This window comes from Sander lucioperca, chromosome 14 (genome assembly GCF_008315115.2).
Source record: "Sander lucioperca isolate FBNREF2018 chromosome 14, SLUC_FBN_1.2, whole genome shotgun sequence".
NCBI classification, from domain to species: Eukaryota; Metazoa; Chordata; class Actinopteri; order Perciformes; family Percidae; genus Sander; species Sander lucioperca.
Window position 1 is genome coordinate 2,215,836 of NC_050186.1, and position 142,832 is coordinate 2,358,667.

The 142,832-nt window shown below is 40.0% G+C and overlaps 7 protein-coding genes, 2 long non-coding RNA genes and 6 other non-coding genes across 28 annotated transcripts in view; 12 read left to right on the forward strand and 3 right to left on the reverse strand.

The window, feature by feature from the left end:
• Window positions 1–211: 211 nt before the first annotated feature.
• garnl3 (GTPase activating Rap/RanGAP domain like 3) lies at window positions 212–74,431 on the forward strand. Of its 7 annotated transcripts, none has more exons than XM_035991363.1 (31): window positions 212–728; window positions 28,441–28,510; window positions 45,239–45,313; window positions 46,250–46,349; window positions 47,986–48,104; window positions 50,047–50,111; window positions 52,556–52,619; window positions 52,770–52,796; window positions 53,315–53,390; window positions 53,932–54,030; window positions 54,125–54,228; window positions 55,642–55,750; window positions 55,921–55,966; window positions 56,179–56,285; window positions 56,373–56,488; window positions 56,921–57,043; window positions 59,999–60,073; window positions 60,311–60,425; window positions 60,565–60,591; window positions 60,729–60,833; window positions 61,693–61,809; window positions 62,277–62,443; window positions 62,861–63,019; window positions 63,421–63,487; window positions 63,851–63,958; window positions 65,057–65,175; window positions 66,172–66,307; window positions 68,589–68,648; window positions 71,541–71,759; window positions 72,788–72,908; window positions 72,997–74,431. In XM_035991363.1, the coding sequence occupies exons 1-31, from the start codon at window positions 631–633 to the stop codon at window positions 73,160–73,162; spliced, it is 3,159 nt and encodes a 1,052-aa protein (XP_035847256.1). In that variant the 5' UTR covers window positions 212–630; the 3' UTR covers window positions 73,163–74,431. The 7 variants fall into 7 exon arrangements, with proteins under 7 accessions (XP_035847256.1, XP_035847257.1, XP_035847258.1 ...); XM_035991364.1 differs by having other exon boundaries at window positions 66,172–66,301; XM_035991365.1 differs by having other exon boundaries at window positions 56,939–57,043.
• A 7,609-nt stretch (window positions 74,432–82,040) lies between these two features.
• ptges (prostaglandin E synthase) lies at window positions 82,041–84,711 on the reverse strand. Its single transcript, XM_031317820.2, has 3 exons — window positions 84,295–84,711; window positions 84,102–84,184; window positions 82,041–82,568 (listed from the first exon to the last, which is right to left on the reverse strand). Exons 1-3 carry the CDS (start codon window positions 84,409–84,411, stop codon window positions 82,319–82,321), a joined length of 450 nt encoding a protein of 149 aa, XP_031173680.1. The 5' UTR covers window positions 84,412–84,711; the 3' UTR covers window positions 82,041–82,318.
• Window positions 84,712–84,967: 256 nt separating this feature from the next.
• LOC116062997 lies at window positions 84,968–90,440 on the forward strand. Its single transcript, XR_004108155.2, has 3 exons — window positions 84,968–85,510; window positions 89,056–89,241; window positions 90,395–90,440. It is a non-coding gene; the product is annotated as an uncharacterized LOC116062997 (long non-coding RNA).
• A 4,484-nt stretch (window positions 90,441–94,924) lies between these two features.
• On the reverse strand, window positions 94,925–109,487 carry usp20 (ubiquitin specific peptidase 20). Of its 4 annotated transcripts, none has more exons than XM_035991580.1 (25): window positions 109,117–109,487; window positions 108,704–108,808; window positions 108,360–108,413; window positions 107,934–107,996; window positions 107,680–107,820; window positions 107,457–107,559; window positions 106,390–106,459; window positions 106,145–106,258; window positions 105,909–106,008; window positions 104,221–104,734; window positions 103,961–104,110; window positions 103,660–103,772; window positions 103,072–103,244; window positions 100,913–101,007; window positions 100,497–100,530; window positions 100,315–100,360; window positions 100,054–100,234; window positions 99,814–99,940; window positions 99,558–99,727; window positions 97,797–97,878; window positions 97,297–97,405; window positions 97,102–97,204; window positions 96,938–97,006; window positions 96,681–96,849; window positions 94,925–95,926 (listed from the first exon to the last, which is right to left on the reverse strand). In XM_035991580.1, the coding sequence occupies exons 2-24, from the start codon at window positions 108,779–108,781 to the stop codon at window positions 96,692–96,694; spliced, it is 2,847 nt and encodes a 948-aa protein (XP_035847473.1). In that variant the 5' UTR covers window positions 108,782–108,808; window positions 109,117–109,487; the 3' UTR covers window positions 94,925–95,926; window positions 96,681–96,691. The 4 variants fall into 4 exon arrangements, with proteins under 4 accessions (XP_035847473.1, XP_031173605.2, XP_035847472.1 ...); XM_031317745.2 differs by having other exon boundaries at window positions 105,930–106,008; window positions 108,704–108,811; XM_035991579.1 differs by having other exon boundaries at window positions 108,704–108,811.
• Window positions 97,036–105,113, forward strand: LOC116062940. 2 transcript variants are annotated; one of them, XR_004895034.1, is made up of 4 exons: window positions 97,036–97,267; window positions 99,538–99,959; window positions 100,063–100,219; window positions 104,338–105,113. It is a non-coding gene; the product is annotated as an uncharacterized LOC116062940 (long non-coding RNA). The 2 variants fall into 2 exon arrangements; XR_004895033.1 differs by lacking the exon at window positions 99,538–99,959 and having other exon boundaries at window positions 97,171–97,267.
• A 3,173-nt stretch (window positions 109,488–112,660) lies between the features above and the next one.
• LOC116063063 lies at window positions 112,661–112,734 on the forward strand. The gene has a single exon (XR_004108171.1). It is a non-coding gene; the product is annotated as a small nucleolar RNA SNORD36 (small nucleolar RNA).
• Window positions 112,735–112,815: 81 nt separating this feature from the next.
• Window positions 112,816–115,313, forward strand: rpl7a (ribosomal protein L7a; the record flags this gene model as incomplete). Its single annotated transcript, XM_031317619.2, has 7 exons — window positions 112,816–112,939; window positions 113,138–113,287; window positions 113,548–113,688; window positions 113,996–114,075; window positions 114,335–114,465; window positions 115,001–115,070; window positions 115,177–115,313. Coding segments are annotated over 7 exons (801 nt in total), but the record flags the coding sequence as incomplete, so codon positions are not given.
• LOC116063055 lies at window positions 112,987–113,061 on the forward strand. The gene has a single exon (XR_004108163.1). It is a non-coding gene; the product is annotated as a small nucleolar RNA SNORD24 (small nucleolar RNA).
• LOC116063056 lies at window positions 113,362–113,429 on the forward strand. The gene has a single exon (XR_004108164.1). It is a non-coding gene; the product is annotated as a small nucleolar RNA SNORD24 (small nucleolar RNA).
• On the forward strand, window positions 113,846–113,915 carry LOC116063062. The gene has a single exon (XR_004108170.1). It is a non-coding gene; the product is annotated as a small nucleolar RNA SNORD36 (small nucleolar RNA).
• LOC116063060 lies at window positions 114,130–114,206 on the forward strand. The gene has a single exon (XR_004108168.1). It is a non-coding gene; the product is annotated as a small nucleolar RNA SNORD36 (small nucleolar RNA).
• Window positions 114,537–114,608, forward strand: LOC116063061. The gene has a single exon (XR_004108169.1). It is a non-coding gene; the product is annotated as a small nucleolar RNA SNORD36 (small nucleolar RNA).
• Window positions 115,314–116,663: 1,350 nt separating the features above from the next.
• On the reverse strand, window positions 116,664–120,541 carry LOC116062857 (surfeit locus protein 1). Its single transcript, XM_031317618.2, has 9 exons — window positions 120,371–120,541; window positions 120,188–120,254; window positions 119,536–119,663; window positions 119,228–119,310; window positions 118,284–118,475; window positions 118,094–118,166; window positions 117,243–117,405; window positions 116,972–117,053; window positions 116,664–116,887 (listed from the first exon to the last, which is right to left on the reverse strand). Exons 1-9 carry the CDS (start codon window positions 120,431–120,433, stop codon window positions 116,821–116,823), a joined length of 918 nt encoding a protein of 305 aa, XP_031173478.1. The 5' UTR covers window positions 120,434–120,541; the 3' UTR covers window positions 116,664–116,820.
• Window position 120,542: 1 nt separating this feature from the next.
• Window positions 120,543–124,284, forward strand: surf6 (surfeit 6). 2 transcript variants are annotated; one of them, XM_031317615.2, is made up of 4 exons: window positions 120,543–120,798; window positions 122,112–122,330; window positions 122,431–122,513; window positions 123,387–124,284. In XM_031317615.2, the coding sequence occupies exons 1-4, from the start codon at window positions 120,708–120,710 to the stop codon at window positions 124,074–124,076; spliced, it is 1,083 nt and encodes a 360-aa protein (XP_031173475.1). In that variant the 5' UTR covers window positions 120,543–120,707; the 3' UTR covers window positions 124,077–124,284. The 2 variants fall into 2 exon arrangements, with proteins under 2 accessions (XP_031173475.1, XP_031173477.1); XM_031317617.2 differs by having other exon boundaries at window positions 122,112–122,322; window positions 122,426–122,513.
• A 2,339-nt stretch (window positions 124,285–126,623) lies between these two features.
• The window catches only part of kyat1 (kynurenine aminotransferase 1), a 23,981-nt gene continuing 7,772 nt past the window's right edge, over window positions 126,624–142,832 (forward strand). The window contains exons 1-13 of one of the 3 annotated variants that reach the window (XM_031317709.2): window positions 126,624–126,719; window positions 126,970–127,028; window positions 127,584–127,731; window positions 127,932–128,081; window positions 128,493–128,579; window positions 128,720–128,845; window positions 128,943–129,063; window positions 129,146–129,222; window positions 129,313–129,402; window positions 131,514–131,700; window positions 131,817–131,893; window positions 133,600–133,686; window positions 134,057–134,195. In XM_031317709.2, coding sequence (XP_031173569.1) covers window positions 126,976–127,028; window positions 127,584–127,731; window positions 127,932–128,081; window positions 128,493–128,579; window positions 128,720–128,845; window positions 128,943–129,063; window positions 129,146–129,222; window positions 129,313–129,402; window positions 131,514–131,700; window positions 131,817–131,893; window positions 133,600–133,686; window positions 134,057–134,116 — 1,263 coding nt within the window. In that variant the 5' untranslated portion in view covers window positions 126,624–126,719; window positions 126,970–126,975 and the 3' untranslated portion in view covers window positions 134,117–134,195. Of the gene's footprint in view, window positions 126,880–126,969; window positions 127,029–127,583; window positions 127,732–127,931; window positions 128,082–128,492; window positions 128,580–128,719; window positions 128,846–128,942; window positions 129,064–129,145; window positions 129,223–129,312; window positions 129,403–131,513; window positions 131,701–131,816; window positions 131,894–133,599; window positions 133,687–134,056; window positions 134,196–138,240; window positions 138,298–142,393; window positions 142,544–142,832 lie in introns of those variants that run through there. The other 2 variants (XM_031317707.2, XM_031317708.2) reach the window with 2 other exon arrangements.

Genomic DNA, 142,832 nt, shown 5'->3' on the forward strand with positions numbered 1-142,832 from the left:
TACTATGTATACTAAATATTATGTGATGGATATATTGTTCTCTTTATTAACATAGGCTAAATAACAGCACTGTCTTACAGGCCACTGTAGGCTTAAATACAGACACTCTCTCTCTCTCTCTCTCTCTCTCTCTCTCTCTCTCTCTCTCTCTCTCTCTCTCTCTCTCTCTCTCTCTCTCTCTCGTCTAGTCTCGTCTCGTGAAGTCATTGCCTAGCAGCCACTCAGTGCCGGGCTAAAGCTGAAGGAGCGCTGTGGACTCCACAGTTGAGGATCTCTGGAGCCGCGGAGACAGCTCAGCACAGTGCGTTCAGTTTGACAACAGCAGCAGCCCCTCTACAGCCTGCCCGCATGGAGATACCACCAACCCCGACACCATGCACTGCACCTATAAAAGCTCAGTCTTTTCTCTAGCCTGAGGGGGGAAAGTCTGCAAGATCACTTTACTTGCTCCGCTGAGGTGGACCGAGCGTCAAAGTATTTTTTCTCTCTTCTTTTTCGGCCAGCCCGTTTCTCTTTTTTCCCTTCCGCCTCTCGCTGTCTCGCATATTTTTTTTTTTTACTTTTTTTCCCCTTGGAAAAAAACACTGCTGTTTCTCCGAGTCTACCTGCTCCGCTGCTCGCCCAGCACCCATGAATTCAGATAAAAATGTGTACCTCGGCAGAGACAAAGGCATCATGCGGAAGAGAGCCTTGCTCCTTCGGAAAGGTTGTAGCTTCGAGATTACCAGGTAGGTCCTCTTTTTTTCTTTCTTTCTTTTTTTTAGGGGGACGATTTTTGTGTGGGACAAGAGGGCGACTACCCCACAGTAACTGTAATCTCCTACATAGAAGTGGCACTTTACATATGAAGCCACACAATGTGTCTTTCACCTTGTGAATTGGGGGTTTAGCCAGGGTCTGCTGTGTGTGCGCGCAGAGATTAGGAGCACCCAAAACCTATAATGCATCTAAGGAGAGTGTAGTCATACAGTAAAAGCGCCTCTTGATGTTCACCTCTCTGGCAAAAAAAAACACATCCCAATGTCTTTTGTTGATCTCGTGCGCTCACATTTCCTATCGGACTGTGGTGGGAACCGTTACGCACGGATGCATTTTCGTATGCACCTGACTCTGCAATGTTGACAAAGCTACTTAGTGGCAGGGCGCAGTCAATCGTCATTTTATACCCAAAATCTGGTTTCGATTGGGCAGTCCAGCAGTGCCTCAGTGCTGTTCAGTCATGCGCCATAGAGGGCTGAGAATATGCAGTTTTTAATTCCACCTACAGGATATTATTTGGGGGGATCAAATCACCTGCTGTAGTCTTATGAGGCACAGCTGTACACCTGTGAGATCACAAGTCCTGTGGTGACTAACACATGAAGGCATGGGGTCTCGGTGACCACATAATGTGCAACTGATGTGACTTCTCAGCGTGGTACCACTAATTTTTGGCAAATCTCCTGGAGGTGTCTGAGATATGTGGCCCTCTGGCAGCTCCAACAGGATGACACCGGTTGTGTGTCCCCGAGCTGTTTGGATATTAAAACCTGCCCTGCTCACTCCCTTCTCTAAGTCATTTGTCAGTTTGTGTACTGTGGTGTGGACCAGTAAACAGCTGGTATTATTTAAAGGCTTTCACTTTTGCTGGTGTCACACCAGTTCCTTCCTCTTAAGCGCTCACTGTCCACAAGACTTCCTAGCTGAGGACTGTTTGTCAAGACCTGTGTGAGAGCATAATGATAAAGCCTAGAGGTGTTTTCATCAGGACAATATAACCCATTGGTACTGGGTAAAGGTAACCCAGTATTGTGTCGCTGTAATGACCAAAACCATATATGAGCACAAGGTGACATACAACAGATGTCTTGTTTTGTCTGATTTACAGTCCAAACCAAAGAAAAATTCAATGTACTGTCATGTAAAAGCAGAAAATTGAAACCATCAAAATGACTTGATTATCAAAATAATTCCTGATTCATTTTTTTCCCATCCACTTATCGCTGTAGCTGTAGTTGTCATTATCTTGATTACATTGTCTGTAGAATATTGTTCTGATTACATCACCCCCCCCCCCTGTACTTCCACCTCCACTCTCATTTCCTGCTATTTCAGTCAATCTGCGGAGGTGTACAAGAAGTGCAAATTTACTAATGAAACTTGCTTCATTGCCCTTATAGCTGATAACTGTCTCTCAGTATGCAATAGTGAGACTTGTTGCTGTTGGAGATGTCTCTTCAGGCTGCCAGGTCCCACTTTCCAAATAGAGGCATGTATTCAGGGTGCATGCAGGGGTGAGATCTGGCCAGCTTTGTGCCAAGCACTTACTTTCAAATTACACATCTCTTCTAATTAGCTTGATTTATCCTGTGTATTGAAAGAGCTTGTTCCTTGTCTGTTTCCATGGGCCCAGAGTCACAGTGTGAGGCTTCCTGGCAGACTGTCTCTCAGACACTAGCAGTTTAACAGACAATCAATCAGAGCCGAGCCTCAAGTGCTACTGCATGGGGAAATAGATTCTCCGCTATACTGAGGGAATATGAAAGACACTCAAGTAAAAAGCTGCTGCTGACACACACACAGACACACACACACACACACACACACACACACACACACACACACACACACACACACACACACACAATGGCTGAAGTGTTTCCATGTGATTGCCTGTGGAAGTATGTCATGAGGTAGTTTTATCTAGACATTGATCTGCCTTCTTTTTTTCCTCCAGCCTACAGTACACAATACAGTCACAAGATAAATCTGAGGGGACGTGAGATAATTAATGAGGCAGGAAATAAGAAAAGTTCTGCTACCAAGGTCAGAGGTCAAAGAAGGAAATACTCAAGTACAAGCATCACGTAATTATGTCATGAATCCAAATAAAAGATTATGTTAAATCTTAACGAGAAATTAATAGTGTTAAATTCTCATGGTCTGTGCTAATCTCCACACGTTAATCTGCTTTGGGATAAATGCATCACATCACATGATTATTTCTGACTGTGTTTTGGACACTGCTTCGTAGTGACTAAGCCTTATCTAACAAAGCCAGCGGACTGCCAGTTGGCAGATCTTCTCACTGACAGCAGGTTGCTGCAGCGTTGCAGGTGAAATCAGAAAAGCTGAATGGTGTACTGGAACTAATTGTTCTGTCATTTTCCTCTGCTATGCTGGTTGCAGGTGGTTAATACTGTAGTTGTAGGTGATTGAATGTGTGTATCTGGGTATCTGCAATGTGTGTTGTGTGTGTGTGTGTGTGTGTGTGTGTGTGTGTGTGTGTGTGTGTGTGTGTGTGTGTGCGCGCGCACGCGCATTTGTCAGGACTTAAAGGGGAAATCCACGGATTTTCCACATCAAAGTCTGTTTACAGGTTTTTGCGAGCACTGCTGCATACATGAAAACAGTTGTGTAAGTCCTTTTTTGGCCCCTGAGGGAGCTGTGCAAAATATAATAACTTACCTCAAGTGAGTCACATGAGTCAACAGCGTCAGTTGCAGCTGAAGACTACAAGTTTGAAAATGAAGGAGTTAAAAATAAGTGAGCTTACAGGACCTCTGTAGGCCTGCTCCTCATCTCTGGTTGAGGCTAGCAGCTTGTGGCTACATTAGCCGCTACTAGCATTACACACCTGAATCTCCAACTAAACTGTCGGTGGTCAAGTTGCATTGTGTTTAGTGTAATGCGTAGAATAAAAAAAGACAATATTTTGGTTCTGCAACATCAATTTTTGACCATTTAAAAAAAACTGTCCATCAAATCAAGTGGAAATAAGAAATTTGAGCTTCTTATACATTAAAAACGCAAAACTTTAGGCAGGAGTCTTGAACTTGACAGGAGAGAACAACAAATCCTAACCTGTTTAGTGCCTTTTCCATTCATTTTCACAACAATTTTAGCCTAGCATATCAGCTCTGCTCTGGTCTGCTTCAAATCTCTTCTAGTCAACCCCAGCTAATTGTGTGTGAATGAGATTAGGCTACAAGGTGACACTTAAAGGAGCCAGGAAATCACTGCCTCGGCTCTGACCACAAACCAGCAGACATACAAATACTGACCACGGGAGGAAGATAGATTGATTGATTTCAAATGATGCCAGTATCAAAGATCTGAAAAAGCCAGCACTAGGCTTTCTAATGAGTTCAATGGAAACATCAGCAAATTCTGATGCAGTGGAAACTAACCTCATTGCGTTTGTCTTTGGGCTCACTTGTCAATCCATAACAGGACCTTTGTAGTTCATTTAAGGAAAGGCGTGCGCAGGCAGGGAGCAGAAAAGCCCATTTATCATCGGGCTAACACAGGGCAATGTGTGAATAGAACCTGTTACTCTGGTTTAATTTTGTAATGTAGACTTCACAAATACGTTAAGATAAGTTGCTTGTTCACAGCGTAGGAATGAGAGATAAGGTTTGACAGCCTGGATTAGTTGGCTTGGAAATGTGTGATGCTTATTAATCAGTCCAGTCCCTCCTTGCTTTTGCCATCCATGCATGCCACCGTGAGCAAAAAGCTTCTCATAAAGCAGGGATAACTTCACCCTGCAACTGCGGCCGCATTAACGGCGCAAACATACTGTACATTCCCGGCGGGCTGCAGCCACCAAAACTCTGACGGACTATTTCACTCACTTAAATCCTCCTCTCTCCCTAAACTTCTCTCTTCACAAGTTATTTAAGTGCATTTGCTTTGAAATGCTATCAGTGTCTACATTAACCTCTCCCACTGCCAATCCCAAATTGCTTTGTGACTGGAGCCAGATGTAGCTGAAGTGCTGCGTTCAGGTGCTTTGTAAAGGGATGGGTGAGGGAGCATTTGTGCCTTTTTTAAAGACAGAAAAAAAGAGGAATGTGTATTAGGGTTTGTCCTTTTTGTGGTTTACTGGTGAAGCTTTTACAGTAGGCTTTAAAGGAGAATGTCAATAAAGAACATATGTTTTGAATGTCAGATGTGTTTTCTATGTTTTTAGATCTAAAAATACATTGTACACGGAAAGGGCCATTGATGTGCTCTCTAACAGACAGAGGGAAGGTGGTTGTGTTAGGCTGGGCTGCTGGGGTCTCCCTGTGTTACAGTCTGTCATAAAGCACACAGTGGCAAGTTGAATTGATGGACTTCCTGATATTTTTGCTGACTTAAGGCACTTCTCTGCTTTGCATACTGTGAACTTATTTAGCTCTCACACACGTTAGACGCATATCACACACACATATTTGTACCCTCGTAGTTTGGATGTGTGTTTGCATTAGACACGAAAGAATGAAGAAGCAGTGTGTTTTAAATTTGACATCTAAAATGTTATTTTCATTATATTAATCAAATGATTATTTTCTTGATTAATCGTTTGGTCAACAAGTCCTCCACAATAAATGACAAAATACGTTGTTGTTACCGACACAGAAGCATTTTCTGATCCGTCGCCCCAATCAGCAGGTCAACATCATTTGTCGGTGCCTTCCAAAACCATTTCAAATCACTGTTTTAAGACTATTTGGTCAAGTTTAGGGAAACATCCTGGTTTAGGTTGAAATGACTACTTCATTAAGATTAGGGGACTTTTGTCATCATGGTTAAAAAAATGTCTTTGTCACGCTACGATACCATCAGATGACGTTCTCCTTTGCTTCCGACGGACAGGAGTTATAAGTACTATGGCCACCAGAGGACTTTGTCACTTGAATGTAAACATATGTTGGTTTTGGGAGGATTGTAGTCTCGCTTTGCCAGACCTTCCTCCACCACGGCACTGCAGAGGAGGGTCTGGCTAGTCCACACTGCATTCCAGGATGGGAGAAAAACGTGCTGTGGTTTATTGGCATTTCCTAAATGAGTGAAATCCAGCGGAATTTCCGTCGGCAGTGGAGCAATCCCGGAAGTTGAACGTTGAGGATATAGACTAGGAGGATTGCTAATACGACTGATGTCGTTTTTCTTCCACCTGTCCACCCCAAAGTCACGTCTTCAAATGTCTTGTTTTGTCTAACTAACAGTTTAAAACCCACATATATTTACTCCTCCTTACTACTTCCTAGAAAACCAGGAAATATTCACATTCGAGAAACTGGAATCACTAATTTTTTGTAAAGAAATTACAAAAAGAGCACTCCACTGATTTAGAGTTTTACTTCAGACTCATGATGGACAGTTTTTATAAAAGGGATCTAGATTGATGCAGCAGAACTATATATATATATATATATATAGTTCTTTTTTCTTGCCAAAAGATGGCCACTACATTACCGACAATGCAGCTGGACCGCTGAATGATTAGTTAGAGATCCGGGTGGGTTATGCTAGTAGCGGCTAACATAGCCCCAAGCTGCTAGCCTCAAGCAGAGATGAGGAGCGGGCTACAAAGGTCTGGTTAACTCTCTTCTTTGGAACTCTTCAACCACAGATTTTTGTTCATTTTCATTTCATACTTCTTCAGCCCAACCCACGCTGACCCAGGTGACATCACTTTCTCACTCAGGCAGCTTATCAGACTTCACGCAGCTCCGTCTGGAGCCACAAAAGGTGTTACACAACTGTTTTTACATATGCAGCAGTACTCCCAAAGACCTGTAAACAGACTTTGATGTATAATCGTTTCAGCTCTAAAAAGAAAAAAAAAAAGAGGTTGTTCCCAGGAGTTATGATTGCATGCACGGTGTTGGTGCAATATTATATCAATTGTCTGATTTCCATAGAAGGTTGTAGCTGGGAAATTGAAATAGTGTGCAAGGCTGGTTCTGCTCTACTCAGCCTTACAGTCAGTCCCTCAGTGAGGTCTGATAAACAGTGGACTGTAATCACTCCCATATGTGGCTGCATAGCTCAGCATAACCCAGCACAGTTCAGCCATGCGCACAATGCAGCGCACCAGGCTCATTTAGACAGAAAAATAGATTCAAATTACTGGAAGAAAAAATGCAACAAAAAAAGGAAAGAAAAATCCCTCACTTGATTATAGCCCTATGTAAACTTCTATTCTTCGAGTGAAACATCTGCTCCCATTTAGGGCTTTAAGACACATACCTACACATTAAAATGCACTGTGCACTGCTCTGGGAAAGCTTGGAGGTTGGAAAAACATTTCCCATTATAGTTGGCTGGAATAAGCCCAGCGCAGAGCGAGTTGTAGACTACTTTACGCAAGCTATCGGTTGAGATGTATACAAGACTCTGTGGAGTGTTTCCTTTTTTCTCAAAGTTGTATAAACGTCCTTTTTTCCACGGGTCACTGTCAAGGATGACGCAAAATGAAAGTAAGTGTGTGTTGAAGTATGTAAGATCAAAGAAAGTCTGCACAGTATGGGCACAGTCTGTGTGTACACTGTGGGCTGCTTCACACCAGCCCACTGCCCCCTTCATAACCCTTAAAGAGCGATCCAGGAGAGACGGAGGAGGAAATGGAGCCTGTGAAGGGTTACTGTTGTACATTTTTACCCTGCGGTTTTTCAGGGAGGCCAGCCAAAACCTCCTCTTGGTTAGAGAGCAAGCAACAGAAAGAAAGAATGAAAGAGATGGAAGTGCAGATTGAAAGTATATGTAGAAATATTGAAGAAGGGTCTATTTTCAACAAAGGTTGTAAATATGTGGCTCAAATTAAGTTGTTGAAGTGTGGACATTCTTTAAAAAACAGCTCACAGGGAGTTTCCCCAACTGTAGGCCTCTTACATTCACAATAGTATATAGATTATATTACATGTTGCTATTTCTTCTGAGCCATTCTGAAATAAGTCTGCATTTACTTTTCCATCAGCTTTCAGTTTTTTTTGTAAAACTCAAAAAAGCAATGTGATGTAGAAGAAACAGGTGCACATTTACAGGAAATGTGAGCACATGCACATATAAATACATCTTCCAGTAGTGAGTGACAGGCTTCACTAATCCCTCTACTGCATGTGGGTTCCACAAAGCACCACCAAGTCTTTAGGACCCTTACAACAGATCCAACAAGGTTTTAGAGGTAGTTATGTAGGTTTCACCAATCTAGAGCCAACACACAGAAACCACACCTACATGATCTGTTAAAAATTAAATATATCTCAAGCCAAGAATGATTCATATTTGCCATTTACAGTATGATATTATTTAAACAGCTTTTTGTGAATTGTAGGGTGGAAGTAAGAAATACAATGACATGCATTGTTTTTTTCTTTTGCAAAGGCAACCAAAAAGACTGAGACTGAGATTCCAAACATATTATGTTAAAACATTACTAAATTACTAAAAAACAAGTGTCATTTCTAAAGCATATGTCACATGTTGTTCTACATAAATCATCACAAATACTTTTTTTAGAGTTGTTATTCCCTTATTGAACATTGTTGCCCTGAGGCAACAAAAAATATCCAGGCGGGGTTAATAATACATTTTTAAATTCAATTGATTGATGATCAGAAGATCCCAACCTTCCACACAATAGGGTGTAACATATAATGTAAATTCATGCAGTAGATGGTTAATATTACCTATACATGATGAAATAATAAATAATATATATTGTAAACTCGCAAGTCATATACAATCCATTATTTTCTCATGTAATTCTAATAAAAGGTATAACCACAAGAGGGCAGACCCTACCTGTTAAAAGCAGTGATGTTACCATATGGTGGAGGGTCAGTGGTTGTAAAAATGTAATTCAAGAAAAAGCATTCACACTTTGGATCTTTGTCATTTAATATGAGTACAGCTCTGAGGAAATCAAACTTGATTAGCTGCAGAAAAATTCAAAGTGTGAGTTGTTTTAAGTAGTAGTAGTAGTAGTAGTAGTAGTAGTAGTAGTAGCAGTTGAAACAGTATAAAAATGACATGCCTGGTACAGTACAGCGGTCATTCATACTTTTCCACCAGAAGGAGTAAGTGCATTACAATTTTTTTCCAATTGCTAACACACTAAAATGACATGCATAGCACAATTATTTAAACTGACACACAGAGAGCAACACCTCTTCTCAAGTCTCCAAAAGTCTAAACACATTTTCTGCTTTACACACATTTTGCAATTCAAAATGGCACTTTTTAAATGCACTGAACACGGTTCTCTGCATAAGACACAAAAGTCTGACATAAAGTCACATGTTTGCCATTTCAAAACACTGCCATTCAAAATGACACTACATGAGTCTAATTGGCCAATATATGTGCCACCTGGCCAAACACCTCAATGGTTAATTGTTACCACTTCAATCAGGAAGTAAGCACTATGATGCCTCTCTTTTTTTCTATATATTTTTTCTGCAATTTTCTTTTTTTAAATTCTTCTTTTTTAGTTTACTGTTTTTTTGTGAGCATATTTTTGTTGCATTTTTGTGCATATGTTGCACTGACTTGTTTGGTGAAAAATAAAAAATAAAATGTTTCAACAGCATGTGTGTGTACCTGCAAATATTTCTGTGCATGTGAACAATCTGAAGAATTTTCTACAATTTTAACTATTTTAGTATTCTGGTAAAGCATACTAAAGATGAGAGTGCTTTTCATTATGCCCAGCAGTGTGTAGTTGGTTAGACAAAAATCTGGAAATATGAATGAAGTGTGTGCCATTTGATGCAAAAGTTTGATTTTGATAATGCTATATGTAGTTTTGGTTGCAGTGCTTCATTTTGCAGGATATATGAGGTATTTTGCAGTTTGGGTGTGTGGTTTCGTGAATTGTGTTAAGTATTTTGATAAAACCAGCCTAGTTTGCAAAATTGTGTTTTAGCAATTGGAAAAAACTGTAAGAAGCAGTGACATTTATGTGGAGAGCAGGTGGACTCAAGTAGCTCCAGCTGAGGGTTTTATCCAGATATAGACAACAAACCCACTGTGTTTCTTTGTGTTCTGGAACAACGTAAGTTGTTGTCATTGCCCACAAGTACTAATGCATCCCTTATTTTATTCAGGACTAGTGCATTGTCAGTGTCAAAAAAAACTTTACAAAAGCACACATACACACACACACACACACACACAACATGTAGCCAAAAGGCGAAGAGCAGGGTGGTGTCCAGAGCCGATCTGATCGTTACAGACAAAAGGTTAATTCACCTGATCACATTTAATGAGAGTGCCATCATCAATCGCTGCAGCCTGACACGGTGACATTTCACTGAGGCCACGTGGTGACCTGCTGGCATTTAGGATGCACGCTAGAAAAAAAGAGGCCAAGGTCTGAATCCAAATCATCTGCAGTGAGGATGTACTTATGTGTGTAAATGACTGCCATTAGAGAATATCTTAAACCGTCAAAGAAGCACTATACTGACTGCTCACTGAAATGTACATCTAGAGGTTTGAACTAAAAGAGTCAGTTGTTCGTTTTCACCAAAAATCAAAGGTGGAAGAAGTACTTGGATCCTTTACTTGAAGGGACTGTACTCGACATTCATAAAAATGAATAGAGCAGCAAATAAATACAGTATTTGCTTTGTAAAGATATAGTGAAGTAATGGCATCCTGATCAGAGAATGAAGTCACACTCCCTCTGTGTGTGTTGTAATGCGAGCTTCTCTGTTCTTTGTTTTGATGCTGGTCCGGACGCGTGTGCATGTTAGTGCATGTGGCCATGAAAAAACATAGATAGTTCAAGTATTGGGGAAAGGTCTGTGAGAGCCATGTGGAGGCAATCCCAGCCTGCTGTTTTTCACAATAGTACTTAAATACATTACTTGAGTAAATATAATTTCTACCACTGCCAAAAACTTCAGTCTAAGCTAAATATCTTCTTGAACTCACCATTTAGCTGCTTCTATTTTTCCATCGTGGTGCAGGTTGAATCGTGATATTCAAATGAAGCCATTTACTCATGGGCGTCAGTTTGGTTTGAAATGTGCTGGGGACAGAGACTCATTTGGAAGTACATTTCCAGAAGTGCTGGGTACAATGACGTATTCATTTTTTCTTTCGCGCAGGTCATGTTTTGAAAGACGCTGTCCTGTAGCTTACTAATGAATAAAAACGTGGTTTAATGTACGTAAACACTGATCAATGATTACCAAATTTCTCTCTCATATTGCTCCTCATAACCACTGAAAACTGTCAAAAAAATCGAACCCAAAGTCCAATTATTATGGACGTTATCTGGCATTAAGCGTTTCTGCTTCACATTTTCAGCAGGGCAGTGGAGCGGCTGTGGGTTGACTCCCCACGGTTCTCATGGGGTTGATAAGTCATAACGTGAAAAAGCTTAACGTGGTTTAATGTACCTAAACAACGACCAATCGTCACCACATTTCTGGTTTGATTTTTTGACAGTTGTCAGTGGTTATGAGGAGCAATATGAGAGAGAAATTTGGTAATCATTGATCATTGTTTATAGGTAGGCCTACAAGCTTTTTCCTCGCCATAGGCGCCAATGAAGAAGACCACGCTAATGTGAGATAACTTATATAATCGTTGGATTTCGGTTTAGTTCTTTTGACAGGTGTAAGTGTTCATTACAAGATATGGCCATGAGAAATTTGGTGATCATTGATCGTTGTTTGGTACATTAAACCACGTTAAGCTTTTTTTCACGTTAATCAGAATGTCCCGACAGGCAGTATAGTGAACAGAGAAGCGTGCAGCCAGCGCAGCAGCAGAGCGGCTGTGTCTGTGCCTGCCCTGTGGGGATAGAGATTGTTGTGGATTTTTTGGCATCTGTCGCTCAAGAATTATATGTGTTATGGACTTTTTTTTTAAAAACTAAATTGAGCTGGAGGTTTTCAAAAAAGTGGTGGGTACAAAATGACTCATGACGAAATCTGGTAGGTACGCGTACCCACTGTCCCCACCGAAATCGACGCCTATGCATTTACTGCTTCCTCCTCCAGGTTACATATTATCCAGGGATCTAAGCTTCATCAATGACTGCTTTTAGTAGTGTGTTATACACTTTGCATTGCATTGTGTGTTTTTACTCATTTTCATACATCTATGACTCCCATTGGATCCAATGGGGTGCAGTGTCTGTAGCTGCACATCTAATCACATTGTACGCTCACACAAAGTAATAGAGGCTTTATTTATCCTACGCGTGGGAAAGGTGCCGTGGTCAGACATGGCTTACTTGGTGAGACTAAAGGGCCGGAGTGGCAGCTGTCCAGAGAGAAGTCAGCATAGCTCTGAGGGATTAGCACACTATTGAGTCAAGAGCTCCTGATCCGCGTCATGCAGCTTCACGGGCTTCAACTGCTGAGGCTAGCGTGCGAGTGCATGTGCATACACACTTGCATTTAGTGCACTTGTGCACTACAACCCGTCCTGGCATGGACACATGGATTAAACCAACACACTATAATGCTTACACCTACATTTATAACCTGATCTTTGAAGTTCAGTTTGTCTGGGGAATGCAAATCCTTGGATAGTCTATCACTGCTGGGTCCCACACGCTTGCATCTACAAGAGTTGAAGATTGATGGTTATAGTTTTTGTTTTACCTCCTACCTATTGCTGAAGCCCTCAATAGATCCAAAAGACCAGGCTCACTGGTTATTTAGCATAATGGAAGCTTGCATTTGAGGGTGTGTGAACCCAAAGGGTTTGCTTTAACAACACTCCATTGTTTTCATGACATAATGCAAAATTTGACACATACTGTAGTTTGAGTTGAGTTAATCCATGTGCAAATGGAATGCTCATTTAAATAAAAGGCGCTATCCAGCCGGAAGAATAATGGTTGGATCATTTTGTCATGAATACTTGTGAAACAAAAATAATCAAAGAGTGGTTCCAGCATCTCTAAAGGGAAGAGTTTCTGCTTTTTGTCATAATAAATTGAAACACCTTGCAGTAGATTCTGGCAGACTAGGTGGTTTACAGATTAAAACAAACTAAGGTATGTTTACATTCATTGTTTCTCACCAGAATGTGTGTATCCTTAAAGCCCAAAAAAATTGTCACATGCTTTTACTTCCTCAAACATTTGCAAAGCAGATTTTTGGAAGAATTTGAAACCTACCTCCATGTTTGCTTGTGCTTACTAGCAAACACTCTCTTTGTGGGATTATTAGGGGTCCAAGCCCGAGGGGGCTGGGAACCGCGTTTGCAAGGCAACATGGTTCACAGATCCAGCGGAGCTGTGGAACCCTATTGCTTTCCTAAGGATTATTATTTTTCTCCGCATAAAACTGATGCTACAGCCTAAACCATACATGGAGGGGCGGTGCCATTTTCAGTACTGGTCCAGAACCCTGCACGGACCTCGGACAAAAAAATTCAGCCACTTCCACCACTAGGTGGCGCTATAGCAGAAGAAAACGCGTTTGGCCTTATAACTCCCAAACTGTACATCGCACATAAAAAACTTTTTTTAATTCACGTGTTCCCTGAATTCAGCTGAATCGAATACGATCTCATATTGTACTAAAATAGTTCACCGAAACATGTTTATGAAAACATTTTAAGCGAGAAATAGGCCATGCAGTTGCTGAATCTGTCTTCATTTCAGATCGACAAAGGTCAGTTTAAAAGATTTTCGTCAGATTTTGAGAGACTCTAATCATGCTCATTCCGCTCCCCGTTTCCGGGTTAGCACTCTACCAATCAGATGGGTCATTTGAGTCCGACTGCTGGCAGTGCCCGCCCCGCCGATTATACATGTCAAATCGGCCAAAATGAAGGCCGACGGCCCCTCGGATGGACGACGGCACGGGACACCCCGAACAGACTCGAGTCACTGACCTCACCAGACTGTCCAACGGCCGATTATCGGCTTGGTGTGTCAGCGCCTTTAGCGCCGTCAGGGGCGACTTGAGCCAGGGGAGACTGGCGCCAGGGAGGCTTGGACCCCGTCATAACTGCTTGCAATTCTAGTTGAGTTTTGCGTCCCTTTCAGTCTATGTTCATTGTTTCTATTCTTGTTACAGTATGCCAATTTCCAAGCCTCAGTCTTATCTTGTCCTGTGGGATATTAAGATTGACATTTTTAGATAGACAAATTTAATAGACTGATGAATCCATAATCGATTCAATCGGCTGATGAATCCATAATCAAAATCAGCTCATCGGTTTATTAAAGTGCCCATATTTATGAAAAAAACACTTTTTCTGGGATTTGGGGTGTTAATTTGTGTCTCTGGTGCTTCCACACGCATACAAACTTTGAAAAAAAAACATCCATGCTGTTTTGAGTGAGATACGGTTTCTGAATGTGTCCTGCCTTCAGTCTCCGGGTGAGCTGTTCAAAATCTGCACGGCTTTCTACGTAACTAGCTGAGACGAGGTGCCTAGGGGGCTAACCATTAGCATGCTCGCGCTAGCATGCTAGCTCGTTCTCAATGGCAAAACACTACTACAACACACACAAATTCACCCTAATCTACAAAATAAATTGTATAGAACTACTTACATGTCCCTATTCTGCAGGTATTCCACACAAAGTTGGAATTGCGCCCTCATTTAGAAGAAGTCTCCCGGCTAATCCTGCCTTGTACAGGCCGAAGTTGCAGAAACAACTAGCTGATATAATCCTTACCTAGCTACTGCGCATGTGCGACAGACAACAAAGATGTTACAGAAGTTCCGAGGTCTCACTCTGTAGCTAAAAAGAGACCTGACACAAGGTGAAAAGAGGAGCTGCAGCAATGTGCAGTACAACAAAAATATGGTGTTTTTTGAAAATTAAACCATGTAAACCTATTCTGATACAATCTCAAATTACAATTATGAACCTGAAAATGAGCATAATATGGCCACTTTAAAGGGCAACTATTATATAGCATTTTCAATATTATACTTGCATTTATTGTTTGTACTACAACATGTTTACATGCTTTAATGTAAAAAAAACAACACTTTATTTTTCTGATACTGCCCATGGCTGCTGCCTCTGTATTCACCCTCTGTATGAGACGCACTGTAGGAGCGCCTGTCTCTTTAATCCCTCCTCCCGAAAAGCCCAGTCTGCTCTGATTGGCAAGGAAGAAGAAGAAGAAGAAGAAGAAATGACCAAGGGGGTAAGCTTCTCCTCGGACCGCGTAGCTCCTATGGCGGCATTTTGATGCTAACAAGCCATCACCTCCCGTTAGCATTCCATTGACTGGCATTCATTTTGGCGCCACTTTGACAGCGAATAACTTACTACATCTGAAGCGTTTTAAGACTACATTTGTCCATTGTTTATTTCTAAAGAAACACGACAATGTATAAATTGGGAATGATTGAGATTTCTCTTGGCACAGCTACCAGAAGACTTACAACTTTCAGACAGGTTGCTCACGGCACATTTACGTCGTCTCTCTCAGTTGGAGGCTGCGCAATAACGCAATATCCTTCACTGGTCTCCATCCAGAACAATGGGATCTGTTGGTCCATTCTTATATACTGTCTATGGAAATGACTAGCATTGTCCAAGATTACAGCTATGTCGTGTTAGCATGTAGCTAGTTAGGCTAATTAGCAGTATGCTAACGTTAGATTGTAATGGAACAAAGCATCACTTTCCACCGTTTAAAAATCACAAAGATAAAGGCTTCTGAACCAAACACTGTCCAATCGGACATGTTTCCGCAGTAATGCGACCCGGAATTGGGGTGAATTTAACAACATTGGCAGCCCAGATGAAATTGTTTACTGCCGTTAGCCATGTAGCTACTATAGTTAGCAGTGGAGACTAAGACGTCTGGTATACTTGCCGCAGCCGACTTGTCGCGCGCAAATGTGACGTCATGGGAGCTCCGTAACTATTTATACTCGTGCATGGCGGTCGCAACACTAGTTGCAGTCTTCTCCTGAACAGAGGTGTTGCTATAATGAGGAAAGGCTACCGACTTTGCTATTTCTACGGACTAGAAAAAAAAGAAAAAGATAAACAATGGTAGAACTGGCAGCAGCATTGACGTCAATGTTTCGATTTGATTCGATGACCTACTTTGTCGGATCAAGCCTTTCATTCACCATAAAAGAACTCCTCTTAACCCAGTAAGTTTACAAGAGAGACTCGCAGTCAATCTGAGAGTCCTGGCATCCAGTTGCCCTCAAACTCGAAACTTCCTGTTTCTGCCTTCTGGTCGCGCACTCAAAATCCTGGCGCCATTTTGACGTCACATTGGCGCGCGACAGGTCGGCTGCAGTGACTGTAAAAAGGCCTTAATGGAATATAGCAGCACTTTCTACAGTCAAAAATCGCAAATAATGGCTTTTAAACCAAATACTACATAAACAGAAAATGTTTCAGGAGTAATGTGACCCGGAATTGGGGAGAATTTAACAACACTGGCAGCCAGCCTGAGGGGAGGTGGGAAAACAGGGTCCCAAACAGGTGGGTAGAGTCTCTCATGATGCAGGTCGCTCTGTCCCTGCTTCGGCTTGTGTAAATGTCTGAGAGGGCTGGTAGGTCGCTTCCGATGGTCCGTTGTGCAGACCTTACCACCCTCTGCAGCATCTCCTTCTCTGCCACTGTGCAGCTGCCATACCACACAGTGATGCAAGAGGACAAGGTGCTCTCCACCACGCACCTGTAGAAGGAGCTGAGGATGTTGATATCCAGCCTTGCCTTCTTCAGCTTCCTCAGGAAATAAAGGCATTGATGTGCTTTTTTTAAGGTGGTCAAGGTGTTGTGGTGCCTGGTGAGGGTGTTGGAGATGTGTACTCCGAGGTATCTGATGCTAGGTACCCTCTCCACAGCTGCACCGTCGATGCGGAGAGGAGGGGGGGGCAGTGCCGGTCTTGCGGAAATCCACAATCATTTCCTTGGTCTTGGTGGTGTTCAGGATGAGGTTGTCCTCCTTGCACCACTGCTCCAGTCCATCCACCTCCTGCCTGTATGCTAACTCGTTCCCTTTGGTGATAAGCCCAACCACTGCTGCGAACTTCACTATGAGGATGCTGTCATAGTGAGCTCTGCAGTCATGTGTGAGCAGTGTGTAGAGCAGCAGGCTGAGGACGTAGCCCTGGGGGGAGCCAGTGTTGAGGATGATGTATGATGATGTGGTGTTGTTAACCCTTACAGACTGGGGTCTGTTGGTCAGGAAGTTTCTGTGGGATGATTGTGTTAAATGCAGAACTAAAGTCCAAGAAGAGCAGCCTCACATAGGAGTCCTTGTTCTCCAGGTGTCTGAGGGACTTGTGGACCACAGCAGCAATGACGTCAGCTGTGGAGCGGTTCCCTCTGTAGGCATACTGGTGATGGTGAGCTGTTATGTTGATGGACTTTTTTATGTGCGACATAACCAACCTCTGAAAGCACTTCATTGCTATTGGTGTGAGAGCGATCGGGTGGTAGTCATTTAGACAGGACACTGTGGCGGCCTTTGGCACAGGGGCGATGGTGGACATCTTGAAGCACGTTGGTACGGTGGCCTGGGAGAGTGAGATGTTAAAAATTTCCGTCATGACATCTGACAGCTGGTACACGCAGTCCTTCAGGACCTGGCCCAGGACCCCATCGGCGCCTGCAGCTATGCAGGGATTGATTTTTTGCAGTGTCATCCTCACCTCAGCTGCTGTCAGACTGAGAGGGGGGTCCTCTGGTGGAGGTGTGACCCTGGAGGTGGTGGTGGTGGTGTTTGATGCCTCAAAGCGGGCATAAAAGGAGTTAGTTTACCTCATTATTTGAAGTTTGGGCCACGTTTAACATGAAAATCCAACATTATAACATTGTAGATATGACAGAAAACACGGAAAAGCATAATATGTCACCTTTTAACGACAAGTTGATTTACAGATTAGTAGTCCATTAAGTTTTTTTTTGGTGCCAAATATTCACTGGTTCCCTTTTCTCAAATGTGAATTTCTCTTTTTTTTCTTTTTAATTAGACTGCTATGATAGCAGATATCTTTGGGTTGTAATGTGCTGGTTGAATGAAAAGAAAAGCTATTTAAAGACCTTGGGCTCTGGTTTATGGTGGTGGCAACTATTTTCTGACATTTTAAGGGCGATTCATTGAGAAAATAATCACCAAATTCATCAATACTGAAAAAAAAATGTTTTATGTAGCCATATTCATGAGATCATTTAACAGTCACTTTCTCTTAGATCAGTGGAGATGTAGGGAGACATTGGGAAAGACTCAAACACAAACACCTCTTGTGTCTTCTTTTCCATTGTGAGGAATCAGTGGATTATATTTGTCACGTGGAGCGGGCCGCTGCCACATTCGCTCATGGCAGCTTTATTTAGGAGGATAATGTAGCTCCTAGGCCACATTAACAAACTGGTCTTCCCCTTCTGACTTCCCTTGTTACATTTTGGCTTCACAGGCGACCGTTAAAAGCCTTTATGCAAAGGCCATGTTGGCAGTGCGTGTCAAAGTGTGTGTGTGTGGCCTCGGGGCTCTAATTAGAGGCGGGGGTGTTCAGGTATCACAGGTTGATTGTTTGTAACTCGATCCTGACGTGAAAAGACAAGGGTTTTATTTTCAGTGGTGTCTTTTAAAAAAGGATTTCTTTTTCTTCAGGCTGTTGTGCTGCATTTCAACAGTTATTACAGTTATTTTTAAAGGAAGTCACATTCAGAGAGAGTAAATGCCATGTGTGTTGGTGCTGTAGCTGTAGGTGTTTTCCTGTGGTGTGGCATGCCACAGAGGGGGGTTTCTACTGATTAAAAATTGATGAGCAGCTGAGTGCCGTGTAGCCTGAGCCGTGCATTCCTGCACTCTTTCGTGTGTGTGTGTGTGTGTGTGAGACTGACTGAGCTGGAGACACAGGCAGTGGCTAGGCTATTGTGAAGGTATCAGATTTACCTAAGCTCACATTCCGTGTGTGTGTGTGTGTGTGTGTGTGTGTGTGTGTGTGTGTGTGTGTGTCATGTTTTTGCCACATCCCACTGTTTTCTTTATGTGTAACATCTTGTGTTCCATCAAACATGTTCTGTTTGGGGTTCTGGAGACCCCGGAGCCTTTTTAACAGCTTAAACGAAACACATTTACCGTTGTATCACCATGATAATTAAAATTGCAAGATTTGATGTTCTTCTAAAGTCGTTCTCCTCTCGACTTAACAAAGCTTGAGTTTTAGCTCGTTGTTTAGCTGTCCAACTTCACTGCTTTAGTTCACTCTCACCGCTCACACCATCCTAGGCTCTTCCAAAAAGTTTTATAGGGTCTGGCAACCGTTTTTGTTGAACACAAACTCAACTCTGCTAGCTAGTTTATTTATTTTGACATTCATTTTAACAGACTTTATTGTGTATCGATGCAGCCCTGATATGTTTATGTGCATGTATCTGTGCTGGATAACCAGTGTTGTCCTTCTTGTGTTTGTCAAAATGTCTTAATGAAGTGAAAAGCCAAATACAAATATTTGAATAAGTTCACTCTCAACACTCTTATAGCATCATTTTCAGTTACAGCAGGCAGCTGTTTTCAGCAACAACAAAAAAATGAAAGAAATGCACTGTACACTCCCTGCTCAGCACCAAACAGCAGACAGACACAGTTGGCGACTATCTGGTTAACATAGTGAAGCATTTCACAGCTAAAGAGACAGATATTTCCCTCAGGAGTTGGTAGAGACGGAGATATATGTACTAACTATATATGTACTAAGCAGAACATTTTACAGTGGAATATCAGTCAGAGCTCACTGGTGGACAAATTATGTAATGGAGACACTGTTTTTAATTTAACTTAAACCTAGTTTGGCATATCTGTACTGCAATTTCTTTCAATGATACCAATATATCCATAATAAGCTAACATCTGTTCTCTAGTAACAATGCTTTATGATAATTTCCATATATCCTTCATCAAATGTGCAAACCCAGTTTGTGGAATATGAAAGGGTCACCACTTTCGTATTATTCTACATATAGTATTGAGTTTTAATAAGGCCAGAAGAAGAAATATTTAAAAGTGAAACATTAGGTTGATTTGTTTACTTTCACACATACAGTATTGGGGTTTGTGGGACCCCAGACAATCAGGAAGTCAGGTCAATGACAACAAAATAAAAGCGTGGATATTTGTTGTGGCACGCCATCACTCACTTCATACTGTAAATGTGGCAGCAGTATAATAAACGGCAGTCTCACATCTGTTGTGACTCCTGGAACAAACACACCACGAGTGTTAAGTCAATGGGAGGCAGGAAAGTGCATTTTCAAGAGGTAAGAAGAGAGTGGGAGATATAGAGTCGCGATGAATGACCTCATTGCCTGGACCTGCTGTTGAGTGGGATTATGGGTAGACCCCGGAGAGCACATTAGACTGATTGATTGGTGAGGATCTGAGAGGCCAAATAAAGATCCGTTTCTCCTGAGAAATGTTAGATTATAGTCCCAAATCAATATCTGCCTAGGAAATCGTCTAGTCTTAATCCGCATTGCTATTTGTACTCGTGAATACGCAGGCCACAATAAGTAATTAGGTTGTTTTTTGTTGTTGTTGGCTCACTTTTAATCACGACATGCTAACCGGCAACAAAGGATTCCATTGACTACGCTAACCTAAGCTAGCACCGGCGCTGCCGGACTAAGACAATGCATGCACTGAGACAAAAACGCGTTTGCCCACCTATATAAATATAGAGGAGATGGTGAATAACCCTATTTCAACAAACGGTGGCGTATTCCTTTAATAACTTATTAAAGGAGTGATAGAATGATTATATAGGGTATTTCACACTGCTCCTTAAGGTCTCCTAATAGGGTATGTACATTGGTTGGGCTGAAAATGGCCCGAGTGCTATTCTATGGGCCCTAAACTACCCTGTGAATATGGCCCTATTTGGAACAAGAGCTTTTCTTCCAAATATGGTATGCTCATGAATATTTAGATGAGCTGCGTGCTGATTGGTTGAGCGAACCACATACACATACATTGGAGACGAGACAGCAGGTCTCATATTTCAGACACTGCAATGTTATACATTGTTTATCTGCTATTTCGTTATTAAATTCACTTCTGAGACTTTTTTATGCGAGAAATCAACTATATAAAGCTCAAATATGGGCCGTTTTACGAAAATTGATGGCTAATTGCAAATTTGGTAAGATGTGTCGGACTTCAGGAGCTCCACACAGTCTGACGAGAAAGCGGCAGCCCGTTGCGTTCCATACCCAGGGCAAAGTCACCGTTTCTGGGTTACTGGAGTACCGGGGCTCGGGGCCAGCTGCCGGCATAACTATAGTATATTTACAGTTTGAATTTCGTCATGGAATGTATATCACAGCTACCCTAAGGTCTTACAAAGCTAACACTTTTGTCCAATTTCAATTTAATGCATTTTTGTGAATTTCAGAGGTCTCGTTAGGAGGAAGCTAGCTAGCTCTCATTGATAGTGCTCCATCCAGCTCACTCGCGGACAAGAGGCGTTTATTTCCCCAATCGTTTGTTTAAATAACTCAACACACATATCGACTATAAGATTAACTGGAACCTGTGGTAAGAGATTGCGGGCGTAACAAGCTTGTTGACCACGCTCTCACTCACACACACGGGCCATTTAGCAGGAAGAGGGGAGGGAGAGCAGCGAGCTGCAGGCCCTGCAGCTCTGTCAGGGCAGCGGCGTTTGGTAGTTCAGTAACCCAGAAACAGTGACTTTGCGCAGGTATGAAGTGCCGCGGGCTGCCAGCCGTGACAGAGCTCAATCTAGCTCACAGCGGGCCGGGGTCTGTGAAGGAGGACAGGCCGGGTGGCGAGGCAGCAACCCAGGCAGCACCGGCCGCTGAACTCCGACACACAGTTGGACAAAATTTGCAATTAGCCATAAATTTTTGTAAAACGGAATATTTGACCTCTACATAGTTGATTTCTCGCGTAAAAAAGTCTCAATAGTGAATTTAGTGATTAAAATAGCAGACGAACAATGTATACAATTTCTGAGATCTGGCGACCTATTCAGAAGACTACCTGATCTCAGATCAATGGGGTAGCCTATGTAAATGTTGGGGCATGACAATCATTTGCCCGTTTTCAGAGGCAGTTTCAAATTGTGAGATTTGCAGAGGAAAGGGGTGTCAATGGGATTTTGAGGTTCTATGTATGTCCTATTTACCCACCAAACTCTCGTTATGCTATGACAAGGTAAAATCGGTTTTGCATTCTATCACCCCTTTAAAGGGATATTTCACCGTTGGAAAGATGAATATATCTTTAAATTGGGTCACAAATGTGAATTTTTTTTTTTTAGAAATTGGTGCCTTCTAGGCTGAGAAAAGCCATAAAATGTGTTTTTGGTTCATTTTGTTTTTGGTTTATTTTGGTCATTAGCAGTTAGTTGGATACAAGCATCCCATTTCTGCACCAGTCCGTGTTAACACAGCCCACCTCCACTAGTCTTACCTGGCGACTGAGCACTACACTGTTGTTCAGACTGTTGTTTCCACAACAACAAAAACACAGCAGTCTCTGAACTCGCGTTAGGAGTTTCGTTGAAGTTGGATGTAGTCCAGTTTGTTGTCTAATGAACTTTCACTTGCAAGCAGGATTGATGGAACAGGTGGCCGGCTAGCGTTAGCTTTCCAGTGTACGGTGGTACACATGTGCAGTAGTTTGAACTCACTCGGTTTGCTTCGGTAAGCTTCGTGTAAAGACGACAGTCCAACCCCCTACGGGCGGGTTGAAAACATGCGGAACTAGCTGGCTGTACTCCACAGACTCTGGGCAAAAATTCCTCCGATGACGCTAAACCTAGCAAAACCTTTTCAGAATCAGAATCAGAAAGGGCTTTATTGCCAAGTACGTTGCACATACGAGGAATTTGTCATGGTGTTGTTGGAGCATGTCACACATACAAATATAAGAAGGATAAAAAGATATAAACAATATAAGTATAAACATATACACACAGTACGTATTAATAACGATAAAATAAATTTAAATAAATAGTAAAATAAGTTAAACAGTAGTGAAATTAATTTTAATTTTAATTAATGAAGTAATGACACTTATAACTTTAGAGTCATTAAGTGGGAAATCTGTATATATTCCTATTAAGAAAGGCCTGCCAAAAAATATTGTTCACAACCTGGCAACCCCAAAAGTTGGTCTTCTTATTAATGGCTTATAACTGTTCTATAAAGCATTACATCCATTGCTAACTAATAATAGGGCAATTAAAGCCGTTACAACTTATATTTATGGGGACTAGCAAGTGGTACCAACAATGTGATTGATTTCAAAATAAAAAGCTGATTTATTATAATAATTGGACAGGATTTCCTGTCTTCCTCTGCTCCTAACTGACAGGTTTGAGAGCATAAAATCATAAATGCATGTTGAATTCATCTTCTTTTTTCTCTCTCCGTGCTCACACCGGATGATATGATGCGAACCTGCAGCCTTAGTCTTGCATCCTGACATCACTTTGCGCTCCAGGATATTGTAACTGTAGAGAAGCATCACGTAATTGACGGTGATGTAACAGCAACTCAAAGAAGAAGAAAAAAAACAACAACCCGATAATAATAATCTGCTCTGAATGGTGCCTTTTGCTCTGCAGAGCCTCCAGCATCAAATTGTGGTGGATTTAAATGCACCTTTGATATGAGAGAGAGAGAGAGAGAGAGAGAGAGAGAGAGAGAGAGAGACGTTCCGCTTCATCATTATGCTGTGACCAGTTGCGCGCAGAGACCGGAGCCAGACAGAGTCCGACCACCAACAGGGTTTCGATCAGCTGTTGTCGGAGTTTGCGCCGCAGTGCCGTTACGGATACCTTAACGACAAGAGAAACCTACGGAGAGAAAAGGAGACGCCGGTTTGTTGTTGTCTCCTGTCCGCTGGACTGACATCGCATGGGGACATGAACAGTGTGGATCCAGCCTCTAACAAACTGTTGACTTTCAATCAGCGGTAAAAAAAAAAAAAAAAAAACGAAACAAAAATCTTACTCTTACCTGTGTTTCTGCATGCCACCTCTCATCTGTTGAATGCATAGCTCTTTGTCGTCGCTCAGTCATATCCCTGCAGCACTGGCATATTTGATCATGCAGCCCAGAACAAATGAGACAAAGCAGAAGACACCTGCTCCGGTGTGCAAACAGTTGTTGGTGCGTAAAGTGCCCTCTTATATGCTCTTAAATCGGCAAATAATGTTTCCAATAATCGACTGTTTTGGTCGAGTTTTGATACTTCTAGTTATGCAAATTGCAATTGCAAAATGTGTTGATATTGTTCCGTTTACTCTGGGATGGCTGGGAAACTGAGCGCCACTGAATCCACAAGTCTCCAGTATGGAAGTATTGACTCTCCTCAACAGACTCTTTTAGCCACAACAGCATTTAATTGAACCACAGCGCAGGTTTATGTGCAGCTTGGTCGCCAGTTTTATTAATTGTAAACTGAGTCGGTGCGGGTATTCTTTGCGGGTATTCTGTTGCTTATTAGCCTAATTGATCCATCTCCTTTTTTGGAAGCAGATATTTAAGTATGTGCATGGAAAATTATGAATTATGTATGACATGCTTTTCAGTTGAAGTTACTGTAGAGTGGAGGCGCATGCAGCATGCAGCTCTGGCGTATGTTGCCACACTGAAAGCATGCATCTGGCTTAAACCCTGCAGCTGAGTTCAGATGTACAGTAGTCCAAGTCCTGCAGCTCTTTACCAGCAAGAGACTGGGGCTGCAGTGACACTTGAACAGAGAGAGATCTTATAGTGAACATAAAGCTCTTATGGCACAGTGCTGCCAATAGCATAGAGACGCCTCCTTTCCATGCCGCACCAATTGTGCGGAGAGGGAAGAGCCAAAGATGTCCTGAAATTTCCATGAAATGCTCTATGACTTATCAAAATGCTGTCATGGCTTGTTATGGCATGAATTGCCTTTGTTTCCTCCGTTTTGTGTGATAATCATCTGCATCTTTGTCCAGCTCTTCCTTATATTTCTAGATTCTGTACATCACTGTTGCAAATTTACTTTGTGACTTCTTTTGTTAAGAATAATCTAGAGGCTCTGATAGAAAAGTGTATGATGGGTTAGTATTCATCTGCACTGTGCATGCAGTGCACCAATCTGTAACTTGTTTTTGAAGAAATTAACAATCACGTCTTACCGCAGAGATCAGATAATTCAAATTGGGTGAAAATGGTTTACATCCCAAAATGATATACCAAAGTTTCTAAAATGAACCTGTTGTTACACATGGGGGGGGGACTACACCAGAGTTTTATCATTTAACATTTTAAGCACACCTTTCTGCATTAATTTTCTTAGGAACTGCAGCAGTCAACTGACATTTAAATTATTTATATTGTCACGTGTTTGCCAGATATGGATGTAGGAGACAGAAAAGCTGTTGAATGTTTGATAAATTCTGAATGTTGGGCCTTTTTCTTTGCTTCATTGTTATTCTCAAGAGTCTTGTGTTAGCTTCTACACCTGTTAACATCAAGGTCTTTTCTTGTGTTTTCTTTCCAACACAATCTCTAAAAGAGCAACTTTATGGAATGATGGGTTTAAAGAGTCATGCAGTGTTTGACATAAACGATAAAAGGATTGGCATTTTTCTTGAGCAGCACTATGAGGTTTAGTATGATGGGTGGCAGTGTGATTTATACTTCACATTTCATTGTACTGTATGGAGCCTTTCAATGGCGACTGTCCATTGTCTTGTGACAGAAGCCACAATTTGTAACCTTTCCTGTAATCCATTACTGAGGGCAGCAGTTGAGTAATGAATATCCATTTTACCTCTTCTCTGTTTCAGAGCTACAATATTTCTCTTTGGTCCAAGCTTTCAATGGCTAACAGCCATTACGCTGCTGAAAAGTGAGGGAACTGTTGTGGTGCAGAGTTCAAGTTATGATTTCAAAACATACGGGCAGCTTTCAGTGCAGGATAATGGTTTCAGCTATGTTATATCTCTGATACATGTTAAGCAGCATGTCAGGAGTGCCAGGTAACAGGCAGTTCATAATCAATCACGCTTTTATTATCACAAGACGAAGATTCGACAGCCATGTTGGCATGTGTACTTACAAAAGGCACAGCTTTGAGCTAAATGTTATTTCCAGTATGCTAACATGCTCACAATGACAATGCTAACATGCTAACGTTTAGCAGGTATAATGTTTACCATGTTCACCATCTTATTTATGTGTGTTAGTATGCTAACATTTGCTAATTAGCACATAACAGAAAGTAAGCTTACAGCTGAAGCTAATGGGAATTTCATTAGTTTTGCAGGTATTTAGCCATGTCTTGTCATTATATGAAAGGTTAAGATATCACCAAAGTTAATACAATTTATCATATGGATACCATGAATGTACCACATTTCATGGCATCCAATAGTTGTTGAGATATTTCAGTAAATGTTGGGCCAACCCACTGACTGACATCGCCATCCCATAAAGCCACACAGCTAGCATAGTTAAAAAAGGAAAGAATTATAAAATTATAAAAATATTATCAGTGCTCGTTAAGCTGTATTAATTTGGAAAAAAATAAGTTGAACATTTTAAAATCCATTAAAATAAATCTTGGATCAAACTCAGCACTTACTCAGTATTAAATAACTATTAAATATTTGAAGTAAAACATAATGGTGCAAGTTTCAATCCTTAGTTTTGTTATAGTGAATGGAACAAAAAATCCTGACAAGATGAACAAGCTCACACTGTAGATCTTTTTTGTTGTTGCTTTGATTCCTCAAACATGCTGTGCTTGAAATCTGAATGTCATCTCCACTCTGTTGCACTCCCAGAGCTCTGTTGACAGGTACATGTTCCTCATCACACTTGAGGCACTTCCTCGGCTCATTCCACCTCTTTAATAGGTGTCAGCGCCGCTTTTTGGTCTGACAGAAACCGCCTTGTGCACAAACGGTTCTTAGTTCACCACGGGCTACACCTCCTACATGCGTTAAAATATCTCTAAATTTTAAAGCGAACAAGCTAAAATTGGACACACGTTTTCCCCAAGTACACAAGAATGCATTCTCAATCTGGCACTTTTTCCTTTGGGCATTATACAGCCAAGTGTTGTGGTTTTGAAAACATCTTTCTGTGCAAGTGACTGCTTAAATGCATCTATATACTCAAGCCATACCAACTAAGGTTATAAAACAAAAAAATCTCTCGTTGATGATGTTCATGTTGTTGATAACACATGCAATTCCAAAACAAAAAGCTCAGTTCAGCCCTAAAATGTTCATCCATGAGTACCATTAAATATCACAAGAAGCCTTTATAGAAGGAGATGTGCTTCACTAGGAGATGGAGGGGTTTTCATTAGGAAGGTGGGTGGGGTGGTATCACTTAATCTTCCCACCACCAAGGTAAAATAATTTTCCTGATTCCCCTCTCAGAGGAAAGGTGAAGGGTAGAAAAGATAGCAACCTGGTTGCTGAGAAGAAAAAGGGGGAGCACATAAAAAAAGGTAAAAGCTGTGATGGAGCACATGTTGTGGTGGCGCAGCAGACCCCACCCCAATCGCCAGTATGTAGAGGAGGAGAGTGGGTAAGGAAACAGTGACGGATGCACTTTAAAATGCGTCCTTTAAGCTTGAGTGTACATTATGTATTAACAGCCCCACCCTGCAGAGATAGAAGGAGAGAAACCTGACCAGAGAGGAGAAGAGTTAGGGGGAGGTATAAGAGGAGTGGGGGATGTAGTCTAGAGGAAGCAGAAGGCATGCAGGTCATATCACCACTCAGACAATCAAAGATATACGCAAAGGTATACAAAATACCCTCCACCATGTGCACACACACGTACGGTTTACCACTTGCTGCCATATTTTGTAGATTCCTTGGGCCATAAAATCATGTTTTGGGTAATTAGGTGAAGCATGTGTAGAGCTCAGGTGGTATAATAAATACAAAAAATGTAAAACATTTTTTTGGGATTGGGATAAATGTAATGTAGGGGGGCAACAACACAGATTGGTCCTTCCCAAGTTGGTAAGAGTACCATTACCATTGTGGTACATGCTAAACAATTTTATGTTTCACATTTTTAGGGCAAAGTCTAAGGTTTTATGACTTAAGCATGCTAAAATATTAGCCTAGGAGCAGAAGATAGTCTCTCTGTGTGTGGGAAGGCTGTGTCTGAGTATTGCACCAATGGCTGAAACGATAAAAAGTTTGAATTTAAGCTGAAAAATATTTGGAATGCATTTGATGCTTCTGGTTTCTTCAGTTAGATTCAAGAGTCTTCAGTATAGTCAAGCTAGGTGTGTGCGTGTGTGTGTGTGTGTGTGTGTGTGTGTGTGTGTGTCTCTTTCTATGTATTAGTGATATTTTATCTACTCTGTGTGCGCATTTGGCTATTGGACCAGCAGTCTGCTCTCCCAGCCAGTCTCCATCTATCACTGGAGTTAATTCAATCAGGACCCACGTCTTAATCAGAACTGGGGTTGGTCGCCGCTCCCGGCCAGTCACCACGCCACCAGCAGCCCGCCACACCAACAAAGACTCAGACAGGAGGAAGGGAAAGAAAGAAAAAGGCAAGATGAGAGAGAGAGAAAGACGTAGGGTGAACCAAGTGGGCATGGACAAGAAGCGAGATTAGAAAAAAGACTGGAGAAAAGCAGATGCAGCAACTGCCACAGTTTATGTATGTCTGTGTTATGTGATGGAGGACAGACAGGCCATGTGTCTGACCATGCGTTTGTGTTGCAGCTCTGCCTCAGAGGACTTGGGCTGCAGGCGTGGAGACTTCAGCAGGAAACACTATGGTTCGGTGGAGCTGGTGAGTCCCACCCACAATGCACTCATCTGTTTGTTGCTCTCTTTGTGTCTCAGCGTGACCGACTCCTCATCCTCTTTCCCCCCATCCTCCTTGTTGATTCTTCTCATCATGATCTCCCCTCCCTTTCTGCCTCTCTCTGTTATTTCCTTCCCCTCGTTTCTGTTGGCATGGACGGACAACAGAGGGGGACTGATGAGTCATGACATACTGGGTGTGGTCCAGCAATGTGCTTTGCCAGAGCCAGTGTGGATCACTATGGGTGCTCCACTCACAGTGATGCCTGCTCAGCCCCTAAAGTTCATGTTTTGTTTTGATGCTGCAGCACAGTGTGTGTCTTTGTGGTTGATTACTAAGCTGTTGAGTCATTGTTGCTTTGGGGAATTGTGTGTACGAGTGCACGTCCCTCCACTGTGAGCTGAGTCTGTGCATCCAGATAGCCCAGAGGAACAGGAAGTCTTGGGTTTCACACTGCAATCGTACTTCCTACCGGAGACATATTGTGGGCTTGTGCATGAGTGCTGCGCCCCACGTGTGCTACAGATTAGGGTTGAGGAGAAACCACATGCTGCCAATCAGCACTAGCACACTGACACTACGCACAGTACTGCTGTGTGGGGGGGTATGTATGTGACAAAAAGAGAGAGAGGGCGAGAGCAGTTTCCAAGCACTGTGGTGAGTGTAAGCCAGGATGAGTTCACTGATAGCCTTAATATTCAAAGTGTGTCGGTCACACAACAGCATGAGACGCCTGTCTTATTGATTTATTTTATTTATTTATATTTTATTTGGAAAAGGCAATATCATGGCATACATTCTTTCAGTATTTCAGCAAATGAACAAGTAAATACACAAATGATTGTGACAAATGACTCAGAGGAGGAGAGGTTAGTGAGGCCAGCGTCTCCACGGCAGGTGACAGTGCGCACGGATCCGCTGCGCCACGCATGGATGAAATAATGAAATAGTAAATAGGACTACAGTAACAGAAATATGTGCAGAATTAAGACAGTCAAGACGGCCCAGTGTTTGGTGGACCGGGTACACCTTGTTCACTTAATAACCTACAAATCATCCACAGAATCAATTACGCACCACATGAGTTTGCCCACCCAACACAGCGTTTGTTCCTGGGGAGATGGATCCGTGCATCCCGCCTACTGTGCACCATGGATGTCTGAGCCTCAGTGAGCAACTACTAACTATAAAGATACAATTTGCCTGTTCCCAGCATGAAGTCCGACGTTGATCCGGCATCATTTATCTTGGTGCCACACACCTTGCATGTAGCTGTTCACTTACTGCCGCTGTTTCCGAAGTTATTGAAAGCAAAACTAATAACAAAAGGCACAACTCCGGGAGGACTTGGTGTCGCCATCGTCAATGCATTTTTGTGAGTGCGCGCACATAAGGCATAGGACATGCGTTACGTTGCACATTATAGCAAAGGGCGGGGGACATGCAGCTCGTCATGCGTTTCCCCAATGTATATGCGCCAGTAAAAGAAAATAGAAATACAAAAATAAATTTAGATTTAATACTGCAAAATTTGCATGAAAACAGGTTGTTGACGAGTCTCCAAGCTCGAGTCCAAGTCTGAAGTCTTTTGGGTCGAGTCGCAAGTCAAGTCTGAAGTCAGCTGTTTGTGCGACTTAAGTGCGACTGAGTCAGAGTTTCAGACTTGAGTCCCCATCTCTGCATAATTGTGAAAAATGCCCTAATCAAAGCACAGTCCAAAACCCAAAAATATTCAATTTACAATTATATAAAGCAGAGAATAGCTTTTTTTGAAAAACATTTGAGATGCTGGAATCAGCAAATGTTTTGCCATTTTTGCGATTAAATGGTAAATTGATTATCAAAATTGCCATATGCCATAGTCAACTGCTTCATATGACTAATATGTTTACATTTACCTCACGGAGACTGTGAACTAGCTGTCATGTGAATATAACGTCAGGAACAAAGGTGAATGTAGCGTGATGTTAGCATTAAATAATTTTACCCACATTTTTGTGCTGGGACATTTCTTTTGCCAAACGCAGTGACTTCGTGGAGTCTCTGTGACAACAAGGACAAAGCCAGGCTAGCTGTTTCACCTGCTTCCAGTCTTTATGCTAAGCTAATCGCCTGCTGGCTCTAGCTTCATATTTAGCATACTGAGAGTAATGATCATGAATGAGATGACAAAAATAGATAAAGTAGCAACACCATAGTGTAAAAATGGACAGTTCAGTGTTTACATTTACCCAAACTGAAGCACTAACAACTTCCTCTACAACCTTCTATTTGGCCTCGATGACTAGTTCCCCCACCGACACAGCCTTTTTGGTGTTAGTTAATTAGTATTAATTAATTATAAGTGCTACGGTATGATTACTCAGAACTACCATCTCAGTTTTGGTGGTATGACTGATGGAAGAGTAAGTAGATAATGGAAAATTACTAGCAGGGCTTGATAAACCCAGGTTGAGCTTCAGAAATAACCTCAGGGAGGATAAGGACAAGCTTAGCTTAGATATGTTTTTCTGTTGGAAAGAGAAATAAAATTGCTTGTTTGAAGTGAACATACAAGGGAAAGTGTTTTTTGTCAACTCTGGCTCGCACACTGTTTAAGGCTGTACGTCTCCAGGGGAGGGTTGTGCAAAGGTCGGGAAAGAGTCTGTGGAAAATTCAGGTCCTGGTTCCTTTTAGCCAACAAACAGCTCCTTGTGTTGACAGTATTGAATCTGTGTGCTCAAATTCTGTGTCTGTCCAATGTGAAGTGGGCAACCTATCAGCACCTGACATTTCCATAGAAATCATAAATGTCATGAAATTAGCAAAGTGTGATAATTTGACTTTCTCTTGAATGTCCAAGACTCTTGGATAAATCTAGTTCTCACTTTGAAGGCGTGTTCACAGAATCAAGCTTTACAGTATCATACAGTAGAGCTATACAAAGAGCTTCTTGCTGATATATTGGAAATGTCTCCACAAAAATAACAAAAAGACATTTGAGTATCTGTTGGGCTATAATATACAAGGTATCTGCAATTCCTAGAAAACCTAATCCATACCCCTCTGCTGAGCCTAATACCCTTACCTTTATAGTTAAATGCTACCCCAACTTGTTGGGAAAGGCCTATTTCTAGATTAAACCAACTCCCTTTAAATGAAATGAAAATGAATCCTTGAACCAGTGCCATCGCCAGGATTTTACAAATACTCCCCAATCCAACCCCCCAAAGAAATGTTTGACTACCAAAAACTACAAAATGTAAATTAAGTTAACTGTTTAATTATATTTTCTGTAAATCTTATTGGTTTAATGCCTTTTCCACACTGCCAGGATCTAATTATGGGGAAAAATACTGAATCATTTTATTATATTTTAATTAATGTAATAATCTTTGCCTAGAATAAAAATTTAATTTTAACTAGATTAAAAAAATACCAGAATCCAACCTTAAAGCTTTAGTGCGTAACTTTTTGATATTAATGAACATCCGTTACATTCAAGCCATTGCCAAATGAGTTGCTACAAAGATAATTTATAATGAAGACTATCAGCTCCACACAACTCTCTCTGTATTTCTCAGTATGGCTGTGTTCAGATTGTGGCTTCCGGTGACTTTCCCACGCAGAAGCTCGAGTGAAGATAATTACCTATTCTGAAGAGTCCATCATGTTTTTTTAATCCTCCGTGTCCTCCTTGGCTACTAGCAACTGTGTGGAGGAGGGGTGGGAGTGCGTGTGCGATCACGGGAGGCTTGTATCATGTGGACGCACCAACAGTGTTGTTGTCATTACTTGTATGTTTGTTCTCTTGTGAGATGTGTCCAGAGAGGATGAAAGAGATGTTATGTGACGATAGTATGTGGATATGCTTAAAAATGTGTTCAACCTAAATGTAAGGAATGTCCTATGACTGCACTGGTGGAGCTGTCTATGTGTCTGTCCTTGTCTTATGTATGTATTTTGTTATTTTACATGAGTTGTGTCATGAAATGATAGTGTATGTTTAGTTTTTGTCTTACGATTTTTTTTTTTTTTTATTGTTTATGATGTTGTTATGTGTATTTATTATTGCATTGACACATTTTCAAGTGAGTTGTAAGGACCTCATGAAGAATAGCACCTGCAATACAGGAGCTAATGAGGATCCTAAATAAACAAACAAACAAACTTAGAATAGAATAGACAGAAACTACGCACTATAGCTTTAAAATACATTTATAATGTATGTATAAATAAAAACAAATTCCTGGACATGCCACAGCTAGTGAAATGTACACAGCTACTAGAATAAATATGTACTTAATGTATGTTAAATATTACACATTATATCTTACATTTAAAATCCTAGAGTTTCTCTACTTGTGCCACCTGTTGACTGTAGAACACTTTCATGCAAGATTTGTAAACAAATTTATCTTATAGCTCTTTATGTGACAGCAAGAAAAAGGACTTTTATCATGAACTCTGGTAAAGTTTTATAGTTAACTTTACCAAAATAGGTATTTTTTTAATATAACGTGTTATAAAATACAGCTTACAGTGGAATTTTTGCCTTAAAATATATCCTGGATTCTCTTTTTAACATGTGGAGACAAACTAGTAATTACATCTAAAGTAAAGTTAAAGTGACCACAGTGTAAACCTAATTTTTCTGACTACAAATCACTTCACCTTTGTATTTTATCTTTTGTAGACATGACACTGACTCCAGTGTGTTGCAGTGCTTTGAAGAACATGCTTTCAAATGTCTCAACACACGTGGAAGACACAGATTCAAAGCAGGGTCTCCCTAATAAGAGAGACCAGCATAAGCAGAGCCGTGACTCATCCCGTTTGTTTTATTTTTGGCATCATTGAAGAGGCGGTAGCAGTTGCCAATAAGAGCAGGTAGCCTACCTCCATAGACGCTGTCGTGGGGGTATGATTCACTCCAGTCCACACACACACACAAACCACTTTCACATTAAAGAAGTGTTAAGGATCTGAAGTGGAAACTCTGTTCCAAGTGCATTTGATAAGGAAACCTCATATTGTACTGTAGGAATCAGTGACGCTTTTGAAATGCAAAGTTAATTTTCTGTTATAATGAGACATGAGGATTGCTCTCACTAAATATATCCTTCTGTATGTGTGCACCCTTATGAGCATCACGTCTTCAGAATAAAGTTCAAATCCCTCTAACAACAAGACTAAGTCTACAGCCATGCTAGCTGTTCTGTGATGATGAACTTTAGCATTAAGCTAAATGCTCACATCAGCACGCTAACATGCTCACAATGATAATGCTAGCATGCCAATGTTCACCATCATAGCTTAGTATGTTGGCGTGCAACATGTGCAGTAAACACAAAGTAGCCTACAGCTGAGAGTGATGGGAATGTAATTAGTTTTTCAGGTGTTTGGTCATAAACGATTGTAGTTTAGTATTGGACACATTTTGACTTGATGATGGCACTAGATAAAAAAGTCAGTTTTTACAATCCGTTAAGAACCATGACTGTTTGTACTAAATGTCATGGCAATCCATTGAATAGTTGTCAAGATATTTCGATTAAAAACAAAAATGTCAACCTCAAATTGGCGCTAGAGGAAAAGTCAGAGGATCCTCAAAAGTCATTAGAGGTTATCCTCGGGGAGGCATGAAGGTCTGTACAAACTTTCATGGCAATCCATCTAACAATTGTTGAGATATTACAGTCCGACCAAATGACAGACTGACATTGTCGCTAGCATGGCTAAAATACATCCTGATCCAGAGACATGGAGGAAAGACTTTACCTACATTCACTCTGAACTCATCAGGAGCTCAGTGTGCAGTGGAATATTCATGTACTCACCGGTTCACTACACTGGAACATATTGAATCATAGGATTTTGTTGGCTAAGTTATCCTGAATGAAGGCGAGAGTGTGGGGAATCAGTAGTGTGTGTGAGGTTCCTATTAACCTCTGTGCCAGCACACACTCATCCACACAAATGAGCAAACAAATACTCCATGATGGCATCTGCATTCATCGATAGAGACAAACACAAACACAAAGCAACTCCCACCCTGTCTTGTCACTTCATTCAACGACAACTCCACGGTCCACCTTTAAAGGCTCTATTGTGTGTGGCACGCCAAAGCTGAAGCCAATGACAATTACTCCCGTTTCATCCTGACAAAACAGTTTGGAGAGCGTGGCGTTGTTGTTTTTTTCCTGTAAAGTGAATTGTCTTCATTTGAGTCCCACAGATGAAGGCGTGATGGATAGAGAGAGGTGGGCACTAGCTGTCTCTGAATCTGGAAAACAAAAAACATGTTGGAGTTTTTGAGGATCAAACCCTTCAGACACACACATACAGTCATGTTGATTTTGGCCATACCATGACTGAGACTACTGTGTGTACGAGTGTGTATTTGAGGAGCACTGTGTTGAGAGGTTAGCTGTCAGTCTTGCACAGTGACTGGTGAGCAGACGGCTCAACTCCCACCTGCCTACCAGTGTTACTGTCACTGGCTCAGAGGCTTTTGACTGCACTGTCACACTGAATTCATTCCCACTCTTGGCGTACGTGTAGCTCACTGTGTGTGACTGCGTCTGTTTGTGTGTTTATTGACATTAAAGCTATACTGTGTAACTTTGGCTGAACTGTGGCCACAAGTTGCAATTACAAGATGATGGAAGATTGAGTTTTTTTTTATAAAATATATGACCACCTAAGTATAAATGTAGCCACAATCAGCTGACAAAAAAAGTTAGAAATCGAGACGATTTTAAGGGTAAGGAAGTAGAGCTGAAACAATTAGTCGATTGATCATTTAATTGATCTGAAATAATAATCACTTATTTTATTTATTTTTAGCAAAAATGCCAAAAAATTCCCTGGTTGTGGCTTCTCAAATGTGAATGTTTGGTGTTTTTTAGTCTTCTACGTTGTTTTTTGAGTGTTGGTCAGGCGAAACAAGCAATTCGAGTATGTCAACTAGAACTTTGGGAAAGTGTGAGGCACATTTCTTTTTTTTTTTCTATTTTCTGACACATCATAGACCAAACAATTATGGAATATAATCATTAGTTGCAGCCCTACAAGGAAGCATTCTGGTTCATGATAAATCATATAAATTGGTTTGAACCCACGCTAAAATGTAGAAAACTGTAGCTCGATCACTGTAAATAGCTCCAATGATTAAGACTTGTGGGCCTCACAACATTTAAATATTTATCTTCTGCTGGCTCAACTCATTGCTCTGCCTACACACACACACACACACACACACACACACACACACGCCCAGATGTGTCGACAGCTTTCTGAACAGGAATGCACACTCATGAGTCATAACTAGAGCCACTGAGGTTTACTATTGGAGAATTATAGATTATAGCGGTAGTTACGATGGGTGGTACTTGTCACCCAGATTCACACAGGAACACACACTTGCAATCTTAAGTGCAAACTGACAAACTCTCCCAGAAACTGAAGAGAACATGGGGTCACCAGGGCTGCTTCTTTAAAGTTTGACATGATGTTTTGCTCTGTTTATTGTCTGTGACACAAACGATCACAGGATTTCTGTGAGAGGCTGCCGATATTAAAACCCTATATCTATACTTAGAGGTAGTTATGTTTTTCTGTTGCCTGTTTGAAACTTTAATGAAGCTGCAGGGGCCAGTTCAAGTTTCTTAAAACAAAGTGATGCATGTAAAATTCTTAAAAATGAATTTGCATCCTTGAATGTAATTGATTTTTTTAAAGGCATGCATTGTCTCTCTGGGTGTCTCTCTGTCCTATAGCAAAAGGTCCAACTAAGAAAGCTCAACAGCAGTTGGTCATTGTAACCAGCAGGGGTGATTCTAGGATCTAACCTTTAGGGGGGCTAAGCCCCTAATGTGAATGTGACACGGATATAGTGCATGCAAAAGTGTTAACCCCCCCTGCTAAATCAGTAATTTCATTAGCCGATAACCTCTGAGCTAGCTACTGAACAACAATGTTTTTTGACACTATTAACACTATGATGGAACTAAACCTGACACGTTATAAGTCACAGTAATAACGACCAATTTGACACAATGATCTAACATTCAGCAATTTTAGTTGCTTACGTTTCAATTTGGGTTCTAATCCAGAGCCATGAAATTACCAACTTCTTCTCTGGGGACTACCAATGTTAAACTTCACAACCGCACTGACTTGCTCTCCATCTGACAGATTAGATAGAGACTCATCCAAAGGCGGGAGTCTGGCACAACCACATCAGATTGGCCAAAACTACATTCCTGTTGACCCTTTCCTTGACTGAGTTACAGGTGCATAGCATTGGCAACAGGATATTAAACCTGTTTCAAGTCCTTTGAACCTGTAATTGTTTGTCCTCTGTTACTACCAAACAAGTTCGCAAACTCTCACTTGAAGCACCAAAATTGATTAAAAAAACAGTTTTTTAATATTATAATTTTTGGGAGGGCTGAGATGAAATTTAGGGGCTTGAGCCCCTCTAAAAGGGTCTAAAATTGCCCATGGTAACCAGTATCACATCCAACCTTTACAAATTTCAGTTTAGAGCATAAAACACCTCTTTGAAAGTCATTTAAAATATTCTATGTCATAGTTAGATTAGTTAGAAGATGCATGGTGCGCTGCTGCTCTGTTCTGTGATCCCAGGCTTCACTGCAGCATCTGCCCACTCTTGAGGGCCCTTAAAGCTGCTGCACCCTACTAGCGGGACTCCTCCTGGGTGGGTGGGTAGGTGATCCAATGCCTTCAGTCCTAGTCATTAGATTTATCATCGCCAGTGTTGCTGTTGTATAAATGGGCAGATTCTTTATGTGGTGCTGTTGTTAGCATGGCTGGATTTATCCTAGCCACAGGCAGCATTAATGCTAATCAGGTGCAGTCAATGGCTAAATGGCAAACAGCCACATTACACACGCTTGTCTTTGATTTACAATTTTCACTTCAAATTTTCTCCTTCACAGGCAGTCGGTTGAAATTTCATGTCTACAGCTACATCATGCGTTATACATTATTATTAGCATTGCAGGAGTCTTCCACTACATGAGAGGGCTTTTCGCATGCATGTTATGCAGATCAGTTTGTCTGATTGCAGCTTGACGGAAGTAGCTCCTCTAAAAAACATGAAAAAAGTGATCCAAATGCTTAGTAGACTGAATTTATTCTCATATCTTTAAAGGAAAAGTCTGATGATATTCAATACTTTTGTTATTGTCAACAAATTAAAAAAAAGACTAAAACCAGCTATGAAAATATCCACCTAACAAGAATAAACTATCAAAAGCCTGATAGAGCTTGTTCCTCTGTGCCAAAGAGCTTTATCATTTATCAAAAAACTATTGAAAACACAATGACTTCCGTGGAAAAGATGAATCACGCTGTGATTACTCAGTTAATATTTGCACAATACAGCATTATACTTTAAATGTAATTAACATTTTATTTGTCCTCACATTAACAACTATAGAAAAACATACTTAGTTGTTATACTTTAATGTTTGTATTTTTCAACGGTATGCTTCACTTTTATGAGGAGAAAGGATTGCATGATGATTTTGGCAAACAGAGATATTGCAAGTTTGGCTGGGGTTGCTGGAGTGTAAACTTCAGAGCTGCTATTTTACCCTAAACCCTGATATATACAGTAGTAACAAGTTAGCTCCCACACAGTGGATAGTCCAGTCTTGAACAGGTACCTTTCTTACGTATCCTATACAGTAACCCCACAAAATGTAAGTAAGCTAGTTAGGGACCATTCGGTATTTATGGAATGGACCACTGGAGGAAAATAGGGGAGGGTCATGTCTTTTTATTCTTTGTTGATGGGAGGGTCATCCAATTTGTTTTAGTCTAGGGGGGAGGGTCACCCAACTTTTATCACCGTACGAAAACATACCAGACGTGAGCTTTTATTTTGAAAAGTCGAAGCTCGCGCTGTGGAGAGCACCAGCCGGGAAGGCATGAGACGGGAGGTCTTCAGGCTGCAGCCATACCCAACTCAAAGGAGTGTGATGCGTAAGATGAGAATGCAGAGGTTTAGTCATGTATTTCATGACTGTAAAACAACAATGGCTAACTGTATGTCTTTGCCAAGCACAAACCAGTACGTAAGGATTCAATAAATTGTTGGGGAGGGTCATCCTTTTTTACCTAATCATTTTGGAGGGTCATTCAAAATGTATTGCTGGTGAAGGGAGGGTCAGGTCAATTTTGACTGAAGATCCCAAAACTCCTCCGGTGGCCCCTGAAATAAATAACGAACAGTCCCTTAGCCAGGCATTGTTTGCATCTTAGAGCATTCAAACACACAGTTTAATCCATTCCTTACATATTGCTCTTGGGTTTTTGGTTTTGGATAAAAAATAAAATAAATCCAAAGCTTGACAAGGCTGTCATGTCATAGTTACCGTTGCTTGTAGAGGAGGAAAAAAGACCCGATAACAGTTTCTAGATTCCTCTGGATACTTTCTTTAATTAATTATCTCTGCCTCCTCTCTTCTTCTTCTTCTTCTTTTCTGCTTCTATTCATCTCCTCCCTAATTTTCTCTCTTTTCTCTCATTCCTCACTCATATCTTCTCTCTGACTGTGCACCTGCCTCTCTTCAAACCCTCCCCCCACTACTTACTACTTCCCTCCTCACCCTCTGCTCAATTCCTCTCCCGCTCTGTCGTCTACGCCTCCGTGTTCTCTGCCTTCCTGAAGGGTTGTGTGAGTGTGCATGAACAGGCCCACTGATGAGATCAATTATCTATCAGCAGTCACAAAAGTATTGATTTAATACCCCCAACACAAACACACACACACACACACACACACACACACACACACACACACACACACACACGTGTCTCTCTCTGCACTGCAGCGCCCCTTTGTCTCATAGGCCTTAGGGAAATCAGAGGCTCTCTAAGAACACTGTGAGCTTGATTGTGTTTGTGAAATGTTCAAATCATGTTCTAAAATGGGAGCCGTGTGTGTGTGTGTGTGTGTGTGTGTGTTTTATCTCTCTCCGTCTATAAAGCTTGAAAGCCTCGTCCCTTTCCCATGGGGTTACGCATCGTGGAGATGGCTATTATTCTTTCATCATTCGGCTTTTTGTTGTCATTACACATTGCTCTTTTCCTCTCTAACCCAGCGACCTCACACTTCATTCTGTCCCCTTTTCTCTATACGTTTGATGCCCCTTGTTTTTTTTCTGCCTTATCACTCTACTTTTGCTCTCCAGCAGAGGTGAGGTGTTTTATAGGTTGTTTGTTAAAGCGTAAAAGCATAACAGGCTGCCCCTTCTCGTCTGTTTCCTCTTCCCCGCCTTCCCCGGCCCACTGGGGAATCGTTGGAGTGCAGCTTTTCCTTCTTTGCCATTTAAAAGCAGTGGCTGCGTGATGCATGCATGAGTGTGCGCATAGACACACACAGACTCCCCAGAGCGCTTAATGGCTCCCTTCTCCTGCTATTTTTCATTCTTTCACCCAAAAACAGCAAGAAAGCCTATTCACACACAGCAGCACAAACACTTACCTAAACGCACATTTAGTACAGAATGTCACACATTTTTTTACTCTGTTTTTCACACACATAAACTATGGAGGCGGCGCATTGCTCTGTCTGAACGCTGCATTGGTTTCCCCTCCATTATCCTGCGATTGGACAGTTAATGTTGCAGGAGACGAGAATAATGCAGGGAGATAGAGGCCTATGGTTTCGACATTTACTTTCCATTTTCCGCACACATGCACAGATCTTGACGGAAAGCTCTTTTCCTCACACATAAACACTGACACGCATACCACCACACCAGGAAGTAAGCAGAAAATATATTTGTTTTCAGGCCTATTAATATGCGTATGAAAGGAGAGAAGGCAGTATTTTCCACAGCCTTTCCTCAGACACAGCCAATTATTGCACAGAAACCTCGTTAATCAGAGCTTTACACCTGCAGTAATCATGCTTGGCTGGATTGTATTATCTTGTAGCATACCATGGGAAGGAAATGCAGCCAGTGCTTTACTTGTGTGCGTGGGTGAAATCAATGTCATATTAATGGAAAATGTTTTTACGATATCAATGTGTTTTTGACACAACACTTTTTTTTTAAAGTCTGTTTATTGGTATTATAGAGAGCAAACTATTAATATAACAGAAATAGTTTTACACGAACATTTACATACACAGACACGAACACAATAGGTCCTGTACGATAGATAATCAGATTAGATAATAATCAAAGTACAACGCTGCTCCACATACTTATTGACATCACACCTCAGATAGTTATATCATAGCTAAGAGTTAAGGTAAGAGCCAAGGGGGTATTTATTGCCTAGCTTCTACAACAGGGGTCTTTAACGTTTTTTAGGCCAAAGACCCCTTAGCTGAAAAAGAGATGGAGCAGGGACCCCCTACTACATATATTGTATAAAATAGAGTTGCATATTAAACTAGGCCTACAATAACTTGAAGGGCGACCTAAAGCCTTCACACATACCTTTTTATTGTGCATACAATATAATACCATGCTTTTAAAAATAAAAAAAATGTTGGCATATTCATATATTTATGCATCATATTTTAATGTTAAAATGTGGCACAGTGAATCCTTAAACTGTATCTGTGGATGGCTACCATTGCTAGGCCAGCAAGCCTATCATCAGTGTTGTGTACATTAAAAACGATGTATCTTTACTAATGATATGTTGGATTCATATTAATGTATATATATTTTTTACTATCAAACAATAATTTGGTGGCCCCCCTGCAGCAACTCTGAGGACCCCCTGTTGAAGATCTTTGTTCTACAATATCTATGAAGGGTTGCCAAGTCTTACAAAATGTTTCAACGGAACCATGCAATGTATTTTTTAGTTTTTCTAGTGTTAGGTGCTGCACAACGTCTTTGATCAACATAGGGAAAGTGGGAGGTTGTGCCTGTTTCCAGTTCAATAGAATTAATCTGCGCACTAGAAGGGTTATGAATGTTGCTACCGAGAGAAGGGGTCCTGTAAGAGGACTGTCCTCTTCTGGTACGCCGAATACAGCCAACACTGCGTTTAACCTCATGTCCCAGAATATCAGACAAAATTTTAAATATTGAGTCCCAGAAACTAGATAACTTTGTAAAATAACAATGGGCCCATGAAATTGATTTTTTTTAAACAACATGGACTTGACTTGACTTGGCTGTTCACATATGAAACATTTAAGTGTTAATTATTTAAGTTAGTCAGTTACTCAGAGAAAGCCTGGGAGAAGGAAGGAAGGTCCTTTGTCAGGATATAAACTTTATTAACATATTCTGCTCCTAAATATATGTCATTTGAAAGTATATAGTAGATATATTAGAAAGTACTTGTACAGATAGATAGCAGTGTCTTGTAATACCATGTGGGCCAAATGTTTGCATGAAAAACTATTTATGTGCTACAATATGAATGCTTTCAGACCCAACTCCTGTGAAGCTCAAGTTGCAGAATCTCATTTAAGAGCTTTCTAATCCCCCAGCTACAGTACTGCATATCAGATTTAATTTAACATGAACAATAAAGTCAGCGTGACAGTTATTAATGATTTTATTCAGAATGTAAAGCTCTCACCTTTCATCCTCACTTGCTCACAGGAATGCTTTGAATGGACTTTGACTCTTTCTCTCTCTCTCTCCTTCCACCATAAGTGCTCTCTCATCACTTTCCCTCATTATTGTTCTGTCTGACATGATCTAATGAGCCGCTGAAGTAGGGCACACCACCCACTCTCCAAACTGATAAACGCTGTTTAGTTTTTGGACAGGTTGTGTTGGCCATTCATGGTTTTGATCATATTCAGGATATAGCGTTTACATGGAAAATGAGAAAGCGGGTTATTCATATCCCAGTATGCATGATCATTATTACAGTGTCCAGTTTTCTGATCGTCTGCCTGCAAGCGTGTCTTTGATTCCTGAACATCTCAGCCACTTATTTCTGTGTCGACAGAGCTACCTCAACAGTTGATAGTGAACACAGTTTGTGCTGGATGTACAGTAGCTTCTCCATCTCATCACTGGAAATAGAAAATGAGCCCTAATACAATTTACTGGTCAGTCGGCATTTCTGAAGTCAGACTTTCCTTTTATTTCAGCATGTTTATCATTATTTACATTATAATGTAATATAATAATAATGATAATTATTTCCCATCATGTTTTCAGTTTTACTGACAATGTACTAGGTAACTTTAGTCGATGATACACTGCGAGCATGGCAGAGAATGGTCAGAATCCTGAATGAGATGTTTACACGCCACAGTATCTCCGTTTCTATCAGAGTATGCATGTGCGCATGTAAACACACTCATTGTTCATGGCTTAAATATTTGTTATGTGACAGTAATACAGAAAAAAATTAAAAGTGGTTTGTTCTCCCTGTATCCACCGTTTCATTTAGGCAAGGCAAGGCAGCTTTATTTGTATAGCACATTTCAGCAAAAGGGCAATTCAAAGTGCTTTACATGAAAACAGATTAAAAATTTTTTAAAACAGATAAAATACGAGAATAGAAGTTACAGTGCAGTATAAGAAATGAAACATTAAAGAGCAATTAAAACAGTTAAATATATAAAAGCAGATAAAATAGGAATTTCTCTTTATATGCTTATATAGATTGTCATACAGTGTCAACAATGCAACTTCAGTATAAGAAATGAACAGTTATTTAAAGAAAGGCAACATCAAAAAGATAGGTCTTCAGCCTGGATTTAAAAGAATTTAGAGCCGCATCAATCGACAGGAAAATAATCAGCAACTATTTTGATAAGCAACTAACTATTTATGTAATTTTTCCAACAAAAATGTCAGAAAATTGCTGTTTTCAGCCTTTAAAATATAACGAATTCCTGCTTTTGAAGAGTTGGTTGGACAAAAGAGACATTTGAAGACGTCACCTAGGACTGAGGAAACTGGCACATTGTACCTCTATTTTCAATTTTTTTGGACTAAACTATTAATCGAAACAACAGATGCAGATTTGTCGATAATGAAAGTATTCCTAACTTTGCAGTAGTTTCCTTGTTTCTGTGTGTTCCTCCTAGAGGTCAGTTACACTAAGAGATACACTTAGCAGCTTTCCATGTTCAGTCTTTCTCTCCGAGGAACTTCCTTTTCACCCTCTTCTTGCTTGGCTCCTCCAGACCATTTCAGGCCATCTGGACCACAGTGTGTGTGCAGGGATACACAGCCAACTCTTTTTAAAACATACAGTATATGTCGGCAGAGCAGAGACCTCTATCGGCGAGGGGAGTAAAAGTAGAGCACGACAGTCAAGGCGGTCAAAGAGCAGAGGGCAAAGACGCAGAGAAGAGAGGCAGGAGAGACAAGGGAGGAGAGACTCTGTTGCCTGGCAACAAAACATCATTCAGTGTGATGGTGTTGGGGGGGGGGGGATAAAAGAGAAAAGGGGATGTGAAGAGCAATAAATTGAAGGGGGGTTTGAAGATGTTCACAAGGGTAAGAAGACTGTAGCAAATCACCCATTACTAGTGTTGAGATATCACATGTAATTAACATTACAGCTTTTACATTACTAAAACAAAGCAGTCATACATCAGTCACACCAAATTCAGATGAAACATGTCAGCATTGGCTCCCTGTTACAGGTCTGAGAACATGTCAACCTTGATCTGACACTGGGAAAGGACTGCAGCCTACACACACATGCACACACACCCAAGGATTTGCAAACACAAAGTCAATGTACCAGCCAAACATAACACATTTCTATATAACAAACCGATCTGCCGCTGTTTGACTCTGCTGCTAAAGTTAGCGTACGGAACGCAATCTGATCGAATCACAGAGCAACATACAGGGTGCTGAGGTTAGAAATGTGGCTTGCCATTTACCATCTAGCAAGAAAGCCAGCAAATGTACAGTGTTCCCCAAAAAGTGAAACCATTTCTTCAAATTGCATGTACTTAGATAGATAGATAGATAGATAGCACTTTATTGTCCGTAGACACGGAAATTTGTCTTGCAGTACAAGCTCCAGCAATTACAACACAACAACCTAAAGACAAAATAGAAAAAACAAATGGGCATCATTAAAAAAATTTAAAAAATAAAAACATAAATAGATAATTAATTAATATGAGGGGGGCCCTGTCCTGCAAGAGTGGTCTTAAATAGCCATAAATATATAGATGAAAGTGGGGGGGAACTATCACTTCTTTGCACTCCTGTGTTGATTCAGCAGAGATATTGACAGAATATCTTACAGAGGATACATTCTGTTCTCACTCTTCCACTATCATTACCTGTCCCATTTCGCTCTCATAATGTCTCCTCTCCAATGCTGTTGTCGAGAGAGGTGAGTCAGCAAGAGACAGATAATTGGGGAGATAAGTATAGAGTGGCAGATGCGAAAAAGAAGAAAAGAAATACAGCATAAAAACATTTTTTTTACAGTGAAGAGAGTCGGAGGAATCATGGCAATGGCTTGAGTAGTTATTGATGATTAAAGAAGTGTGGAGACGATAATCTACAGAGGAAGACTGCTGAGGACAGATATGTTTGTAGGACTCGTGCTGCTGTTGTCACATGGAGGTGATGTGTCTGCCTTTGGTTCCTCTTTTTTGTCCGTGATGATAGCCAGCTCTAATGTATTTATGACCTGCTTCTTACTGTCTGCCACAAGTCATGGTTTGTCACATGTCTAATTTTAAGCATGTCTCCCTCTCTTTCTGTCTCTCTGTCTCCCTCTCAGCTAATTTCCAGTGACGCAGATGGGGCCATTCAGAGGGCAGGACGCTTCAGGGTGGAGAATGGCTCTTCAGATGAGGTCCATACAACATACATCAGCCCTACGTGTATCTTGCTTTCACTAACCTCAGCAAATAATGAATTGATGGTCATTTTTGAGGCCATAGACTTCTTGTCCTGAATCCCCTAACAATGATGATGGTCAGACATCTATAGAAGAAGACAAATTATTATTAAATGATACGTCACTAATTTACAGTAACCTAAAGGAATAGTTGGCATGTGGGATATATTTTCTTTCTTGCTGAGAGTTGGATAGAATATCCATATTAATCTCATGTCTGTACCTAATGCCAGGAGATAATTAGCTTAGTTAGCATAGCTAGCCTGGCTCTGTCCAAAAGTCTGCCTGCCAGCCCCTCTAAAGCTCACTCATTACCACCTTATCTCGTTTGTTTATTCTGTATAAATAAAATTAACTTAATTGTTTTATGGGGAGTTACATGCTGGAACTATTACTCTCATGAAGCCATTGATCTGCTATATACATTTGCCTTTGTTTTTTTGTTTTTTCTCCCATTGTTGCTTTTTAATAGTTAAATGCAGGATAGTTTACTTTTTCTGTCTTCAGTTAACTAACATCACGCTTAACAACCTTAATTATACTCAGTACAGTTTTAATCATTCCCAGCATTTGCTGCAACATGATCTTTGTTGTTCTATGTCAGTTTAAAAAAACACAGCTACAGAGTATGTCTATTGTGGTCCCCTGTTCTAATGTGATTCACACCCTTGCTTTTGTCTCACCTCTTGGTATGGATTATTTCCATCATGACAAAAACAATAACAGCAAAACGACTGACAGTAGCTCACTGTGTGTGTGATTTCCTGACCAGAGTATTTTAATCGGTACTGCTGCATTGTGCAACTGTTTTTTTTCCAAAGGGAAGACTGCTGTGACTCAAGCTGTGTGTGTGTGTGTGTGTGTGTGTGTGTGTGTGTGTGTTACAAACAGGCTTTGGACTACACGCCAGGAACCTGGAGGAGAACTGATGTCCATCTGGAGAATCCAGAGTACCACACCAGATGGTTCTTTAAATACTTCCTGGGAAAAGGTCAGTGTTGCTCTGTTGTGCTATGTTTAAAAAAAAAAACACACACACACGGTGTAAGTGTGAGATAATGAGAGAAATACATAGTGTGAGGGAGAGCCTTTGAGCAGCAGAAATAAAACATCCTCTGTTTCTTCCCTGGTCCACAGGACGCTTCTTATCTTATGAAGTCAGCCTTGTCCTCACGCTGCACCGCTCTTCATTCAAGGCCAAAACTTGTTAGCATCCAGCCATATCCCCACTGAGAGTCTAATCCCATACACTGACCAGGGAGGAAGCCCATTGAGGACACACAGCCTCACCACCACTAGACAGAGCTTGCCTTCAACAGATAATGCAATTAAGATTGGACTGCCGGCTTCTGAAATGAGCCCAGGCTAGCAGGAACCATTCACAAGAGCAGCCTCTGCTATTGTTGAAAAAAAAAACATTAGAAGCAGTCACCTGCTCCTCCACCTTTCTGACCCTCATCATCTCGCCATCCTCATTAATACCCCGCCTGTTCTCAGGCTCGCAGTGGAGGCGGCACAGAAAGTTGTGCAACAAAAGATCATTGTCCGGGTTTCTTTACCGTGACTCAAATTAGGAGAAATGCCTTCAGCTTAAAAGGAAAGAGCCCGAGAAGTATGGAGATAATTGTGAAGGAACGTTGGACAGCAAGACCAATGCCTTTTCTTCTGTAGCCAGGGTCTAATCATGGTACGGCATGGGCAGTTTAAAATGAGCCATGTCTCCAGAAAATTGGCTCGACCTGTTTGGACTGCAGCTGAGCCATCTGTGTCTCAAAGCCTGAGCAGAGCTGACTACATCATGCAACACAACGCATTATGAACTATAAGCCAATTATATTAACACATCCACTTCCTGTCTAATGAAGCATCCAATACAAAGACTTGAATTCTTTAATTTCTTGATGATTAGGTGAAGAAAAGCAAAAAAGTTTGACCTCGTTAGTTTCCCCATTGTCTTGCATCAGGTATGAAGACTCCTGATTGATTGCAATGTGCTTTCTTCTCACACGGAGAGAGCTCAAGCTGTCTAAATTAATAAGTATCTAATTGCAACCTAACCTTGCAATGTCATTGCTCACCTGAAGCATAACAATATAGTTAATGGAGAATAAAGAGAGATAAAAACCAAATAGAGGAAGAATATGAAATTATGGAAAAAAAGAGAAATGACATGAGAGGAAAAGAAAAGATCAGAGGATGACAAAGAAAGGGACAGCAATGCAGGCAGAGATCCTGTGTCTAATTAGGTTTGGAGGTCTGTTGAGCATTGTTTCTGAAGATGTTACCCTGTCAACCGAAGAAGCAGAGGCATGAATGTGTGACTCTGCTGTTGAGATCTTTGTCTGTGCCCATGTCACACACAGAGAGAACTGGGAATGGGGGTCGGGGGGGTAATGAATGGGAGTCAGAAAAAAACGAAAGAATAGGTAGGAAGGAGAACAAAAAGGCCAAGAATCACAGGCCAAGACACCAAGGGGATAAAAGGGGGCGATGAATACCTACACGTTTTTGGTTGCACAGAATAAGAGATGAAATATTCTACCTAAATAAAACATCAGTCCTCCGATCATTCTTTGTGTGAGTATGTATGATTGTATCTGTATTATTATTATCTCTCTCTCCCTCAGTCCACCAGAACTACGTGGGTACAGATGCAGAGAAGAACCCCTTCTACCTGTCAGTCGTCCTCTCAGACCAGAACAACCAGCGGGTTCCTCAGTACAGAGCCATCCTCTGGAGAAAGACGGTGAGTTCACCATTTGCACACCGGGTGGAACAAGTCACGCAATTAAAAGTCACTATACCACAGTGTAAAAAATACTCCAAAACAAGTCAAATAAGTTTTTGACATCTAGTAACGCTATGAAGCAGTTTTTTTTATTAGTGGGTCCTGGTTTTGTTTATTTTAGGACACCTGACAGGATGCTGGCTAGTAAACATGGATGTAAACAATGCAGCTGTTTTATGAGGAAGGAAATGCATTCAACACATTTGTCAAACCTAAAGGATACACAAAATGCATTTTATGAATGTAAACATATCTGTTGTTTGCTCACAAGAAAACTCCACAGGGCACCTTTAACCCTTTTGTTGTCTCCCCGTCGACCCTGAACTTGTTGTTCTTCAGGGTAAAAAATTGAATTTTTGATGCTTCTTAAAAACATGTTTGCCACTTATTTCAACGTTGTTTTTTTATGCATGGTCAATAATCCTAATTTAAATGACATTGTACCTAATATTTGAGTTAAACCAAAGCAGATATTATGAATTATTTTGACTAATAGTTAAGCTCAGAGGATGTTGAGCAGATCACAGACTGGCTTATGTCAAAGTTTAGTCAGAATGCTGTTTTTGAAACCATTAAAAGATGTTTTCAAATGATATAAAATTGAAAAAAAAACACCCAAAATGCAATGAAAGTAATCATTAATTTTACCCATGAAGAATGTTGCATGGGTCCCATACAATGTGCATGCATCCATGTTATTTTTGGGCAATTTGGTTGAAAGAAAAGCATATTTCTGACTTAAACAACTTAAAAAACGAGAACAACACAAGGGTTAAATACAAGTATAGAAGTATTATCAGCAAAATGTGTTTTAAACTATCAAGTAGTGGATTTGCAGCAGAATTGCTGCTGTGACTGTGTACATAATTATTATACTGTTAATTTGGATGCATCAGTGTGTAAGTAGCATTTTACTAATGGGGTCAGGCCCTTCCAAAAGGCTACAAGATAAGATAAGAGTAAAAAACAAAAGCTGTAAATGGTAAAAAGCTAAATATAATAAATTAACAGACTTTCATGTGGGGGGGGGGGGTCATGAGATTATTATTGAGGTATAAAAAAAGGGGGGAAAAAGTCCTCCTACACAAAGTTATATTCATTTTTGCACTTTTCTCTAATATTTTTTTTTTTATGAAATAATGGATAGTTTTACCTTTTTGGGCCTTGAGAAGTCACCTACTGTAAATGCAACCATCTGAGAAGCTGATGGGGGAAATCTTGTTAGAGTAAAATGTACAATATTTCCCTCTGAAATGTAGTTGAGTAGAGGTATAAAGTTGCATAAAATGGAAATACTCAAGTAAAGTATAAGCACCTCATTACTGCACTTAATGTATTTAGTTACTTTCTACCATTGCCTCATAAAGATCTTTATTTTCTACTGAGTACACAGTTGTAGGTGGTACTTTAGGTGTATCTAAATATAAGACGGCACAAAATGGCATGTTGAGGGACTATGTTACTCCAGTTTTGTGTGTATGTATGTGAGATTCTTGTTCGTTATTGTGTGTTTGTAGTGTGGTGACTCAGCTTCATGACCAAGATAGCTTGGATTTAATTTTGGCCTCCAGCCTCATCTGGAACCTGATTAGGTGCACCTCCGCTGCCTGATCACATTGATTTGTCTTCTGTCAGACTCTAACTGGTACAGGATGTTGTTGTTGTTGTTTAACAGAACAACTTTGTTTGGCTTGAACTGCTCTGGTTTAATTTGGTTATATGTATTTATTCTATGACTGATTGGAAAATATGTTTATGTGGGCTGTGCATTTCTTTTGGCTAATACTGAGTTTGCTGGATATTCTTTTATAAATGAGCAACAGTGCAACAGGTTTGAGCAAGTGACTCCTCAGAGAAAAGAGTTTGTAATCCCTGATCTGTGTCATTCTTGTTCGCTCAGGGCACTCTGAAGATCAGCCTCCCCTACAGCCCGACTAAAACACTATCAGTCAAGTCCATCCTAAGGTGAGAAGTGCAGCCTGAGGCTCTACAGACGGCACAGTTCATTCACTCTTTACAATACTTGTATGAAAATTAATATTTTTGGTTATCACATGCTGCTGCTGAGACATGAAGACTTGCATACGGATGTGACTGACAGCTACCCTGGAAATCCAGAGTTCTCGCGAGAGCACAATTTGAATTTGCTCAGCGAGTCACTCTGGCATTCAGTAATGATGCTCATTAACTATGCCCTTGTAGCCGAGCTGCACCAATCACATCGGTGTATCTGATAGGCGGACCAGAGGCGAGCTTAACAGATGACAACAGTTTAATCTACCACAGCTCCGCTGGTAGCTAAGCGTATGGGGCTCTGGATACGTCACACCGTGTATTGTTGTGATTGGTCGTAGTGTTATCCAATTGCGTGCAGTGAGATTTTCAAATGCATGCTTGGTGCCCCTCGAGTTGGGCCATTTTCATTACTCAATGCCAGACCCTTAATCTTTCGGATTTGGGTCTGGATTTCCAGGCTAACTGACAGCAAATCAAAGCCTCAAATTTTCGCAATTAGCATAAAAGTGGCATTTTTTTTTATGTCCAACGCATACAAATACACACACAAGTATACTGATAGTATGTTCCGCAGTGTTTACTGTTGTGTAGATGCAAGCATATTTGCCAACAAGCTGCTTGTGTGAATGCTATTTTAACAACATATGATCATACCTACATGGAGATATTAAAGTAATTATATTGTTTTAAGTCTCTAGTGGGGTATGATATATTCTATTCGAATAAGATACAGACAAAACTCCAAATCCTCCTCACTCTTGTGAACAGCTTTTACAAGGCCTTTATCAAATAGTGTAGGTATGATGAATTTATCATTTGAATCAGACAGACATTTTCAGTGTAGTTGTGAAGAACTGAAATGTTATTTGGTTTTGTCAGCCATCAGTTAAGGGCTGCAATTAGCGATTATTTTCATTATCATTTTGTTTATAAAATGTTAGAACATTTCTAAAAAAATTGCCGTTATAATTTTCCAGAGCACAAGGGGACATATTTATGTTGCTTGTTTTGTCTGATCAATAGTTCAAAACAATATTCAGTTAACTATAATATATGACAAAAAAGCAGCACATCCTCATATTTAAGAAGCTGAAAGCAGAGAATGTTTAGCTATCCTAATTTTACTGTTTTATCAACTCAATCATATAAAAGTAGCCCAATCACTCGAAAAAATACCCAATCTGACAACACATATCTTTAACATTATGTTTCTAGTAGCAGATTTCGTAACCGACAGGTAACAAGATATAACAAGATGCATGAAACAGGAGATTATAAATTCCTCAGGCTGAGCAGCATCACCGCTCAAACTCCGAATGAGGACAAATGGTACAAGCAGGAGGAGAAATCCCCTGTATCAAGTCTCGCTCATTTTTCTGAGTAACCCCTTTGGGCCATTTGTCTTTCATCAATACTATAGTACCCCTTTTTCTTTTCTTTTTATTACTACTTCCTCCACTAGTGGGCGGCTGTGGCTCAGGTGGTAGAGCGGTCGCCTACCAATCGGAAGTTGGTGGTTTGATCACTGGCCCTGCAGTCCCATGTCAAAGTGTCCTTGGGCAAGACATTGAATCCCGAATTGCTACCCAATGCTGCACCATCGGTGTGTGAGAGTGTGTAAATGTTCATCTGATGAGCAGGTTGCACCTTGTACGGCAGCCTTGGCCACAGTGTATGAATGTGTGTGAATGGTGAATGGTTCCTATACTCTGTAAAAGTGCTATTAGTAGTCGTTAATATTAGAAAAGCGCTATATACAGTGGTGCTCATAAGTTTATGAACCCATGCTAAAGTTGACTAAAAAGAGGAATAAAAAAATCATCTTTTGGAAATTGATCTTAATGCCTTAATTAAAAAAAAATAGGAAAAATCCAACCTTTAAGGACACCAATTTTCTTTGTGAATGAATAATGTATCGTAAATAAATAAATAGACTTCCTTAAAATACAGGAGGCATAAGTAAGTACACCCCTATGTTAAATTCCCATAGAGGCAGGCAGATTTTTATTTTTAAAGGCCAGTTATTTCATGGATCCAGGATACTATGCATCCTGATAAAGTTCCCTTGGCCTTTGGAATTAAAATAGCTCCACATCATCACATACCCTTCACCATACCTAGAGATTGGCATGGTTTTATTTCAGTTAGCTTAATAGCTGGTTGATTTGCATTGAGAGATGATTTTATGGAAAGTACCCCATGCCAATCTCTAGGTATGGTGAAGGGTATGTGATGATGTGGGGCTATTTTAATTCCAAAGGCTGATTTTTTTTATTCCTCTTTTTAGTCAACTTTAGCATGGGTTCATAAACTTATGAGCACCACTGTAAATACAGTCCATTTACATTTACATTAACTCCTCATTTTCTTCCTCCTCCCTCCCTTACTCCCAGTGCAATGAACATGGACAGGTTTGAGAAAGGCCCCAGGGAGATCCTCAACCCAGAGATTCAGAAGGTGAGATTTAGAGCATCGGCCAGCTCTTAATTAAATGTAGTACCTGTCCATTTCATGCCAGGCATGATCAGTAGCATCTAAACTGTATAATATCCTCAGGATGGAGTGCTGGTCACTGTGAATAATAATTGTTGTGTCCTCTTTCCTCAGGATCTGCTGGTGTTGGAGGAACAGGAGGTATGGGATGATACTGCTCTCACAATACAGTTTAGCTTATTCAATAATTGGTTATGGTAGAGATCATTTCTTTTCAAGGATAAAGACTACAGTACTTATTTTATGTCCTTTTCAGTAACCTTCACATACTGTACCCACATATAACAGATATCCAAATGTTTGATTCTTTATTGACTCTTTATCTGGTAAAAGTCTCTGCCATACTTGCAGCTTGCAGGAAAAAAATATTAAATATATCTCCAACTGCAGTAGTACTTTATTCATTTTTGTATTTGTCTCATGTTATTGTACAGTAAAAGCATGCTATTAATACTGTCTTTATGTTGGGTAAATACTCCCTCTGTATATCTTTGTTCTTATTTTTCCATAAAGACTGATAATTAGCAGTTTAAATACCGTTGTATGTATCTTTTGCATTATATTTCTGACAATAGCAACACTGTATGTCAATAGACAATAATATTAAATGCATGAAATGTAAATTATTTCATAATTGTAACCCAGCTATAATTTTGTAGGGTTCTGTCAACTTTAAATTTGGCGTCCTGTTTGCCAAAGACGGACAGCTCACAGATGACGAGATGTTTAGCAATGGTAAATCTCTCTAACTTTTCAATGTCCAAAACTATTAAAGGGATGGTTTGACATTTTGGGAAAAGCGCTGTGTTGCCAAGAGTTAGATGAGAAGATCAATACCATTTTCATATCTGTCCGTTTAATATGAAGCTGGAGGCAGCAGCCGCTTAGTTTAGTTTAGCATAAAGACTACAAACGGGGAAACAACTACAGTAGCCTGGTTCTGAACACAACTAAATCCACCAACCATCACCTCTAAGGCTCACTAATTAACATGTTATATCTCATTTGTTTACTGCGCCCAGCCAAGTAATAGTGTGGCACGCATCTTCCCCTGCTTGTTGTTTTTACACATTTTTCGTACAGATTGAACAAACAAGATATAACATGTTAATTAGTGATCCTTAGAGGAGAGTGTCATCAATATCCTCATCTAAGTCATGGATAGAAAGCATATAAGGGTATTTTGCAATATGTCAAGCTATCCCTGTATCAAAACAAAATGTACTGCAATAGAAGATTTCTGCTAAGTCAAAAGTCCTGTGTTTGTTGGTTTCAGAGACGGGAAGTGAGAGCTTCGATAAGTTTCTCAATCTTCTGGGTGATTCCATTACACTGCAGGGATGGGCAGGTTACCGCGGAGGGCTAGACACCAAGAGTAAGAGATCTGCTGAATGACGTATTAGCATCATTTTAAAGTAAAAGGCCTTTGAATATGCCAATTACCTTTGTATTTCTCTTTTCACCTGCAGATGACACTACAGGGATAAAGTCCATCTACACAGTGTATCAGGGCCATGAGCTCATGTTCCATGTGTCCACCATGTTACCCTACTCTAAAGAGAATAAGCAGCAGGTGGGTGTCTGCATGTGTTTTTGTCATGTTATACAGTTTTCATTTTTAGCCACCCTAAGGAAGTGGCAATGTCGGTCCACCTCTATGGCCCAGAATGGAATATCTCAATTACTGGATGGATGAATCCCCAAAGGATGAATCCTATAGACCTTTTCCTCTAGCTCCACCATGAGGTTAACATTTGTTGTTTTGAGTAAATGGCTCAACACCTATCAGATTGATTTTCCATTAGGTTTGGTTCAGACATTCATGTTCCCCTGAAGATGACTTTTTATAACTTAAAATCTTAATTTCACTTCTCTTTCACTACCAACTCTGCCCAAAGATCAGACCCCTTTGGTTGTGCTATATTAAAGAAATTGCAGACACTTTAATTGCACAGCAGTCACAGGTCTTTATCTCTCTGTCATTTAGCAGAGAAAAGCCTCTACTTTAACAGCACTCTGATAGGAAGCCAGTACAATGGCAGCCAACTTGGCAAAATGTTCTCAATATAGGAAGGAAAGGAGAAGAAAGGACGTTATTGCTTTACTGTAGAGCTCCATTCGGTAATGTCAATATTAGTGCGTATGATTTAAAAGGGCTGCTGCTTGGCAGATCTGAAACGTTATTGGATTTCTTCTTAAGATAAAAAAAATAAATAAAAAAGACATTCATGGCGGCCAAAAATAAGGAACAGTCTGTGCTCGTACTGCATGTGAGTGTGGCTGCTCGTCTGTTGCTTGTCTCCCATCCACCTGAGAGGCAAAATCTGTGAGATATGATTGTATTTCACACCTGGGCGCAGAGTCACTCTGCAGTGTATAGTCAGTTCAGTTTAACTGGTGAAGTTGTACTGTAGTGTTCATTTCACTCCAAAGGTGTTGGATATAAAGAAAAGCACCTGTTAAAGTTCCTTTTCAGAACTGTTAACTTATGTAATTTATTACAATAACTCACTCAAGAATATTACGGCAGTTGGATTGTTGATTGCAATATTTTAAGAGTCAAATGTAGTTATTATCGCAATACTGTATTGCATTTTCCGTAGGTTTGTGTTGGGGTTGTGTGTGAGCAAATATAGATGAATATGTGTATATATGTAGTATGTGTGCCTATGTATGTATGTATGTATGTATGTATGTATGTACTGTTGTCTGGATTTTATCTTGGGGCAGGGGAGTATTGTACTTTCATTTATCAGGTGCACAGAAACACGACTCCAAATGAATGCTAATTATGTGTCTGCTGGATGTGTAAAAGGCAATTGTGTGCTAAGTTACAGTTTGCTGCTCTGCCCCTAAGTGACCATAAAATCAATTAATCCCGGTTTAAAGACAGTTGCTGTCTTGCGCGCATTAATCAGAGAGTACTGAGGTTAAGTTGCAGTTTTTTTCCTCATCTTGTGTCCCTTTGTTATGTCCTCTCTGGCAGGTGGAGAGAAAGAGACACATTGGAAATGACATTGTTACCATAGTATTCCAGGAAGGGGATGACGCATCGTCGTCCTTTAAACCGTCTATGATCCGATCGCACTTCACCCGTATCCTTCACACGGACAATGATTGTCAGAGAAATGAAGTGGTAATCAGCAACATGTTTAGCAAAGCTTCTGCTATTGAACAGATACCAAATCAGCCCTGTAACACTGAAGATACATGTATTGCTATTGTGTCTCCTATATAATCATTATTTCCTTCACTTCACCTCCAGATATTTTTGCATTAGTTAGGTATAATAGCCAGAATGACAGTTACAGGTGAGTCCTTAGATTAATGCTGTTGTGTATGGTGTTCAATCCAGAGCTGTAACAACTGTTTTTGAATTTCTCTACTGAAATGTTCTGGCTACTCAGTCCTCTTGATTGTTTCTGTGATTTAAAAAAAGTAGTTGACTTTACTTTGCCATACTGTGTGACATGCTCTACATCCGTTGTAAGTGTGAGAGAGATGTTATATATCTTTGTCACAGGTTGAAGATATTCTCAGAGGAGAGTGTTCCACTGTTTGGACCCCCTCTCCCATCTCCGCCTGTATTTACTGATCACCAAGAATTCAGGGACTTTTTATTAGTCAAATGTAAGTAAATAAAACAAAGAAAATTAGAACATGGCCAATACATGCACTATCCCTGTTTCATTTTTTCTCTTGCTTCATCTCCTGCAGTAATCAATGGAGAGAAAGCCACACTGGAGACACCAACATTTGCCCAAAAGCGCCAGCGGACCCTTGACATGTTGATCCGCTCGCTGTACCAGGACCTCATGCCTGACCTGCACAAGGTACTGCACAGCTGCACTGCTGATTACCAGTCTAGTGTCTTGTTCATTCTTGGATAGACATACTTTTTTGTCCATCCAAGTTGTCTCTCTCTTGTCACTTCAGTCACTGGCAGTGACTGTAGCCACTCCTGAGTTGTGTTCTTCTGTTTTCCACTGCAGCCCTCAGTCTGCCGCCGCATACTGCACCACACTGACTGGATATTACTGCAATGCTGACTTTCTCAGCAGGGCTCTCGCTCCTCACATCACTTTTGTTCTTATTTCTCTTGTTTTCTTCTCCCCTCCGTTCACTGTTGCTCCTAACACTACTTAGTTCTCACTGTGTTAATACTGCCACTGTTCTCACCCCCTGCCAGGGTCAGTCTCTAAGACCCCTTTCTGCTTTCTTTTTCCCTCTCTGTGTTTCTGTGCACGTTGGTGTTCCACGTTTAGGTTCCTTTTTCTCCTCAGAACATGTTAAATCGGCGGTCCTTCAGCGACGTGCTGCCCGAGTCTCCAAAGTCGGCACGCAAGAAGGAGGAGGCACGGCAGGCTGAATTTGTCAGAATAGGGCAGGTAAGGAAGAAGAAAAAAACACAAGCACACACACACACACACACACACACACATACATACATACACACACCAAACCAGCAGTATTACCAACCAACCAGAGCTCTGCAGTAAGAAGGCAGAAACACATGGAAACCAAGATACACAAACACAACTAAGAAACCTAAACACACATGCACATATAAGCACAAAAAAACGTTGAACTTTGTTATTATTGAACATACAGTAATATCAGCACTTATTCAACTAGTCGGTCAATATACATTTTTTTTTACATACATTTATAAAAATCATATTCACCTTTCATAGGTGCCTCAATTTTAAAATGTTTTAACAGAAGAAATCATGTCACTTTTATATACTATATATTTCATTATTGTAACATTTAACATTAACATTAAATTCAGGATAGGTTCGGTGTTGGGGGACAAAATGATCAGTCCGTGTTTTGTGCAGAAATGCATTTAAGGTTTATACAGTACACAGCTTTATCAGTCTATAATCAAATCAAGTGGGTATTTTCCAAATGTAGTCTTTTTAGTGAACCTTATAGACACTTATTTGCCAGCGCCAGTGCATTTTTCAATTTTCACACAATGATGAGCCAAATAGAGAAACTGTGACTGTAGCAGTGCTGCAGACATCTCTATCATATGTGAGGAAGATCTGTGACTCTTTATACTAGGATACAGTAATTTAAGAGCTGTAATTCCAGACGAACAGCTAAGTGAACTGGACACCTCCTTTCAGGAAGATCAGGATGAAATAATATACTGTAGGAACACTGGGCTGATGTAATCACCATTACACCTCTGTTCTGGGTGCTTATGTAACTATCATTATACAGGAACAAAGTCTGAAAACAAAAAAAAGAGAAGTGTGTAGAGAACTGTCCGTGGTGCTAAATCTAGATGACCGCTGGCTTTATGGAAATAATTTGTTTCAGGTTGTTTGTGGGATATTAGATATTCTTTGGGCAAAGGTGTGGCCTGTTGTGAACTGAAGCCTGTTGTGCTAAATCTCAAGGTCTGGTTTATAGGTCTCCGTCTACATTGAAAATAAACACTTAGTAGGTATTTTCCATTGCAGCCGCACACTGTCAAACAGATTGCTCGAAGAAATTAGGTTAGCGAAGTCGGTACTTTTTTTGAATTAGATCATTGAGATATATGTTTATGTTACTAATGTAATCCTATCTCTGTTGTTTCTTTTGTTTATCTTCAGTTGCTAACCCTTGTTCTTCTTGGTGTTACTGATTGTGTTTTCTACCTGGTTTCTCTTGCTCATGTCGCTCTCGTTGCTCAAAAACACAAAGCCGAGGCCTCGACACATTGTGTTGTAAAGCGTGAAAACAAAGGAAGGTAGACATGTTAAGTCATTGTTTATCAGTTTTCAAGAGACAAGGTGTTTTTCCTCAACTAAACTGACTCTCTCAATGTGTAATACACTTTGGACACAATGATTTCCTGTTGTCATGGATTCCTGATAGGTCAAAATATGGATTTTTTTATGGATATTTGCTCACGGATGGCAAAGTACACTGCACTGCCAAGTCGTTGTTCTCTTGGTTAGTATTGATTTCATTATCTCCAGATTGCTTGTTTATGCAGATATGTAAATAGAAATGCCTCACTCTGCAGCTTGAATTGGAAATTGTCAATTCAGTCAGATGGCTGCTGCTTGAGCATTTGTGCAAACTGTATTGTATTTGAGATTTAAAGCAATTACACCTTTTATTTAATGTATTATGACATATTTTGCCACTGCCAGTCTGCTTGTCCAGATCCTTTCCACCTCTGTGAGTTGTCGTCACAGTTCTCAGTGCAATAATACACATGGAAACAATGGCTGGCTAGTTAAATATTAGTGATGGCAGTGATGAAGTTTGTGTTATGCATTTATATGCACAATTCACATGTGGTTCATGCAGGGTCCATGATTTAAAAGTCTTGTCCAGACATTGTCCAGTGTTTAAATATTAAGCACATTATTTATTTTAATAAGTGATCAGTTACTTTAAGTGTAGGTGTAAAATGCGTGCAACCTAAAGTGGTACATGACACACTCAAGTACAATTATAAGGTACTTGTACTTTAATGGAGTATTTCCATTTAATGCCACTTTATGCTTCTAATCCACTACATTTCAGAGGGAAACATTTTACTTTTTACAAAGTATGGGACACAATTAGAGAAAACCTGTATCTATTTGGGGCTCGGTGTTACGTTTTAGATGTCCAAGTGTTGGTAGCCGTTTCACCAAAGATGTATTTCTCCTCTAAACTCGTCAGATTGTTTCATTTAAATCAGTTTAATCAGTTCAAGACCCAAAGTGGTAAACTCATCCAATATTTCATCAGCAAAAAACAAAAGATTAGAGAAAGGTCTGAAAAATTAATACAAATTTATGTTTAAGAATTTAATTAAGACATTTAATTCTTCTTTCCTACCTCATTAATTACTTTACGATCCATCAGATTTATTTTGTGACCCTTTGGAGGGAGAACAAACCCTAGGTTGGGAACCAGTGGATTAAAATACCAACAGTAGGGCGCCTGGGTAGCTCACCTGGTAGAGCGCCTGCCCATATATAGAGGTTCACTCCTCGGTGCAGCGGCCGTGGGTTTGACTCCGACCTGCGGCCCTTTGCTGTATGTCATTCCCCCTCTCTCTCCCCTTTTATGTCTTTAGCTGGCCTAAAATGCCCAAAAAATAATCTTAAAAAAAAAAACACATTGTTGCATCAGTGTTAACACTCTAACAATGTATAAGTAATCACTGACTGAAACATGAAGCACATTTTGCTCTACTTTTACTTAAGTTGGATATTGAATGCAGGACTTTTACATGTACATTGTTGTTTTGGTGTTTTGGTTCTTCCAGCACTGCAGGCCAAAGCATACAGAATTGACAGATATCTCTGTTGTTGTCTAATATCTGATACCATTTCGTTTTTTAGGCTCTGAAGCTGAAGACCATTGTGAGAGGAGATGCCCCAACTAGCCTTGTTACCACCGGCCTGTGCAGGAAAGAAGTGAGAGCATGTCTTTGAGACATTTTACTGCACAAAGGCTCTGTCTTAACAAGTCATTTAATCTGCTACTGAATCCGAAAATGTTATTTTTTTTAAGCAATTGAAAGAAATCTGATTCCTTATTTTAAATATTTCCAAAACAATATTCTGCAATGCAAGTGGATATTAATTCCAATATGCTTGCTGCTGTGTATATCTACATGTGTCTGTATGTTTGTCTGCGCATGTATGCTGCAGCCATGGGAGTCTCAGTCGTTCTGCAGCACATTCCCCTACGAGATAGTGTGTGCGGACTCGTGGGGTCAGTCTCTGCTGGCTGCCACCGACACAGCGGGGGTCATGCTGCTGGATGGTGAGGTCATCCCTAATTGATATCTCCCCATGTCCTCTAAAATAAAGCCACCCATCCATATCAATTCAATTCTGCACTCAGCAGAATGCCAAGGCCAAAAGCTGACATAATAATGATAATGATGTTGTCCATGTTTTAGGCCCTGATCCAGCTCTTTCCAACGCTGGTGAGTGCCACGCAACCGATCCTCCGGTTTCTTGCTCAGAGGATTATTTTTAGTTTTACAAATATTTCGACCTCAGTTATGACAAATTTGTCAGACTTTACCCATCTATTTATCAAGATGTATGCGTCGTGTTTCAGAGACGCAGGCTGTGCCCCCAGTGCAGGTGTTTGACAAAACCATGGTGGTGAAGCAGGTGCACGTTCTCGAGCCTCAGGACCTGCTTATCACCAGAGCTGACAAAGGTAGGCTTGGACCACAACACCCCCTCCCTGCAGCACATCAGAGACTGCCTCCAGCTGTATTAACAGCTCATCGTTCTTTTTTCATTATTCCCATCATTCTTTCTTATTTCATCTCTGTCATCTCACTCTGTGTTGCTCAGTACATACTTACCCTTTCCACCTCCGTTTGCCCAGTGAACACATTGATCTCTGGCTGTGATCTAAGGAAGCTGACCTATAGAGAACCAATCCCCATCGAGGTTGTGTGTGTGTGTGTGTGTGTGTGTGTGTGTGTGTGTGTGTGTGTGTGTGTGTGTGTGTGTGTGTGTGTGTGTGTGTGTGTGTGTGTGTGTGTGTGTGTGTGTGTGTGTGTGTGTGTGTGTGTGCTCTGTGTATATATATATGAGAGTGTGTGTCTGTTTATACTGCAGGACTGGATTGACTGTGAGAGAGGAGTGGGCTAAAAACAGATATGCAGACAGACACAGATCAAATGAACACATACAGTCCCACAAGCGTAAAAAAAAACACAAAGAGTATATACAAGAAGTCGCTGTGTGCTAACAACCAGCTGTTGGATTCCTCTCATGTTTGCCACAATCGGAAGAGCATGTAATTAATTACTCTGCAGATGATTAGCTAACCCTAATATTGACAAACAGGGATGACTTGGTTTTGATAGTGATTATGTGATGGCAGCACAAACATTTGTCATGACTGTGTGTGGGCTTTGATTAAGCTTCTGAGAGAGCCTTAAGAAGCCTCCTAGTAATCCTCCTGCAGTACAGCATCACTGTCTGGCCATGGGAAGGATGCTAAAAATGAGAGATGGCAAATTAAACTTCATCTAAAACAGAAGTGGCTTTTGTTTTGTTTCCAGGGAAGGATGCTCGGCTCTATGTGTACAGACTCAGCACGCTCAAGAGAGGCCTGGAGGAGAAGCAGCTGGTCAGAAGCAAGTGTGACAGCCGGGAAAATAAACTGGAGAAAACTAAAGGTACGACACAAAATAAGGCATGCGAGAATAAACATAGTGTTGCACACACTGCAAATGAATCCCGACAACAAAAAAGAAAAACTGTAATAAACTGTAATCTGGAGAAATGTACTTTGATTCAGCTGTCTTAAAACAATAGTCGGGTGCCCATATTTACAGTACATTTAAACAGTTTTTTTTGCTTTCTGCAATTATTTCTCCTGTTCATACTGGCCATTTAGAGATCCCCTCCTAATGCACATAGACATGTCAGCCTAAAGCAGGATATTGTGACCTTTGTGAATGTCCTTTTGGCAGTGCAAACGCTCAACCTCTGAACTGCTGCTGGTGCCGTGCCAGGTCTCTGTGGTGGATGCATTGATTTGTGGGATGATGCCAGGGAACAACACCTACAGCACAGCACATGTCCAATGTACTGTCTGTCTCTCTATCCCTAACACTCCCCTCCCTCTTCCTCTTTGTCCCAGGCTGTCATTTATACTCCATTAACACCCACCACGGCTCAGAGCTGAGGATAGTAGCAGCCATCAGGAACAAACTCCTCCTCATCACCAGGAAACATCCACGTTTTGAAGGTTTCAGCGCCGTCGCCCCAGGAGCAGACTCACCAGTGGAGGAGTTTCAGTACATACGGGTACGCTAAATTCTAAATGAGTGAATAAAATAATTAATAAATGGATAGAAAAATGAATGAATAGGATAATATACCGTTAATTCCCTTTTAAAGCAATAATGGGGATTTTAAAGTCAGAAAACAACGTTCCTTATAACCCTAAACTTGCCTGATAATCATGACATTTGAAAGTTTTTCAAATTAATCCAGTTATAGGTGTCTGCACATCCATGGGTAAATTGCAAAAAGTAACTACTAACAGCTAGCATGGCATACTTTTAATGGTGCCAATTTGCCAAAGTGTGTGTGTGTGTGTGTGTGTGTGTGTGTGTGTGTGTGTGTGTGTGTGTGTGTGTGTGTGTGTGTGTGTGTGCGCGTGCGTGCGCGTGCGTGTGTGCATGTGTGCATGTGTGCATATGTGTGTGTCATATCCATTAGGAGATCTGTCTGTGTGACCCGCCAGTGGTGATGGCGCTGGTGGACGGGCCGACAGGGGAAAATGACAATATGATCTGTGTGGCCTATAAACATCAGTTTGACCTGATCAATGAGAGCACTGGAGATGCCTACCGGCTACATCATGTCGATGCCAACAGGGTGAAGCACACGTGCACGTACATACACACACATGCAAACCCAAATGTTTTTCTGAACTCAGACCTCCAGTTAGTCGCTTTATTTGCCTGCTGATTTCCAGGCTGCTTGGGTAAATCATCACCACCAACAACACCACCAGCAGTAAGGAGTAGGCTGGAGGATGAACAGCTGTTCTAATAAACCATCTTATTCTGCTTTAAGCATTTTCTCATTTGAATGAGTAAACAAAATAAATACCAAACTGTAGTAGAAATATTTCTTTTACTGTATGTATATTAGATGGTTACACAGTACCTTGAGGCTATGTGACCTGGCATTATTTGTCAAAAACAGTCTCTCACACCTGACCCTTTGGATCTTGTTGAAATGATTCCCCCAAACTGACTTGTCTCTGCCTGCAGGTAAATTTTGTAGCAGCCATTGATGTGTATGAAGACGGGGAGGCGGGTCTGCTGCTGTGTTACAACTGTGAGTCTTGGTTTAACTCTGAATATTTGCGATGTTATTTGATTCAGTGATTCAGGTCTCTGTCTCTGTTGTCAAAGCTGAGCCTTAATGTTTTTCTTCTGCCACTGCACCTTTCTGGAATAAAAGTCTTAGCACAGAATGCTCCAGAATATTAAGAGTTTATTCAGAGATGGATTTTGAAAATGCAGCCACCTACTTTACATTTTGTTTGGTTTGGTTTGGTTTTTTATGTCTGGATAACATGACAAATAGCTCTCAAATTTCTCTGAATAGCAATAAAACACAGACAAAAACAACAGTCAACAGACAAAACTAGATCATTTAATTTGGAAGTTGAACCTGCTTCCTGTCTGTCTCTTACAGATATTTGCTCCTATAAGAAAGTTTGTCCGTTTAACGGCTCCACACCGATGATCCAGTCCAACACCTCTGATTTCCACTTCAGCTGGAACCAGATGCCCAATGCTATTGGTAGGTTACCACGGCAACCATGCTTGGGCCCCACCCGGCCCATGCTGCTGACCTGGCCAGGGCTTGCCGTTGCCATGGAAACACCACATGCTGTGGATGCTTGTGTAGCCACAAGCATCCAATTGGCCAATGTGATTATTTGTATGTGCACACATGTGTATACGTGTCTGGTGATGAAAAGCAAATACAATTGGTACTAAACCTGGAACCCTGACCCAGTTCATAACAATATGCTGCTGCCCTCCTTTCTCTCTCTCTCTCTCACACACACACACACACACACACACACACACACACACACACACACACACACACACACACACTGAAACAAGCAATAACAAAGTGTGCTGAGGAATAACACAAATGACATAAAACATATTAGAGAGCCTCTGTTTGAATGCAACAGTAAAGGTTCTCTAATCAGTATTTTTATATTAATATGTGTAATTTGAAAGTTGTCACTCGCAGTGACAAACCTACAAAAAATCTAAAATCAACAATAAAGTCAATAAAGTATAATTGAATTGAGAAGTGAATCACCTGACTCTGTAGTTCCTCTCAGCTTTTTTTCTTTTAGCCCCTTTCAGCTGATCTGATTTTAGTGTTTACTGCCCCTATTTGGGTCACTCTCACTTTCATTAAACTGATTGTCAGCTGTTCTCTGTTTTCTGCAAAAGAAAAAGTTGAATAGCACTTCCATATTCAGTCTTGGTTCTTTCACTCAGTCCAGTCAACCAAGGCCTATTATTATTGATCATGTCCAAGCTCTTTAACTCTTCCTGTCAAGTTGCACCTGTCAGACGGTTTGTTTGAGGGTTTTACAGAATCATCTTTTACTTGTCGACACTGTCGTTCATGCTATATTGCTCTCACCTTGTTGTACATTTCACATCAAACAGAGGACAAGGGAATCCTCCAGAGCCCCTAACCGAGATGTTCAGCCTGATTGTTCTGCATATAATCATCAGCTAATGATGGCATTTGAAAATGAAATGTCTTGTATTGTGGGAGTTGAGCAGTTGACCAAAGTCGTCTCCCTGATGCCCTATGTTGATCATGTGCCACTGGATTTATCATATACTCATGTTGCCTTTGCAGTTTGTGCATTTCCTTACATCCTGGCCTTCACAACGGACTCCATTGAAATCCGACTAGTGGTCAATGGCAACCTTGTGTACACAGCAGTGGTCCCCGAGCTACAGTTGGCTGCTTCACGGGTCAGTATGATTGACAGCTAACACAATTTCATGTCCGTGCCCTGTTTTTTGTCAACAATGTACACTGCTACTTTGTAAATAATTTATGTAAGTTATATTTCATTGTTCTATGTCCAAAACTGGTCCAAAGTTTTGGTGATTAGGTTGTAGAAATGCATTATGGGTGTATCTACAGTACAAGACACTTGGTTTCACTATAGCAGAGATCTTCAACAGGGGGTCCGCGACCCCTAGGGGGTCCTCAGAGTCACTGCAGGGGGCCACCAAATTATTGTTAAATACTTTTTTTTTAATAAATAAAAGATAATTAAAATATGTCTGAAAATATACATTAACAACAACAACAACCTCAACATACATGTGCCTGCCATATGTATGTTTGACATTAAAACATGATATATGAATACGTAAATAGTTGCTTAGTATTGTAGGGCACCATAAAAAGGTATGCGTAAAGGCTTTAGGCCGCCCTACACGTTATTGTAGGCCCAGTTTAATATGCAACTCAATTTTATACCATATACTGTATGTAGTAGGGGGTCCCTGCTCGTCTCTCTTTCAGGTTATGGGTCCTTGACCTAAAAAACATTGAAGACCCCTAAACTATAGCAAGAGCCCTTTTGGCTTGTGAGTGTTTTTTTTAGTGTTCGAAGGCCTCACTGCGTTATAGAAGTAGCTGTCTCAGCTCTCATTTCAATCAATCTTTAGTACCCTGGTGGGAAATATTTCTGGCAATCTTTATGGTTACAAATCAATAATACACTCATAATTCATACACATAGATAATTTAAAAAAGACCACAGTGCACCTTGCATAAAACAATACTTTTTCCTCCTCTATCCTTATTCGATTTTTGTTTTTTTCCATGTTTCACCTTCTAACTCTATCCTTTCTGTCCCTTTTTCCTCTTAATATTTCCTGGCATCTTTACATGTTAGCCGTGTCTCTTTATTGACCTCATTTCCTCTATGTGTCCCTCTGTTTTTCCACCCATAGTCGGACATCTATTTTGTTTCCTCTGCTCCGGTGAGCTCAGCCTCCAACTGCAGTTCGAGAGACACCAGTTCCCAGAGTTCCCCACAGACGCCCACCGGTTACGAGATGCCCGTGTTCCCCTCACCACTCGGTGATGGTAAACCCTGCGCAGCGAAAGCACCAGCAGATGTTGATAGTAGTAGCTTCAGTTTTAAAGGTTTTCAAATGTCAACGTTGCCTGCAGACCTGTTTGACTTTGGATGCTGCTGTGTTGGCCTAGAGCTCGAGGACCATTTACATAAACGTATCTCAGCCAAACGGTTCATTGAATTTTCAGCCTTTCTCCTCCAGAGTTCTTACTTTCTCACAGTTGAATCATATGTTGTTTTCTAGGGCAAGATATTTAATTGCACTCATCTCCCTCATCATTATAACCTCATCTTTTCTCACTGTACAATACTGACATAATTAAGTCTTATGTCAAAATGTCCTCATTGCTGCCGTTACTCAGAGTGACACTTGGAAAGATCCAGATCTTCAAAAAGTCTCCTTTCCATAGCTCCTTTTTTTACTATACCTCATATAACCCTACTGTTTTTTTTGTTTATGTTTTTATATTTTAGCCCATTACCTTTATATTATAGCTGATCCCTTTTTCCCAGATTTCCGATAAATCTCCGAGCATGCAGCCATTTGCTTCGATTTATTTCAGTACAATATGAAAATCAACTTGCAGCTACTTTAAAGCCCTCAAAAACTTGGTTTATAAATATGTTTTGTAGGTATTTCTCTATAACATTAATTTATCAGTTATAGCTAAATAGAATGTATAGAACATTCAGTGGAAAAAACTGGGGAAAAAACAACAGAGATGGAGAAACTTATATTTTTCTTAATGTCAGAAATCCCATTAAAAGACCAAAGCCAAGAATTGGTCAGTCTCTCAATACTTTCCATCTTCTGTCTGTGGCACTCAGCCCCAACCTCATTGGTTCCTATTAATGATGTAAAGCTTTAAGAATGAGACACACATATATAGTTTGATTTTTAAAAATGTATAAAAAGTATAATGTTTAAAAAGTATTTTCCTAAAACAGCTGGGCACTGTAGTTTTAAGCAAATATTTCTCAAACAGTAGTAATTAGTGCATTTGTTGGGGACTATTTTCAGCTGCAGTGTAATACATGTGTTGTGCTGCAGTGAGCATTTACATTAGCAGAACTGTGTATGTGGGATTGACTCAAAATAAACAGTAGCCATGTTCACGATAATAATGGAACATGTCACCTAGTGCAACAGTGTGGCTCACTCATGTTTTTTGATAGTTTTCTGACAAAAATTGAGGTCTTTGGCAAGAGTAATAAGCCAGAACACACCATTTTCAAACAGTCATCCATAAAACCTAATGTTAATGCTTTGATAATGACATTGAGCAACACAATGTCTGTGATCGATTCTCTTGCTAATTGATTTTCATACTATAATTAAATTAATGGAGACCTTTGGTTGCAACATAGGTAGGAACTCAATCTAGTAACTGGTTGGCAGTTATGTAAATGTAATTTGTAGTTAAAGGGCTGAAACCCTATGATCCTCTCAATACTTACAAGCCACAAATTATAAAAAGAGGAACCGACTAATCACCCACATACCTTCCACCATCACTACCATTCAAGGCTCACAATAAGAGTTCCCAGAGGCAGAGCATGCTTTCAAGGATGATTGAGGATCAATAAGAGCCCCTCCTTCCCACCCTGCAGTCACTCCCTCGCCAATCTTTCATTGTGTATTTGACCATTCGGAGTCTCCCTTCCCCCCGCGGCTGACCTCCAAATTGATACAACTGTTTTAAAATGGGGACTATTTGTGATGCACAGCTGTCGTGAATGACATACAGGAGGTTTGTCATTCAGCATGAGCACCACAGACTGATGGATCATGTCAATGTCAACTTCTCGTTGTTCATTAGACTTTCTATTTGTTAAAAGAGACACAAAGTCATTCTCAGATGCATCTATGTAATTCTGACGGCTGAAGGAAAGGTCAAAACTCGAGGAAAACAATTATTAAAATGTCCTGGTTGTGTGCACCATCAAGCCAGTCCTCTGCTTTCCTGTTGGGAGCAGGTATTTACAGGTTCCATTAAGGCTAACTGGGAGAAAGGTTTGACTGTCGCTGCTGCAATTAGCCAAGGACGAGCTTTATGCTTTTAGGCTGGTTCGGGTAATCATTTCTCTCGAAGGGATTCATGTTTTCTTTTCTGTTTGAGCTCATTATTCATATGATTCTGCATCACTAGGACTCATACACCTAACAGAGAACCTACTGTGTGTGTTTGTGTGTGTGTGGCTAAATGTATGTTACTGTGTGTGTTTGTGTGTGTGTGTGTGTGTGTGTGTGTTCTGTTTGTGTAACCCTCTTCTTCATCCCTGGTTCAGATTCTATACGGATCCCCTATGGTACCAAGCTTTCCCTGTACATGTCTAAGGATGCCGAAGGTACTGCAGGATTCTCCCACAACTCGTCCTCAACTCATGAATATAATGTTCATAATGCTGCCCCACTAACATGCACATGCTCCCAGAGTGTACCCCACTGTCTGCTCCAAGGCGGCATGTTGACTTGAACGTTGGTTGAATGTTAAGTGAACATTATGTCTTCCCCATCCCCCCTTCTGTCTTAACTAATTAAAGCATCAGTGCGAGGGTAGAGTGAGGGGGGTGGGGGGGTGATAGAGTGCAAAGTAAAAAAGTGAGCCAGAGGAGATAGCGTCGATCAAGGCGGAGGGTTTTAAAATAACGGCGAAGTGAGGAGGGGGAGATGCAGAAAAGGTATGCATGAGTACGAGAGAAAAGGGAGGGGTTGTGTACAAGCTGGAGGTTGGGAGAGAAGGAGGGAGAAAAGGGAAAGTGGGAAGGAGAAGACACATTTGCCGCAGCATGATTTACAGATTGCACCGTCGCCATGGAGACTTTTGTCAGCCCTCTCTTCGATCCAAAGTGGTAGTCCAAACAGCGGTGCCACAATCTGTGTGTGAGTGAGGAAGGGGTGGGTCGAGGAAGATGGGGTAGAGAGGTGGAAGGGGTGCTGACAAAAATCCCATCCTCTAACTGCCTGTGCGCCTGCCGTATCTGCTCCTTGGGGAGGTTTTCATGTGATGTGATCACATCAGTAATGTGAACAAGATGTTACTCATGTGGCTGCTAGCTGCAACCTCCCTCCACTGGCTTAAACACACGCCAAAGACCTGCAGCAAAACATTTCTCTGCTGTGGGGAATTTGACTGCAATTAGTGATGAACACCCCCAGTATTTATATTTAATTCATTTGCTGGTGTGATGCAGTGTGACACTTCCCCTGGTCCAGAAACGCATGTGGAATATATTGATCTGTGTGATTATATATTCAAAATAACTGCATGCTTTCCCCGCATCTTGGTTTATTGCCATATTCGCTGTACGACAGCGCAGGTACAGGAGAGAGGATCTGTAACAACACTAACACAGTGTACCTGTCACCTATCAGCAGGGACCCTCTATTTTTTTCCGTTGCTCTTTACTCACCTCTCACCCCCTGACATTTCAGATGAGACAGTCCTCTTTGTGCAGCATAGCCTCCTCATTGATTCAGTCTCATCCACGTTACTATCAGCCTACCTCAATGGAGCAGTGTGACTGCTGAGCTGCAATACTGCTACCCGATGGCAAAATTGAGCACTGCAGGTTGGCACACTATGCCATTTGAAAAAATCCAAAGATCCATTTAATGTGTCCCAAACAGACTTTAAGCGTTTATAGTCTCTGCTGAATAATAGATGGTCTGCTATAAATGGCTACAACTGAACAGTTATATCAGATTAGCTCTCTGTAGTAAGGATGATTAATTTTAAGATCACATGCTGTTTCAGTAAATAGGACTATTAATCACTTTAGAGTGTCTTCATTTGAATATGGAGGTTTGGTTCTATTGCATCAGCTGGTCAACCTACAGACTCAAAGTCACAAAAAAGGTTAATTTAGCATATTTTAGTTGTTAAAACTGATTTCTTACATTCTAGCCAGCCGCTGTTTACTATTGTGCTATAAAGATTTTGACTTGCAGCATTTGAAACTTGCTGAGGTTAGTTATCCATCACAAGAAACACTTTTATTTTTGTTTTGTGCCGTTGCAATCAGTGTATGTTTTAAAAGTATTCTGTAATGGTGCATTGAAGTACTCTTTTTAAAAACATGAAATGACCAGTTCACGTTATGCTTTCAACAACATATATACAGTATGTTTGCTTGCAGTTTGTGTTGTGAGTTGGATTTTCCATCAATACACATGAGCGGGGCACCCAGATAGCTCAGTTGGTGGAGCGGGCGCCCCTATATAGAGGTTTACTCCTTGACGCAGCGGCCGCGGGTTCGACGCCGACGTGCGTCCCTTTGCTGCATGTCATTCCCCCTCTCTCTCCCCTTTCATGTCTTCAGCTGTCCTGTCTATTAAAGGCCTAAAATGCCCAAAATATAATCTTTAAAAAAAAAAAAAAAAAAAAAAAAGAAATACACATGAGACCAATGCTTTAGTTAGCCAATCGTAGAGGGTCTCTGAATGCACCACTGAGAGGGTTTCAAAGGAATAGTTAGATATTTTGGGAAATATGTTTATTCCCGTTCTTGCCAAGGATTACATGAGTATGTTGATACCACTCTCATGTCTGTCCGGTAAATATGAAGATAATTAGGAGGCAGTTAGTTAAGTTTAGTCATATTTGTTATTGTTTGTTTTTTATGTTGAATTAAAGATGGTATAATGATAATTTTTCAATGTGATCCTTGATATTTGTACCTCTATGCACATGTTTTTGTAACATTTGAAATATGATCAATACATATTTCTTTTATGTTTTGTTTGTTTAACATAAAGAAGCAGGGGGAAACAGCCAGCCCCAGTTTGTGCCTCTCATGTATTAGCATTAGCTACATTAAAGTCACAGAGGCAAGCAACTGTCTCTCGGAAAGAGAAATACCCAGTTTATGGACAGAAGTCAGAATGCACCTCTTTACCGGACAGACATGAGACATCATCTAACTCTCGTGATGAAATCAAATAAATACTTCCCAAAACGCTGAACATTTCAAACTACTTCCAGAAATAGTCACTGGGATGCTTTGAATATGAATGTATTTCTGTAGCTAATAAGCTAAAATATGCAAAAACACTTATATGCTTCAGGCCAGGAGTTTCATACATTTCTCATTAACTGCTACACTATCCTCACCCATTATATGTTTTTCTTTTCCAACACTATTCCCACCTTTGCTCTTTTAATCTCTTGTTTCATGTCTTCTCTTGTTACCTGCCTCCTTCCTTCTTTGACTTTACCCACTCATCTTTTTTCTTCCCAGGTGAACCAGCATGTAAGCAAATGTTCAAGATCCCTCTGTGTAACTTGGTGGGCCGCAGCATTGAAAGACCCCTCAAGTCCCCTCTGGTCAACAAGGTGCTGACGACGCCGGCCCCCGCCATGGTATCCCCGACTCCCCTCATCTCTGCCACACACTCGCTTTCCCTGTCCCGCATGGAGATCAAAGAGATAGCCAGCCGCACACGGAAGGAGCTGCTCGGTAAAGTGGAAAAAAAAAGATAAAGATAAACACTAAATAACAAATGTACTTTATGTGAATAAATTTAACACAACACGTTAAATCAATAGTTTGACAATTGAGAAAATAGGCTTAGTAGGTTTATTTGCCGGGAGTTGGATAAAAAGATCAATACCTTTTATTATTTCTGTAGGCTAAATATGAAGCTGCAGCTAGCAGCCATTTACCTTAGCTTAGCATAAAGACTGAAAGCAGGGGAAACAGCTAGCCTGGCTCTGTCTAGAGATAACAAAATACACCTACCAGGACCTCTAAAAAATGTTTACAGATTAAACAAACAAGATATAACATGTTAAAGCTATAGTGCGTAGTTTCTGTCAACCCCCCCCTATGAAGAATTCTAAGTAATGACAACAACACTGTCAGCGCATCCACATGATACAATCCTTCTGTGATGGCGCACCACCCACCTCACGCAGTTGCTAGTAGCGTTTATCCCGTCAAATCAAGGAGGAGGAGACGGAGGATAAAAAAAAAAACATGGACTCTTCAGAAGAGGTCATTATCTTGTCATTTTTATGTCCTCTTCGTCTCCAAAGCTGAATGCTGCTGTTGTCCTTTCTCAGCGGTGATGTAAAACGCATCACTCAAGCTTCTGCACGCGAAAAAAATGGATGACACCATTTTGTTAACATAGCCATACTAAGAGTTTTGTGGAGCTGATAGGCTGTATCAACTAATTTGGCATAGGCTTGAATGTAATGGACGTTCAATAATATAAAATTGTCACTATAGCTATAATTATTTAGAGATGCTAGTTAGGGGTTTTTGTTACTTTCAAAAATAGCCAAGCTAGCTAGTTTTTTGTTGTCTTTTATGCTAAGCTAAGCTAACTGGCTGCTAGCTGTAGCCTTGTATTGAAGATATATTAGAGTGTTATGGATCTTTTCATTTAACTCTCAGCAAAAAAATCTAATAATCATATTTCGCAAAATGTCGAACTATTCCTTTAACTCACGTACATTTTCTGTTACCTCGTACTAACGAAGGCTTGACAGAGGAACCAAGTGGAAAGTCAGACAGTGGAACAGTCAAACAGAGGAAGATGAGCAAGAAGAACACAGAGGAGGACCCCAAAGCACGAGCACTGACGTCAACAAACAGTGACAGGTGACAGATTCAACAGCCGCAACACTGTATATTTTAATAGTTGCATGATGTGATATGAGCTTGAGTCATATATTTCTGTGCACAACAGGTTAGCCTCAGAGTCTGTTGAATCAGACCTGGACGTCCAGCTGCATTGTTCGTCCAGTTCGGAGGCCGAGCCAGAGAAAGTGGTGCTGCGAGCGGAAAGCCCGCCTCTCGCCAGCGCCTTCGCCCTCTCCACATCCTTCGAAGAAGATGTCCTGGACCTAAAGTGAAGACAATCCCACCGTGCACTTCTCTGCCCACCCGCTCCCGTACTGTCACCATTATTTTATGGTTTTGGTTGGTTTGCTTTTAATTTGTTGTTTGTCGAATTCTTTTTTCTTTTTGTTCTTTATATCCCTGTATCTTGGGTCTCCCCATTCATAGGACAAGATGGGTGCAGTGGGAGTTAAAAAATGTGTGTGTTTTCGCGAGCAGTCCCTCAGCCACTGCGTGTTGGGTGTTTGTGTTGCCCCACAGCCCATAACCCAAAGAGGCGGTGAGGCCTTGTAAAATGCGGTGGTTTATTCAGAGTTCTGCAACAGCCGTGATATAATGTTAACGGTTTGATCCCAAACCACAAACTGAATGTAAATCTGCGCACCTAGGCACGACAAATATCTCCACGTTCACAATGCCCTCTGAAGTTGCTAGAGCTTAATATATGTTGTATTATGTGGTTATTTCCTATCCACTTTCAAATGTTGTATGATATGTATGTGTACATCTGTTTATACATGAAAATGCATTCACAGTGACAGGCGTGTATGCCTGACATGCCTGTGATGCATATTTATAGATATATTATAAAAGCTCATTTTATTCCCATATTTAGTAAAAGTATGAAGTTTTATGCACTCTGCACATATTAGTCCTTATTCTTCTCCTTATTCACAGTATACAGGTAGACAGGGCTGGAGGCATAAGTCTCTCACAAGTGCCATTTCCCAGCATCCTCCATTAAACTAAACAATTAACAGCCACCGTATTCTAGTGTCTGAAAATAGCAGTCATGATTGTAGTCCACTTTAGATTACTATGGTGACCCCACAACTCCATTCAGTTTGGATAAATTCACGTACTTGAGGCACTCTCTTAAAGCCACATGCACTCATTTTACCACATAAGAATGAGGTGTCCTAAAATCTGCATGACCTGCCTTTGCTGCATGTATTGTGACTTCTGCGCCAAAAAATAGCTTCTTTAAAAAAACCATGAGGTCTGCGACATCCCACCAAACATAGCAGCATAAAGCAAACCAAAACCTGAGACAACAGAAGACGTGTGGATGTTTTACTAGACTGTCATGTGTGATGGCCTGAGGTAGGATAGAACAGCAAAGGAATTATAGACAAAACTACAAAATGTAGACAAAAACTAAAGTTAAAATACAGTATATTGTCGTAAACTGAAATGATAAAAGCAGAATTTTGTTAAGAAGTAAAAAGCTAAAACTATCTTGACTGCTAATTACACTAAAATAAAGTTAAGTGTGAACTATTTAAAATTTGTCTTTTTCTGTATGTGAAATGAGCAAAAAGGTAATGAATTTTGAAGTGGTCCCAATTATTGAAACATTAATCTACAAATAAAAAACATTGTTATTATTACTTATATTAAACAGTTACCCATTTCAAATACACACATAAAACCTACCTTTAGGAAATTGCTGCCTTTACCCAATTAAAATTAACACCAAGAGTAAACCAAACAACTAAAACTGAAAAGGCATAAAAAATGGGAAACAATATAGAAGAAATAACCCTATTAGGGATTTAGCACCGAGCGCACAAGCCCTGCTGGTTTTTATTTCACGTCCAATAAAACTCTGATTTACAGCTGAGACACCTGGTGCAAAGGTGCAGCTATGAATTATGGGCCAATTCATGGGACACCAGTGGCACTCCAATTTTCTTTTATTCCCATCACATCTCATGTGTTCATTGAAAAACAACTATACATGTCTTGGAAGCCATCTCACCTACACATAGTTTTATTTACTGATTAATTAACTTTTTTTTTTTTGGTCAGACCCTGATATTGGTAGTCATAACCAAACGTTAACTGTCTTCATTCAAAAGCTCTCGGGAGGACAACTGTAAGTCTGGACAAGAAACATTTTATTCCCACTTGTCCTGGAAATCCTGACTACCATTAGAATTATAAATTTGAAACCAATCGTGTTTCAAACGCCAAAAGGGAGAAGTACTCCGGCAATTTAGTATTGCATTTCCATAAAATTGGAGGACTCAGAAAAGATGTGTCTGAAGCCCAAGTAAGTTTCCTGTAAAACCGCTGAAAACATTGTGCAACTTTTTTAGACACGTTCAACGCAGAAACTTGCTTCACACTTCAAACAGGGCGTTATCGGAATTAGTTAAATTTTGTATGTTTCTTACGTGCTCAAACTCCAGACTTAAAGTGGGTGACCGCACAAGCAGAGTTGGGATGAGCTGTTAAACTCTTCTTAAAAATGTCTCTTCAACTTTTTCTTACTTATTCACTCTTCATACAATGTTTTTCAGCAAAACATAAAATAAATTAATTCTCCTAAAACACAATGTAACTCTCTAAGAAAACTGACTTACACATTTTGCATTATGAGTCTCAAAGTGACATTAGTGCCATCCAATTGCCCCATTGACTCCAATGTGAACTGAGACCAGAAATGTCAGGAACATAAACAGAAAAGCTTTTTTGAGCTCACTCTATTTCCCACATTTTTGACTCTACAAACAAATTTTACTGCGCCACGTTCGGCAAAGTTTACTATCTCTCATTATGTAAAAATCTAGGTGATAGGAATTGGACTCTTTGAGTAATAGGCTAGAGTTTGAGTGTTTCCTCTCAGCTTAATCGCTATAAAAATGCCCCAGGAGTCTCTCAGCAGATCCCATAATGGCAGGTGGGGACACAGCTGATTGAGATTAGCTAATTGGACTTAAACTTTTCTGATCTATGTGGTGTCACAGAAGCTTTATTACTGATAAACACCAGTGTCATTTACAAACATTTTAACATTTTTAACTGCTACTCCTTTCATTGCTTCCTGCCCCTCATGTGAATCTAGAGAAGGTGACTAGTCTCACCCAAGAGTCCCTCTGCAGTTAAGTGGAGTTTATGGATTCTTGGCACACACATACACAGAAAGAAAGTCATGGCCCTTCAAAGAAGGAACTCATTTTACAAATGCACACACACATGTCCACATACACTATAGGAGAAACACATGCATGCATGCATGCATACATGTTTAAATGTATAAAAAAAAAAAAAATTGACTGATATTTCTGTAACTGCTGCCACATACTCTCACATTAGGCTTTGAGGCAGGTAGTCAGCTTTTCAGCAGCCAGCAATCCCACTGCAATTTCTTGAGAAATTGCATTATCTCGTATAAATACACTTTTTTTTCGTTGTACTGAGCACTAAGGAAGTTACATCATGCTGAATCTAACATGAAACAGGGAAATGAACAGTAGGCAGTCAGTAAAAACCAACAGAGAAAGCTTTAAGGATCAACTGGTAGTTAGGGCAACAAACTGGGAGCGGTGGTTCTGACTGCTAATGTAGGAAGGTATGAGAGCGCCTCTATGTGGTGGTTTGACAACACAGCAGCCTTGAGATCTTGCATGAGCCTCCTCTTTTCCCCTAACACCTCTTCTCCTGCCTCTCTCAGTGTAAACCCCTCCAGCACTATAACACAACTCAGAAAATCTAAAAAGGGAAGAAGAACAGGATGGGGGGGATTTTTACTCTACCTTAATGTTTATTACTCTGAATGAGTGTGGGTGACAGGGGGATGCCTGGCAGTTACAGTTTGTGACACTTCTCCCACTTATGATGTTCCTATTTCTCCTGTATTTCTGTCACGTACTCTTTGTTCCTACCTCCCCTTGGCATTTTTACTGTTTTTGTTGTTGTTGTTGTTGTTGTTTTTTTGTATTTGAATCTATATTTACTGTTTAGACTGTTGCTGAACCTCTCTGTGATATCAAAATGAAAGAAAATTAACAAAAAAAACACCAAGTGTCTTAAAATATTGTATCGCCATCGTTTTTAATGCCAAGTACTACTTGTAAATGTTTGTGTATCAAATGTGGCCTCAAATAAAACTGAACTATATTATTATTATTATTATTATTATTATTATTATTAATAATATAATGATTATAATTTGAGCAATTATTTTAAACAAGTGCTGTAGACCACTGCTGTGAAAGTAGTCGATTCTGTTCATTGATATGTAATAAATATATATGAAATTTGAACTGTTTGGCTATTTTTATGTTTGATTTATTTTTTTATATTTTTACTAATCATATAGCTTACACAGGAACTGTTGAACACTATACGAATAGGATTGGTTAAGGTTTAGGCATGAGGAGTGAGATTGGTTCGGGTTAGGGAAAGAATACCAGAGTAAGCCAATCAGAGGCAGAGTAAGGTAGAGTAGGGTGGGACTTGCTTTCGGCTGTGGCAAGCCCTTTGAGCATTTATTCCATATCCTTGATATCAGACGTCAGGTTCTTCTATATACTTCTATCTTCTATTGTTGGCTTTTGGTCAGTACTAGATGTACACGTGTTTGTACTAGTTGGATATTTTGTCTTACTAGTTGAACAACGCAAATTTGTGTGAGGCAAGTCTCGCATTGCTTGTTTTGCCAGACCATCCACACGCTGCGGAGCGGAGTAGGGTCAATCACAATCATCATGGGCGGCACTAAGCAAAATAGTTGTGCGAGAGAAAACTCAGAAGTCTCAGTTTACCCTGCAGAGATCTGAGGAGCAGTCAACAATAGTCCTCATAAATCCACCGGAGTTTAAAATTCCAACATAAAGAAAGCGGAAGGAAACAGAAAATACATGCATCCGGTGGAATTTCCTGCTGCAAACATCAAAGTATATAGACCACGCATTGCCAGAGTTATCTGGCAAGGGATATTCAGTTGGTTTCAACCTGCAACCTCGCCGCTAGATGGCACTAAATCCTCCACACTGCGCCTTTAAAAGTTCTTCTGATTAGTGCTGATTGTGGACACAAGGTGGGGATATTAAATAATGATGTATAACTGCACTTTGATGAAATCACAAACAATATGTTTGCTTAGGGACCGTTCGGTATTCATGGAATGGACCACCGGAGGAAAATAGGGGAGGGTCATGTGTTTTTATTCTTTGTTGATGGGAGGGTCATCCAATTTTTTAGTCTAGGGGGGAGGGTCACCCAACTTTTGTATTAATGAGAAGAGCAACATTTCAAAGTGAAGGCCTGAGACGGGAAGTATCTTTTCGGTCCTGGTGATTATTTGTGATTATTTGTGAAAATGTGCAAACGACAGCAAGTACATCTCGCTGCAGTCTGCGGGACCACACATCCAAGTCAGTCTTTTTTTTTTTGTTGCTTACGTCATTCCCCATACGCTCTAACGGACCAAGACCGTTCTCTTAATACATCCATGACCAAGACAGCCTGGTAGAATTTTTTTACTATGAAGAAAATTATTTGGATAAATGACATGTTTTTTATTTTGAATCTTTTAATTTTATTTGAAAATGTTATATCTATAAATGTAAATGATCTGAAAGAAAACCGAATAGGCTAGTCACCAATTTAAAAATGACATGAAATTATATTTTAAAACCTTAAAAAAGGACTGACAAATAAGAAAGCCATCCGGACTCTGAACATTTACAATGCCTTACAACCTCTTTAATGTAAATTTAATGCGCCCCTTTTTCGTGTATGTATGTATGCATTTAATGTTTTCAATGTGTTTATGGATCTGTACTTGAATAATAAAGTTTTTTGAAGACAAAAAAAAAAAAAAAAAAAAAAGACAGCCTGGTAGCGAAGCTGATAGAGCCTCTTGATTCACATTAGATAAGAAACTGATGATGTAGGCTAAACAAACGATATTTCATGCAACAGTGAGGTTTCATGTAGTTACTACTGATTTCTGATTTTGAAATGATATCCAAATTTGAAAAATGGGTCATTTTAAACCTTGTTAATATTGATGACAATGTGTTCAAACGGAAAACGAGCCATATTTCATTTAATTTAGCCCTCAAAAGTAGAATGGTGTGTTGTTTCGTTATGGACTTTCATATTAACAGCAAGAATTCAGTCACAACCAAATGTACAAAGGGGCTATTTTGCTTTAACAATTAACAGGTGAACCAGAAGCATACAGGTGAAACTCGAAAAATTAGAATATTGTGCAAAAGTTCATTTATTTCAGTAATTCAACTTAAAAGGTAAAACTAATTATATAGACTTATTACATGCAAAGCGAGATATTTCAAGCCTGTATTTGTTATCATTTTGATGACTATGGCTTACAGTTTATGAAAACCTTCAGAAAATTTGAATATTGTGAAAAGGTTCAATATTTTAGGCTCAAAGTGTCCCACTCTAATCAGCTAATTAAGCCAAAACACCTGCAAAGGGTTCCTGAGTCTTTAAATGGTCTCTCTGGTTCAGTAGAACTCACAATCATGCGAGATGCTCCTCGGATATTACCTGCACAGTAACACACCTAATCTAAATATTTCAAAAGGTCGAACACACATACAGATGTTTAGATACAGTAAAATCGCTGCGTGATTACCGTTATATCCGAGGGTTGAAGTTGCATTTTAACGGGGCAGTGCAAGTTGCTGCTGTGGTTTAGCTGAAGCTAACGCAGCCTGAGCTTTCACGTTACAATATAAAAGGTGTTGACCGTTGACTTAGCTAGCACGCAAAGAGTTAATTTACATGTCTACGAGCATGTTAGCAAACTACACCAAAAGACAAATACTGAGGAATATTGATAGAAAGCAGTGGAAACTAGGAGGCTACTTCCATACTTTTTAGCATTGGCTAATAAACAACCTGCCTTCCATCAGATGTAGCTTCCGACCTAGCTAGCAGCTAGCCCCAGAAGCTCATGAAAACGTTATTTCCAAACCACTCTTTTCGTTTCAAAGTCGGAAATCAAATGAACGAAAAAGTACACGGGCCCAATTACAGTTCACTGTTGTTGCATGAAATGTCGTTTGTGTTCAGCTTACATCAGTTTCTGTCATCTAATGTGAAACAAGAGGATGTGAGGTTTGCTACCGTCTTGGTCCGTTCGAGCCATAGACTGTATGGGGAGACGACGTTGGTAAAAAAAAAAAAAAAGACTGACTTGGATGTGTGTGAATGCAACAATGTTAGTGAGTAAATCTACTGAAATGGCCACCACACCATAACAGAGGAGTGTGATGTGTCAGATGAGAAAGCAGAGGTTTAGTGATGTATGTTGTTGCTGTACAAAAACAATGGAAGTCTATACATTATTGCCAAGCAAAAACTAATACAAGAAATTGTTGGGGAGGCTTATTCCTTTTCTCCCTATGATTTTGGGAGGTCATTCAAAATATATTGCTGGTGAAGGGAGGTCAGCACTATTTTGACTAAAGGTCCTAAAACTTCTCTGGTGGCCCCTTAAATAAATAACAGCAGTCCTTTATTTTCTTACTTGTGGAAGTAAGTGCTGCTGGTAATTGTATTCTCACTTTATTGAAGGAGGCAAGCCTACACCCAGTAAGCAATAGACCATCCCAGCCAATACACTGTAGATGGGGACTGGCCAGGGGCAATGAAAACAGCGCTTTTGTAGGAGTTATCAACCAGATCTTACATGAAAAAAAAAAAAGACGATACCTTTTTATGTATTCATACATTTCCAGTGACTCAATACATTTACTCACATTATAGTCTGTGATTTTTGTCTGTGAGTCAGGCCTTGCAGCTCATTCACCTAGTAACCTCATCGGCTAAAAAAGAGAGCGGGCAAAAAGAGAGGAAAGACTCCTTGTTTCCTTTTACCCTGAAGGTATAGACAGGATTAGATGAACCCACTGCTGACTCATACAGAATATAGTCACACCCCTGTGTCCCTGGCATGTCATTAACTTTATGTTTCACCCAGATCATATTACTAATGCTCATTCACTCAAAGCAAAGGATTACTCTTTTCCAGTCCTCTCACGTTCTCACCGTTTAAAAAAAAATCCTCCATAATCACCAAACATTACAGCTCTGTAATGTTTGGTGATTATTCAAGTGATTCAAGGGCTAGGAAAATATAGCTTGGAGCCAACAATGTGATTAAAAAAAACATAACATTTCACTTATGATGCAACAGGTGATGTGTTGACATGCAGACCACACATGCTGTAATCATATTCAGTATAAATGTATGGCTGAGCGCTTTGCATCAAGTCTTAATGGCTTCCCAGCACCCTCCGGGCCCCTCAGGATACGAGAGTGAACACAGCACAGCCAAAATGTCTTACATAATAGGTGGAGGAATGCTGGACCTTTGCCACAGACACTCACACAAAGTGAGGCCCTGTCCCCTTAACACCAGAACACACTACTGTCTCTGCATGACCAGGAAAAGTCAACACAATGAATACTCTCTACTAAAAGACAATTAAATTACTGAATTAACACACAAGTAAACTTGGGTTTGTGTGTTATTTGTTTTATTGCCTACAAACGCATCAAGGGGTTCAAAAATATCACTGTATACATTAAATTGAATAATAAATTATTACAATACCTATAGCTTCCAAATACATGTTCACAGATCATTCTTTCACCATTTTTGTTCTCTGTAGGTTGTTGCCAGATTTATTCTCAGTCCAAACTCAGTGTTAGGATTCATTTTTTCTTCCTTAAAATTGACTTAACTTGAGAGACAGTTTCACTCACACAATAATAGCATTATACTGTATTTCCCTAAATGGTCATTCAACACATCATCATGTCAGGATCCACTATGCTTTTGCTGAACATAGTAAGCAAACACATGTTAACACAACAGAAGGAATAACCACACAGGAAACAGATGAAGCCACAGAGGATACCACACCACATAAATGGTGGTCTGTGTTGTGCGTAAACACAAAAGCAGTGCAGGGATGAACATACAGTGCAGTGCTGAAAAATATTCCAAAGTGGCCTAAACTAAATACCTACAACTGTACGTCAGAGAGTTTTAAATTCCATCAGGTCATTTCAACAAAAACTGGTTAAAAAGATGAATATACAAGCCACAACTTTCATTTGCATTTTTAAATAGTACAGTACAGGATGTCAACTTCAAATAACTTTCAGGGCACTCTCACATTTCAACATTAAATAGAACAATAAAAATACTGAAAAAGTCTCATAAAACCAGGCTTTGGTGTAATCACACACCTTATATTGCACTCTCACTGACATTTTTGTCTTTTATGTTCTCCCTCCTCTCTCCGGGAATTTTCCTCCTGCCTTTTTTCTGACACAGGTAACAGATTGTAATCGCCATCTTTACAGCCAGCTAGTTCAGTCTCATTTCTGGATATTCAGGCATACGCTGCGACTGCTATTAGGATCTGCACAGCCATAGAGATACAAGGTATCTGGGCCACGGTGTAGGCCAAAGAGCGTGTCGGTGCACGCAGGGCAAACAGGTAGGCAATGGTGTGCAGCATACGGCCCATGAAGAAGACCAGAAAGTGAATGCGGGCCACAGCCAGTGAGGGTCCAGTCATGGAGTAGATAGCACCCAGGAAGAGGAAGGGGAGGATGTTCTCCATGTCATTAACATGAGCTCTATAGAGGAAAAAAAGCAATTTAGTCACACACACCCACATCTGTTTTCAATATCCTGTAATGTTGTGCTTCAGCTACCTATGACGCATTGAATTGATGATATATACAGTACCAATGAAAAGTTTGGACATGTTTTTCATTCACTTGAATGGGAAAGCGTGTCCAAACTTTTGACTGGTACTGTAGTATTCACCATTAACATATTTCAGTGACTTTGGATTATGTTGTTGTTTGTTCTGCAATTTACCTGGAGAATTGGTAATCTGGAGGGTAAAAAACCCTTACTGTAACACTGTGGATTCTGTAATTCCTCACCAAAGTGTCTCATCACTTTAATTCAGTCTGGACAAGACCTGCTTATCAAATGTATCACACAGCAGCAGACGTCTGTGACTTTCTCCTTTTGGCAGCCCAATCAGACTACTCACTATTTTCCTGCTTCCCCTCCACCTACTGGGATCAACAATTTAATACTATTATTCTAGGAAACCTGGCCTGTTCACAGTTCTTTCACAAACAGCACCAAATGGAGATGATTATGCTTGCAGACTATTTGAACACACCATTTTGTAGCAACTTACAAACATGAATTAATAACCAAGCCAAATCAATTTTTTAGAAATATATCAAGATTTGTCTGGAACACACAGTTGTTTTACCACAAGTGCACAGATGTTCCATATGCAGACAGAGAAAAAAATGGGAGCGTTTTAGAAGTAAGTAGAAAAGCATGCGTTGTCCTCACTGCTGTCACGGATAATTTTCTGACAAGTCAAAACAAAGCAGTGAAGCACATCTCCTACAGGCTGCCAGCTCTTGTTGAAAGTCAATGGAGCAGGCATAGTCTCAAATTCCAAACACTCTGTTTGTCCCCAGGGTGGATTTTGCAGAGGCACATATAGTAGGTACAGTAACACAGTATAGGAAAAATGTAAAAAATAAAAACACGTACAAAATACAAGGATAAGCTGTACGCATTATGATAATAATGATAATGATTTGAATGATAATATTAGTGCAAAAATAAGCTGTAGGCCTACTCCACTACATTTATACCACTGATAGCTATAGTTAGGCTACTTTACAAATTTAGATTTTAGGTATGATGAGTTTATAAAATATATTCATAGTAATAGATTAACATACCCTGCAGCACATACAATGCGTAAGATTAGTAACTAATAGTAGGCCTACTAAAATGCTACTTAAATGCATCAGTAGCTGTTCAAAAATCCATATAACACTTGCAGGCTATTTTCCTATGTTGAGTAGCCTAGGGCTACTATACTTTATACTTTTAAGTAGCCTATATTTTGCTATAAGCTACTTTTACTTGTAATGGAGTATTTTTACATTGTGGTATTGGTACTTTTTACTTATAGCCTACTTTTTACTTTCATATTACACCAGTGGATGCTACAAGAACAGCTAGTGGCTAATCTCAATAACTGATTGGTAACTTTGAAAGTAAATAAGTATTTTTACAAATTAAAAGCATGTCGTGTCAGTGTCGAACTTTCTGTTCTCTCTTACCTCCGGCATCTTTCCACATATGGATCCTGTCTGTGATACTGTAAGCCTCCGTGTCTCAACGCGTCCTCGGGGTTGGCAAAAGCCTTTCAGGGAAGAAGAAGAAGAAAAGTTTGCATCAGTGAATGTTTCCCATTGCTGAAATGATGTTGCTTTCTCCGCTTTGATGCCTCATTTCTAATCCATAGTCACTCACCTTTTTGCGCAGCCTCACTTGTCCCGTTATTATTGCTATAATGTACATTTTTATCACCAGAAGCACGCCGTAGAAAACAAAACAGGAGAAAACACCATTTGTTATAAGGTCTGTCATGGTTTTTTGTTTTAGTTATCCAAACTGAGCTGTGTTGAAGCGGAAGACGAGCTCTGAGATTGGTGCGTGTGCGTAAAGCTGCTAAAAAGTGACAGTGAGCCCGAGGGAGGAGGCTTTTTGTATACTCGGTATATTGCCTCCCACTCACGCAAAATGACGATGACAAGTTAAACGGAACACGGAATGTTTCATTCATAAGTCTGTGAATTCCAGACGAAGACTGAAAGACCTTGGCACGCGAAAAGTGGTTCCCCGAGGCTACAAGAAGTCACACATGGGCAGTGCTGGAATTGTTCAGATCTTTAGCCTTCCTATACGCTATAAGTACTGAAGTATTAGCAACAAAATGCAGGCTACTTAAAGTATCAAATAGCTAGGAATCAAAATGGCCCGTCAGTATTATCTTACTTTATATTTTCAAATTACTCCTTACCACTGTTGAGATGGTAGAGATGAAGCAAGTTTTAATAATTTATTGTAGGGCAGTTTTTCCTTAACAATACTGTAAAAACTCATATAATATTCCGAAATATACAGCTGTCAAATACAGTAATTGTACTGGAGTAAAAAGTTGGATATTTTTCCCCAGACATGTAGTGAAGTTTAAGAAGACCTACAAAGTAGCAAAAAGTAGAATACTCAAGTAAAGTAGCCCTAGCTGGGTGGAAGTAACGAATAGGACTTCATTATATTTTCATTAAGCCTACTGTAACATAGTGTTTTTGTAGGCTAGACTACATGTAGACCACTTTTTATGTTTTGGAGTTATTTGTAAAATAAATAAATACTAATGATATACAAATAATACAACCACGTATATTGTACAGCTGAGCACGCGAAGTTAAACAAATCAAACACACCCACTTGTTTGCGTCACAGGTGCATGCTGTGTCTTATGGCTGTGTCTAGCTAACATGGTAAACGCTAGCATGCTCATGGTAGCATGCTCTCTGGGACACAGAGTGGACTGGTTATACTGGTAGTAGATAGGCTGAGTGGTTATATTATGCTCTGAGAATATACGAGCAAAGAGTTGAAGCTGGAGTACATTGAAGAGGACATGTCGGTGCACAAAACTCAAGGAATGTAGTTCAGACAGGTAAGTACAACCATAAACTCTGTGTTTGTTTGTGTGTGTGTGTGTGTGTGTGTGTGTGTGTGTGTGTGTGTGTGTGTGTGTGTGTGTGTGTGTGTGTGTGTGTGTGTGTGTGTGTGTGTTTTTTTTTTAGGGCTGCAGCCGCTGTGGGGTTTTTTTAACCATAGGTTTTCTGTTTAAAATCTGAAAAGTAATTAGCTGTCAAATAAATGAAGTGTATTAAAAAAGAACAATTTCCTGCTGAAATGTAGTAAAGTTGACGTATAAAGTAGCATAACATTAAAATACACAAGTACAGGTACCCTCAAAATTGTACCTATAGCAATTGGGTATATTCCGTTTTGAATTATGATCTGACTCAGATGACAGATGACTCAACTATTTGACTTTGTGACCCAGCATGTCTTTTCTTTTGCGTATTGTGGTGGTCATGTTGAGAAAATGATTTCATGTAAGACTGCTGGCAAAATATGGGTTGAGCCGCTGGTTGCAAAACAAGAAAAATTACAACGCAATTTAAATTGTAGTGATGCTATGATGCGGTACTTTGATTGCTCAACATCATAATATGTCATCATGTTACGTAGTACAGTATGTTGAAAACATTTTATTGATGATAGCAGTGGTGGATTATAACTAGGTATGTGTACTTTACTAAGTATTTTCATTTTATGCTACTTTATACTTTATACTACACTACTACATTTCAGAGAAAAAACACTTTCTACTTTTTTCTACAACAATAGTTACTGATTACTATGCAGATTAAAATTTTAGATGGATTTTACATACAAAATATATATTCATATGTGATATAATGTAATCATACATATAATTTCGAAAAGTTAAATTCTTATAAATTCTGCATAACAAGCACTATTACTTTTGATACCTTAAGTACATTTTGCTGATAATATTTGTGTACTTTTACTCTAGTAAGGATGGAGTATTTTTAGACCACAGTATTTTTATTTTTACTTAAGTAAAGGATCTTCCACCACTGGATGACAGGATATCAGGGTAATGAAATATACAACAAAAAAACTTATCGGAAAGTCAAAAAATAATTCCTAATAAAGAGAATATTGTAAAAAAAAAAAAAGAGAGCCTTCTCAAATCCAACTTCTCCTCAACTCAAATCATCCCGTTTATTGCAAATAGACCACACGTCCTGTGTATTCTATCATGTTTATTTACGTCTTGGTAGTATAACACCTCTAGGTCGAGTGTTAGCCATCAGTGCTCTGTGTCTGCCAGTCCAAGGTGAGAGAGCTGCCTGAGCTGCTGTCATCACAGCAGTCCTCAGCATCTGAGAAAGAGGACATGTAGTGGAGGCCGGTCACTCTGTGGTAGTCTCCCTGGAGCATCTGTGGGTAGGTGGTGAGCTCCATGGCCCTGCGGCCGGTCCTGCTCACCCTCACAGTCCACATGTCAACCAGCTGGGAACACATGGCACAGCCCATTTTATGTGTGTGTGTGTGTGTGTGTGTGTGTGTGTGTGTGTGTGTGTGTGCGCGTGTGTGTGTGTGTGTGTGTGTGTGTGTGTGTGTGTGTGTATGTGTGTGTATATATAAACGGTTACTCTACACACAGGCCTCAGTATGCATACTCATCCTCACTAGTTTACCAGCTTCACCAATATATCTTGCAGGTGAGAAATACAATATTTATGATGTATTAATATATTGTTTATGTATACTTGGATCTAATATTTTGACCTACATTTAACTTACTTTTTACATTTAACCCTTTAACACTTAATTTAGGAGAATATATGGAATAATATACTCGTAAATTACTGCAGTATGTGTTATGCAGTATAATTATTGCTGTTTCATACATTGTAAAAACACAACCACATATTTTCCATATAGTTTCCAGCTAAATAAAAAAACAGGACAAGCAGGTATGGGAGGCTCAGCTCAAATTCGCAAAACAAAGAGTACAGCTACTGATCGAGTTCCCTCCTGTTTTCAGCAACCAAAAAAACACAAGTCTCACATCCAGCCCTGCCTGCAGGGCCAGATGAGGGTTACCATGAGTTAAAAGGTCACAGTCATATAATCTCAAGGTGTTCTCCGTCTCCAAGAGCTGCCAGACACGGCATGTAAATATTTACAGCAGTTGCCTTTGCAAGAAAACACAGAGCGAGGGTTCTCAGAGAGAGGAGCTGAATCAGTGTGCTACAGTCTGTCCAACGAGGCTTCTTGCAGGATTTCTTTCTGGTGACTTGCTCCTCAGATGATACTGCAGCACTTTTTTGCTTTAGCTGGGTGCAGGATCACCTTAGGACCTGCTCATGCTGAAGCTTTGATTAATGAGTTCCTCCTTGTGTCCTGTTAGTTATCCTCTCTTCAGCTTGATGAAGCATGGCTGTGCTTGAGAAAAGAAATGGATGTAGGTAAGTTGGTGACAGATTAATACAGACATTCCGCTATCAAAATGACCAAAATGCACGCCCCTTGCTAACCTTAACTCCCCCCCTTCCTTAGTAGCAGAGAAAGTGCTGGGGCAAAGGGATTGTTTTATTGAATATGTTGGCCTAGTCATCCTTACTCATTTATCCTTTATCAGGCTTAGGTTTGTACAAGTTAGAATCTATGGCCCAGACCATGGCTCGGAACTGTCCGAGCTAATATGTCGTATTGTGCTGTGGAAATCCAAGGCGCTGTTCGTGGTGCTGAACTAGCAGACAGATTTGTAATTGCGAATTTTTCTTACCAAACCGCATACTGGCTGTGAGCACAGTAAGAAAGGGGTAACCACTCACTGCGTACTCTGAGGTAAAGTGGGGGAACAACTCAAGTGTTCATAATCGGGAATATTAAAAATGTATATATAACCCTGGCAGAATCCAGTTTATTCTGACAGCTGTAGCAACAAACAGAGATCACTTCCACAGGAGGACATTACACTGATGCTTCAAGGTGATGAACAACTGTGTATGCTGTGTACAATTAGTCAACATATTCGAAACAGTTACAGAGGGAATACAAGGGAATCCATGCAGCTCATTTTCCCTTTTACATTTGCACAGCTATTTCACACATAATTGGTAATTATTCCACTTCATTAATGCATATCTTAACCTGCCCTCCTAAATCTATGATCTGACCTTCATCATGCAAAGCTGGCTGGTGCACAGAGAGCCATTAGCAAGAGTGTAAATGACATTAATGATGAGGATGGAAAGGACAAGTGGTCTGCTGCTCCTTGCCACACCCATCCCAGCCCGGTGAATATACACAGCAGGGGCAACCCTTTTAAAGCCAGCCTCCCCCGCTGTCCTGGATTCTCACTGTATTGTGATCTGCTGATTTAATATTCAATTGCCTATACAACTACTGCTATGGGATGTATAATTATTCATCAGTATATCTGTTGTGTCACCAAATGCATCCCTTACAGCGTGCAAGTAAGTATCCCAGCTTCGATGACACACAGGAAAACATGCCAATGTTTTAGGTAATGCGATGTGGATGGATGCTGCAGCTACATTTGTGTCCTCAAGCCAGTTTTTCTTTTGCTTTTGTGTCTTACCTGAACAGTGTGTCGGCTCTCCTGTCTTCAAGAATGCTCTCAGTATGTGCATCATATCCTTTCATCAGCCCGGTGTGTTTTCCTCTCGGTCTGCCTCTGTCTGGGCTGGATACAGCTCAGCATACGTATGGGACTTGGGATGACATCACAGCTACTCACTTGAGAGTTGTCCCCTCGTTCTCAAATCAAAACAGGTAAACCCTCTCACTCTGTTTCTTACACTTTACTATATTTACTGTGTTTTTCAGTAAAACAAGGTGCATTTACCTCATCTTTAACTCTACTCTAGATGAGTAGTAATCCAAATGGATATAATCTATTTCAGTGTGTCACGAGAGTTAGTAACACATTTAGATATGCATATGCTGATTCATCTTGACATATGTATTATACTGTATGTTTCTATTTCAAAGAGTAGCATTGCACCCATCAATAGGCCCATGGAGGATTCAGAACACATTTTCAAAAGATTGGTTGAAATCTTTGCAGCAGAGGATGATACGTCCTGCCATTTTCTATAATGCAATCAATAGTAGTTTGCTTATTCACTTTCTTGCCCAAAGTTAGATGAGAAGATCAATACCACAAAGTATGGAGCTTAAATCAGCAGCCTATATAGTAGGCAACTTCTTACCTTTGGACAGAGGCAGGCTAGCTGTATCCTCCTGTTTCCAGTCTTTATGCTGAGCTAAGGTAACTGTCTCCTGGCTGTAGCTTCATATTTAACACACAAATATGAGAGTGGTATTAATCTTCTCATCTGACACCCGGCAAGAAATCGAATAAGCATATTTCCCAACGTGTCAAACTATTCCTCCAACTAAACTCCAAACTCCTGGTGTTTTAAATGTGCAGTCTCTAAGCTGAGATAGCCCTGATGACATCACCAGAGTTATTTTCTCAGGCTTGACAAAGCCCCTTTGAGAGCCACAAAAAGACCTGACAGTTTTCACAGGCTGAGAAAGGAAGCATTACATGTAAACTAGTTTGGATCAACCATCTGTGTGTTGCTGTTGTCTCTTCGGAAAACCAAAACTTCGAGCTAGCAAACCACACACTGAAAATGGCTTTGAAGAACATTTGGATCATGCAACAAGGCAGGCCTGCTTGGTTCTTTTGGGGAATGATTGTAAAGATTTACAAAGAATGTTTTCACAGTTTACTATCTAACTGGAAGGTTTTGGGGCCGATTGGCGGGCATCGCTATTAACGTGGAACACACAGTGATACACTGGTAAGAACAAATTACGAATAACCATGTATCCAGCTAATTTATATAGTTCACGTTACTGTATTGCGTGACCAGTTAACTTAATTTAATATTGAATGTGGCGTTTTCTTTTGCAGGCTGCGAAAACAAGTTCCTACCTGAGACTATTTTGCAGAGCCAGCATCGCTGCGTCCGGAACTTGGTGCCACCCAAGACGATTGTGATTGGTTTAAAGCAGCCATATTATGCTCATTTTCAGGTTCATAATTGTATTTTAAGGTTGTACCAGAATAGGTTTACATGGTTTAATTTTCAAAAAACACCATATTTTTGTTGTACTGCACCGCTCTCTCTCACTGCTGCAGATCCTCTTTTCACCTGGTCTCTGTTTTAGCTACAGAGTGAGACCTCTTTTCTTCTTCTGTACTTTGATTGCACTCGCACATGTCCAGTAGCTCAGATGTAGATCATGTCAGCTAGCTAGCTCCATAGACAGTAAAAGAAAGGCTGTTTCTTCAACTTCGGTCAGTTACAAGGCAGGATTAGCTGTGAGACTTCTAAATGAGGGTGCACATGTAAGTAGTTCTTTTGTAGATTATGGTGAACTTGTGTGTGTTGTAGCAGTGCTTTGCTATTGAGAACGAGGTAGCATGCTAGCGTTAGCATGCTAACGCTAACACTACGAGCTAATGGTTGCGGTTAGCCTGCTCGTTTCACAAGCCGTGCCGATTTTGAACAGCTCACCCAGAGACTGAAGGCAGGACACATTCAGAAACCGTATCTCACTCTAAACAGCATGGGTGGATTTTTTTCAAAGTTTGTATGTGTGTGGAAGCACCAGAGACACAAAAGAACACCCCAAATCCCAGAAAAAGTGTTTTTTTCATAATATGGGCACTTTAAAGAAATGCAAACAATCCAGTTTTTTCCCCACTATCCTGGAATGTATGTGTGGAGGAATGCAAGACATGTAAACTGACCATTGGAGTTTCTTCCATTTTCAGTTCTGTTTTTTATATATATATCTATCACAGCAAAAAACACAAATCAAATCAAAGACCAGGCATTTTTAATCATTTAACCAGTCATGAGTAATTACATCAGTTTTACAGACAGTACAACATCCCATTAAATTAAGGTCAATCACTTAAGTCCCATGTTATCAAAGCATCGCCATTATCATGACCACAACAGCCACACACTGTAAAATGTAGGGAAAACATGAGTCAGTGAAATCCTGTTGTGCTGTCTCCATGGTGTCATGATATCACTGTATGAACTCTGTCCAACCACAGCAATGCTTATATTTTTCAGTGAAACAGAATTCTCACACGAATAGCTACGTGCTGTAACACAAGCAAACAAACTCACAGCTGGGGATAATTAAGTAATTACCATTCCACGTTCCTTAACACTGCAAAATAATAAGCTGCACTGCCTCAGCTGTTCAAACCGCTCTGTGTTTGATAGCTGTCCAGTGTCTCTTTGATAATAAGATTGCACAAAGATTTGTCTTTTGTTTTATTGCACTTACTCCCCAAAAAAAACAATCTAAACATAGCACACATACAAACCCCTAAAGTATCAAATCATTTCTGGTAGATACAGATGGGACATGTGTAAAAAGAAAAATACTACAGAACAGTTTTTTTTAAGACATTAACAAATTAGTGTCCTCTTTTATTAAAATTGGTGAATTGCTCTTTGGACACATCAACAAAGAAAACAGGGAGACATGCATTACTTTAGGCCATGTTCTGGAATAAAGTTAATAGAAAGAGCTGACGTTTGACCTGTCATAGACATTTCAAGTGAAATTAATAACATTAATGATGGCTGCCTTCCAGAGGCGGAGTGGCAATTGGGAGAGTCGGGACTTTTCCCGGTGGGCCGGTAGTGTTTCGAGACCGCGAGGGCCGGTCTGATAATAGTTATACATTGCAAGTTCTTGCAATGCCGCTGCCCGGCCGCTGCCCGCTGGTCAAACTGTGCAGCCTCTGCTCAACCCGTACACCGGGCCACAGCAGCCTCTTATTTATAGCAGGTGAACATAGTGGAGCATTTAGCAGAAGAAGAGACTGATATTTCCCTCAGGAGATGGTAGAGACCAAAAACAAAGCTAAAAGCGAGTGAATATTGGACTTATATTCATCAGGTGGCCACAAACATGAATGTTGCTCCGTAACTGCTGGATGTGTAAATAAGCAACGGTTTGTTAACAAGTTCACCATATCAACTTAAAAGGTGATATGTCAGTGTTGTGTTCCAACTTGTTTTCGATGTCCCTAAGTCGCCTAAACAAAACAGGTTTAACTGTGATAAAAGAAGGAAAAAGACACCAACACTTGCAAAATAAGAAATACTGACAAAAAACAAACAAACAGAAGTCCATCTGCAATGTTGTCAAAAACACTGCCACCTGCAATCAACCGTACACTCTGCCACCCTAGAAACTCCCTGGCTGCCTTCCATTTAGATGCCCCAGGTTCAGGGCCTTGGTAATATGCATGCTTCCTCTCTGGCGTGGCTTACTGTCAAAGTTAAATTGAATATATAATGATTCTTAATGGTATTAGTTGCACCTGTGCTTTTTCTGCTATGACAAGTCAAAATATCTGTGGTTGGAAAAGGTTTATTAAAAGGTATTTTGGGTTACGGTTTGCACTCCTTGTTGGATATATTGCCAGGGGAATGTTAAAGCTGCTCTTCTGATAATTACACTTCTGAATATCTGCTGAGCTTGTTAAGTGTTGGATTTGATCAGATTACGTATGTTTCACTGTCTGTCTCCCTTGTCCTGGAATCTGAAAGTTTTAGCTAACTGAGAAAACTAACATTGTATCTAAGTAGAAAAGCAACAAACTTGAAACTTGAAAAATGCAGCTTGTTTATGCATGTTAACTTCTTTCAACATCTTTAAAGGAAAAGTTTGACATTTTGGGAGTCGGATGAGAAAATCGATACCACTCTCGTGTCTTGTACGCTTAACATAAAGCTACAGCTAGCAAGCAGCAGAAGGTAAGAACTACTGTATCTCTGTGTGAATACTGCATGGCAGCTAAACAATTAACCTCAGTGTTCATTCTTAGTCATTTGGTATTGAAAAAAACTGTTTTTTGCTTCTTTTCCATTCACAAATAGGCTTTGAGATGCTGTCACTCTTTGTCTTTGCTGACACGTCTTGTGGCTGTTTAGACTGGTAAGTAGCAGTATTTATCCAAGTGGGTATCTGATTTCTGGAGGCATTTCTGTGCATGTCTAAGTATAATTAATGATTTATTTATAAACTAAATAGATTTTATTACTGGTGCATTGGTGCTTTATGTAACATGCCAGGGGATGTTACCATCAAACAGTAAATTCTAATCGACTAAAAAAATAAGGAACCTTTCATTTTTTATACTATCTTGTAATTTTATAAACAGTCTAAATGACTTGTGCTATATAAACATAACTAATATAATTCAATTTAACAAAAAAATAAATGATTACATTTTTTCTAGTTTGGTCTTTTAAAATTGGTATTTATTATTAATATAACAGAAAAGCACAGTTACACTCAACATGTTATGTTGTTTCCCATATGTTGCTCACTCTACCACGATGCTCGGCTTTAATTGATTAAAATGTTGCAGATCTGTACATTGAAAAAAAGGCAAGCATGTGATTTTATCTACAATGAGATAAGAGGAGGATGTGGTTTATTTAGCTAAGCTTGGACTGACTCTTTAATTCCTCAGAAATGTAAAAAAAAGAAACTGCACAACACTCTTGTTTACCAGTCTGATCTGTGACTCCAAAAAAAAGAGGAGAAAGACAAATCTGAATCAAATTTTTGCGACACTAGGCAGTGCAGTTAGGGGGCCGTTTGATTGATTGCTTCGTGTGTGGGTGGGCGTGTTCAAACCTTAGAATAGAATTTAAGGTAAACAAGCTATGGTGTCTCAATTAGTGAAGACATGTGTTTTAACCTATACCACATGGTACAGCTTAATTTTTTCCGTTAACGAAACATGCACAATTAAGATATCATGAGAAAATATACCTGATCAATCAAATAATAGTCCTATATTACCTTAACTGTTTTTGGGATTTGTGCATGTTTGTGCTAATTATTTGTGATGTCAGATTATTTCTTACTTTCTAAATATTACATCGGAAAATATTGCCCTCTCTTGGTTTAAACAGGTACATTATACGTCATTTTTAGTTAAAGGTGCTGTAGGTAGGATTGTGAAGATCCAGGACTTAGCCAAAAAATTTAAACATCGACAACATCTCAGCCCCCCTCCCTCCCTTCCGCTAAAGCCCAAAACAGTCTCCTAAGCCCCTCCCCCCACAAGGGAGAATGAATGTGTGTGCATGAGCAGTGATTGACACACAGTTAGACACCCCCCCCCACCCTGGCCCTGATTGGTGCATCTGAACAGGGAGCTGTGGATTTTTGCATATCACACTACAGGTTGTAGGTGGTGCCAGAGGAGCCGGATTTTTTTTTTAATTACCTGCTTAATGTAGTTCTACTGGAACATAGGGTCACTTTCAGCAAATATGACAGAAAGTTAGTTTTATAAGTCTTCCCTACTGCACTTTTAATCTCTTTTAAAGAACTAAAATGAGGTAATTCTCACTTTTGTTTCAGAAGTAATACAAACTAATTATGTACGTTTTTATTCGAAAAGCCAAAATATTTGTTGCACAGGATTTTCTTATCCCTTTGGCAAATTTACCGCTATTGCACAAGATATGTACTCCTCTCTTCTTACTTAACTCCTGCCATATATGACTTCAATTAGTTATTTTTTTTTTTTTTTAAATTATAGCCATATATCTCTATGCGTATATGCCCATTTATGGATAGTGCTGTACAGGAGCGACTGAATATTTTGATCACAGAAAATATGTTATTGTGCGTTTGAGCAAACAAACTCGACAGTGAAATGTCCTTACAGGTCCAAATAAAGGAGTATCAATTAAATGCATTTTGAAGTTTTTCAAATACACCCTGAAAATAGTATTTGGAACACATGCGTGTTTTGTGGTTGGACACAAACCTGCTGTGATATTTTCTTAAAAGTTTGTTAATCTGATCATTTTGCTGGTTCAAACAAACAAAAGACTTCCATTCCTGAGGGCTCAGTTGACTGTATTTAAGGTTGTAGGTGCAAGAGTATGATTTATGTAATATATCTCACTTGTTTTCTGAACTTGTTGCTATGTGATTAGTAAACAGGCAAACAACAGAAAGCATGTTAACGTCTCTTGGTTGTTGCTTCCAATGGAAAAACAGTTCAGTCCTTAAACCAAACATCAGCCTGTAGTTCTGTTCTCCTCCTGAGTAACTGGTTCATGACACCAGCAGCTGTCTGCCAGTTTTGCAGTATCTGACACCTAGTCACTACAGCAGCCACTGAAACACCATAGCTACCAAAAACAGCTCCAGAGATGTGACACAACATCTTGGTTTTTTTTTACACCTTAACATTGAGGGTCAGAGTTATCCAATAAATAACCTATGTTATATTTAAGTACCGTTTCACCCTCTTGCGACACAGCTTCAAAATGATGCGTTGCTACATTTACAAAGTGCTCACGGCGAGGATTCTTCACCAAGGTGCAAATTCCTCAGCTTCCTGCGAGGGCAGGAGTAGAAAGGGGAATCAGAATACCTGGGGAAAATGAAAAACAAGTTTAGAACAAATGCCCCCTTAAAGCCATAGTGCGTAGCTTCTGTCGCCCCCATGAGGAATTCTAAGTAATGACAACAAAACTGTGCATGTCCACATGATACAAGCCTTCCATGATCGCTCACCCCCACCACCCCTCCTCCACACAGTTGCTAGTAGCCAAGGAGGACACGGAGGATTAAAAAAACATGAAGGACTCTTCAGAAGAGGTATTTATCTTTACTCGATTTTCTGCGCACGAAAAGTCACTGGACAGTTTCTAAACAACAGCCATACTGAGAAATACAGAGAGAGTTGTGTGGAGCTGATAGTCTTAATTAGCTTTGTAGCAACTCATTTGGCAATCGCTTAAATGTAACGGACGTTCATTAATATAAAAAAGTTACGCACTAAAGCTTTAATGGGCCCTCAACTCAAACACTCAGATTGGATTTACAGCCATTTATGAGCTGGATGTGCTGCCTCTATTATTCTTGGCCATATTTGCGGCTATCTTAATCTCTGCTGGCCAGAAGGAATTTATGAGCTCATGTGGTTGACGTAAGCGAAGTGGGTGGAAAAGGTGCTAGTTCCAAGAGCAGCTCCAAGACCATGGCTTCCAGTAAAATGTTACACAGCACCCAAAAGTATATTTAAAGACGTGATTGAATGCAAGTCTGTGTATATGAAGGAAGAGGAATGTGAGGTCTGGATTATGGTGATTTTACAGTGTTTCCCAATAAGTAAACATCCCAACCTCTTTTTATCTCAAAGTGCTCTGGTTTCTGCCTCAATCTTCCTCTCTCCATGAAGGCTGTCAGGGTCAGCCGGTGCCACGGTTTGTCTCACTGCGATCTCAGGGCCTCCGCCATAAATACCCAACAAGTACTGCCAGGTCTCCTCTGAGATCTGACCATAGTCTGCACCTGAGGGGAGAAATGAACATAAAAGAAATGGTTTATTGGCTTTATTGTTTTTCTCATTTCCGGCTTTACAACCAGTGCTGCGGTTTACCTTGCTTCAGTTGTATGTGCCCTCCTTTCATAACACCAATTTTACTGTTGTCGATGGGACCAGGTGGCTCTGAGAAAACAAATCATAAAATCATCATCATTTTGCAAAGGCAGAAAGATGAAGAACATTAATGCACTACGGTTTGTTTTCCTGCAGGGTCATACCATTGTCTTTGCCCTTCACAAAGCTCTCCCACTCTCTGAACCACTGCATGCTGATGCACAGGATCACCATCGGAGCCTCTTCAGCTTGAAACTCTTTGTTCAGCTACAGACAAGAGAAAACCCGTTCAACATCCAACACAAAGCATGAAGACACATTTAAGCACAGGTAAGCCCTTGCAGAATACAGGCTTTTACCTTGATGAAGGTGTCTATTTCCATTTTTCTGCGTTTAGCCAGAGCTTCAATCTCCACCTGGCAGGTGGCACACATATACAGGTGGTTCACGGCTGGGCCGCCTCCAAAACTAAGGACAGAAACACCAATTGATGGAAACAAATGAATGTGAAAATATGCATTCAAATGAATTCCAATCAATGTTCAGCTAAGGCCTTCGTTTACAGGTTTTGCCATCGCGCTGATCAATTCAGATACATTCTTCTGTTACATTATTGTAGAGCTACATGTGTTCACTTTGCAGGGACATTTCTTACATATGTCTTCAGCTATGATTAAACAATTATCAGATTCATTCAATTAAAATAGACCGCCTCTTTTGACATTGACTACATTCCTACTTGTTTTACTTTCCGATCCATATACTATATTACTTTGATCCATATAATATAGAAATATTGATTAGACACACCTTCAAAATGAAAATGGTAATGTAAAATGGTAATGTGTTGCATATTTACCTGTTGAAAAGGTACTCCCACACATTCTGAGGAACAATCACAACCAGGTCATCTATGTATTGGTATTTATTAGGAGGAATCCCTGTACAGAAATAAAATGTTTAAATTAAAGGAGAAATCTATGACCTTTTCTGGCCCGTACTGGAGACCAGTAAAAATTCCAACAACTATGATGAATTTATTCTCCTCTTACACAAAATCCCCTCCCTCATCCCTGCTGTCCTCTTAGACAGTGATGGCCTGTAACTCACAAAAGCAATAAAGCCATGGATTATCCAGTAAGACATGTAAACTAGCCAACTACCATAAATCTAAAAGAAACATGAACAAGAATTATTTGTTTTAAGAGCTGAAACATCTCGAGATGCCAGAAACCTCCTCAATGCACCGTCCATAATTCAAACAGCTGAATAATAAGGCAAAATAAATATGTGTAGAGAAGGTAGCAACAGGTTTTGGGAAACTGTATGTGAAATGTATTGATTTGTCAGAAAATTGTTTTTGAAAGCCTGAAATGTAAGAACTTGGAAAAATAAATCATTGAGCTAATTGCTACTGATCGACAACATGACTTCCAACGGATAATATGCATTTATTTTGCTGTGAGGTTATTTGCTATTGTCTGTTTGTTTTTAAATGGGTACTCAAGTGATTATTTCACAAATTAGAGGACCCACAAGAAACTGATTGATTATAGAATGGTCGAAATGTAACCCGCAGAGACTGAAACCGTCTGACTCAAGTTCCTAATGTTTTGTCAAGCTCTGGATACTACAAAAACACTGGATACTACATTTCCCATAATGCAACTCAAAAGCATCTCTTCCTCTTCCTTAAAGCCCCAATGGTTGTAGGCTGGTTTTAGGTCCCCTTTAAGCAGTGGTGTAGTCCAGGGTATACGCTGGTATACGGCGTATACCTACTTATTTTTCAGTCAGCATTGCGTATACCCACTTCTAAATCCCCCCTGATGCGCACCATTCAGTAATATCTGTGAGCCAGATTGCCCATTTTTTCCTCAAGGATAGTGAAGCCATGACCCACCCTCCTCTGCCTCTAATTGGCTGGTACTCGCTGCTTTCACTGATTAGATTGGTTAACTTTAGGCATGAGGACTGATGAGCCAATCAGAGGCAGAGTAGGGCGGGTCATGCCGAGGAAAATATCGCTAATACCTCAGGTGCCAGTGAAACCTCAGGTGCCGGTGCCACTTGACTACGATAACGGCAGCAGACCAAACAACAGATGAAGAAATAACACAAGCGGGGGTGTGCCACCCCAGTTGATGGAAGACATCATTCTGAGGTAAGTTTTAAGGTGGTTTCCAAATGAATCATTATTTTAAACTACTGGCAAATTGCCAGTGGCAATATGACTGCACATTTAGAGGAGAAGAGATAACACCATATTTGCCTCATGATAAATACATTTTACATTCATCCAGGCTGCTTGTGTGACCAGTAGTAACTACAAACTGCTCCTAATCAAGTCATGATCATTTTATAATAGTGAGCAAGTAGAAATGACAGATTTTTGGGTAAACTAAATCATAGTCTTACATGTCACTGTTTCTAAAACAGGGCTTTTTTCTGGACTACTTTAGAAAAAAAAAAAAAAAAGGTGAAAACTGAGAGTATACCCACTTCTCCAGGGACCACTACACCACTGCCTTTAAGGAAGCATGTGCATGTTTTCTCAGTGTGATAAGGCAGGGTTTTGACGTCGACAACACATTTTTCAGATCAAGATTGTATCACACACCTCCGTGCTGACAAAGAAATGTGTGGTTGCTTATGGGGCCCGGTTCGGCGAAAGTGTTGAACTTGTTCAGCCATTCTCTGGAGATGTAAAACTGTAGCAGGCTGGGCTCCTTCATATTGGCCAGAGCCACCACCTTCTGCCTCTCTCGCAGCGACTCCTCGCTAGTTTTCCTGCACGAGTCCAGGAAGAAACACAGTCTGTAACATAATTTTGAATAAATAGATTATGTATTATGATGGAGTTTTTAAATGCTTACCTGTAGAACAACACGTAGGCCTCTGCATTCTGCACCACTGTCTCATGGACCTCTGTGACATACTGGTCATCAAACTCATACCACTGGCCATTGATCACATTCTGACAGTAAGCTATGTAGTGTCCACCTGCAGCACCAGAAAAAGGGTAAGAAAAAGAACGTACATGAACATGTACACCACATTTGCTGATTCTCTAAAATATGTTAACCATGTTGAAATAACATTGAGTTATCTCATACTTCCTGCAGTGCCATGGTGACAAATGACTGACAGCAGATCATAAGTGGTGACTTGGGATGGACTCTCTTTAGCCAGGAAAGGTCGCATGTCGAGGCCTTCCAACGGGAAGGATACGTGGCTGCTAATCTTGAACGAATACATGACCTCGTGCCGGAAGCGTTTCAGGTGAATGCACAGAATCTACGCAAACAAATAACACTTCATGAAGCCAGCCACAAGCAGAACTAAACTTGTTATCTGCAGCAAGAAGGAGATCATACCTCTGGAAGCCTAAGTACTTTGCAATATTTGACACCATTTCTCAACCTGTAGAAAACAAAATACTGTGTAAAAAAATCTAAATGAAAAATACCCTTGTTTTAAGGGTTTTTAAAGCATTAAAATGTGAAAAATTCTCTAGTTCTAATTCATGTATCCACTTGGATTTACAATACATACTCACTTTTTACATCTCTCACAGCTGTACATGTTGTCCCCTGTAAAAAGAATGGATGTGAATGGTACTTCTGACATACATTTTCTCACCTACACCTGATCACTTAAAAGTTATGTACTCTATATTCAGAATATTAATAAAGCAGTAAACAAATGTTTACTATGTAAAGATATAGTGGAGTATTGGCAGAGAATGAAGTCACTCTCTCTCTGTGTGTGTTGTAATCCGAGCTTCTCTGTTCTTTGTTTTGATGGCCGGTCTGGCCGCACATGCATGTTAGTGCATGTGGTTTGAAAAAACGCACTGTAGGTATTTCACGAATTTGGTAACGGTTAGTGAGAGCCATGTGTACGAAATCCCGAGTACAGCCCATATAAAAACTAGAGTATTATAGTAAAATAGCACAGTGTAGTATTGTTTACCTTTGAGTTCATCTGCAGCAAAGAAGGCAGCGAGGCAGTCCTCTAGGGTCACCATGGGCCCCCAAAACCAACTGGGGATACATGAAACTACGAACCTGTTCAGAGGCATAATATAAAGAGATGTAACCATTACAGCCACAGAGCCTCTTTTAGTCTGTCTCCTCACAGTGATCATACTGACAAAAATGACCTTCATGTGGGTCGGCAACTTGTAATGATTAAATGACCCCAAATGAAATGCTGCCTGGAGCGATAATAGCTCCTGAAAGGGTCTTAGATGGCAAGTTCGAAGGGCCCAAATACACCGGATCTCCCCTGAAAGGCTTGCTCCTCAGATGGCTGTTGAAGCAGGAACTGTGTACCCCCTTCTTCAAAGAAATATACTCAGCACCAAGGCTCTATGGCAGAACAGGGTTGTGTGGAGAAGATATGTGTTGTCTGTTAAGTTTGTTAACTTGGATTGGGCATCGAGAACCTGTTCCAACTTGGAATCGTTTTAAAAATTACGATTCCAGTGGAATCTTTTCTTTATTGGAATCGTTTGGAAGATTTGGTTTCAAATCCGATTATCGGTTCCAAATTTAACATGCGCAAGTTCGGGTTTTCGTAGCGGCAAGCTTGTTGTGTTGTAGTGTAGCTTTATTTTATTTTACGTTGAAGAAAATCCGGTAAAACTGTAAATCACTATTGAAACAAAATAAAACTTTCCTCTTATTTGTGAAATAAGCATGTGACCTGTTTCAACTCCAGCCCTCAAAGAATCAAAATCGATAAGAACCGGAATCGAAAGGAAGAATCGGAATTGGAATCAGAATTGTTAAAATCAAAACGATGCCCAACCCTATTGACAACGCAGCTCACCTCCACAATCCTTCAGCTATACTTCAGAAACCACTAGATTCACCAAATGACATCACCAGCACTGTTATGACGGTGCTTTTGAAATCTGGGAACTGACGGAAGATGATCAAATATCATGCCGAGGCCTGTCTCTGCATCTCTGTCCCAATATCTACAATGATGAATACAGGTCACATAGTGCAGGTATGGGCAAATGCACAGGAAGTGATTCTAGTTTTCTATTGAACGAGCAGCATGCAACCCTCTTGTTAACTCACAAAATAAGAGGTATCTCAGGAAACCCACTGCTTTGCTGGCATAGACAATAACTACACTTTCTACTACGCCGTTGAAAACCCTCTACAGTCATTAAAAATGCAATATTACTCTTCTCGTCATCTGGAGGCTCAGCACTCAGATATTATCCTGGATCAGTGGGTCAAGCTTTTCAGAGCCCTCCTCAGTCTACATAATCTCCACCAACCCATCAGTCCTGGACTGACTCCAGGATGCCCTTAAAGCCCTCTCACTGCATGAACCACTCAAACATTTGCCCTGAAGGAATTCCTGAATTCTGTCAGGGCAAAGATCTAACCATTATCCTTCATCATTTCATGGTGCAGGTCTAGTAACTGGAAACCCAACCCAACAAGGAAGGGGCTGATTGTCACTATATATTTCAAAGAAGGTAGTTTATCATTAAAGGGAATCAGCTGTGGTATCTCTTTACTTCCTATGACTAGCAACGTGCTGATCCACCTCACAACGCCAGTAGAGAACAACATCCTTCCAGATCAAGTTAAAGTGCAAACAGAATGGAAGGACACAGGCATTGCCTTGACATATCTAGCAAAGCCCTCTTGATATCTACATGCCCTCATCTGCACACCTGTGGCCTCCACAACAACATACAGTAGAATCTTCTGTAAAGAGAAGTGACTGGAGCCATGTTCCCACCTAACACTTTTCTTGGAACCCTCATTTCAGTTGATTTCAATCCTCAGTGATGATGTGGATTTTCATAAGAAATTAATTGAGCATGACATCTGAAAAAACAAAACACTCTTGACTCCACTTGCATTCTTTCTCTGATTTTTGTCTGGGTGAGTGATGATGAATGGGGTTGTTATGTGTTCATGTTGAGAATTGTATGTTTTTTATGTTAATCACAAACAAAGTCATACCATGTTAAATGAAGCCTCTTGCCAGAAACATGCCTCACTAAATAATTTCAATGACCTCAGCATATTAGAATCTGTTGAATTCACGTGTTCAAACACGCTGACTTCTCCTCTGACAGTTTAACATGGCCCACTGACCGGCGTATGGAGTCCATGATGTAGGAGATCCAGCCCTGCGAGCCATAAGTTTCGGTACACACGCCTGTTTTGACTGGAAGGTTCTGATGTATAGAGGAGTGGAGCTTGGCCAAGTCCTCTTTACCAGGAATAGGGAGGGACAAGTCTTGGAAGGTTTCCACTGTAGTAGAGACCTGTCACACATTCATAGAATTGGTTTACACAGCATGCCTCTATCAGTGAGAGTAGAGCTTTAAACAATATGTTTATAAAATATAAATGAATGCTAATCTAAACATATCACGGTGTGGTCAATGAGAAATCATTTCACATCTGTGTTTTAAAAAAAAGCATATGTGAATAATACTAATAAAAATACAAAACACCAGTGGTTAAAATTAATTGTTAATTGTTCAATTAAGATTTCCATGCATTTTGTTAATTCTAATCATAAAAAATACTGAAATGACACAATTACACCAGACATACTTTAATCTAAATTTCACTTAAAACAAAAAATATAGATATTATTTGTCAAGTAAATATACTGTGGTTTCTGACTAAATATGTGGCTCCCTCTGGTGCTAAAACGGATGAAGCACAGCTCACCCTGTCACAGGTTAAACACTGGACCAGACTGAGGATGGAGCCGTCAAAGATGTCAGAGATCACACTGCGATAGTGAGACTGTTTCTTCTTCCTGGCACTGAGCAGCAGCTGAGCTGGAAGATTCATGACGCGGAGGAGGATATTAGAGGACAAACTTAATATTGTTGATGTCGTTGGATGAGGGAAAAGCAGGCGAAAGAATGTCTGTGTATAATGTGGCGGACAGAAGACCACCACTGTTGACTGCATTAACACCAAAAATAGAATAAAATGTTGCTGCAGATTCTGAAAATGCCCTTACCTTTTTTAAAGGAGTATGCAGGTCCTGCAGAGCGGAGGGGGCTGGAGCGAGGTGGACTAGAGGACAGTTTGGGATGCAACTCCTGAAGGGTTCGCACAGGACTGCAGGGAGTGGACTGGGACTGGGTCATTGACGCTTCATTGTCTGGCTCTAGAAAACAGCAGGTCGGATGCAGAGAATTGACAGTGTTAGAGACATAATTCACATGATAGGGATATAAAGTTGAAAAATACACTTTCATAATCCTGCTGGCCTTATACCAGAGGTGTTGCTGCTCAGGCTTTGCCCTTGCCCAGTATCAGATAACTGGTTATTTTCTTGGCTTTGGACCTCAGTGTTTGTGGTTGGCGTTAACTCCTCTTCCTCTCCCCTCTCAGGAACCCCCTCCTCAGCTGCTGTATCCACATCAGCGTCCTCATCCATCTCTTGCGAGCCTCCACGGAGGGGTGAGCCAGACACTCTCCTTTCCTTCAGCCTCTCCTTTTCCGAGATCACCCCGCCGGTACCGACGCCCACTATCCCCCCTGCTGCTGACCTGACCCCGTCACACTCATCCTGCATTAGGAGCTCGCCGTCACCCACTCCTCCCCCCTCCCCACGGTCACTGCTGGAGCCAGAGTCGCAGGATAAGAATTCATCCTCAGACGGGGAACGGTCTCCGTCTCTTATCTCCTCCCCATCACTTCCCTCCCTGCTCATGCTGCACTCTGCCAGAGGCTCCTTCAGCTCTTCGTGTAATTGGTCCATCAGACAGCGCAGGAACTCTTGTGTGTCCTGTAGCAAGAAAAGCACATTGCATTCACCCAAAATGAGGATGCATGAGTGTGTCTACATGTACACAAACACAGACAGGAGTTTTGCAGAGACGATGACTGACTATTTCAAAACAAGAAGATAGACAGAGAAATGTGTGAGTAATGTTGTATGTGTTGTTTGCAACAAAAACCCATTTTCTACATTGGTAAGAAGTGGTACAAGGAGGACCTAATCATACCCACTGAAGACATGTAAAACTCATCATTTAAAAACTTTTTGTTTGACTTTATCAGTCAAACAAAATCAGACACTTCCAATTAAACATATAATAAGCCTGAGTAAAACATGAAACCATTTCTAAACATAATTATTGTATTACAAAGAATCAGACAAACTCCAAGGTTTCATTTGAGTTGTTTGTGTATTTCAAGAAATAATTCAGTTTTTCTTCCTTCCACAGAGTCCGACAAAGTCGCAGATGCTTTTTTTAAAGTTTCTGCATGCAGATTGAAGGTATGTTGAGATATAAGTTTAGCCTAACTTGGCTCAAATACTAGACATCTATTGGATCAAGAAGCCTCTCTAAAGTTAAAGGAATAGTTTGACATTTTGGGAAATGCACTCATTTGAGAGTGAGAGTAAGATGAGAAGGTCGATACCGCTCACATTTTTGTGTGCAAAAAATAAAGCTACAGGCAGTAGATGGTTAGCTTACCTTAGCTGTTTACCTCTACTGCGCTAAATTAAGCTAACTACTCCTCCTCTGCAAGAAAGCAAAAAGCACATTTCCCAAAATGTTGAACTACTGTTTTAAGAAATACAATAATAAACATCTCTAAGAGGATTGAATGGACAAACATAAGTACATATTGTAGTTTATGCAATTATAAAGTCGCTAATGTTGCGATTACCAAAGAAATTAGGTCATATCGATCCTCCTGTTTTATACAGAGAGATGTAACAATTTGTCTGGTTCTGGGGATGTAAGCAAAATACTAAAATTCTCCAAAAACTGAAGTGAAGTGAACAACTCAAGTCAAGCCTTTGGTTATTAATAATAAATGTAGTTGATAATAGCAAAAATAACAGTATTTTTTAGGAAATGTGTGAGGGAGATACACAGGGGTTCACAGTTTAGAAATAAAAAGAACTAGACCGTATCAAGCTGTTGAGTGATGCCAGGTGTAGTTACCTGCTGGCTGCTTGCCCCTACCTGCTGAGCGTAACCACGAAACATGGGGTTTACTAGTTTGATGCCATGAGACAGACTGGTAGGCACGACATAGCTGGGCCTGGGAGGGTAGCCGCCATGAGAGTTAGTTCAATATACTGTATATGATTCAGAATCATTAGTACATTACAGTCTCGTATAGCTACATTCCGTCACTTGTAACGAGTAATTTTATGTCACTTGTATGTGTTTATTACCGTTTTTTATGCCAGAGTTCTGAGATCAGTTTCTGGTAGCTCTTACAGAGAGCAGGCTTCTTATCGGTCCGGACCAATCCGCTGCAGTCCAGGAAGAACTGAGTGAGAGGGGGACTGGTGAGGAAAGAGAGGAAACAAATGTGTCAACACAACTGCCTAGCTAAAGGAAAACAAAATAACAAACAGAGAAAAAAGAGCCACACCCCTGGCCACTGACCAAATGTAATGACAAGAAGTGACCTCACCAGTTGGACAGGGCTTGAAGAGCGGCATTCATGTAGCAGGAGTTACCAATATTTTTCATTCCTGTCAAGCCTACAAACAGGAGAAACAAACTTTTTTTTATTCCCAGAGAATGCAAAAGTGTACAAACGAAGTAATTTAGATATGAACAAATTATTTATTATATTAATATAAATATTATTATATTTACAATGAAGGACACCACTACAATCATACAGGATCCCACCCACCCCCTCCACCAATCCTTTCAGTTACTGCCATCAGGTCGACGTTATAAAGTCCTGTTGGCACGTAAAAACATACAAAAAAATCCTTCATCCCCACTGCCATCACCATACTGAACAGTCACACATAGGTAACATTTCCCACTCCATTTAGTCTTCTTTTTGCACTGTTTTGCACTTTGCACTGTTTGTACTGTCAGTGTGTTTACACTGTTTCTACATACACGTATCTTATGTTTCTTATACGTATTTTATGTCATTTGAGCTGCCCTGTCAAAGAGGAATTTCTGTTACTCGTGACAGACAAAGTTTTTCTTATCTTATCAAGGGATAATTATCAATGCTATTCTAGTTTAAAGGAAACATAACTAGTAACTATAGCCTAGAAATCTAGACGCACCCTAGCGGCAGCAAATTTAATTTGCAGCCAGGGGGGTCTAGGCACTCTCCGTTGGCTTGCGAGCTGGAAAAACCAAACTCTGGTCAGGCCAATCACATTGTGTATAGAGTCAGTGGGCGGGCTTATGGCTGCTGCTGCTGCTGCTGGGAACAGCAGTCTTCTGGAAGACTTGGAGTTAAGCTTTTCTTTGAGAAAAGAACAAAGGACGGCACAGAAATCATTCTTAAGAAAGGAAGATGTGTTCGGAGTTTTCCTGCCCGGATACGGCAAAAGTTTAATCTATCAGCTAGCTTCGCTACCTTCTTCGTTGCTCTGCCTGGTTGTAGCGCTATCCTATTATGTGCAGAGGGAATTTGACAGACAACCGTTTATCCCGCCCCTCGGATTGAGCCCTGCCAATGCACATGCAAAATGCACTCTTTAGAAAAATAAAGGTTGACAGTACCTCTGGGTTTAAGCTCATCATCCTCTGAATCGGAACCTTCTTCTTCTGCCACAGCAATTGGTACTGCTTTTAGTGGGTGACCTACTGGCTGAGGAGCTGCTTCCTAGGAAATATATTAAAATATACTATAAATATGAAGGGGAGTAAGGAATAGGTTTGTGTGAATTTGAAATGGCATTACTAGGGATTTAAACGGGAGACCGGTGAGAAGGCAAAGTCATACCTGCTCTGTGGCTTTACAGTGGTGGGGAGCAGCAGGTACAAGCACCAGCGGAGGCCTGTGCTCCAAAAATACCTCCCGCTCGCACACATAACACCAGATCCTGAACGTCGTCAGGTTCACAGTCAGGTTGTGCTGCTTAGCCTAAAGGAAACACATTCGCAATCATTCAAGGGACTCGGTTTGACATTTTTCCTCCCATAACCATCCAGCAAGGAGACACACGGACAAGAATGTTTTGTTTGAGAAGGTTTTACCTGTGCATGCAGGGTGCTGTGATCCGAAAAGGACTCTCCACAACCAACATATGGGCAGTCACTCTACAGAGCAGAGACACTGTATTAGATAGGCTTCTGAATCCTCATTTCTATCTTACAAAGACATTACGTCACAATATCTTCCTGTCTTGGCTTAATCTTTAAGTTAATTCCATACTAGAATGTCAAATGTCAGAGTCTAAATTAATAGCTGTAACTGCTATATTGTGCACTTGCTTGCCTGCCTAAGTTTGACAGCTACTACTGATTAATTATTAAGCATTCATCTGGCCTTCATCTGGCCTTATCTAAAATGCAGCGCTAGTTGCGCCTGCATCATGTAATGTAATCATTTATGTGACAAGGTGCACAAACCAGCAAAATAACCCTTGAAAAGAAAGATTCAAAACCTTTAAAGGACCTTACCTGCAGACATGCCCACAGGTTTGGGCCCCCTGCACCACAAGACTGGCAAGTCCCCTGCAGCATGAATATAATCCAAAGGAACAAAATAAAATATTAGAAATGCAATTAGAAAGACATGTTAGTTCACTCAGGAAGAGTGAGAGCTGACACTAGCAAGGATGCTTTTCACTGTCAATACCCAATAAAGACAACATAGCAGAGCAAATATTCCAACTCATGTGGTTATTACTAAAGTGGTACAAGGCTGCTACAACAACCTTAAGGGACGTGTAGACCATGGCACACACATCCAATGACCTGAACTGGGCTTCTTTGACATTCCAAGTAAATGAATGAAAACCCACCTTGGATTTCTGGAGGAGGTCCTCCTTGGTTACCTCTCCTATGGAGTCCAGGTGAGGACAAAGCTCTTGTTCAGCCATAGTTACTCACTCTCTTCGGGGGGACGTCTGCTAATTTGACAGAGCAGTAATAACAAAACGGTAGTTATTCAGGTGACAAGGTGTTGTAGCTAAAGCTAGCTTCATCCTCTCAACACAAAAACACGATATGCACCTATATAAATCACACGCACCTCGTTTCTGACTGACAACGGAAACATAAGTTAGCTATAGCTAGTGTTGTTGAGACCATCCTTTCAACCCCCATACTATACCGCATAATCTAACAACTAAAAGGCCTTGTGTTTACCAACGAAAGCTCAAAAATCTCATTACTGCAGCGATGACAACCGCAGTTATGAATGACTCATATTTACCAACAGAAGCAGCTGCCACGATGATAATCGCTATTTTTCATTCTTCTGGTAAACAAACCATACTGGATGCGGGCAGGCGACAGTATGCTAGCAAGATATCGAGTAGCCGAGCTGAGAGCCGCGACGCCCCGGCCCACCATCCCCAAACAACTCACTCCCCCTACCATCCACAGCACGGCTCGGCACGGCACGGCACGACGCAGAGCTGGAGGAGGAAACACGGAGACGTCCCCCTGACAAATCCAGCCCACAGCGATGTGCTGAAAAAGAAACCCCCCTTTTCATTGATTTTGTCTTGCTAGTTGTGTATCTTTGTAATGTATTTGATACGTGTAATTTAGTAGAAACTATTATTCAAATAGATTTTAACGTGTTTATTCATTAACGGTAAAGATCCCTGTTTACGGAAGTGACGTAATATTGTACGTCGTTTAAATGAGTCACCAAGTTCTCTCAAAAACATCTATGCTTTTAGTATGCTTTTTCAGTTAACTTTGTCCACTCTGGGAAGAACGGCTGAGCACATAATGCGTAACGTTAGCCAATTGTATGTCCAAGAAAAAAGAGTGCATTTACCCGTATCTCACTTGTCTGTTTTGAATCATGGGGAAATTCAGATAGCGCAGCAGTAGGCTACTTCCATAGGCTACTTCAAGGAATAGTTTGCCATTTGGGGATTTAACTTTACGAGTGCTGGGGGAACGAATGTGGATTTTTATATATGTAAATGTGATTTGCCTGCCCAGGGACTGCTGATCAAATTTAGCTATTGAGCTAATTCTGGGACAGACTGGTCATTGTCCCTGTTATAATAAACAAAGGAATAAATAAATATTCGTCTCAAATTCAATTTATTATAAAATGCTTTACAACATCTTCTAAAGTTTTGTGAATTAGACACAGTTATTAATACTGTAAACCCAAATAGCAATTTCCTGCCCTCAACATTGTCTCCACATTCTTCTTGCTCTGTTTTCTGTAATTGTGTGATTTTAAGTATATTGACTTTTTACGGATTTGTATTGATGTAAAGGGTCCACATATGTAACAAGGTCAGCAGTGGTGATTCCCAGTTATCAGGTGGTAATTAGCACACAGAAAAATTAGATTATTTATAGTTTTAAATGCTGATGGAGTTTAGATGGGCTGAACAGGTGAGATCAACCCTAAATACTCATGTAGTGACTCTATAAGCACGCACAAGCATTAAGACATGTACAGTTAGTCATCATCATGATCTACTGTATGAACCTTTGTCCACTAATTAAAGAATAGTTTGTAAAAGGTAAAACATATCCCATTTGTGTGGGTCCCAGCACAATCAGGTATCCCTGGAAACCAAATCATCAATGCAAATCATTGCTCCTAAATTGCAAAGATACTGCACACTCCATTCCAGTTGGTGACCTAATGCCTGTTTGTTGCCAAGCTGCAAAAAAAAACAACATCCATAGGCCAAAGCTAAAGAAGAAGAGGAGGAAGCATAATAACTGATAGTGTCATGGAAGCACCTGGTGCAGGCTCTGCCGCCATGGTAACATATGATGACCACCCCAACGACAGTGGTGATGAAGATAACATTACACACCTTTGGCCATAAAGTTCATAATCAAAGTTTTTTTTTTTTTTTTTTTACTTTTACTTTTACTTCTAATACTTAAGTACATTTAATATCAGAAAATTACTTTTGATACTTAAGTACAGTAAATATCAGATACTTTAAGACTTTTAATCAAGTAATATTCTAAAAGGAGACTTTAACTTCTACCAAAGTCATTTTCTGGTAAGATACTTGTACTTTTACTCAGCTTTCAAGTACTTTATACAAGACTGCTAGTAAGCCATGGAAGTGTGACAGTGAGCCACTATGCACAGGGCCCTGAAACTGAAGCAGCTAAATGGAATTCAGGCATCATTAATGAATTGTATTATTTACATCTGTGCTTTTCCACTCTGACAATTCATGTTGGAAACATCAATCGTCAAGACACTCAAACTACCAACTCCTCTGAGGCAGGCCAAGCTTACTGTCTGTCAGGTTGTCAGAGTCATGTGTTTATCTCTTTATTGTTGAAAAATACACAGAAATTAGATAATCCGTAACGTACATATATGTTATTAAAATGAATACGAAATAAGAAATTTAAAAAAGATCAACAAAAATAATATAAGTTTTTGTAATGTTGTAATTTCTTTTGAAAGTTATGGTTATGACGTACATAGCGTGTTAAGACTGCATATTGCAACGCTGATCCTGAGTCCGAATCCTAATCTTTAAAACTACAAAGCTGGAGCAAGCGAGTAGCTGTGACATCTGACTCTGGATCGGTGCATAAGAGGCCACGTAACCACGGTGGAAGCCTCGCGGTATTTAGGCTACCCAGAATCCCTCGGTCTTCCTTTCTGCCTGAACCGACATGGTGGGTGCATAGTCGTTTCTTCTGGAGAATTACTATAGTTGTTGTATCTGTCTGCATCCCTATATGTATGCTTATTCTAAAAGTGTAGAATGTACCTATGCTTTCTGTGAACCCTGTCTGTTTATATAATGTCGATATTGCGCGTCGATATTTTGCTGTATTTGGGTAAAACTTGTTTAAGTTGAGCCTTGTGTAGCCGGTACGAGTAGCACCGTGACTCCTTGTCAGAAGCTAAAGCTAACGATGGGGAACACGCTTGGTCTCAGAAACACGTTCGCCCTAATTTTTTGGATTTTCCGCATGAATGTGGACTACCTGTACCTAAACTGTTAACAGTTTTTATATTGCAACTAATGGAAGTACAACTGAACGGTAACGTGATGTATTGGGATACAAGTATCCGGATGGTGCACCCGGTAGTGTTGAGTAAATGGGCCCAAGCATAGCCAGTGTTGGCTTAACCTTAAATTCAATTCAATTTGTTTGTTGGGAACGTTACTGTTGGCAGCCATAGCTTAGATCTACTCTACATGTTTAGTGACTTTGGTAGCTTGTAGTTAATGTGAGAATGTCCTGGTTTGTGAATTATAAGGCTTCAGCAGTGGTAACGTTAGCAGCTTGACGTTAGCATTTAACTCTGGTTGTATGACATGCTAACAGTGTAAGGTTAGAATGATCGACATGGGGATTTGGTTAGTTGTATTCCCTGCACTGCTTAGATGCTTTACTTCTAGTGCTTGCTTTTATGGCATTGACAACTAACTGATCTAAAGACTAGCATATGCTTATAGTATGTAATTTGGAAACTGGTTTGGACGAGGCTGGATGCTGAGCAATGGATGCTAAAGCCCATGCATGCTGGTAATCACAATCGTCAACCAAGAGCCGAAATCTACCTTATTTGGACAAAGAATTAAAAATGTAATGGCCTCTACAATTATGCTGTGTGCCTTACCTGGACAGCTGTAGGATTAAAATACAAACTTGGCTAGGCTTTAAACTTTGGGTCAAAGTAGTTATTTAGTCTGTACCTTAGTCAGAAACGTTAATTGCCAAGTTGGGTTTCACGTAAATGAATTTTTGAACATTTATAGTATACATTGTTGATACAACCATTGGCCTTGATGCAGTGATGACTTTTAATTTCTTCAACTGAAACTAGCCATGATGCTTTTTGAGCTTTTTAACCCTGAGCATTGGCCAAAATGCACTATGAATTGTTTTCACATTTAAATAACGTTAATTTATGAACACATCCTAACTGTTTTTTTGTTCCTGACAGCCTAAGGGAAAGAAGGCTAAGGGGAAGAAGGTGGCACCTGCCCCTTCTGTGGCCAAGAAACATGAGGCCAAAAAAGTAGTCAACCCCCTGTTCGAAAAGAGGCCAAAGAACTTTGGCATCGGTAAGTAGCCTTAGGTTGCATTTTGAGAGAACTAGGGACTGTAACAGTGCAGATGATGTAAACGAATATTTGCTATCTTATCCATACTGAAGACAACTTTTATCACCAAGATCGCTGATGCACATAAAATTTAAACCTTAAAAGACTTTGCCATAGTTTGGTTTTCAGATACTAAATATGTATCGTCTTTTCACACAGGCCAGGATATTCAGCCAAAGCGTGATTTGACACGCTTTGTGAAATGGCCTCGTTATGTCCGCCTGCAGAGGCAGCGCTCCATCCTCTACAAGCGTCTGAAGGTTCCTCCTGCAATCAACCAGTTCACCCAGGCTCTGGACCGCCAGACCGGTAAGTTTCACTTTTGTGATGGAAGCTGTAGTATTTTAAGGCTTTTTGGGTCCTTGATAGTTTAATTGTGGCTTTGCATATGATGTGAACGAATATTTGCTATCTGAATAACTGATGACATTCCACCAAGATCACTGATGCAATTACTTGAAAAATTGTCCACTGTTTGTTCTACAGCTGTCATGCTGTAGAACAAACCATACTTGGAGCAACTGTTGGGTTGGTTGAATTCAAATATGTAATGTCTGCTTTCTCCTCAGCAACACAGCTGTTCAAGCTGGCCCACAAGTACAGGCCAGAGACCAAGCAGGAGAAGAAGCAGAGGCTGCTGGCCCGTGCTGAGCAGAAGGCAGCTGGAAAGGGAGATACACCTACCAAGAGGCCTCCTGTCCTCCGTGCAGGTGAGATACAAGAACAAAGTGTAAATGAAGTGCTGTAGAAAGTGTTATTGATGGGTAACATGTTAGTCAGGCTGTGTTGAACATCCAGTGTTTTTTGTTTTTTTTGTCGATGTTAAAGTGTGACCCATCTTGTGAAGTCTTATCTAATTTGGTCTTGATGCAGTGATGTTTGAATTTCTTCACCTGAAACTTACTTTGATGCTTTTAGCTTTTTAACCCTGAGCATTGGCCAAAATAATAATAGAGATATTTTCAGGGGGTGTTCTCGGTAGAATATCATTTCCTTTCCTTATACCATTCTCTACAGGTGTGAACACTGTCACCTCTCTGGTGGAAAGCAAGAAGGCCCAGCTTGTTATCATTGCCCACGATGTGGATCCAATTGAGGTAAGCGTGTCGCAGCAGTAGAACTTCCAATATTGGGTACTAGAAAGTGGTCACTGGCAATGATGTATGAATTTCTTCACCTGAATCCTCTATGTGGATCAAAACTTACGAGCTTTTTAATTCTGAGCAAAGACCACAAACCAAGAATACATGTTTAGACTACATTTATTGTGGACATGTCAGTTCTTGGGTCAGATTCAACATTTTTTTCCCACTAGGATTACCTAAATTTTGCTTTTTGTCTCCTTTGCTTTTGTAGCTTGTCGTCTTCTTGCCAGCCTTGTGCCGCAAGATGGGCGTCCCATACTGCATCGTCAAGGGCAAGGCTAGACTGGGCAGACTGGTGCATAGAAAGACATGCACTTCAGTTGCCTTCACACAGACTAACCCGTAAGTATGCACATAAACTGAGCTGTTTAGTTATTGTTTTATTACAGTATGACCTGTCTGACTTGGCCTTGATGCAGTGATGTTTGAATTTCTTCACCTGAAACTTACCTTGATGCTTTTTGAGCTTTTTAACCCTGAGCATTGGCCAAAATATTTATTTTTAGTAAAGGTTACTTAACATCTATAGGGCGTTATCTGCAGCAGTGGTTCCCAATAATAATCGTTAACTGTCTTGGTGTTACAGATTTTATATTCTCTGCAAAAAGTTTTATTAAATTCTCAAGGACAGTGTAATGTTGAGTGTGTGCTGCTAGGTTAATCAGGATGCTATAATCAAATGTTTACATTGTCTGTCAGAACACTAAAGTTAAGAGGACAAGTGTGAAATTCTAATTGTTTAAAACCAATGAATATGCATAAAACTACATTTATCTACATATTTTTAAAGTCAACATGATTATTGAATCAGTAACCCCTTGTAGCTCCATCTCAAAATAGTGTCAGCACTGTATTAACTAGATTCGTTCTTTCTTAGTGAGGATAAAGGTGCACTTGCCAAGCTTGTGGAAGCCATCAAGACCAACTACAACGACAGATATGAGGAGGTGAGCATTCATTTGACTTTACTATATGAAGTGTACCCAGTCCAAAATTGCATGTTATCAGAGACCCATTTGCACCATTTAAATTCTTTCTAAACTTGTTTTTCAGATCCGTCGTCACTGGGGAGGTGGTATCATGGGTCCCAAATCAACAGCCCGCATCACAAAGCTGGAGAAGGCAAAGGCCAAGGAACTGGCAACCAAGCTTGGTTAAATTGTTTGGAATAAAAAATGTATGTCCTAAAATGACTTTTTGTTATTTTTACAGCTAAATATAGTATAATGGAAGCGTCATACAAGTGTAGATTAATTTACAGCACAGTAATGTCTCGGAAATGTATATAGTTTGGCTGTCAAAATAAATCAATACAGGATTTTTTTTTTTTTCTTCCTGCAGTTTGGGATGGAAAGTAAATATTTGCAGATAGGGTTGGGTACTGAATTCAATACTTTTAGGCAGGGACCAAATTGCTTCCTAAAGTATTGAAAAATGCCTCGGCATTCAATACCTTAGGAGTAAATCTCAGCTGTAGTTAATAAGCATGCAGTATGCTTCTACCAGATCTAAAAAATGCTGATAGTCATAGAAGCAGGCAGGATAAACTATTAAGCACAGAGACAGGGCTTGCATAGTAGGAGCTGAAATATAAATAAAAACTTATGCCGTAATGTAATTTCTTTTATAAAATTGGTGTCACGGTATTGGTACCGGTATTGACTTTTTTTAACTATACCTAGCCCTTATTGCAGGGGTTTTGAAGGGGGTTCCTTTGCAGTGGGTGATGCAATTGATCAGACTAAACTGGCATCAGTTGACTGGGTTTTAAACATTTGAAAGGCATTTAAAATTTCATAAGTGTTTAATTTTGGCATAGTAAATATAAACCATTTCCTCAGAACTGAAAATCTGAGATGGTACATCCAGTTGGTGCACTGCAAGATGTCAATGCAGCTCATCTCTGGTCACGTTAACCAACTTAAATATACTCCGCAAAAAAAAGAAACGTCCTGTCACTTTCAACTGCTTTTATATTTTAGGCAAACTTAACATATGGAAATATTTGTATGAACATTAAAGATTTAACAACTAAGACAAACTGAATTATTTTGACTAACAATGTGTCCCTGAACAAAGGGGCGGGGTGTCAAAATCAAAAGTAGCCCTCAGTATCTGGTGTGGCATCCAGCTGCATTAAGTACTGCAGTGCATCTCATGTACTGCACCAGACTGGCCAGTTCTTGCGGTTGTTTTTGCCATCCTGTACATATCCCGCAGGTGTGATGTACCAATCCTATACAGGTGTTACACGTGGTCTGCCACTGCGAGGATGATCAGCTGTGCTTCCTATCATTAATTGTTTATGGTTCATTGAACAAGCATGGAAAACATTGTTTAAACCCTTTACAATGAAGATCTCTAAAGTTATTTTGATTTTTACAAAAGTATCTTTAAAATACAGTGCCCTGAAAAAGGGACGTTGCTTTTTTTGCTGAGTTTATATTGGTTCATTCTGTGTACAAATCTTACTCTATTTTACAGTGTCATCAATTTAAGGAAAACTAGTTGGCAACATGTAACGTTAAAAGACAAAAGAATGCAAGAGCTAAATTAATTTATATTTATTCTCATGTTTTAGAATAATCCACAACTATTTACATATTTGTCAGTGAATCTTTGCATCAGGATGGAACTGATAAAGCACAAATCAAATACAGCAGCAGTTTGCTTTGCAATGTTCACTGCATAATCCTATCACAATTTAATCTTCTTGATGAACTTTGCATACCACATGTAGGAGGTTGCTGCACACAAGCCATACCTGAAAGAAACAAAGTGTTTGAAAAAAAGTCAGTAAATATAAGTGGGTTATTTTTAGAGGCAGGAATTTCTTTTCTCCACCAACCATGTAATTATGTACTGCATGTGTTCGTTCCTTAGTGTGACTCTGGTCTGTCCACCTATTGGTCCACCAGGAATTGTGCTCTCTGTGTGATACAAGACATTTTCATTACTTGTGCTACACAATTATCTTTATTTAAGCAAGCAGGTTTAACCATTATTTTCTGCACACCTGTAGAATAATTATTACCAAGCGTATGAGCAAATTGTGTAATTAATCTGATATTCACTATGACGAAAGAGCATAATGGACTTAATGGTTCATGAGAACTTACCGAAGTCTGCATCGATGAAGATGGGCTCAGCTCCAGTGACACTGCCCATGGCCTCCAGGTCACGGTAATGCCAACGGTTTCTCTCCACATCGTTGTTCGGTACAAAGGGTTTGCGGGTCTCTGTCAGCCTAACTACCCCGACCACCTCCACTTCATCCTCCACCTGCACAGGAGCATTACAATTTGTTAGATAAGTCTGAAAAGACAGCAAAGGAGTACAAATGTAAGAATGACTGAGGGAAGCTTATGGTGAAGCTGTTTCCTGTAATATAAATTGTGATAATGGTTTTGTGAGGTTGGTTAAAGCTGGGATGTTACATAGAAATCCCAGCACCACTAAAATGAGTACTATAAATAAGTGACAAACAAGATATTTAAACATGTTTGCAGTTGTGTCCACAAAAAGCTTGTCCACAGGAAGGGTGTTAAGGGAAAACTCAAGTTAAATTCTGATTACAAGTTTTAGGGAGTACTTCTGTTGCTCCAGAGGGAACTTCATGAAATCTGACAAACAGTCAGGTGATGTCACTTGAGTCAGCATCAGTTCGGTCTGAAGACTACATGTTTGAAAATGAAGAAAAATATGGGGTCAGAAAAAAAAGTGAGCTTACCAGGCCTCTCTAGCCCGCTCCTCATTACTGCTAAGGCTACATTAGCCACTACTAGCATAACCAAACTATCTGTGATCAAAATGCATTCTGGTTCTCTTTTGCTGCATCAATTTGGGGTCTTTCTTGTTTTTTTAACTCCATCGTGAGTCTGACAATGCTACAGGAGTGCAATGTTAAAACAGTAGAATACTCTTTTGGAAAAAAAAGGTCCTCATCTGCCACAACATCTGAAATACTAACCTGTCCCTTCACCCTGGTGTCTGGTCTTATCTTCTGCCTTGGGACGTATCCTCTGTTCACCAGGATTGTGATGCTGCAAGAGAATGTAGCAAAGGTCACTGAGTGTTGGATGTAAGGCGACTTAACTAACTAACTAACTAACTAACTGCAGGGTTAACCCAGAGCAACGGGGTTTTATCTGTTGTCTTACCCGAGGTCGGTACAGTGGAATGGAGTGATAACATTTGCGCCGGTCTCTCCACTTGAAGACAGCCTGCCCGCCTCTCTGGCCTCTTTCTCTGGGTCGACTGGTGAGCGGGGCAGAATGTACAGCTCCTGGGAGTGGTCGTACTGTCCACGCACTTTGACCCTTCTGTACTCAAGGCTGTTCAGCTCATGAGGACTAAGATCCAGAGAGAACAATGACAAGAAAATCTGCACATTAATAGGTAAAATTTATATAGATTTTGGGGAGACAAGGACAAGTAGCAACCTCAGTCGTAAGAGAAGGATTTATTGTTCATTTGTAATGTTATCAAGAAAAAGAACTTTTTTGTTTACAGCTTCACAACTGGAGAGGATTGCATGCTTTTTGTATCAATATAAAGAGAATTGAATTTTAAAGCTTTAGTGCATAACTGTTATTATTAATGAACGTCCATTACATTCAAGCCATTGCCAAATGAGTTGCTAAAAAGCTAATTAAGACTATCAGCTCTCTGTATTTCTCAGTTTGGCTGTGTTCAGAAGATTGTATTGGCCGGCAACTTTTGCGCTCAGAAATGAGTGAAGATAATTACCTCTTCTGAAGAGTCCATCATGTTTTTTTTTAATCCTCCGTGTCTCCTTGGCTACTAGCAACTGTGTGGAGGAGGGGTGGTGGGGGTGAAGTGCAATCACTGAAGGCTTGTATCATGTGGACGAGCCGACAGTGTTGTTGTCATTACTTAGAATTCCTCATGGGGGCGACTATGCACTATAGCTTTAAAGGTTATCTTTAACTGTTTATGTGTTGCTCCAGCATGTGTCCTTTAATATTTCCACATATAAGGAAATATATATATATATTTCTATTTCTAAAATCTGCCTCACAAAGCAGGAGGGGATACAGTGTGTGTCTGTGATTAATAGTAAATGTATCTAACGTGTACTTACTCAATAGGAAGAGGAATGGGTTCTGCAGTAGTGAGTCTTTTCAGCTCACTAATCAGCTGCAGTTTCCACTGACGTCGTTTCACCTTAACAGAAACAAAAGTAACTGAGTCCACCCAACAACAACACACACATATATATATATATATATATATATATATATATATATATATATATATATATATATATATATATATATATATATATATATATGTATATATATATATATGTATATATATATATATATATATATTTTTTATTTTTTTTTTTTTTTTTTTTAAATGTGACACCACAAAGTAAATAAGCTGTACCTGCCATGTACCAAGGCCGAAGGTGGTGGCCGGGATGAGCAGCAGGAACCATTTGAGGAAAGAGTCTTCTCCTTTCTCTGCTCCGGCTGCTGTGGAGCTCGACTGTCGCCCGAAGGTAATAAACTTTCCTGGAAATTCACAACACACAAGACAACACTTTACAAGAGAATTGTATGCACAAATGCCATTTAGTTAGGCCTTAGCCTACATGGCACAGTTTAAACCTGATATTGCTGTACATTTTTCATTGCAGTCTCAGTCTGAAACTATATATATAAACTTTATAACTATATAAATACATGTTTTTTTCCCCATCATTTTCACAAAATTGACCTTAACAATCTAATTATATTGTTAGTCAAATACCATATACTGTATACAGTACATGAACGTTTCCTGATTACAAACCTTTAATTTCTACTTTTTTTTAATTAATTCGAAGTTTACATTATAACTACTGATGTTCGCAAAATGGTACAAATAAGAGGCTAATCACTAATCATGTATTTTCATTTATTTGTCTTAAACAAAAATCCACATGATAGTTACTGCGTTTTGTCTACATTAGTATAATTAATTGCTATGGACTAATTGCTTTTAAGATTCTTTTCTTTTCTGCCCAACTGTCCGGTGTCATCATTATGTTGATCACCTTCTGCACGTTTGAAGAGTGGCAGTCTGGGCAGGAGGAGAGTCCTCTTGATGTAAATGACATGCGTCTGCAATAACAAAAAAAAATAGACAGTTCAGAAATCTGCAACCACTGAAAAGTGACATTCACAAGACTCGGTGAAGTTTGGGATGTAAAAACGCAAATATAAAACAAGTAACTTACCTGTTTGTTCAGTGTCGTTATCGCCCTGGTAGAATAAGCCAGCGTGGATTTCAAGAAAGCCATGCTCGGTTAAAACATCAATGAAAAATGGGATAAGAACTGGATGAGACCGACTATATAACAGCTACACAACCTTTTTTATTTTTTACAGTCGTTGTACATAACTGATCAGAAGGGGGACTTATTCTGGTGTTACTACTTCCGGGTGACGCCCCGCCCCGGCATGATACCCACGTGTGTGTATAGATGAGAAATGTGTTGATATTCAGTAAGCTCCTGTCTTTGGTCTGTCTGTTTCAGCTGCGTTAAAAGGCGGCAGCTCGGTTCATTTGTCGACATGGATCTCGCCTCCAAGGACTCGTATATTCAAAAGCTCGCTAGTAAAGTGTTATCTCAACGAGACCAGGAGCCACAGAAGAGACCGTTTGGTAATGTTAGCTAACTGTTTTAGCACTAACAACATATCCTTGACACATTTTTTGCTGTGCTTTAACTGTAAAAATGATATGTAATTTATAGTTTATGTGTTAATGGTTGCTGAAAAGACTAAAACTCAATATTTGTCATCAGCATGTGGCTATTACTGCTGTTGACCAAAGGAGGCGCTACTGTTTAAAAAGCAGCTTTTCCTGATGTAGTAAAGGTATCAGAAATAGGCCAGAGTAATCAATCTACAAAAATCGGTAACAGTTTTTGTAATTAATTTAACATTTGAGTCATTTATTAAACAAATGCCAATTATTCTCAAATTCCAGCGATGTGATGTGATGATTTGCTGGTTTTATTTTTGTAAATGAAATATCTTAAATTTTCTGAAATATTTGGTGAGCACAACTGGAGGCATTGTACTATAGGAAATTGTGACATGTTAAACCATTTTCTGGCATTTTACAGACAACACAAAAAGTGAATTAATCCTGTGTTGAACATGAATTAATTGCACATTAGTGGAGTTTAAGATGATTTGTTTACAAAAAGAAAAACAACTAAATTCCAATATTGAAAATGATGTTTGTTTGACTCTTATTTATTCTTTCTTGCTTTGTTAAATGCTGTAGGCCATTCAGACCTAAAAAGAATATTTAAATAAAACTATCAGAGAGTGGAAAATAACAAATTTAAAACTGAACAGCTCATAATTTCTAAACATGCATCATATGAGATCTTACTTTATATTAGGGATCACGGTTGGTCAAGGTTGGCAATGAGTAGATTAATTAAAGGCATACTATGTAACTTTCCCCTCTTCGGTCCCTCTACAAGTTGTCTCATCAACAGATTGATATTAAAGTGATCGTCAGTTGCAGCCATGAGGAAATGGTAAAACAACGTCACCAGTGTGACAATTATAACTGCAATATAAAAAAAAAACCCTGAATAATAAAGGAATTCATTATGTTATATGATTTTATGCTTGAAATTGGTTTGTGTGTGACGTTTTGTAGATCAGAAAGCTACAAGTGTACAGCAAACTTCATCACTTTTGGAGGGGAAGGGTCACCCACAATATCAGCAGTCTTTGGCTTTTGTCTCTAAACAAATAAGACGACTATGAGCTTTTCCCCTTTGGTCACAGAAATTCATCAGATCAGCACTGACTTTTTTTTCTTCTTTCTTTCAATTTCATGGCGTTGCCTAAGCACGTTTACGTTCCTAATCTTAAACTTTAATGACAATTGCAGAACCATTGCAGTCCAATTGACATTCATGTGATTATTAATACACGTTTGTCTGTGTGCAGCTTATTTCAAGGGTAAAAATGACACGGGTCCTCCAAAGAAGAAGAAAAAGTGTAAAAAGAAGAATTTCAAAGAAAAAGGCATCGATAAGAAACCAGCTACTTCTAAATCCCAACAAAAGCCTTCACCCTCTGCTGCAGCACAGAAAGGAGCGGCCACAGCGAAACTGAAAGGCTCCAAAACTCAGAGCATAAACGGATCTACAACACAGGCCCCTAAAGGTACAGTAAGTGTATCCATTACTCGTTCTGCTCCTGTTATTAAGAATGTTTTAGTGTTTCCTGCAGTCACATTTGTTTTTTGTTTTTTTCTTCCTTAAAGGAGGGAATGTAGAGTCCAACTTCTCCACAGTAGATGTACTACGCAAGAGACTTCATGAAAAGATCGAGGAGTCCAGAGGGCAGGTATGCAGTATTTGAAGATGGTGCAGACAATGAAACATACTCTTATCAGTGACATTGTATCCCACATTATCTGAATTGTGCTAAGACAGTATAATCCAACCACTGACTCCTCAACTGGAACCAGCTAAATAAGCAAAGCAAGTCAATGTTTACTTAAAATGTTACATTTGAATATTGTATGTTTATTTCTACAACTCATTGATGGAAGAGAAACAGATGCTAATCCTTTGCTGATATATCTCGTGGCAATTTTGTAATCCCACTCTGGCTTACAGTATTGTACACAGGACAAATGTTAGTTTGTAATAGGCACACCGATGGGAAGCTGCTCTCTCTTTATATATTGGCTTGGTTCTTCCCCTCCGGTTAGGGTCATTTCTTTCAGTTAGGCTACATCCACACTACTACTGTATGTTTTTATTTTTATGTTTAAATGGCATTGTGAAACCAAAACAATTTTCGCCCACACAAAGCATTGTATCAGGAATGATCCTTGTCTATATTAACACGCCTGACAACGCATGTCACATGACCATTTGATACACTGGGCATGTGTGTGCTGGTGTTAACAGGAAGCAAATTGTCTAAAGTTATTCTGCGTTTGAAAGTCATGAATGTATAAGTTCAAAATACTTAAACGGTGGCAAAAAGTAAGACCCAGGGATTTATTTTCTTGGACTGACAAACTGTTACTGAAAGGTACGTAAGCATACCTAAACGATAAGACTGACGTGCATAGTTGTTTCCAAACGTCTCCGTTTTTGCCCGTCCAGACTACAACGTAACCCCGCAGTGTTCAAACTTAAACTTATTTCTTCCATAGTTTATATTTGACTATAATTAGACTAATATTTTACACTCATCTTTTGTCAGGGAGCCCCTAAGAATGCAGCATCAGAGGCAGTCCAGGCAAAGCGAGCAAAACGAAAGCTGGAACGGGAGCGCAAAAAGAGGAAGAGAAAAGAGTTTCGGATGAAGAAACTAGCTGAAGAAAGTGGCCAAGAACAGCAGCCAGAGATAAAACAGGAAGCAGAGTGTGTCCCTGCTGCAAGCAAAAGAAATGAAACCGCCATCGTCTTCAACAAGGTGGAGACAGTGGAAGAGGTGTACATAGACAAGGTGCAGAAAAAGAAGAACAAGAAACAGAGTATGAAGGGCCAGATAACACCACTGACGGGGAAGAACTACAAGCAGCTGCTCAGTCGCGTGGAGGCTCGCAAAGCAAAGCTGGAACAGCTGAGGGAGAAAGATGAGGGGAAGGCACGCGAGATGGAGGAGAAGATGAAGTGGACCAACTTGCTTTATAAGGCAGAGGGCATCAAAATCAAAGACGACGAGGAGATGCTGCGCTCCTCCTTGAAAAAGAAGGAGAAGAGGCGTACTCAGCGAAAGAAGCAGTGGAACTCGCGTAGTGAGACCATCATAGAGAAGATGCAGCATCGTCAGGACAAGAGAAAGAAGAATATCCAGAAACACAAGAACGTCAAAATGGAAAACAAGAAGAACAGGGCACGGAAGAAAGGCAGAGTGCTCCCTGAGGACTTGAAAAAAGCATCGGTTTAGAGGGAGTGTGTTATGTGATGTTTTATGGCAAGATGAGGCAATGTTTAAAAAGGTAAATCAGTCTCTTTTATGAACTGTGATTTATGATTAACATGATTTGAAAGTGCAACTGCAGCACATATTGTACCCGCCTTCCTGTCAAGGATCAATATGATGTGTTTGTTGTCAATAAAATGTGATCCTTCATTATTGTGGACATTAATGATGACTCTGTTGTAGAACTTGTTTATTTTACCAAATATCAAACCTGATATACACTAAATCGCTTTGGTTAGATGAGAAGATTGATACTACTCTCATGTTCTCACTCTAAATATGAAGCTAACTTAGCTAGTTGGCTTAGTTAGCTTAGCATAAAGACATACAAGTAGAATGGAAATTGTAGTTCATAACATAGCAGGATGGTTAAAGTGTCAGCCATTTTAATGTGTGCTGTTGCGACTGAAAAGAACTGGCCGTTGTAGCGGCTAACTTCCACATGAATTGCAAATAAACTGGCTTGCATCAAGTTGCGGACTCACTTAGGGGAGGTTTTTGCGACAAACGAGCAGTGGAGTAGTACGAAGCAAGGAGAGGTGGCTTAGCAATATGTCTGTTGCCTTGCTGCAAAAGAGGAATTGAGCAGTGGTGGAAGAAGTATTCAGATCCTTTACTTAAAGGTACAGTAAGCTGTGCAAAGATTGTTGATATTTGAACTCAATTGCCAAACAAATGCAACCCAGAAGCACCGCCCCCCATATTCACAGACCGATACCTACTAGCTCCCCTATGCTGCCTCCCCCCTCCCCCACCATCCACTGTCGCCGCCTGTTGCTGATTGGCTGGAATAGTGTTTTGTGACTCGTGCACTCCTTTCTGTTGGTTTTCCATTTACACAGTATTAAAGGTGCAGTAAGCGATGTTGCACAAAGATTGTTGATATTTGAACTCAACTGCCAAACAACGTGAAGAGATATTCACTGAATTTGACAAAGTGTATTGGGTTAACATCACTTACTATACCTTTAAAGTAAAAGTATTAATACCACACTACCACACTGTAAAATACTTTGTTACAAGTAAAAGTCCTGCATTGAGGAGTAAAAAGTACATTTCTCTCTGAAATGTAGTGGAGTAGAAGGAAGTGGCATGAAAAGTGAAGGCTCAAGTAAGTACAAGTACTGCAAATGTGTACTTAAAGGTACACTGTCTAGTGTTTTAAGTATTTTATTTTAGCTAAAATCAATGTCTTAATTCATAAATATGAATAATCCTCACTGGTTTAAAATTACTTCTGCCAATGATCTGACTTATCTTTGTAAGCAAAGAACTTCTGATCTGTATTTACTTGGACGGGCAAGTCCAACGAGGCTTTCATGTCGTTCCATTTTGAAAAACTATAATTGCTGAGGGACATAAAGCACTAGCCTACCTGTCTAGCTAATCCAAAATGCGTTTTTGTTAAGAGCCAGCGTCACGTGACTGAAACCAGCTGAAACGGAGGAGATCAGTGAGAGGCGCTTGTCATCAAATTCTATTCATTAAATGATAAATTAAAACAGGAGTTCTCTAACTAGTGAGTGACGTGTGTTGTAAACATATAACAACTAACACCAGTTGAGCAGCTTCTCTGAAGTAGTCAAAAGACCACAGCAAACTGTTAGGTGTCTGTTCTACTCTAATTCTATTTCTATGGGTAAACAGTCCTGACTATGTCCAAAGCTAACAAAAATCTGCCTACCAGCACATACATCTAAAGCTCACTATTTAACATGTCTTAGTAGCAGTAGTGATATTGTGTTTTTAAGGTGAAGATTATGTGCCACACTTTTACTAGGCGCAGTGTTAAGGAGGGTTCAGTTTTAGAGGTTGATTGCCATCGTCATGGGGCATCGGTCAGAATGCATAGGAAAAGCCACAGAGAAGTTCAGTCCATTCAATGAAGATTTATTCATTCAATAAAGGGGGTGAGGCAAATGATAATGGATAACATAACATGATAGAACAGAAAACAGACACACATGGATTGGAGAATCTGGGAAGAAACAAAATAGAAATTAGAACTTAACAAAGTCAATATTCTGACATCATCATAAAGTAATTAGATAAATTAACCATGTGAAGGTGTAGAAAAGATTGACTGAGAGGGAGTGCAGTCTTTAAATAAGGAGTGACCAGGTGAACTCAATCAGGTAATTAGGGTGGAAACAAAAGCCAATCAGTTGTGAAAACAGGGGAGGAAAGGAAGTGAGGTAAGTGTAGAAAGCAAGTGTCAAAATAAGATAAAAATAGGAATCTTTAGTACAGCGCAGTTTCAGCTATTTTGAGGTTGCCAGGCAACCAGTGGAGATTCCTGAGTGTTATTAATCCTCTCTTATAACTCTAGGAAAGAAAACGAATTATCTTATTTCCCCAAATGTCTTTATGTAATACTAATTGTGCACACTTATATTGTATAGTGTGCTACTGAGCGGTGTGTGGCTGATAGCTTCGCCCTCTACAGCCACGCATATTGTACTCATAGAACTGGAGTTACGTTGCTGGTAACTAGCTTACGTCTCGCTCCGCCCATGCAGGAAGTATAAAAGAAAACATAAGGAGGTTGAAGGAAAGGGGGGGGATTTGGGATTTATACATCCTCGGGAGGACATCACCTGCTTACTGGTAAATTACTTTACTTAAAAATAAATAGCAGCAGATAGAAACGAAACATTAAAAAAAACCATTTGTAGTGCATCAGATAATAGATGATATGGGAATAATCAGGAAGCTTGCCGCTAATATAACGTTAACTCCTCAGAGTTCAATTAGAAACCATCATAAGATGGGTAACGTTAACATTAACAAGTTCTAAGCTGCACTAGCTACGTTAGAGCGACATACTCTGGCTTACTTACAAATGTGTCTATTTCAGATAATAATGTCACGACGACTTAATGCACGCAGAACTGAAGGTGTCGATAAAAATGTTTGGTAAGTGATATTTGACACAAGAGGACATAGAGTACTGTAGGTTTCACTTTTTCTTTTAATGTTGCATATAAACCTCTGCTGAGAGTGACAGAGTCTAAACTCAACCGTGTTCCCGTTTTATTACCGCTTTAATGATTGGTGGAGCATGGGGGTGGTAACGTTACCATAGACATAGGTGGTGCATTATTAACACATCTGCTAGATAGATATGTCTAGAAAAACCTGCATGACTTTTTAGTTTCTTGTAATTTGGGTGAACTGGCCCATGACTTTAACTCACTCATTGACAGTTCTGAACAGTTTGCACTTTAGATTTAAACAATGATTTCCACAAAAATAAATAATTTATAATTGTAATATATTCATTTTCTTATTCACTTGTCTGTAATTGTTCAATATTTAGATTTGATGAAACGGTTGCAGAAGCTCAAAAGGCAGGGAACATAATATGACTGTTACAGGACATGATTTGTGGTCATATACCTGTGGTTGTTTAATTCGAACTGGTAATTTAGGTACCTGCACTGCAGTGTCTGATCTGTTTTGCACCAACAGGGTGGAATTCACAAAACTGGCAGCCGACTACAAAGTGGTGAACCTTGGACAAGGATTTCCTGACTTCTCCCCTCCCAAGTTTGTCCAGGAGGCTTTTTGTAAAGCTGTGAGTGGAGGACCTCAAATGCACCAGTATACCCGAGCTTTTGTAAGTGGAAATGCACATTTGGGAACACTTATGTTTCTGTCAGTCAGAAAGCGAAAGTTTAGTTCAGTAGCAGGTATCAAACAGACAAATGTACAAAATAGAACAAACGGTGAGAGTCTTAAGTATTTTCTTTACTCTGAACAGGTTGCGGAACAAATGGTGAGAGCCCCCTTATGTTTACATGTCATATCTTTCCTCAGGGCCATCCTCCTCTTGTAAAAAGTCTGGCTAAATTCTTCAGTAGGATTGTGGGACATGAGATTGATCCTCTTGAAGACGTCCTGGTCACAGTTGGAGCTTATCAGGCTCTCTTCTGTGCATTTCAAGCTCTGATTGATGAAGGGGATGAGGTATGAAAATCAATCCAAGTCACATCAAGTCCAACTGCTGTACAGTGCAGCAATAATAAGCAAAGCAGAAAATAGCAAAATAATGTACAAACATTTGAATATTGTGGGCAGGGTCCAAAATTAACTTTTTTGTGAACCAGCCAAATGGCTAGTGAATGTTATTCTGTAGATTACCATTGTTTTTTTTTTTTGGCTGGTGAGTGAAGCAAATCTACCAGCCACTTGCATATTTACCAGCATTTGGCTAGTAGATGGTGCGTGCGTCTGATAAAACATGATGAAATTTGTCTTGTTTGAAACCAAAAATGAAACATCGACCCGTTTTTTCGGGGTTTCTTTTTTTCATTTTTGGTTTAAAACGGATTATACTTTAGTACCCTGACCTAAAACATGGTGAAATTTGTCTTTCAGGTCATAATTGTTGAACCGTTCTTTGACTGCTACCAGCCAATGGTGAAGATGGTTGGAGGAAAGGCAGTTTATGTGCCTCTGAGGCCAGTAAGTGTTTAACATTTTTTTTTTACATAATACATTCAACAATGACTTTTTTTTTTTTTAAACAATGTTACCTTTGTCTTTGTATGTGTACTTTTAAAAGAAGTAAATATCAACCTTTATTTTCTTTTGATAAATTCAAGAAAGTTGAGGGAAGTGCTGTCCTGTCAAGTGGAGATTGGGTTCTTTCTGCTGAGGAGCTGGCCAGTAAATTCACTCCACGCACAAAAGCCATTGTTATCAACACTCCCAACAACCCACTGGGCAAGGTAAGATAATTACCAATGTAGTGTTCCTTTTTAAAGCCAGCTGAATAAATTGTGTTCTTGCACATAAACACCTGTCATGCATATATGTCCATAACAGGTTTACAAGACTGAAGAGCTCCAAATGATTGCTGATCTGTGTATCAAACATGACGTGCTGTGCATCAGTGATGAGGTGTACGAGTGGCTGACTTATGATGGAAACAAGCATGTAAAGATAGGTGAGATAGAGCCAGAGTTCAACAGAATGCACAAAAAAGTATAAAGCTGCATTATTAATATATTATAGTAATATATTGACAGCCAGCCTTCCTGGCATGTGGGAACGAACCATCACCATTGGCAGTGGTGGAAAGACCTTCAGTGCTACTGGCTGGAAGGTAATGCTCAGATTTGAGATATCTGAGTTTTTCAGTAATGTATTCTTCTTTACTACACATTGTTATAATGACCTGTTTTTTTCTTTTCAGGTTGGCTGGGTCATCAGCTCTGGGCATATCATCAAACACATGAAAACCATCCATCAGAACTGTGTTTACCACTGTCCTACAGCTGCTCAGGTAAACACATAATAACTTTTTAGATACATTTGTAGAAATAAACCATCTCTCAGAAGAGGCCTCACATACTAGGGCTGCACGATATGAAGAAAATATCTAATTATGATTATTTATGACTGATATTGCGATTACAATGTGACTCACGATATTGGAGGGAATGATCATTTTGTAACATTATTCTCATTTTCATTGAAAATGAAAAGAAATTCAAATGATTAACGGGTGATTTTTAGCGAGGATCTGTACCAGGATAGGATTTGTAGGCCGGGACGTCTCTGCAGCACCAAAATACATAATTCAGAATGGTTTGACACACATTTGGCCTTTAAAGGTCCCATGGCATGAAAATTTCACTTTATGAGGTTGTTTAACATTAATGTAAGTTCCCCTAGCCTGCCTATGGTCCCCCATTGGCTAGAAATGGTGATAGGTGTAAACCGAGCCCTGGGTATCCTTCTCTGCCTTTGAGAAAATGAAAGCTCAGATGGGCCGATCTGGAATCTCCTCCTTATGAGGTCATAAGGAGGAAGGTTACCTCCCCTTTCTCTGCTTTGCCAGAGAATTTGGCCCGCCCATGAGAGAGAGACATCATGGCTTTCAAATAGGGCTGAACGATTAATTGCATTTGCGATATGTTAAAATGCGATTTCCTAATCGCAAAGGCTGCGATTTGGTCACATGACTCGCGAGAGCAAATCAGTCTGCACTCCGTAGAGAAAGCATCAACTTAGCACGCTAACGCTACGTCGTACCTTGAGCAGATTTCTGTCATTCAAACAACTGAGTTGTAGTTTAAAACTTTTACAGCCATTTTAATAAAATGAAGGGTTTTATTCGGGCTCGAGTCCATACATGCAGTTAATGGATACAGGCACACAGAACTCAAGGCTCGGTTAGCAACGACTAGCTCTGATTAGCGGTTAGCTCCGGTTAGCAGTTAGCTAGCTCCGTTATAAAGATATGAGTGGAGGAGCTGCCACTGAGAGGGGTAACAAGCAGACTGATAAATGATGTTCGGGGAGCTTTCACGGCAGCGTGGCCGCGGGGTTTCAACAGTTTTATTAGTACAGTTAATCCCACGGCAAAAACACCAGCAACTAGCTAACACAACGATAGCCTCTCTGAACAAGTGCACACGGCAGCACGTAACTTCACGAGGGGGAGGGGCTGGAGGCAGCTCCTCTCTGTGCACTGTAAAAAAAAGTGTGTGTGTGTGTGTTTTATTTTTCCTTATTTAACTGTCTAGTGTGTAATTGTGTGTTCATACTATACAATGATTTATTGTTTGTCTTTCTTGAATAATACAGAAGACAAAGAGCTTAAAAAAATTATCGAATATTGAATCGCAATATTTGGGAAAAAAAATCGCAATTAGATTATTTTCAAAAATCGTTCAGCCCTACTTTCAAATGAGCAAAGTGGCAATTGGTCAAGGCCACACCCCCACCCTCCACCTTGCCCCCCCTCTCTCCTCCTCAATAGCTACAGACACAGAAATGGCACATACTAAGGAAAGCTCATTGTGGGACTGGCTCTAGTGGCTGTAATTCTGCACCAAGGCTGAATTTCAGGAAAGAGACTTCAGATACAGTATTAGGGTACCACTAAGGTCTATATAAAAACATCCAAAGAGCACCATGTCATGGGACCTTTAACAAATATTGCGATTTGGATATTTCCTTAGTCCATATTGTGATTTCGATAAAAATTAATTGGGCAGCCCTATCACATACTGTAAGAAATTTGGTTCCTCCTCTTGGAATGTATGTGCAATTATGGCCATAGTCCAGGAACTTTGATTTTGAATTTCAGCATCAATACCACTGCTTAGAAAAATACCAAATGTCTAGAACATTTCCATTGTCAGTGAAATTGTTAGAAAGTAAGACATGTTTTTTTTTTAACCTTTTTGAAGCTACCTATGTAACACTTTAAGGGGGAAATCAAGGTTTAAAGATGAATTTGAAAAATAAATATGTTCTCTATGGCTTTAATTTGTGATTTTGGAGCAACTTGACCAACCAACCAGAAAATGTAGAGGATATCAAATCTACATGTGTCACGATTCTTATGGCCCATTTTGGTCTTTTCATCCTCTCCTGCTTCACCAGGAGGCAGTAGCTTGTGGATTTGAGAGAGAATACCAGCTGTTTGGGACTCCAGAGAGCTACTTCCAGCAGCTGCCTGCGATGTTGCAGCAGAAGAGGAAGAAGCTGGCTTTGTGTCTGGAGAGTGTGGGTTTGCAGCCCATCATGCCAGAAGGAGGATATTTTATGATCGCAGACATCTCCTCTGTCAGTGAGTGAAGAACAAACACCTGCATCCATCATTTCTTGAAATAAAACCTTCATTTTTTCACTTTATTCTCTGATTAGTGCCGTCTAACTTATGTTTACCTCTTTCTTTTTTGACAGAGGTGGACTTAAACGACCAGAGCACTAAGGATGAACCCAATGACTTCAGATTTGTTAAGTGGTTAACTAAAGAGAAGGTAAATATAAAGCATTCCATTAATATTTTATTGGACTGTATTTAAGACAGATAAATGGATTCTCTTTAAAGCAATAAAACAAAAGATGTAGTTTTGTTTTAAAGGAAAGAAAAAGTGATTGGATTAGGGTTGGGCGATGTCCCCTAAACTGGCAGTTGACGATGTTTACAGTAAAACATTGCGATGGACGATGATATCGTTGTGGGGGGTGGGGTAAGCAAGCACTTATAGCACTAGTTTATTTTACTATATCTCTTTACATAAATATTTTTTTTCTACTACTATGAGCTAACAGTTAACATAGAAACGATCAGACGTACATTTAAATGCCCTCTGTAAATGGACAGTATTACATGGCTATGCTGCCGCCTGCTGGTAGGGGCAGTACATTACAACTCGACCCACTTTCACTTTAACTACGGTAAAGTCTAGACTCAATCAGATCTCCGTGATCTGCATAACGACAGTACAGTGGAACGTTTGCCTTTAACAGAGCGACAGTAATAACCTAATACACCGTCATTACTGAGATTAAACTACATTCTCGGTTATATTTGCACTGAATAAAGCATTCAATAAACAAACATAACTCTTGCAGCGCACATGAACAGATGCTCAGTATTAGCTCACACATAAAATAGGACCTTCGTGAATTAGCCTACTGTTGCTAACATACATTCATAAATCCTACATAACATCGTCCCTTACCCACTGGACATCAGACTTACTTATTGATGCACGCACACAGTAGTGTCCACAAACTTAGTCCAGTGAGGTAGAGCTTAGAGCGGGCCCAAAAAATCAAGCCCGACCCTACCCGAGCATGTGCACGTTGTGTCCGAGCCCGACACATCAACTGTAATTATGAGCCCGAGCCCGATTTAAACCCGACAATTTTTTTAATACGTGGGCCGTTATAAATGACGTTCTCAACTACAATTCCGAGTTGTTTGAACTACAGAAATCTGTTTAGAATTATCTTAATGAATAATGCAACAAGGACAAAACATGTAACTTTGCTGTTTGTTTATTCAGAATGGAATGAAGAAACGTAAAAAAACAAAAACAACTCGACCCTAGCTCCCTCAGCCGAATAGTGTGGGTAAACAGATCAGTTCGGGCTCGGGCAGAGAATCTGAACTCTACAATGAGGGGAGAAAGGAAAGTGTGATAGCGTTAACGCCTTTTCTCTCTCGCTCGAGACCGCTGTGTCCAAGCCGAGACGCAGAGCATGACCTTACCGCATGCTGACACGTTACTAGTCCAGGTAGTGTGAGCTACTACTGACAGGGAGAGAGAGAGAGAGAGAGAGACTATCACTACAGCCAATCCAGTCTGCTCAAAGCGATGGTCTTTTCACAAATAGGTTGCACGTAAGGGAAAAAAAAAAAGTATCTTCCATTTAAGGGGCCCTATCTTGCACCCTGCGCAGCACAGCGCAAAGCCCTATGTGTCTTTGCTAGTTTAAGACCAACGCAGTTGTCAATTTCCTGTCCAGCGCCCGCGACTAGGATTAGTGTGTGTCTGACAGGGTGGGGGGCGTGGCTGACCGACATCACAATGATATCGTCCATCGGCATAACCCTAGATTGGATTGGTGTTTTTGTGCAACATTTATATTTTTCTTGTGTATGGTGATGTATTTAGAATATTGTGCTTCTGGTTTAACTGAATTCTTTAACTATATAGTTTGGCTTTTTTTGCAGGGTTTAGCAACAATCCCCGTCTCTGCATTCTACAGTCCAGAGCACAGCAAGGAGTTTGACAAATACATCCGATTCTGTTTCGTCAAGGTAAATTCAACATTACTAATTGAAATAAATGTAATGCAGGGCTTAATATTAATATTTAAATTCTACCTTTTTAAAATCATCGAGAGTCTGGATAGCCCGACTCTGGATGGTAAAACTGAGATTAGCGCTCCTATTCAAGTTTATGTTGTGCTTGTTCAACAGTTGTTTGGTAAATTGCTGATAAACACACTTAGAGGAGATTTGAATTGCTATTTTTTTTCTCAATTCTTCTCATTTTAGCACTGGTGGTCTTTTGGGGCTGGCTAAAACCTCTTTGGGGGGGCGCCAAAAATTCCTATATGCAGGAAAAACCCTGTAATGTGTCCGCTGCCTCGCTCTTTGACTTACACTCTCTCTCTTGGTCCAATAGGAGGACTCCACCCTGGATGCAGCAGAGGACATCTTGATTAAGTGGAGTCAGGGACAGTAAAATCACCCAGGATGAGAAGCATTAGTCTGCGTTAACACCAAATCAGGCGGCGGAGACTGCAGGGGATGCACACAAAAAATGTGCCAAAAAGTAGAAAGGGAATAAACTTTTGGAGAAACACAACTCAACGACATGCTGAGGTGGTCAATCACATAACCGTCGAAGCAACGATCAGACAAAAACGCTATGGAGTGTAACATGCTGTAAAATGCTAGCACTGTGTGAAACAATGGTGACACAAATGCCGCCGCACAACCCTGCACTAATCCCCGCAAGACCTGATTTGGTGTGAAAGCAGCCTTACCCGTCCATTCAGATTTCATCAGGCTGCTTAACCCGGCATGGGTTGCCTCCTCAGTTAAAATGAGCCATATTCAGTGTTTCTGTGTGTGTTTATGTCACAGTGGGGTACTTAAAGACAACGTCCACTTTCATTTTCTCCATATACTGCAATTGTGAAAACACTGAATGTTTCTAAAGGATGTATCTTTTATCTTAAATGATGTCCTCCTATTGTATGTCACATTGTATCTGCAGAGATAATTGTCCTAAATCAAAGTTTAATAAAGCTGTAATAAATCCACATTCTCTGTTTTAGTGTTTCTCTTCTCTGCTGTATAGCTTCATTGGCTCATGCCTTGTAAAGGAAAGTGTATATTAGAGTTTGTGGGTGTCAACAAACAGTTTGAAACAGTAGGAACATCAACTTAACAGCAATTTAGATACACAGTCAAGAAGTGTCTTGATTTAAGGTAAATTTGAGATTTAAAGAGTTGCAGTAACCTTAACTGAGTGTTAGCCAAAAAAGGGTTGAGTCAAGGGCAACTGGACTTGGTCTGGATGTTTCGCCTCTCATTCAAGGGGCTTTGATTTCTTTCTTGTATGTTGTTTGAGGCTCTGCTAGCACCAAGGGGGATTATAAATGCCGCCACACAACCCTGCACCAATCGCTAAAACACTATATAAATAAATAAAAACATTGTTTTTTTCTGCAGGGTTTAGCAATGATTCCCCATCTCTACATTCTACAGCCCAGAACACAGAAAGGACTTTGACAAATAAATTCCAATCCCATTCTGTTTTGTGTGCATAAATAGTGGAAAACTTTGCCTGCACAAAAAGTAATTTTTGTTTGTAAAAAAACATTTGAATGTACTAGTAGGACTAAGGTTACAACAACAAAAAATGTAAATAGATAAATAAAAATAAGGCTAACATTACTCCATAAAAGCCAAAAAGATAGGTCTTAAATTTCCTTTTAAAAATAGGAAATTAAGTCTTAATTGATGTAAAGAGGGACAAAAACAAAAAATGTAGAGGTTATACCTCTAGGAAGTCCCAGTTGTGTGTTAAGAGACCTCAGAATAGACTGTATGTAAAGAGGTACCAACACTTATATTTTATGCCATAATGCCGTAAAACAACCATAATAAAAATACTTTTATTTTGAAACGCAGATTGCAAACCATCTGAACAGGGAGCTGTGGATTTTTGCAAATCGCACTACAGGCTGTAGGTGGTGCCAGAGGAGTAGATTAATGAAAGGAAAAAACAGATTGATGTCAAAGTGATCGTCAGTTGCAGCCATGAGGAAATGGTAAAACAACGTCACCAGTGTGACAATTATAACTGCAATATAAAAAAAACCCTGAATAATAAAGGAATTCATTATATTATATGATTTTATGCTTGAAATTGGTTTGTGTGTGACGTTTTGTAGATCAGAAAGCTACAAGTGTACAGCAAACTTCATCACTTTTGGAGGGGAAGGGTCACCCACAATATCAGCAGTCTTTGGCTTTTGTCTCTAAACAAATAAGACGACTATGAGCTTTTCTCCTTTGGTCACAGAAATTCATCAGATCTGCACTGACTTTTTTTTCAATTTCATGGCGTTGCCTAAGCACATTTACGTTCCTAATCTTAAACTTTAAAGCAACACTATTTAACTTTTAGCTGCAGCTGTAGTTCCAATGAGACAACCTGTAGAGGGACCGAAGCGGCAAAAGTTAAATAGTGTTGCTTTAATGACAATTGCAGAACCATTGCAGTCTAATTGACATACATGTGATTATTAATACACGTGTTTGTCTGTGTGCAGCTTATTTCAAGGGTAAAAATGACACGGGTCCTCCAAAGAAAAAGTGTAAAAAGAAGCATTTCAAATATTTGTATTATGAAGCATAAGAAAAACAGTAATACAGTTGTTGTGGAACGCAAATCCTGCTTCTTTTCAAATACTGAACCAAAAGACAAACCGTACAAAGCCGTAAAGGCCCAGCATTACACAAATAACACCAACAGACAGACAAAATAAAACAACAACATAGGTATACAAGTAATTGAAAACACTAACAACAACCACACAAAAAAATTAAAATAAAAAATTACATATAAAAAGAAGAATTTCAAAGAAAAAGGCATCGATAAGAAACCAGCGACTTCTAAATCCCAACAAAAGCCTTCACCCTCTGCTGCAGCACAGAAAGGAGCGGCCACAGCGAAACTGAAAGGCTCCAAAACTCAGAGCATAAACGGATCTACAACACAGGCCCCTAAAGGTACAGTAAGTGTATCCATTACTCGTTCTGCTCCTGTTATTAAGAATGTTTTAGTGTTTCCTGCAGTCACATTTGTTTTTGTTTTTTTCTTCCTTAAAGGAGGGAATGTAGAGTCCAACTTCTCCACAGTAGATGTACTACGCAAGAGACTTCATGAAAAGATCGAGGAGTCCAGAGGGCAGGTATGCAGTATTTGAAGATGGTGCAGACAATGAAACATACTCTTATCAGTGACATTGTATCCCACATTATCTGAATTGTGCTAAGACAGTATAATCCAACCACTGACTCCTCAACTGGAACCAGCTAAATATGCAAAGCAAGTCAATGTTTACTTAAAATGTTACATTTGAATATTGTATGTTTATTTCTACAACTCATTGATGGAAGAGAAAGAGATGCTAATCCTTTGCTGATATATCTCGTGGCAATTTTGTAATCCCACTCTGGCTTACAGTATTGTACACAGGACAAATGTTAGTTTGTAATAGGCACACCGATGGGAAGCTGCTCTCTCTTTATATATTGGCTTGGTCCTTCCCCTCCAGTTAGGGTCATTTCTTTCAGTTAGGCTACATCCACACTACTACTGTATGTTTTCATTTTTATGTTTAAATGGCATTGTGAAACCAAAACAATCTTCGCCCACACAAAGCATTGTATCAGGAATGATCCCTGTCTATATTAACACGCCTGACAACTAGAGGATGGATATCCGAACCGGGCCGGGCCGGCCCGGGTTCAGACAGATATTAAGAAATGATGTTAGGGTTCGGGTCGGGCTCGGACAACTTCAGCGCGATAACGCATTGAACATTTTAAATTTAAAACAGCTTATCATGTAGGTGCGCACCTGTGTTAACGTGCGCTTGTTGCCCTGTGTGCGCTGATGCGCTCATCTGTCGACATTTCCAAATGCCTTCCTACAGTTGCTTAATAAAAGCGGGCTTTTCACACAAACAAACGTACATGTGTCATTAATATAAGAAAAAAATTAGATTTTAACTGTGTTAAAAATGCGGCCTGATCCGCACTCTACTGACAATGCATATCACATGACCATTTGATACACTGGGCATGTGTGTGCTGGTGTTAACAGGAAGCAAATTGTCTAAAGTTATTCTGCGTTTGAGAGTCATGAATGTAGCAAGGAGAGGTGGCTTAGCAATATGTCTGTTGCCTTGATGCAAAAGAGGAATTGAGCAGTGGTGGAAGAAGTATTCAGATCCTTTACTTAAAGGTGCTCTAAGCGATGTCACGCGTTTTTTAGGCTACAGCTCAGGCTCCACAAACGGCAACAAAAACAAACTGCGCCAACCTGCACCACGAAACATAAACAGTGTTCCAGCCAATAACCGACAAGAAGGAGTTGGGGGTGGGGGTTGGGGGGTTAAGGGACGGGGAGGTACGGGATGGGTAGGACGGAGGGGCGAGCTAGCCTCCGTTTTGTTTGACAATACTTCGAATGTCAAAGAGAAGTGACCTCACCCAACATCGCTTACAGTTAGCTGCGCAAATATTTGATATTTGAACTCAACTGCCAAACAAATGTTTGTTCAGGAGGCTTTTTGTAAAGCTGTGAGTGGAGGACCCCAAATGCACCAGTATACCCAAGCTTTTGTAAGTGGAAACATTTGGGAACACTTATGTTTCTATCAGTCAGAAATAGGGTTGCAAAATTCCGGGAATTTTCAAAGTTGGAAACTTTCCATGGGAATTAAATGGAATTAATGGGAATTAACGGGAATAAACGTGAATAAACGGGAATTAATGGGAATAAACTGAATATTTTTAATATTGCTTGTTCTAATACTGTTATACAGTCTATAACAGGGAACTTAAATGTAGTTGGAAAAAAAAACATCTTGCAGCATAATCTTGGTTAAAACAACCTGATTTAATGCAACTTCAGTTGAATGTCCTCCCTATATTTGTCAATGACATGCACGCACGCAGAAATCAGCATAGGCTACTGCATACTTGCCAACATTTAGTTTTTAAAATATGGGAGTCTTTTTTTTTGGTGAGTGAAGCAAATCTACCAGCCACTTGCATATTTACCAGCATGTGGCTAGTAGATGGTGTGTGCGTGTGTGTGTGTGTGTGTGTGTGTGTGTGTGTGTTACTCTGATAAAACATGGTGAAATTTGTCTTTCAGGTCATAATTGTTGAACCGTTCTTTGACTGCTACCAGCCAATGGTGAAGATGGTTGGAGGGAAGGCAGTTTATGTGCCTCTGAGGCCAGTGCGTGTTTAACATTTTTTTTACATAATAGATTCAACAATGAAACATTTTTTTGAAACAATGTTACCTATGTCTTCCTGTATTTTTTTACAACAATGTTACCTTTGTCTTTGTGTATGTGAACTTTAAAAGAAGTAAATATCAACCTTTTATTTTCTTTTGATAAATTCAAGAAAGTTGAGGGAAGTGCTGTCCTGTCAAGTGGAGATTGGGTTCTTTCTGCTGAGGAGCTGGCCAGTAAATTCACTCCAAGCACAAAAGCCATTGTTATCAACACTCCCAACAACCCACTGGGCAAGGTAAGATAATTACCAATGTAGTGTTCCTTTTTAAAGCCAGCTGAATAAAATGTGTTCTTGCACATAAACACCTGTCACGCATATATGTCCATAACAGGTTTACAAGACTGAAGAGTTCCAAATGATTGCTGATCTGTGTATCAAACATGACGTGCTGTGCATCACTGATGAGGTGTACGAGTGGTTGACTTATGATGGAAACAAGCACGTAAAGATAGGTGAGATAGAGCCAGAGTTCAACAGAATGCACAAAAAAATACTTTGAACATCAACAAGAAGTGACCTCACTCAACATCCCCTAGAGCACCTTTAAAGATACAGTAAGCTGCGCAAATATTTGATATTTGAACTCAACTGCCAAATAATTGCAACCCAGAAGCACTGCACCCCAGATTCACAGACAGATACCTACTAGCTCCCCTATGCTGCCTCCCCCTTCCCCCACCATCAACTGTCACCGCCTGTTGCTGATTGGCTGGAATAGTGTTTTGTGGCTCGTGCACTCCTTTCTGTTGGTTTTCCATTTACACAGTATTAAAGGTGTAGTAAGCGATGCTGCGCAAAGATTGTTGATATTTGAACTCAACTGCCAAACAACGACAAAAAGTGTATTGGGTTAACATCACTTACTATACCTTTAAAGTAAAAGTATTAATACCAGACTACCACACTGTACAGATACTTTTTTACAAGTAAAAGTCCTGCATTAAGGGGTAAAAAGTACATTTCTCTCTGAAATGTAGTGAAGTAGAAGTAAGTGGCATGAAAAGTGAAGGCTCAAGTAAAGTACAAGTACCGCAAATTTGTACTTAAGTACAGTACTTGAGTAAATGTAGCCTACTTTGTTAGCCTACATTCCACCACTGGAATTGAGGATTGTTGAATTTAACTGATTCATACATATTAATCAGTTAACTCCATCTATGGTTAAGTCATCAAATTATATTCATTAAATGAAAAATTAAAACAGGAGTTCTCAAACTAGTGAGTGTGACGTGTGTTGTCAACATACAGCATTTCTCTTGGAGTAGTCAAAAGACCACAGCAAACTGTTCAGTGTCTGTTCTACTCTAATTCTATTTCTATGGGTAACAGTTATCCTGACTATGTCCAAAGCTAACAAAATCTGCCTACCAGCACAAACATCTAAAGCTCACTATTTAACATGTCTTAGTAGCAGTAGTGATATTGTGTTTTTAAGGTGAAGATTATGTGCCACACTTTTTTTACTAGGCGCAGTTTCAGCTATTTTGAGGTTGCCAGGCAACCAGTGGAGATTCCTGAGTGTTACTAACCCTCTCTCGGAAAGAAAACAAATTCTCTTATTTCCCCAAATGTCTTTATGTAATATTAATTGTGCACACTTATATTGTATAGTGTGCTACTGAGCAGTGTGTGGCTGATAGCTTCGCCCTCTACAGCTACGCATGTACTCATAGAACTGGAGTTACGTTGCTGGTAACTAGATTCAGATTCCTTTTATTGTCATTGTAAGAGAATACAACGAAACTCCATTGCACCAAGTGAGGACGGATCTCAAGCAATAAATAAGTAAAAAAAAAAAAAACTAAAAAAAAAACTATATAAATAGCATTTGTACATTCCACTTCCACGCACACACCAACACTCACACTATCAGCAGGTGCATGGCCATCATATTCTGTAAACATAAATAGATACAATTTATTGCACAATCCTAGTTAGCTGGATGATTTCATGGTAGTGTTCAGTGTAGTGATGGCCTTTGGGTAAAAACTGTTCAACAATCTAGTGGTGCGTGTTTTAAGTGTTCTGTATCGTCTGCCTGTGGGCAGGGTGGGAAGAGTCTTTCAGTATATTTGTTGTTTTCTGGAGGCAGCTGGAGGCAGCTCCGCCCATGCAGGATGTAGAAAAGAAAACATAAGGAGGTTGAAGGAAAGGGGGGGATTTATACATCCATGTTGGGAGGACATCACCGGCTTACTGGTAAGTTACTTTACTTAAAAATAAATAGCAGCAGATACAAAACATTTGTAGTGCATCAGATAATAGATGATATGGGAATAATCAGGAAGCTTGCCGCTAATATAACGTTAACTCCTCAGAGTTCAATTAGAAACCATCATAAGATGGGTAACGTTAACATTAACAAGTTCTAAGCTGCACTAGCTACGTTAGAGCGACATACTCTGGCTTACTTACAAATGTGTCTATTTCAGATAATAATGTCACGACGACTTAATGCACGCAGAACTGAAGGTGTCGATAAAAATGTTTGGTAAGTGATATTTGACACAAGAGGACATAGAGTACTGTAGGTTTCACTTTTTCTTTTAATGTTGCATATAAACCTCTGCTGAGAGTGACAGAGTCTAAACTCAACCGTGTTCCCGTTTTATTACCGCTTTAATGATTGGTGGAGCATGGGGGTGGTAACGTTACCATAGACATAGGTGGTGCAATTATTAACACATCTGCTAGATAGATATGTCTAGAAAAACCTGCATGACTTTTTAGTTTCTTGTAATTTGGGTGAACTGGCCCATGACTTTAACTCACTCATTGACAGTTCTGAACAGTTTGCACTAAAGATTTTGATTTAAACAATGATTTCCACAAAAATAAATAATTTATAATTGTAATATATTAATTTGCTTATTCACTTGTCTGTACAGTAATTGATTAATATTTAGATTTGATGAAATGGTTGCAGAGGCTCAAAAGGCAGGGAACATAATATGACTGTTACAGGACATGATTTGTGGTCATATACCTGTGGTTGTTTAATTCGAACTGGTAATTTAGGTACCTGCACTGCAGTGTCTGATCTGTTTTGCACCAACAGGGTGGAATTCACAAAACTGGCAGCCGACTACAAAGTGGTGAACCTTGGACACGGATTTCCTGACTTCTCCCCTCCCAAGTTTGTCCAGGAGGCTTTTTGTAAAGCTGTGAGTGGAGGACCTCAAATGCACCAGTATACCCAAGCTTTTGTAAGTGGAAATGCATATTTGGGAACACTTATGTTACTGTCAGTCAGAAAGCGAAAGTTTAGTTCAGTAGCAGGTATCAAACAGACAAATGTACAAAATAGAACAAACGGTGAGAGTCTTAAGTATTTTATTTACTCGGAACAGGTTGCAGAACAAATGGTGAGAGCCCCCTTATGTTTACATGTCATATCTTTCCTCAGGGCCATCCTCCTCTTGTAAAAAGTCTGGCTAAATTCTTCAGTAGGATTGTGGGACATGAGATTGATCCTCTTGAAGACGTCCTGGTCACAGTTGGAGCTTATCAGGCTCTCTTCTGTGCATTTCAAGCTCTGATTGATGAAGGGAATGAGGTATGAAAATCAATCCAAGTCACATCAAGTCCAAATGGCTAGTGAATGTCATTCTATAGATTACCATTGGTTTTTTTTGGCTGGTGAGTGAAGCAAATCTACCAGCCACTTGCATAATTTACCAGCATTTGGCTAGTAGATTGTGTGTGTGTGTGTGTGTGTGTGTGTGTGTGTGTGTGTGTGTGTGTGTGTGTGTGTGTGCGTGCGTGCGTGCGTGCGTGCGTGCGTGCGTGCGTGCGTGCGTGCGTGCGTGTGTGTGTGTGTGTGTGACTCTGATAAAACATGGTGA

What these genes read in the sequence shown, in the direction of transcription:
- garnl3 (XM_035991363.1), top strand. Translation starts at nt 631, where the DNA reads ATGAATTCAGATAAAAATGTGTACCTCGGCAGAGACAAAGGCATCATG. An exon ending in TAAATACTTCCTGGGAAAAG is followed by an intron (nt 46,350 to 47,985) that starts GTCAGTGTTGCT and finishes TCTCTCCCTCAG; the next exon opens with TCCACCAGAACTACGTGGGT. An exon ending in TGACGAGATGTTTAGCAATG is followed by an intron (nt 53,391 to 53,931) that starts GTAAATCTCTCT and finishes TGTTGGTTTCAG; the next exon opens with AGACGGGAAGTGAGAGCTTC.
- ptges (XM_031317820.2), bottom strand. Translation starts at nt 84,411, where the DNA reads ATGACAGACCTTATAACAAATGGTGTTTTCTCCTGTTTTGTTTTCTAC. An exon ending in AAGTGAGGCTGCGCAAAAAG is followed by an intron (nt 84,185 to 84,294) that starts GTGAGTGACTAT and finishes CTTCCCTGAAAG; the next exon opens with GCTTTTGCCAACCCCGAGGA. An exon ending in TATGTGGAAAGATGCCGGAG is followed by an intron (nt 82,569 to 84,101) that starts GTAAGAGAGAAC and finishes TTTCCTCTATAG; the next exon opens with AGCTCATGTTAATGACATGG.
- usp20 (XM_035991580.1), bottom strand. Translation starts at nt 108,781, where the DNA reads ATGGCTGAACAAGAGCTTTGTCCTCACCTGGACTCCATAGGAGAGGTA. An exon ending in AGTGTTTAACCTGTGACAGG is followed by an intron (nt 103,245 to 103,659) that starts GTGAGCTGTGCT and finishes AATGTGTGACAG; the next exon opens with GTCTCTACTACAGTGGAAAC. An exon ending in ATCATGGACTCCATACGCCG is followed by an intron (nt 101,008 to 103,071) that starts GTCAGTGGGCCA and finishes GCCTCTGAACAG; the next exon opens with GTTCGTAGTTTCATGTATCC.
- LOC116062857 (XM_031317618.2), bottom strand. Translation starts at nt 120,433, where the DNA reads ATGGCTTTCTTGAAATCCACGCTGGCTTATTCTACCAGGGCGATAACG. An exon ending in CCCATTCCTCTTCCTATTGA is followed by an intron (nt 118,476 to 119,227) that starts GTAAGTACACGT and finishes TCTGGATCTTAG; the next exon opens with TCCTCATGAGCTGAACAGCC. An exon ending in TTCCACTGTACCGACCTCGG is followed by an intron (nt 118,167 to 118,283) that starts GTAAGACAACAG and finishes ATTCTCTTGCAG; the next exon opens with CATCACAATCCTGGTGAACA.
- surf6 (XM_031317615.2), top strand. Translation starts at nt 120,708, where the DNA reads ATGGATCTCGCCTCCAAGGACTCGTATATTCAAAAGCTCGCTAGTAAA. An exon ending in TACAACACAGGCCCCTAAAG is followed by an intron (nt 122,331 to 122,430) that starts GTACAGTAAGTG and finishes TCTTCCTTAAAG; the next exon opens with GAGGGAATGTAGAGTCCAAC. An exon ending in TCGAGGAGTCCAGAGGGCAG is followed by an intron (nt 122,514 to 123,386) that starts GTATGCAGTATT and finishes ATCTTTTGTCAG; the next exon opens with GGAGCCCCTAAGAATGCAGC.